Source organism: Bos javanicus, chromosome 4, assembly GCF_032452875.1.
Source record: "Bos javanicus breed banteng chromosome 4, ARS-OSU_banteng_1.0, whole genome shotgun sequence".
NCBI lineage: Eukaryota > Metazoa > Chordata > Mammalia > Artiodactyla > Bovidae > Bos > Bos javanicus.
The window spans coordinates 13,325,781-13,469,959 of record NC_083871.1 but is presented as its reverse complement, the minus strand read 5'-3'; the positions used below and the strand labels follow the sequence as shown (position 1 = coordinate 13,469,959).

Below are 144,179 nucleotides of genomic sequence, written 5' to 3'. Positions count from 1 at the left end.
AGTTAATGCTACTCAAATATATAATTTAGGTACATGTTTTTGAAAAAAATAAATGTTGTTTATTGCAGGTTCAGAAAACGCATGTGAAAGAACCTCGTTTGCATTTTTGCGACAAGAGTTGCCTGTGAGGCTGGCCAATATCCTGAAGGAAATTTATATACTCCCTGACCGACTAGTAAATACCTCTTCAGTGCAATTAGTTAAGAGCTGGTAAGTGGTGAACCATTCTGAAACAGTCTCTAGTTTTAAAACAGTTATCTGAGTATGAATTCTTACAATGTATTAAAATCTTAATTTGAAAACAGGTGGTCTGAACCTTAACTACTTAGCAAGATGTAAAGAATTTTCTGTTAATCTAGGGTAAGTTATCCTAAGGGCAGTTATGAAGCTGATAAAGTAGATATTTTCACAATATAATTTTTACCTCTAGAAGAAAATATGAAAAATAATCAACAGTTACCATATTTGTGTTTTAAATCATAAAAGAGTTTGATATTGCAAAAAGAATCCTATCCTAGAAATAGATATGGAATGACTACTATTTAGAGAGGGCCTAAAATGTCTTGCTGGCATTTGGCTATTACTATTCAGAAACTAAGTGGAGAGTCTGGCTAGAATTAAAAATTTGGGAGTATTCTGAATAAAAAAAAAGACATCAAAGATGGGGGCTTCCCTCATAGCTCAGTTGGTAAAGAATCGGCTTTACCAACTTTACCGCTTAACTTTACCGCTTTGGTAAAGAAGACCCCGGTTCAATTCCTGGGTAGGGTAGATCCACTGGAGAAGGGATAGGCTACCCACTCCAGTATTCTTGGGCTTCCCTGGTGGCTCAGCTGGTAAAGAATGTGCCTGCAATGCGGGAGACCTAGGTTCGATCCCTGGGTTGGGAAGATCCCCTGGAAAAGGGAAAGGCTACCCATTCCAGTATTCTGGCCTGGAGAATTCCATGGACTGTATAGTCCATGGGGTCGCAAAGAGTCAGATATGACTGAGCGACTTTCACTCACTCACTCACTAATCTTCATTGCTTACAAACCAACTAATGAAGCAGCCTCTGGATTCAAATCCCAGCTCTGTCTCTTCTTAGTTGTAAAAATCCTTGGTTAGTATCTCTATTATCTCTAAGCCTCAACCCCCTCCCCCCGTCTATTTTGGAGGAGAATAAAGATGATGCCTCAAAGGGATATTTGGGTGCAATTAAATGAGGTAATCCATGTAAAAAGCACCGAGAACAGTGCCTGGCCCACAGCCAGCACTCAGTTCAGTTATGATCTCTTTTTCAAAATAAACACTGAGTTAGGGAGAGTAGATAACCCAAAGCAGCAGATTTTCGGAGAACAGAGCCAGGTTATTCACCGAGGCAGATATATACCAGACCTTCGCCCTAACCCACCTTCTGCACAGCTCTCTGTTTATTGATTTAAGGAATATATGTATTATACAGTCATTAAACAGCTGCAATCTGAAACACAGACTCAATCCCTAGTATGTACTGCTGCTTTCAAGACTTCTACTCTCCTATGAATGCAGTAGGAAAAAAGCATGAAGCCTTCCTGTAAAAGTTGTTTCTAAATGATTTTGCTATAAAAATAAAGACTCCTGACAAACAAAACAGAAAACTGACTAGTGATCTGGGATAGTTAAAATTTTAAGTTATTAAGTTGAGGGTTAAATCGTTTTCTTTTTTCTAAGACATAATGTTTTCCAAATGTCTTGGAAGAAAGTTTTCATTTTAAATATACTTTCTCTCTTCAAATCTCTTGAAAGAAGCAATCTATTTTCAGCCACCTGTAACTGACTATTCCATTTTAAAACTTAAAACACACCTATTGCTTTGTAGGTATATGCAGAGCCTGATGGAGTTGGTGGAATTCCATGAGAAAAGCCCAGAGGACCAAAAGGCATTATCAGAGTAAGTGTTATGCATTAGGACAAGTGTCTAAAACTCTGATTATAAACATCATATTATTTTTTAGAACTTAAAGGATAATTTATAGTATTGTCCTGAATAGTAAATAACTACCCCCTTACAAATGACAAGTTTTGGCTTGCTGGTTTTTAAAAGTAATAGAGAACAATGGCATGGAACATGATTCTGAGAATGAAATATGTAGAGGATTTTTTGGAAAAGGAACTCTATTTTTATTATAAATTTAGTATGATGATCAGATTTATAGAAGGACTTCCTATCACATAATACTAACGCATGACAGTGTCACTGGAGGGTAAACATTTTTCTTTCAGAGTAACTGACAGTTTCTAGCTATAAGATTCTTTTCTAAATCTGACAAGAAATTTGAAGTTTCTTTCACAATGGCATTTTAGAGCCATCTCCAATCTGACTTATTTTTTTAATTATTATTTTTTAAAAGAGAAGCCTTAGTGAACAACTAGAATGAAAACACCAGTCACAGACCTGGTATTTTCACATGCAAGCTAAAAGCAAAATAAATCTATTTATGAAACTGTCTCCTCTACTGTAGTCAAAGAATCTGTAGTGAGAATTAAATAAAGCTTCATCCAAACATTTTATCATTTGATTTGTTTAGATGGGTACTTGTAAAAAGCTTTAACCTTCTTTGAAGTAATCTAAGAAATATAAATTAATGAAACTTACTTGAACCTCTATTAACCATAAATGTATTTTGGCTTAGTTTTGTAGATACTCTCATCAAAGTTCGAAATAGACACCATGATGTAATTCCTACAATGGCACAAGGAATCCTAGAATATAAAGATGCCTGTACAGTTGACCCAGTCACCAATCAAAATCTTCAGTATTTCCTGGATCGATTTTACATGAATCGTATTTCTACCCGGATGCTGATGAACCAGCACAGTAAGTTAGCTCATCACGACAGTCATGATACATATAGGGATGGGTGGAGAATGTAAGCTGTACTCTAACTAGATACTTCACTACTTGGTGGGTCACATTCTTTCTCAGTGGTAGTTCTAATCATTATTATCCTGATTTTTATAATGATGCTCTTTGTTTTTATTTTTCAACAGTCCTTATATTTGGTGACTTACAGACAGGAAACCCAAGCCTCATTGGAAGTATTGATCCAAACTGTGATGTGGCAGCAGTGGTCCAAGGTAATTTGTAGGTTTCTGCATTTCCCTTATTGAAAATGTACACTATCTGATTGATAGTAATGTACACTATCTGAAATGTACACTATCTAGTCAGTTGAGGTGACTCTCTGAATGAATTCATATTCAGAGTATTCCTTTTATGTTTTTATAAATTCTGTAATGAATTTTGAGAGTCAAGTATTTAAATATTCATTATAAAAAATCCAAACATCAGTAGCTAATGTGCCACACTCTCATATATCGTATTTGATCTTTGACCTGCACATATTCCTATAGCAATAGCTATAACGTAAACATTGTCATTTTTTCCAATAAAATATTAAAAAGGTATTTTTAATATACATAAACCTGAACTCTAATGACTATTTTAGGTAAAAGGTAGTGTATACACTGATGATCACTTGAACATTTTACTTGGCATAAATTCACTTAATCATTATGAAAAACACACTTCCATTCCAGATGCCTTTGAGTGTTCCAAGATGCTTTGTGATCAGTATTATTTAACATCTCCAGAATTAAACCTAACACAAGTGAATGGTAAGTTATAAATTCTATATATTTTAATCTGTAGAAAATTCAGTCTTCTCCCAGTATGATTTCTTCCTGTATATACAAAGCAATTTCTGTGTTCCTTTTTTCTCTTCTGAACTTGCCTAGAATTTTTACACTTTTTTTTTTTTTTTTGAAGCCAAGGCTCTCTTTATCTCAACTGGAAAGTTCCAATTGAGTATATTCAGTTGCTAAAGACAATTCATAAAGAAGAGTGGTTTGAGCAGATAATGTAGGATTTAGGGCAGCAGCTAAGTTCCAGTATCCTAGATCAAAGAAAGATTGCTAAGTTCAGAATGTGGGGACAAGGCAGGCAGAGTAGGAGGAACCACTTGGTAATGGAGATATATTCCTAAGGAGGTTACTTATCAGACCTGAAAACAAAAATACTTTAAATTGTACTATAAGAAAGAAGCCAGTCATAGAAGGACAAATACAATGTGCCTGCACTTACATAAGGTATCAAAAATCGTCAAGCTCACAGAAGTGGAGAGTTGAATGGTGGTTGCCAGAAGCTGAAGAGGGGAAATGGGGAGCTGCTATTCAGTAGGTATACAGTTTCAGTTATGCAAGATGAATAAGTTCTAGAGATCTGCTCTACAGCACCACTCTTATAGTTAACAACACTGTATTGCATAGTTAAATATTTAAGGTATATCTCATGTTAAATGTTTTTACCAAAAATTAAAAAAAAATTTTTCATGTAAGTATACACCATGGTTTTGGAAGCAGAACATACTTCAGAAGGGCTTCCCACACTGCCTGAAGTAATTACAGGATGAGTGCAATGCACTATTTTTATCTTATCCCATAGTTGCTTCTCAAAGCAAGACCATACACTTAAATTGGAATAACCTTCTCCTTGCCACTCAAAGAAAACATCTTTTTCAAGTAATCATTATACAGGAATAATATTTGTTGGTGGAGAGAATTTAAATCGAGTTGCTCAAATTAAGAGTACCCTAGCTCATGGATTTTGGAAAGGGAAATGGAACTGATGGCTAAACTAAAAGTAGGAGTGGACTGAAAAATATTTCTCAGCATTAACAGAAATGTTGCATAATACTTGCAGATAAACTGCTTGAACTGTTTGCTGAAATAAAGAGGAAATTGTGCCAGACCTTGTTTTCAAACTCTGCCAAGGCCTGAAACACTGAAGAATAATACTTTTATTTTTCTTTTCAGAGTATTATGAGGTTTTTGTTTCTGTTTTCTGTAGCCTCTTGGTGAAAGTTAAGCATAGTTAGCCTATGGGATTTTATGTTTAATTCACAAAAATCGAGAATAACCAGATGGGTTATTTTCCCATGCATTAAAAATATGAAAATTATAGCTGCTGCTGCTAGCATCAATTTTGATGTTATTGTAGACTTTTACATTTATTTTTCTTATTTCTTAAAATGCATATAATTTTAACTCTGCAAGTGTTCAATACACAAGTTTTGAAAGTAGAAATAACTAATCCATGTAATCTAATTTAGAGCATCCTCATTTTACATTTATCTGGCTTTATGTATTTGTACAGAAATGCAAACATTAAATCATAGAGCACTAAGAAGCAACTGTAATAACATTTTGAAAATAAGCCAGCTGTGTTTACTGTTTGAAAGGGAAGGTTCTAAGGTAGGATTTTAGAGGAGGATGGGGAGTATCCCAATTCTGTTCAAATCTAAAATATTAATCAAATAGATATGACAATATATTTTAATGAAATATTTGTTTCCCAATTCTAAATGAGCTTAATTTTTTTCTAGTAAAATTTCCAGGCCAACCAATTCATATTGTGTATGTTCCATCTCACCTTCACCATATGCTCTTTGAATTATTCAAGGTAAGACACTTCACAATAATTGCATTTTTAAAAAAAGTTCACTGGTTACATTTTTATTTCATTTATCATCCTCTACTGAACAGGAGCCTCACTCTCTTCTCCCAAGCATGCTTCTGTGTTCTAACAGAAAGAAGCTACAGTTAATGTTTGAAAGGGTACATGCAGTTCCTTGTAGCATCAACATGTATTTGAGAATGTACAATATGACCCACTATGTCACGCTCCCTGTTCCCATTATATTCAGGTGTCCAACAGAGCACTAGTTATTCATGCATTCATTAAGGAAGGTCATAGGGTGAATGCTTCAGTGACCGAGGCCTGTTTACCCACCCCTATGGCCGGTCCAACTCCAAATCCAGAAATTCAGGTCCAGAATTACTGGAGGTGGCAGGGCCCCCGTCTATGACTAGAATATATTCGGAGGACAGTCAGCTCTTTCAGTGATCTACTTTAATGTGAATGTACATCACCTGGGAGTTTTGCTAAAATTCAGATGCTGTGGGTCTGGGATTGGGCCTGAGATTCCGAATTTCTAATAATCTGACAGTTGATGCTGCTGGTCCACGGTCCACACTTTTCATAGCAGGACAGTACGGTGTGTGTGTGCTAAGTCACTTCAGTCCTGTCCGACTCTTTGTGATTTTATGGACTGCAGCCCACCAGGCTCCTCTGTCCATGGGATTCTCCAGGCCAGAATACTGGAGTGGGTTACCATACCCTCCTCCAAGGGATCTTCCCAATGCAAGGATCGAACCTGCGTCTCTGGCATCTCCTGCATTGTCAGGCAGGTTCTTTACCACTAGAGCCACCTGGAAGCCCAAACAGTAGGACAGTGCTTCTCAGACTTTAGTCTGCATTACAGTTACCACAGGCCTTGTTAAATATGGGTTCTTCTGCCTATCTCAGAGATTCTGATACCCTGGACCTGAGAATGTGCGTTTCTAACAAGCTCTTAGAGGATGTGGCTGTTATAGGTCTGCGATAGTCAGGTACTAAGGATCAAATCCTGTCCCAGGTTCTAAGCCCACACTAAAACTCTATCCTTACACCAAAAGATAGAAAAACACTTGAAGCTTTGTGACGGTTCCTGAGTCTCCTGGCCTGGAGAGGAGGAAGCCTTAAAAAAAAGAAATGTGAAATCTGCCTCTGATATAACTCAGAGAACCCACTATTTCCTAACTTATTCTAATACTAGTGCAATGAGGTATTGATTGTACTACAAGCATGTGATCTATTTTATTTCACTTCAGCTAATGATTAGAACTTAACATTGTTATATAGAAACCTGAAAGCAGATAACCCAACAGAAGGGTAGGAGAAAAATGGGTAAAATAAACCAAACTTTGTATGAAATTCATCTAGCTGTCTGAAAACTTATTTGGGTTTCTTTCTGTTAAAGGACAAAGACTCTTTTTTGTTGATTTGATTTACTTTTAAATTGAATGGTTCAACTCATAATAGTTATTTTGCCATCATAGGTAAAAGTTAAGATGATAATCAAATGCAAATTGAAATTTAATTTAGAATTATTTACTATCCTTTAACATAGTAACAGCATTTTCCCATCAAATTTTATAAAAGCCAATAAATTGGTTCAATGATTCACTGTTTATTTGTTATGTAATAGTCTTTGGTGCTAAGATGTAAAATGTAATGGAAAGTCAGAAAAGAAAGAGCCAGGAAATGGACTATAAAAACCAATTTCTACATTTAAATTAAGCTTACAAATAAGAATTTGACAGCTAGCAGAATTGTTTTTCCATTAGACATTACTCCCAAGAGCTATATTACATGATAAATGAATATTTTTCATTATACATCCTGCATGACACATTCATAAATGGCTATTCACAGAGCTATTTTACTCCTAACTTAAAAAAGTAAAATAAGAACTTTGAATTACCCTCTGTGCTTTCATTTTAAACATAAAAACAATTATTTATTGTCCCTCATCCTTCTGCCATTGAATACCTTGTGGTTTTGTTTTCTTTAGAATGCAATGAGGGCCACAGTTGAACACCAGCAAAACTGGCCTTCCCTGACACCAATTGAGGTGATTGTTGTCTTGGGGAAAGAAGATCTTACAATTAAGGTAACTATTCTGTTTTGTCTTTTGAGTCCTTCTTAAGAGAATTTTTAAAAAGGAGTCAATAATAATAAAGCTCTCTGCTTTGAGCTACAGATCAAAGTCATGTACACCAGGTGAAGACAAGACATTTTTGTATAGACAAATATACATTGTTTTTAGCATATAGCTCTGATGACTTGTTTGTTTAAGATTTCAGACAGAGGAGGTGGTGTTCCCCTGAGAGTCATTGACCGTCTCTTCAGTTACACGTACTCCACTGCACCAACGCCTGTGATGGATAATTCCCGGAATGCTCCGCTGGTAAGACCAACTAAATGGCTAAGTTCACCCCAGCCACCTAGTTCTAAATGTAGAGGAAGGATTACAAGGATGTATTTAGGCAAGTTAATCAGTTTAGTTAAACTGGGCATGGGGGATATGAGAAGGAATGATAAAGCCAACTAAGAAACAGTTATCCAAGGGGTTTCCGATTGGAAGCAGAAGATATGTGTCTAAGTTCTAGGACATCAGTATCAGGGAATACATTTTGTATTTCTATGATTGTGTTCACTTCTTTGTCAGTAACTGATCTTTCCCTTCCAGGCTGGTTTTGGTTACGGCTTACCAATTTCTCGTCTCTACGCCAAGTACTTTCAAGGAGATCTAAATCTCTACTCTTTGCCAGGATACGGAACTGATGCTATCATCTACTTAAAGGTAAACTTTAAATCCAATATTAAAAAAAAAATCATATTTCTGAAAAGATTGCTTCTGAGTTCTATGGTCCATGGTGAATACCCCAAACTGAGTGAGCACAAATATTGACCACAAGCCATTACATTTTATGTTTGGTATGTGTAAATATACTGGTTAATATTTAGTATGGTAATATGCCAAAAAGGAAGTGAGGCAACCCTACCTGCCTCAATGAAGCAAAATGGTTTCCCAAGAAACGCAGTAGTTTCTGAGTGAGGAAATGCTCACGTGAATTTTTCAAGGCAGCTTGACATCTGTGAGAATAGCTGTAGTTTTGTTTTACTTAGGTTTGTGGGAAATGCATATATGCTAATAATGTTTCAGCCTAGAAGACAAGATACTCAAGACCTTAAGCTGACCTTATTAGAAATTCAGGGGGAGGAAAGCTGACAGCTAAGAAGCTGTCAATGGGGTGCCTGGCACTTCCTGTTTAAACTTTAAAACTCAGTACATGTTTTTTCCATTTGTGATACAGCCTCAATTTATTTGTTAAGGTCACTGTCCTGATTCTGGTTAATCATTTGCCAACTAGTTCAAATGAAAATACATTCACAGTCATTAGCAACTAAAACATTAAGCTTCCAGGCTCCTGTTTTGCACAAGGGAAGTATTTACTACATGGTCATAGGACACCTGAAATAGTTAATGTATTCATTTCTTAAACAGTAAAAATGTCTTCAATGTATTGAGAAAGATTAATGTATTATAGATCTACAGTATCAGACTTTAATAGATCAATAGTATCAGGTTAGGACTCTCATTTTATTACATATACAGACATTTTGCCTGGAAAACCTATTTGTCTATTTTTATTCAACTCTATGAGAAGGAAATGGCAACCCACTCCAGTATTCTTGCCTGGAGAATCCCAGGGACGGAGGAGCCTGGTGGGCTGCCGTCTATGGGGTCGCACAGAGTCAGACACGACTGAAGCGACTTAGCAGCAGCAGCAGCATGACACTAGCAATATCCAGATAAGGGGCATGTGTAACTACTGAATACAAATACTGTTCCCTAATTTATTTTGTTGTTCAGTAGCTAAGTCGTGTCTGGCTCTTTGTGACCCCATGGACTGCAGCACGCCAGGCTTCCCTGTCCTTCACTTATCTCCCAGAGTTTGCTCAAACTCATATCCACTGTGTCAGTGATGCTATCTAACCATCTCATCCTCTGCCACCCTCTTCTCCTCTTGCCCTCTTAATTTATAATTGTATATATACTGTTTCAGCCCCTATAGGGTATAGATAATATTTATTTTTCAATTTTCTTTCATATAGTGCCTACCATACCATGGACTCTTGGTGTGCTTTTATTACTAAATTAATTAAAAGAGTGTATTTGAATGTTTGAATGCTTACCTCTGAGTTTCTTTTGAACAATAACTTTCGGTACAAATTACGCAACGAATAATTTCTCTGGTTTGATTTTTCCCTCTTTCAGGCTCTGTCTTCTGAGTCCATAGAAAAACTCCCAGTCTTTAACAAATCAGCCTTCAAACATTATCAGACGAGCAGCGAGGCTGGAGACTGGTGTATCCCAAGCAAGGAACCAAAGAACCTGGCGAAGGAAAAAGTGGCTGCGTGAGGAGGGACTCGCAGACACGCTAAGGGATCAAAGTGGGTCTGTGCCAGGGCTGCTTCCTGAACGTTTGCCCATGAACTCTCATTTCCTCAAAAACAAGCAACAGCAACAAAAACTCCTTGATCCGAACACTGACGTGACCGGAAGAGAGTTCCTTTCTGTGACCCAGGCGAGCACAGTGCAGGACCGCAGGACTAACGGCTGGCCAGCTCTTCATTCTTCTAACTTAGAATAATGCATGAGTTTGTATCAAATCCTGAAGAAGGAATAAGCCTGTTTACCATCAACAAAAAGGGGAATGAGGGAGAAGGGAAGATGAAGGCTAGCAGTTTCAACCGACTGATACTTTAGGCCACTGATTGATGTCATCAGATATTGGTATTTACGGCAGTACTTTCCTGCCACTCAAAGGATGAGGGCTTATTTTATACTGTATGATTAGAAATGTATGTAAACATGTATTTCATGCATTTCTAGACATGAAAAGTCAGTGACTAAAATAACATTTACTTTGAATGAGGACACATGAGCCAACACGCTTTATTCAAAGTTGCAGCCAAGGCCTGGGTCTATATAAAAACTTGGAAGAAAGCCCCTTCTGATAAATACAGTGCCTTTACTATGTTGCTTTTCCTGTTCACACCTCAGATAAGAGGTGAGCACTTCTTGCAAGGTGCATATGTCTTGGTTGAATTTAAAATGTGCACTGAATTCTGGATGTTGGCAGTTGGAGGGGGAGAAGAATTGCCAAAGTGATAGCAAAACCTCACCTTTCTTTGAAACAGAAGTAGATTGGAAAAACCAGTATTAGGGAAAGATATCAGGCATTCAGAATCTAACTCAGTAGGAAGGGCTGTTCTCCACCCTGCAGTGGTGGAAATCCAAAGGCATCTATTTTCTAGGCTTAAAGAGATATATATTTTTATATATTTAATTATGTTCTCTACACTCCACCATTAACATCTGATAAAAATTTGTAATTAACAAATGGTTCAAGAACATTGGAATTTAAATACTTCCTGGAGTATTTTTAACAAATAGCCTGCGGGTAAGAGGTTTTCACGCTGTGGATGGGTGCTCTCATTTCTAAATTGTTGTGAATGAGAGCTAATGCATGAAAGCCGTAAAGCGTACGCGTATGGCACTTTGGGGGAGTTCAGGTGGAATGTGCAGGTGGACAGAGCAGTCTAGCACATTCCTCTCAGAGACGAAACGAAGAAACACAAGGAAAGAAGGAAGGAAAGAAGAAAGATGGAAAAGGAGGATGGAGGGAAGGCGAAGGCAAGCATCTTGCTATATTCCCCATAAATTATTTCAAGAAATGACCCATATTATCATGGATAAATTATTGACGAGGATGAATTGGTGTTTTTCAAAACAGTATGGTTTCTTTCAGTGGTTTTTTCACTCTTACAAGATAATAGGCTTTACAAGATAATAGACTCTTTTGTGAAACCGGAATATTAAAAAAAAAAAAAAAACAGCTAGCATTTTCTGTTTTGTAAAATAATGAGTACCATCTATATGTTGGATTTAACATTTGTGTTTAATTTTCTCATGGCCTAGTGTTGTGGTGCTTCTGGTAGTGGCCACAGAAGGCTCAAACAATTTGCTGTGGATTTCAGATTTTATCATCAGAAGTCCTGGAGGTGACTTTCTTGATTATGGGACTCTGGCTCATGCATTTATTGACTATATACAACTATTTGCAATAGAATATTCGACGTTTCAAAAATCTAAACATTTTTGCATGTAAATATTTGTGTTTACCAAAAGAATTAAAGCAGTTGATTAATAGTTACCCAAATACTGTGAACTGTCTTTAAGACACTAGAGAAAAAGAAATGTTGGTATCTCAGTAACACCAAATGTGTAAATGGAGCTCTATAAAACAGAAATAGTCCATATTGGTATTTGTGAAATCGTGGCAGAGCTTTAGGATCCTAGTGGATGGAAACTGAATGTTCAGGCCCACTTAAATTATTAATGTATAAATTGTGTTTTTGTGTCTAGGTTATGTACAAAGAAATGTGATAATTTTTATAATAAATATTTTTTATTATAATGATAGATGTAATCTTTTAAAGTGCTTTTCTTAAATTAATGGAAAATACTAAGAAGAATTTGAGGTAAAAGTTTTCCTCACTTTACATCAAACTTCATTTATATATTGGTTTTGGAAAAACTTAAAATCTTAATTTTTAAATGAAAGATAAACACTTATAGCATTCCAGAAATTTCTGATTGTCCTTTGCTTTCTTGGTTATGCCCCAATAACACATAGAAAAATATATGTTTATCTACATGAATAAATTAAATAATCAGTTTTGTAATGCATGTATTCTCTATATTTTGGGGATAAATCTACTTTAAAGTCTCACTTAGTGACCGTACTTGCAAATACAGTAGAGTATCAAAATAATTGCCTAGATAATTTAGGTTCCCAAACAATTTATAGATTAAATATATGAACAATAATACAGTAGCAATATGACCGAAGTACTAAATTAAGTGGTGACATGTTTTATCTTTGTTAAGTTCACACTCTTTCTTTACTAATTTAATTCCATTTTATCATTTGACAACCTTCTCTGCTCACCTCCATAATGCCCTTATTGCAGAGTTTGTAACAAAAAGAAGGGAGGGAGTGAAGGAGAGAGGGAGGCAGAAGGAAGGAAAAGAATAAGGGAGGGAGGGTAAAAAGAAAAGCAATTATAATAAAATACAATTAGTGGAATGAGTTTGCCATTACCGAATACTAATATCTTGTCAGGGTAATCATCAGTTCAGTTGCTCAGTCAAGTCTGACTCTTTGCGACCCCATGGACTACAGCAAGCCATGTCCATCACTAACTCCAGGAGTTTATTCAAACTCATGTCCATTCAGTTGGTGATGCCCTCCAACCATCTTGTCCTCTGTTGTCCCCTTCTCCTCCTGTCTTCAATCTTTCCCAGCATCAGGGCCTTTTCCAATGAGTCAGTTCTTCGCATCAGGTGGCCAAAGTATTGGAGTTTCAGCTTCAGCATCAGTCCTTCCAATGAACACTCAGGACTGATCTCCTTTAGGATGGACGGGTTGGATCTCCTTGCAGTCCAAGGGACTCTCAAGAGTCTTCTCCAACACCACAGTTTAAAAGCAACAATTCTTTAGCACTCAGCTTTCTTTATAGTCCAACTCTCACATCCATACATGACCACTGGAAAAACCATAGCCTTGACTAGACAGACTTTTGTTGGCAAAGTAATGTTTCTGCTTTTTAATATGTTGTGCAGGTTGGTCATAACTATTCTTCCAAGGAGCAAACGTCTTTTAATTTCATGGCTGCAGTCACCATCTGCAGTGAGTTTGGAGCCTAAAAAAATAAAGTCTGTCACTGTTTCCACTGTTTCCCCATCTATTTGCCATGAAGTGATGGGACCGGATGTCATGATCTTCGTTTTCTGAATGTTGAGCTTTAAGCCAACTTTTTCACTCTCTTCTTTGACTTTCATCAAGAGGCTCTTTAGTTTTTCTGCACTTTCTGCCATAAGGGTGGTGTCATCTGCATATCTGAGGTTATTGGTATTTCTCCTGGCATTCTTGATTTCAGCTTGTGCTTCATCCAGCCCAGCGTTTCTCATGATGTACTCTGCATATAAGTTAAATAAGCAGGGTGACAATATACAGCCCTGATGTACTCCTTTCCCAATTTGGAACCAGTCTGTTGTTCATGTCCAGTTCTAACTGTTGCTTCCTGACCTGCATACAGATTTCTCAAGAGGCAGGTCAGGTGGTCTGGTATTCCCATCTCTTTCAGAATTTCCCACAGTTTGTTGTGATCCACACAGTCAAAGGTGTAGGTGTAGTCAATAAAGCAGAAATAGATGTTTTTCTGGAACTCTCTTGCTTTCTTGATGATCCAATGGATGTTGGCAATATGACCTCTGGTTCCTCTGCCTTTTCTAAATTTAGCTTTGAGCATCAGGAAGTTCATGGTTCACATATCGCTGAAGCCTGGCTTGGAGAATTTTGAGCATTACTTTACTAGCGTGTGAGATGAGTGCAATTGTGCGGTAGTTTGAGCATTCTTTGGCATTGCCTTTCTTTGGGATTGGAATGAAAACTGAGCTTTTCCAGTCCTGTGGCCACTGCTGAGTTTTCCAAATTTGCTGGCATATTGAGTGCAGCACTTTCAAAGCATCATCTTTTAGGATTTGAAATAGGTCAGCTGGAATTCCACCATCTCCACTAGCTTTGATGCTTCCTAAGGCCCACTTGGCTTTGCATTCCAGGATGTCTGGCTCTAGGTGAGTGATCATACCATTGTGATTATCTGGGTCATGAAGATCTTTTTTGCATAGTTCTTCTATGTATTCTTGCCAGCTCTTCTTAATATCTTCTGCTTCTGTTAGGTGCACATAATTTCTGTCCTTTATTGTGCCCATCTTTGCATGAAATGTTCCCTTGGTATCTCTAAGGATAATCATATGTGAATAAAAAAATACCATCAACCTACAGCATTAGATCCTAAAGAACCTACACCTAAGCCCTTTATCATTGACACTTCCCTTCATTTGACTACCTTCATTTCTTCTTCTATCAAGGAAGTACTGCACTGTGTTCAAAGAAAGCCTAGGAAGACATACACACATGGGATTTAGCTCCCCACCCCAGTATTCTTGGCTGGGAAATCCCATGGACAGAGGGGCCTGGTGGGCCTCAGTCCATATGGTTGCAGGGAGTCGGACATAACTGAGCAACTAACTTTTCCATTGAATTAAGCTACTTGGGAGGTAGGCTGTTACCATGCCCTGGGCTCAGAGCTCCATCTACATTTCCATAAAAACTGAAAGACTTCAAGTTCCAAAATCTCTGTTTATGCACACATACATCTTTTTGAATTTTCAAGTTCAACAAAGCGGACTGAATTTTCATTAAAACTATTTTTATAACATTTCTCCCAAATTTCAGATTTGGTTCAAAATGGTAAGAGCATTTGATCTTAACTATAATAACATGGGCAAAGAGAGATCATTGTGAGCTAATAGCTTAAGCATTGGCCTTAAAATTTATTTATTCTCCTACTACATTTTCACGTACTATATTTACATTTAGATATGTACCAATACTGCAAATGTGCATGGACTCGCCAAATCACGTTGGCCTGTCTTGATGAAAGTATTGAGGAATTTTCTTAAGTTCACAGGAGCTCCTGTAAGAGGTTCCCAAGCCCCCCACCTTGAACAGTTAGAGCAACAGGCTTCTATCTCCATTAACATTCTATCCATACATCTCTTGGGGGGATGTTTCACTTTTCACCTTATATCACAGTTACTTACGTAAAGTGAGTGAAAGTCGCTCAGTCATGTCCAACTCTTTACGACCCCATGGACTATACAGTCCATGGAACTGTCTAGGCCAGAATACTGGAATGGGCAGCCTTTCCCTTCTCCAGGGGATCTTCCCAACCCAGGGATCAAACTCAGGTCTCCCACACTGCAGGCAGATTCTTACCAGCTGAGCCACAAGGGAAGCCCAAGAATACTAGACTGGGTAGCCTATCCCTTCTCCAGAGGATCTTCCCGACTAAGGAATGGAACCGGGGTCCTCTGCACTGCAGGCAGAGACTTTACCAACTGAGCTATGATAGTTACTTAGATACTCAATAAATGTTTCCTGGATAAATACATGAAAAAACACATTAAATAACCTCTGTCTTTAGAACAGTATCCCTGCACTTAAAAGTGATTAAACTCTGTGTTAAATGTGGAGAAATAACTCCAGAAAGAATGAAGAGATGGAGCCAAGCAGAAAAACCCAGTGGTGGATGTGACTGGGGATGGAAGTCAAGTCCCATGTTGGAGGGAGCAATATTGCATAGGAACCTGGAAAGGTAGGTCCATTAATCTAGGAAAATTGGAAGTGGTCAAACAGTGTTCACAAGAGTGAACACTGACATTTTAGGAACTGGTGAACTGAAATGGACTGGAATGGGTGAATTTAACTCAGATGACCATTACAGCTACTACTGTGGGCAGGAATCCCTTAGAAGAAATGGAGTAGCCATCATGGTCAACAAAAGAATCTGAAATGCAGTACTTGGATGCAATCTCAAAAATGACAGAATGATCTCTGTTCGTTTCCAAGGCAAACCATTCAATATCACGGTAATCCAAGTCTATGCCCCGACCAGTAATGCTGAAGAAGCTGAAGTTGAAAGGTTCTAAGAAGACCTACAAGACCTTCTAGAACTAACACTCAAAAAAGATGTCCTTTCCATTATAGGGGACTCGAATGAAAAGTAGGAATTCAAGAACACCTGGAATAATAGGCAAATTTGGCCTTGGAGTACAGAATGAAGCAGGCCAAAGGCTAACAGAGTTCTGCCAAGAGAATGCACTGGTCATAGCAAACACCCTCTTCCAACAACACAAGAGAAGACTCTACACATGGACATCACCAGATGGTCAACACTGAAATCAGATTGATTATATTCTTTGCAGCCAAAGATGGAGAAGCTCTATACAGTCAGCAAAAATAAGACTGGGAGCTGACTGTGGCTCAGATCATGAACTCCTTATTGCCAAATTCAGACTTAAATTGCAGAAAGTAGGGAAAACCACTAGACCATACAGTTACGACCTAAATCAAATCCCTTATGATTATACAGTGGAAGTGAGAAATAGATTCAGGGGATTAGATCTGATAGACAGAGTGCCTGATGAACTATGGACAAATGTTTGTGACATTGTACAGAAGACGGATCAAGACCATCCCCAAGAAAAAGAAATGCAAAAAAGCAAAATGGCTGTCTGAGAAGAAAAAAGCAAAGGAGAAAAGGAAAGATATACCCATTTGAATGCAGAGTTCCAAAGAACAGCAAGGAGAAATTAAGAAAGCCTTCCTCAGTGATCAATGCAAAGAAATAGAGGAAAACAATAGAATGCCTTACGATCCAGCAATCCCACTGCTGGGCATACACACTGAGGAAGCCAGAAGGGAAAGAAACACGTGTACCCCAATGTTCATCGCAGCACTGTTTATAACAGCCAGGACATGGAAGCAACCTAGATGCCCATCAGTGGATGAATGGATAAGAAAGCTGTGGTACATATACACAATAGAGTATTACTCAGCCATTAAAAAGAATACATTTGAATCAGTTCTAATGAGATGGATGAAACTGGAACCAATTATACAGAGTGAAGTAAGCCAGAAAGAAAAACATCAATACAGTATACTAACGCATATATATGGAATTTAGAAAGATGGCAACAAAAACCCTGTGTACGAGACAGCAAAAGAGACACTGATGTATAGATCAGTCTTATGGACTCTGTGGGAGAGGTAGAGGGTGGGGAGATTTGGGAGAATGGCACTGAAACATGTATAATATCATGTATGAAATGAGTCACCAGTCCAGGTTCGATGCACTATACTGGATGCTTGGGGCTGGTGCACTGGGATGACCCAGAGGGAGAGTATGGGGAGGGAGGAGGGAGGAGGGTTCAGGATGGGGAACACAGGTATACTTGTGGCAGATTCATTTCGATATTTGGCAAAACTAATACAATATTGTAAAGTTTAAAAATAAAATAAAATTAAAAAAAAAAAAGAGAGAGAGAAAGACTAGAGATCTCTTCAAGAAAATTAGAGCTACCAAGGGAACATTCCATGCAAAGATGGGCTCAATAAAGGACAGAAATGGTATGGACCTAACAGAAGCAGAAGATATTAAGAAGAGCTGGTAAGAATACACAGAAGAACTGTATAAAAAAATCTTCATGACCCAGATAATCACGATGGTGTGATCACTCACCTAGAGCCAGACATCCTAGAATGTGAAGTCAAGTAGGCCTTAGTAAGCATCACTATGAACAAAGCTATTGGAGATGACGGAATTCCAATTGAGCCATTTCAAATCCTAAAAGATGATGCTGTGAAAGTGCTGCACTCAATATGCCAGCAAATTTGGAAAACTCAGCAGTGGCCACAGGACTGGAAAGTCAGTTTTCATTCCAATCCCAAAGAAAGGCAATGCCAAAGAATGCTCAAAGTACCACACATTTGCGCTCATCTCACACGCTAGTAAAGTAATGCTCAAAATTCTCCAAGCCAGGCTTCAGCAATATGTGAACGGTGATCTTCCAGATGTTCAACCTGGTTTTAGAAAGGCAGAAGAACCAGCGATCAAATTGCCAACATCCGCTGGAGCATTGAAAAAGCAAGAGAGTTCCAGAAAAACATCTATTTCTGCTTTATTGACTACACCTAAGTCTTTGACTGTGTGGATCACAATAAACTGTGGAAAATTCTTCAAGAGATGGGAATACCAGACCACCAGACCTGCCTCTTGAGAAATCTATATGCAGGTCAGGAAGCAACAGTTGGAACCGGACATGGAACAACAGACTGATTCCAAATAGGAAAAGGAGTATGTCAAGGCTGTATATTGTCACCCTGCTTATTTAACTTATATGAAGAGTACATCATGAGAAATGCTGGGCTGGATGAGGCACAAGATTGCCAGGAGAAATATTAGTAACCTTAGATATGCAGATGACACCACCCTTATGGCAAAAATCGAAGAACTAAAGAGCTTCTTGATGAAAGTCAAAGAGGAGTGAAAAAGTTGGCTTAAAGCTCAACATTCAGAAACCAAAGATCGTGGCATCTGGTCCCATCACTTCATGGCAAACAGATGGGGAAACAGTGGCTGACTTTATTTTGGGGAGCTCCAAAATTACTGCAGATGGTGACTGCAGCCATGAAATTAAAAAATATTCACTCTTTGGAAGAAAAGTTATGACCAACCTAGACAGCATATTAGAAAGCCAGGGACATTACTTTGCCAACAAAGGTCTGTCTAGTCAAGGCTATGGTTTTTCCAGTAGTCATGTATGGATGTGAGAGTTGGACTATAAAGAAAACTGATCGCCAAAGAATTGATGCTTTTGAGCTGTGGTGTTGGACAAGACTCTTGAGATTCCCCTGGACGGCAAGGAGATCCAACCCGTCCATCCTAAAGGAGATCAGTCCTGAGTGTTCACTGGAAGGACTGGTGTTGAAGCTGAAATGCCAATACTTTGGCCATTTAATGCGAAGAACTGACTCATTTGAAAAAACCCTGATGCTGGGAAAGATTGAAGTAAGGAGGAGAAGGGGACGACAAAGGATGAGATGGTTGGATGGCATCACCAACTCAATGGACATGATTTTGGGTAAACCCTGGGAGTTTGTGATGGACAGGGAGGCCTGGTGTGCTGTGGTCCATGGGTCACAAAGAGTTGAACATGACTGAGCGGCTGAACTGAACTGAACATCAAATTTTATAAGATTTTAAGCTTTAAGTGGTATTTAAAAGTTTTACAACACTGCAGAAATTCTGGAATATTTTTCCAAGCCAGATAAATTGCAACTGATCTTGTTTAATGTAGCTCTCCATTGGAGCCTTCTGGCCATTAAAAATTATCACATATTTCAAAGAAAGTAAATAATGGATAAATTATAACTACTAAGGAAATTTCTTGAGCAAATGGGTTGGTATTTCAGACTTTATTAGTATTCTTCCTTGTTGTTCACCTTGGATGAAAATAATATCACCATCCATATTTCATGGCCTCTTAATGGAAATAAGCAACTATCTTTTAATGAGATTTTTCAGTTCCTACTGAAGTGCAAATAAACATTAAAAGCCACTCAAAACCAACAGAAATGTCAGTAGCCTTGAAAACATGTTGAATCTATTAAATGATGTGAAAATGATGTGAGCTGTCTTAGTGATATATCCAGCAAGGAAATAATAAAGTTTATCAACAAATTATGAGACATCATTTTCATGTTTACTGCCATCGTTCAGTATAATGAGAGTAGCACAGAAGTGGTTGTCAAATAATGCAATATAGCTAGGAATTATTTATTAGCATATTATTTTCCATAAATGTAAAAGGATACTTTAATATATAAAACAAATAGCTTATTAAATGGCAAAGTCTTGAGTTTTTTTTTTTTATCAATTCCATTAAAACTATACCTTTTAATATGTGTCTAGCCCCCAAAATGTACTTTGCTATTTGGCAGAATTGCCCTTAACTCAGTCTTTTTTTTTTTTTTAATTCACTTTTAAGAATAACAAAATATGTTTGAAATTATAAATTTGTGACCTAAAAATGAATTAAAAATTTGAATACAAAAATGAAAATTTTATACCATGTTCTTAGGCAATTCTTCTTACCTATCTGAGTCCCAGTTTTCTCATCTACCTGTATGAAATAATAATGAATTCTAGTTGCTTAAGGAAGACACTTCTAATTCTAGAGTCTTGGAGTCTATTCTTGTAACAAGCAAAAACACTTTTGCTGCTTCTTTAATTGCATTTATATGAGATGATAGATGTTCAGTCAACTTATCATGGTAATTATTTCATGATGTATATAGATAAAATTATGTTGTACACCTTAAACATATATAGTACTGTATGTCTATTATATATCAATAAAACTGGAAGGGAAAGAACTCTCACAAAGTGAATGAATGAATAATAAAGTTTAAAAATACATTAATAGTGATGAACTCTATTTTTAATTTTTATCTTATATTAGAATATAATTGACTTACAACATTATGTTAGTTTTCAGTGTACAGCAAAGTGAGTCAGTTATACATATACATACAGCTATTCTTTTTCAGACTCTTTTCCATATAGGTTGTTACAGAATATTGAGCAGAATTCCCTGTGGTACACAATAGGTCCTTGTTGACTATCTATTTATAAACAGTAGTATACTGTTGCCTGGGAAATCCCATGGACTGAGGAGCATGATAGGCTACAGTCCTATCACGGGGTCGCGAACAGTCGGACAAGACTGAGCGACTTCACTTTCACTTTTCCCTTCATACATTGGAGAAGGAAATGGCAACCCACCCCAGTGTTCTTGCCTGGAGAATCCCAGGGACGGGGGAGCCTCGTGGGCTGCCGTCTATGGGGTCACACAGAGTTGGACACGACTGAAGCGACTTAGCAACAGCAGCAGCAGTATGTTTATGCTAATCCCGAACTCCTAATATCCCTATCCCTTTCCCCTTTGGTACCAATAAGTTTGTTATCTAAATCTGTTAGTCTGTTTCTGTTTTATAAATAAGTTCATTTGTATCATTTTTAAAATTCCACATATAAGTGATTTACTTCACTTAATATGATAATCTCTAGGTCCATGAGTGAATGAAGTTTTTGAATCTACATTTTCTAATAATTCTTTACTGAACAGCCTGCCTCCAATTTCTCTTCAGTTCAAAGTAGGCTTTTCATAATACTACTGTCAAGCTCAGAATCTTTTGCTACCTTCAAGTGCCTAAGAATCAGATATCTATAATTTCCTATAATCCAACCAATATAACCAATCTTACAATTTATATATTCTGTTACTGAACTGTTTAGTATATTGTCTTCTAAATATGCAACAAACATTTTCCTTTTGATCACTGTAAATGCCCTTCTTTTCTTCTCTGCCTTTTTTCTAAATGCTACTCCTTCTAGACCCAACTCGTACCCCTCTCCATGGACTGAGCATCCCAGTCCAAAGTGCCTTCTCTCCCAACTTCCTCCCCTAAGCTCTCACATGGGCAGGACCATTTCAGTATTTATGATTTAGTTCCTAAAGTTGCCTGTTAAATGTTATAGAGAGGTATAAAACCCAGAAACCCAATTAGATTGTGTTTTCCCTGCAATCCAGGACCATGTATAACACACACCTGTATAAAAACCATGATGTGAAGCCTGTCTCCTGTATTATAGACATAAAAAATATTCCTTGATTAATATATTTATGATGTGTTGGGAAGACAGAGGAAATCAATGAAACAATTCCTGATTGAGCAGATTATTCTACTGATCTAGAACCAAAGCCACCCATCTTAATATCAAGGGCCCTCAGCATTTCTTCTCAACCTGGGAATGATCCATGTTTATTTCCAGATGGATCATGGCTATAATATATACATACAAACTAACTTAAACGTTTTATTTCAGGCTTAAAACTAGGTCTGTGTCCCCAGGGAGCTTAGAGTTACAGAAACACAAACACATGGGAAAGTGAATCATGACCAAAGATTTTACTAACAGTTCAAGTCAATAAGAGAGGAGACACCATAATTCCCAACATACATAGCCAGGAATATTCATTAACATTAATTACTATAGAAATTTAAAAAAGGAAAGATGATTTCAGGCCAAAGTGACTAGGTGGAAAGAGGACACTCTTAGGGGGAACAAGTGGGAAGAAGGGGCTTCCCCGATGGCTCAGACAGTAAAGAATCTGCCTGCAATGCAGGAGACCAAGGTTCAATCCCTGGGTCAGGAAGATCCCCTAAAGGAGGAAATGGCAACCCACTGTAGTCTTCTTGCCTGGAGAATTCCATGGACAGAGAAGCCTGGCAGGCTACCGTCCACTGGGTTGCAAAGAGTCGGATATGACTAAATGACTAACACACACAGTGAGAAGACCATGAAAACAGAAAATCCAGGGAGAAGATAGGAAATGTATTGATATATTGGTGCTCAAGTGAATATAGTTTGAATGTCTAGATATTTGTACCTGGGGCATCAAAGAGCCATTTACTAGGACAGGAAAGGATCAAACCAGTTCTGTTGACTGAAATCTTAAGATCATACATTTCACTGTCAGTTTATTTACAAGATAAAAATGCAGTTATACATGGAATCTAGAAAAATGGTATTGATGAACCTATTTGCAGGGCTGGAATAGAGATGCAGACATAGAGAATGGATTTGGGGACACAGCATGGAAGGAAAGGGAGGGAGTGAGACAGGAGCACTGACATATACACACTGCCTTGTGTAAAAAAGACGGCTACAGTTAGAACTGGACACGGAATAACAGACTGGTTCCAAATAGGAAAAGGAGTATGTCAAGGCTGTATATTGTCACCCTGCTTATTTAACTTCTATGCAGAGTACATCATGAGAAAGGCTGGGCTGGAAGAAGCACAAGCTGGAATCAAGACTGCCGGGAGAAATATCAATAACCTCAGATATGCAGATGACACCACCCTTATGGCAGAAAGTGAAGAGGAACTAAAAAGCCTCTTGATGAAAGTGAAAGAGGAGAGTGAAAAAGTTGGCTTAAAGCTCAACATTCAGAAAACGAAGATCATGGTATCTGGTCCCACCACTTCAGGGGAAATAGATGGGGAAACAGTGGAAACAGTGTCAGACTTTATTTTTCCGGGCTCCAGAATCACTGCAGATGGTGACTGCAGTCATGAAATTAAAAGGCGCTTACTCCTTGGAAGGAAAGTTATGACCAACCTAGATAGCATATTCAAAAGCAGAGACATTACTTTGCCAACAAAGGTTTGTCTAGTCAAGGCTATGGGTTTTCCTGTGGTCATGTATGGATGTGAGAGTTGGACTGTGAAGAAGGCTGAGCGCCAAAGAATTGATGCTTTTGAACTGTGGTGTTGGAGAAGATTCTTGAGAGTCCCTTGTACTGCAAGAAGATCCAACCAGTCCATTCTGAAGGAGATCAGCCCTGGGATTTCTTTGGAAGGAATGATGCTAAAGCTGAAACTCCAGTACTTTGGCCACCTCATGCGAAGAGTTGACTCATTGGAAAAGACTGATGCTGGGAGGGATTGGGGGCAAGAGGAGAAGGGGCCGACAGAGGATGAGATGGCTGGATGGCATCACTGACTCGATGGATGTGAGTCTGAGTGAACTCCGGGAGTTGGCGATGGACAGGGAGGCCTGGCGTGCTGCGATTCATGGGGTCGCAAAGAGTCGGACACTACTGAGCGACTGATCTGATCTGATCTGACTGGTAATCTGCTGCACAGCACAGGGAGCTCAGCTCTGTGCTCTGTGACGACCTAGAGGGTCCAGATGGGGTGGGAGGGAGCGAGGCTCTTTTGCTCTTGCAAGGGGATGTGTGTATACTTAGAGCTGATTCAGCTATAGCTGATGTATACAATTATAGCTGTATAGTTATTGTACCGCAGAAACCAACATAACATTGTAAAGCAATTATCCCCCAATTAAAAAGACAAAAGATAACAGTAAGACGAGGTACAAGGCAGTAACCAGCATGATATTCTCAAATGAGAAATTAATTTAGTATTTGAATAGCTGAAGAGAGAACCTGTAGTATGACGACCGATGAATGAAAACAGAGGGTTCTTATCCAAGTTTGTCTTACGGGTCAGGCATGAAGGTTCTGGAGCCAAGCTGCCTACACTTCCATGCCAGCTTTGCCACTTAATAGCCACAGGAAGTTACATAACTTTTCTCTACTTTGGTTTTCTGATCTTTGATATGGGGATAATACTATAGCATCTTTCTTATAGGAATGCTGTGAAAATTAAAATTAGCTAATATATTTAAAACATTCATAACAGTTCTTGGCACATAATAAAATTTACATAGATATTAGCTATTTTATCCATAATGGTTTTCAAGTAATAGATACTGAATCCTTCTATTAAGTTCTGATACAAATGAGTTGATAAAAATAAAAATAATGTTCTTCAGATATGCGGTCATACAGTATGAGCATGCAGTATCACTGATAGTAACAAATTTGCCCCAATATACCCTATTGCCCGGTTATGACGCTGGGATTAGATTTTGGAGGTCAAAGTATGGTCTGTTGACCTGAAATTGCTGAGTGAGGCTAAAATCTGGGTTCAGGTAGAGATTAAACCCAGACCTTGACCTCTTTAGGAATGCTGCCCAACCAAAACCTGGCTGGATGGTGTTGCCATGTGCTAACTAATGAGATCCATTAACTTTTGTGGGTCCCTTTGAGAGCTCTGCACAAGACTGTCCCTCCCAGAATATGGAGAAGAGACTGGCTCACTGCACATATAAACAAGCACACAGCACTGTGCCCGAAGCACACTCTCAATAATTGTTCATCGAATGGATGAAAAGAAACTTAAACCAAAAAAATAACAATTAGGCTTCAGTTGTTCCCCAGGCAGCCTCTTTCCCCTTCTAAGTATCATATTTCATCTTGTGAAACCAGAATTCCAAATGATAACAAAAGCAAGCACAAAACACGTTTTTTAAAAAGGTTTTGAAAACAGTTCTCTGGCCTATTGGAAAGTAGAAAATATTTTCTTATATTTTTCCTGGAACGTCTGACAAAAATAGATTTTTGTAACTGAAAATATATCCTGCATTCTGTATAGAGTCAGCTATGAGTCTTATTTTTACCTGGTCCAGATAGTTACAAGCAGGATTATACTAATTTGGGAGAAATTATTTTAGGGATAAAACTTTTACCCTAGGAATAAAACTAGGGACTGAACTTGAAGAAGCAATTTCTTAACCAAAGATAATCTACTGGTTACAATATTGACTTGGTCTTTCAAACTATTATTCCCATTGGCTGAAAATATTTATTTCATGTATTAGAAGAAAAACTGGTTTCATATTCTTCTTTTTCTCTCTCTGAGTCCTTTTAAATTGAACATTGAAAAATGAAGGTGCCAGTTGCTCAGTTGTGTCTGATTCTTTGAGACCCATGGACTGTAGCCATGGGATTCTCCAGGCAAGAATCTTGGAGTGGGCTGTCATTTCCTTCTCCAGGGGATCTTCCCAACCCGGGGATCAAATCCGGGTCTCCTGCATTGAGGGCAGATTCTTTACCATCTGAGCCACCAAGGAGGCCCTGAAAAAACAATCTTTTGTATTTTGCACTCATGATATGACTGGTCAACAATATCAAGAATCCAAATTCCTTTATCATGGTGAATATTTAACTCCCCAAGAAGGTATATTTGTCTATGGTGTGTGTGTGTGTGTGTGTGTACTCAGTCATGTCCAACTCTTTGCAACCCCATGGACTGTAGCCTGCCCCACTCCTCTGTCCATGGAATTTTCCAGGCAATAATATTGGAGTGGGTTCCCATGTCCTACTTCAGTGGATCTTCCCAACATAAGGATTGAGCCTGCTTCTCTTGCATTTCCTGCATTGGCAGGCAGATTCTTTACCACTGCACCAGCTGGGAAGCTTTAAATTGAACAATAAGTAGGCAAAAAAGAAAACTCTATAGAATTGATTATGCAGCAGATATTTTTCTAAGGATTTTACATTAACCAACCCATTTTCCCTCACAACAACTCATCATTAACTCCTTTGCATAAATGCAGTCCTTTTGTCCTCACAGCATCTGTGTATTATTATCCTACTCCATTTACACATAGGAAACTGGGCCACAAAGCAGTCCAGTAAGTCGCCCCTATTGTGGGACAGAGCTGGAGTTTGATTCAAGGCACTCTACACACCTGAGCCTTCACTCTGGAGAAAACATTTCTTCTTTGAGAAAGAACAGTTTAGCATAGCTAATCTACAAGGCAGAGGGACACTGCCACTGACCTCATCACACAAAGCCTAACTGACCAGCTGTGGGCCACTGGATTTCTTCAGACAATATTATCAGAAGTTCCTACCTACTTGCAGAGACATTAGAAGCTTGAGATGTTAATCCAACTCAGACTTTCAACTGAATGAAACTTAATCATTCTTTAGACATTGAGGCAATGTCTAATTTATTCAACAAGCAATCAACAAATATTTGTTAAGCACCATATGCTGCCATGCAGGTCAGGAAGCAACAGTTAGAACTGGACATGGAACAACAGATTGGTTACAAATAGGAAAAGGAGTACATCAAGGCTGTATATGGTCACTGTGCTTCTTTAACTTATATGCAGAGTACATCATGAGAAATGCTGGGCTGGAGGAAGCATAAGCTGGAATCAAGATTGCTGGGAGAAATATAAATAACCTCAGATATGCAGATGACACCACCCTTATGGCAGAAAGTGAGGAAGAACTAAAGAGCCTCTTGATGAAAGTGAAAGAGGAGAGTGAAAAAGTTGGCTTAAAGCTCAACATTCAGAAAACAAAGATCATGGCATCTGGTCCTATCACTTCATGGGAAATAGATGGGGAAACAGTCAGTGTCAGACTTTATTTTTGGGGGCTCCAAGATCACTGCAGATGGTGATTGCAGCCATGAAATTAAAAGATGCTTAGTCCTTGGAAGGAAAGTTATGACCAACCTAGATAGCATATTCAAAAGCAGAGACATTACTTTGCAAACAAAAGTCCGTCTAGTTAAGGCTATGGTTTTTCCAGTGGTCATGTATGGATGTGAGTTGGACTGTGAAGAAAGCTGAGCACCGAAGAATTGATGCTTTTGAACTGTGGTGTTGGAGAAGACTCTTGAGAGAGTCCCTTGGGCTGCAAGGAGACCCAACTGGTCCATCCTAAAAGAAATCAGTCCTGAATATTCACTGGAAGGACTGATGCTGAAGCTGAAACTCCAATACTTTGGCCACCTGATGTGAAGAACTGACTCATTGGAAAAGCCCCTGATGCTGGGAAAGATTGAAGGCGGGAGGAGAAAGGGACAACAGAGGATGAGATGGTTGGATGGCATCACTGACTCAATGGGCATGAGTTTGAGTAAACTCCGAAAGTTGGTGATGGACAGGGAGGCCTGCCATGCTGCAGGTCCATGGGGTCATAAAGAGTCAGACACAACTGAGCGACTGAACTGAACTGAACTGAACATTCTGTCACCCACTGGGAATACTGTAATACATCACAATAATCCCTATGCTCAAGGACATTATAGTCTATTTGTGAACATAGAAATTAGGCTTGTAAATATTGATATGTTTTAATATTTTTATCATCCATATTGTCCTGAGAGTTAGATTCAAGATTTCTGGGACAGGACAAATTATTTATACATATTTATAGTAAAAACTGGGCTTCCCTAGTGGCTCAGTGGCAAAGAATCTGCCAGCCATTGCAGGCGATGCAGGCTGAAGATCCCTTGGAGATGGAAATGACAACCCACTCTGGTATTCTTGCCTGGGAAATCCCCATGGACCGAGGGGCCCGGTGGGCTACAGACCATGGGTCGCAAAGAGTCAGACACAACTTAGCAACTAAAAACACAGTAAAAACCGTATCAGCTCCCCTGGCCACAACCCTTCTCCCTTCTAAGGTGATTTTGTAAGAGCAGATGTCACCTTATACTAATTGGGATCTGTGCTATAGATGAAGAACCCAAGGAATCTTGAGAGTTTATCAAGAAGAGGAACAGCTGTCCCCCCACCCACCCCATCCTCCCTTTGTGAGACAGTGAGAAAAAATTTTTCTCCCTAATATACACAAACTCTCCTTCAGGGAAGAATAGGAAGGATCCTGGGTTCTTACCTTCAGAAGGTAAATAAATACCTCTGGGGGAGATATGACAAGTTTTGTCCCAGCAAAGCCCACTAACAATTCCTGGGAAATAAAAATAGGATCTGGATAAAAAAGTCTGACCCCCTTTTTTTTTTTTTCCCCTTTCTTTGTGCTTCATCCAGTGTCACTTACTCGTGTAGGGCTGGGTGCAGAGGTCTCAACCTGAGGCTGTACACAGCTCCGCAATTCCAGATGGCAGCAGCAGGCTGTGTGCACAGACTGTGCACTCAGCACTGCTATCTGGAGCCACAACCAACCTGCCAGAACTCCATACCTTCCCCTCTGCTGTGAACCCTATAAGGTAGCCCCACTCCTGACCTGTCCAGGAGAACATATGCTCTAGAGTGAGAGCTTGCCCCTCTCCATTCTTTGGTCAAACAACAAAGCTTTCCTTTGCTTCTGAATAGAATTCAGTCTCATTCTATTGACTCTAATGATACCAGGCAGCAGGACCCATTGTTGGGGACATTTCTCTGGAGTGGACTCAGTGTAAGCGTCTTATTCCAGAACAACTCCTGGAATGTCTCCAGATCCAGCTTTGATCAGATGCCTTTTTCAGAATCAACTTCTGTAAATATGGAGTTGAAATGTTCTAAGCGTCCAAGGCTCAATCATGTGCCTATCTATGGGGCTAGAGGAAGAGGGGTGTGGTGATAATTATTCCAATTTAAGTCATATAGAGGCTTCCCTAATGGCTCAGACAGAAAGAATTTGCCTGTAACGCAGGAGATCCAAGTTCTGTCTCTGGGTTGGGAAGATGCCCTGGAGAAGGGAATGGTTACCCACTTCAGTATTCCTACCTGGAGAATTCCATGGACAGAGGACCCTGGCAGGTTATCGTCCATGGGGTCAAAAAGAGTCAGACACAGCTGAGCAACTAACACTTTCACTTTTCAAGCCATGTAGACTGGGAAAGATAACACAAAATGGGTAGAGGTGTTTCCCCAAAGGAAAGGACGGTAGAAACAAAAGGCATACATCCACCATAGAAGGAAAGGATGAGTCAGAGCACTGGTGGCAAAACTTTCACTAGCGAGGGGGACAAACGTGTCCGCTGTTACAAGAGGGAACCATGTGAGTGATAGATAGATCATGTTTGGTTGTTAAAGTGGGCCAGGTAGCAAATATTTTAGGCCTTGTGCATTACATACGGCCTCTTTCATATATTTTTCTTGGCTTTTTAAACAAATATTTAGACATGAAAAAAATTTTCTTAACACCTTGAACGGGCTGCAGTTTTCTGATTTCCATGCAGGTAGGGAAAACATGGAGAGTTACAGTCACCTACGGTAGTGAGTTCACCCAACAGGTAAAATAAAAATAAAGAGGCAATGAAAGCTTGGAGTATTTATGAACAAATGACTGAAATCTAGTCCTCTAGATGCTGAAGTCACAAGTAACTCATTATTTATAGATAAATTCGATGAACACATATCTGTCTTAGGAGACCTTCAGAAGAAGTGATTTGGAAAAGTCCAGTTTGTATGAATGTAATGAAGTAAAGAAATGTCCAGTTAGCCAGTGTGTAGGGCTGAGTTCCAGAAGACATAACAAGAGTTTGGGAAAGAAGTGATATTGTCAAAGGAGGTGAGTTCTGTAAAGGTGAGCACACAGTGTTGCCTCAAAGGATGACAAAGAACAATACAGATTTGAAGAAGTACTATTTTAGTTTTGATTATTCCATGAGACTGAGTCTCACAGAATTCAGACTTGGAGACAGAGGAAGTAGTTACAACATTGGGGAGATCCATTCCTACTCTTCTTGATCCACAGAGATGGTGATGGCTATAGTGGCCTAGTTGCCTTGGCCTACCCAAGAGAAGAGGTATTTTGGCAGGTAAGACTCCTCACACATGGGTGCTTTGCATCAGGTCATTGCTGCAGCTCTCTATGGAGAGGTAAAAAGGGAGCTGCTGAAATTGGATATACGCTCTATCATTGTTCAGGACCATGAAAGATGCAAAGGAAGCTTGAAAATTATAGCAGCCTGTATATTCACAACAAAAATTAGAAAGCACTCTGAAGTAGCATTTAACCAAGCAGCAGACAGCATCAATCTAAATCAGAAGCAAGGATGAGAAAATGGATGTCCAAATGTAGACAATCATTATCCAAAATCATTGAATAAAGAAAATATCCTTTTTCAACAACACAAGAGACGACTTTACACGTGGACATCACCAAATGGTCAATACAGAAATCAAATTGATTACATTATTTATAGTCAAAGATGGAGAAACTGTACACAGTTCAGCAAAAACAAGACCTGGAGCTGACTGTAGCTCAGGTCATCAGCTTCTCATAGAAAAATTCAGGCTTGAACTAAAGAAAGCAGGTAAAACCACTAGGCCAGCCAGGTACAATTTAAATCAAATCCCCTATTAATATGCAGTGGAGGTAATGAATAGATTCAAGGGATTAGAACTTGTAAATAGCGTGCCTGAAGAACTACGGATGGAGGTCCATAATATTATACAGGAGACAGTGAACAAAACCATCTCAAAGAAAAAGAAAAGCAAGAAGGCAAAGTGGTTATCTGAGGAGGCCTTACAAATAGCTAAAGAAAGCAGAGAAGCAAAAAGCAAGGGAGAAAGGGAAAAGTATATCCGACTAAACGCAGATTTCCAAAGAACAGCAGAGAGATAAGGCCTTCTTCGATGAACAGAACTAAAAGAAAACAACAGAAGGGGAAGGACTAGTGATCTCTTCAGGAAAATGGGAGATATCAAGGGAACATTTTGCCCAAAGATGGGCACAATAAAGGACAGAAACTGTAGAGACCTAGTAGATGCTGAAGAGATCGAGATGGAAAGAATACACGGAAGAACTATACAAAAAATATGTTAATGAACTGGATTACTACAATGGTGTGGTCAGCCACCCAGAGCCAGACATTCTGGAGAGCACAGTCAAGTGAAGGAAGCACCGCTGTTAATAAACCTAGTGTATGCGACGGAATCCCAGTAGAACTATTCAAAACACTAAAGGATGATGCTGTCAAGGTGTTGCATTCATTATGTGAGCAAATCTGGAAGACCCAGCAGTGGCCGCAGGATTGGAAAATGTCAATCCTCATCTCAATTCCCAAGATGGGTAGTACTAAAGAATGTGTTAACCATCAGAAAATCACACACATATGCTATGCTAGTAAGGTCATGCTTAAAATCTGGCATGCTAGGCTTCAGCATTATGTGAACCAAGAATTTCCAGATGTCCAAGCTGGGTTTAGAAAAGGAATAGGAACCAGAGATCAAATTGCCAACCTTCACTGGATCACAGAGAAAGCTAGGGAATTCCAGAAAAACATCTATATCTATTTCATTCACTATGTCAAAGCCTTTGACTGTGTGGATCATAATAAATTGTGGAATGCTCTTAAAAAGAGGCAAATACCACACCATCTTACCTGTCTCTTGAGAAACCTGTATTGAGAAACCTGTCAAGAAGCAACAATTAGAACCCTGTATGGAACAACTGACTGGTTCAAGATTGAGAAAGGAGTACGACAGGGCTGTCTGCTGTCACTCTGTTTGTTTAATCCATACGCTGAGCAAATCATGAGAAATGCCATGGTTGGATGAGTTACAAGCTGGAATCAAGACAGGAAGGAGAAACATCAACAGCTTCAGATATGCAGAAGATACCATTCTAATAGCAGAAAGCAAAGAGTAACTAAAGAGCCTCTTGATGAGGGTGAAGGAGGAGAGTGAAAAAGCTGGCTTAAAACTCAAATTTTTAAAAACTAAGATCACTGTATCTGGCCCCATTACTTCATGGCAAATAGAAAGGGAAAAGGTGGAAGTAGTGACAGATTTCCTCCCCTTCGACTCTAAAATCTCTGAGGATGGTGACTGCAGCCATGAAATCAGAAGACGGTTGCTTTTTGGCAGGAAAGCTATGGCAAAGCTAGACAGAAGAGACTGAAAAGAAGACACTTTACTCTGCTGACAAAGGTCCGCAGTCAAGGCTGTGGTCTTCCCTGTGGTCACAATAGGTTGTGAGAGCTGGATCATAAAGAGGGCGGAGCACAAAGAATTGATGCCTACGAACTGTGGTGGTGGAGAAGACTCCTACACATTACTTGGACAGTAAGGAGTTCAAACCAGTCAATCTTAAGGGAAATCAATCCTGAATACTTGTCAGAAGGACTGATGCTGAAGCTGAAACTCCAGTATTCTGGTCATCTGATGCAAACAGCTGACACTGGAAAAGTCCCTGATGCTGGGTAATATTGAGGGCAGAAGGAGAAGAGGGTATCAGAGGATGAGATGGCTGCATGGCATCACAAAAGTAATGGACGTGAACTTGGGCAAACTTTGGGAGATGGTGACGGACAGGGAGGCCTGGTGTGCTGAAGTCCATGGGGTCAGAAAGAGTTGGACACAACTGGGTGACTGAACAAGAACAACAATGTAGATAAAGGTCATAAGAGGTGCTTCCTAGAAGGAAATGGAGCTTTTAAAGAAATTCAGGATCCAGCTAGGAGAAAAAGGTACAAGCAGACAGCAGAAAAGAAGAAAAGTGTTAGTAAAAGTCTGAGGACCAGAATATACATGGAGCACAGGCGGGTGTATGTGTGTGAGCATCTTGTTTATAAACCCATATGTGTTGGAGTTGACAGAGGGAGAGAAAGGCCATAAGACAAAGGTGATGAATTGTATGGTGGGGTAAAATGAAATAAAGATGGGTATACATATCAAAGATCTTGAAAAGTATAAGACATGATCTGAAAAATAGTAGGGAACCATAATCAATTTGACCAAGGAACTGAATGATCAAAGTAGCATTTTATAAAAATTAGTGCTGCCTTTGCATACAGGATAATCTGGAGAGGAGACAGGCAATTTTACAGCTCTGTAAAAGTGCCTTTGAAAGTCAAAACATTTTTAAGTCTTTGTAGAGCTAAACTGAAGAACTCCCAACAAAACATTTTCTTTCTTTCCTCTCAAAGGAATGCTGACATGGCAAGAAAAATAGTTTCACCATGTGTTTGTACTTTCTTTTATAAGGAGTATAAAAGAATTGCTATACTCTTTTAATCTGAGCAGCTCAGTCTACAGAAACTTTAACTTCTATCTAGAAATTTTACTGTGGGAAGCTTTCCTCTCAACATGCATACTAGATATTTTTTCTTGATGCCTTAATAATTCATCTCCAGTTTGGTGATTTTTATCTTAACATGGAGAAATTGATGAGGGCTCCCTGCCTACGAATTCAAATATCTAAAAGTTGAAAGCTAAAATCTTTAAGATTAGAGGAACTATGGTTATTTAGTGAAGACTAGAGAATAACTTAAAACTTTTCCCTCAGTGGACATAGTTGTATCTTATTACATAGCTTTTAATCTCTTACTAAGGATAATGCAAGAATAAACACATTTGTTTTGAAATATGGTTTCAAGGGGAGCCCAGAAAGAATTTTTTATACAGTGGAGCAGATATTAAGGAACGTGATAGACTTTCCTAGAAGAGTTTTGCTAAGGTTATGGAGGTCCACTTTGAGTTTAGGCAAGACCCAAACATGTTAAAGGCAGAGTTGGCAGAGGTCTAGGGAAATTAGGATCAAAGAAATATTAAAATAAAATACCTTTTGACTTTTACATTTAAAAGAGAAACAAATTTCAGGGAATGAATGGCAGTCTAACAAGGTGGACATTATAAAAACATGTTCTGCAGGGTTAATCCGGGTGTAATAAACCAGTTAAGGAGCATGGAACCTCAATAAAGAAAGATGCGATTATGAAATTTTGAGTATAGGATGTTTTCTTTCACTCAGATTTGTTTTCTAGCTCAGTTCCCACCCATATTAAAAATTGTATTAGAAATACATTTTTATTCCTAAATAAATTAGAAATATATTTTTAAAAGATAATTGTTTAAAAAAATACTACAAGTGCGTTGACTTTAACTTTTGTTAAGCACTGGGTTCCATGTTGCCCTGGCTGGAACTCTTCTATCAGAATGGTGAAGGTCTTCCTCCATTCTATGAGTTTCCAGGGTCAGCTATAAGAAAAGACAACAATCTGGGTGGCTTAAGCAATAAAAATTGATTGTCTCATAGATCTGAAGGCTGGAAGTTCAAAATCAAGGTGTCAGAAAAGTTGGTTCTTTCTGAGGAAGGTGAGGGTAAGTCTGTTCCATGCTAGTCTGGTCCTAGCTTCTCGTAGCCTTGGGGGTTTCTTGGCTTATAGATGCATGATCGCTGTATCTTCAGATTATCTTCCTTCTGTCTCTGTGTTCACATTTCCGCTTTGTATAAGGATACAGTCATATTGGATTAGAACCCACCCTATTTACTTTATATTAACCTGATCATCGACAAAGACCTTATTTCCAAGTAAGGGGGCATTCACAGATGCTAGGGTTTAGAACATCAACATCTGTTATGGGAGCACTATTCAATCCATGACACCCACCAGCACTGACCTCACGATTCACCTTAATGCAACTCTGGCACCAAGAGAGTGCCAGTGCTTCTGAGGTGGAGCAAATCTAAGTGTAGGACTGTAAGGTGGAACAGAAAACAGAGGAGTTGCTGGCAACAAACTCAAATTCTTTAAAGCATTAGGTGGATTAAAACCATTTGGTGTCTATCTAGGGACTATCAAAGCTTACCAGTTTGAAAAGTCTGTAGCAAATTTTACCTAAAATCTACCAGACATAAAAGACATGGAATGCTAATCTGGTACTTTTCTCAAAATGTTCCTATTTTCCTAACAGGACCTAGATGTGACTTTTTACATCCTGTATGTAAAACATGATATGAGGAAGTAGGTCTTGAGTCCCCATAACAGTTTGTCTACCTGAGAAAAGAGGGCTATTGCTTTAAAAGAAAATCTTCCTAAAGTTTTACTTTTCTCTTTCATCCCCCAAAGAGAAAGAAGATCACGATGTTCATCAAAACACGCACCTGGGAAGATACTCTAATTAAGCCTAAGCTTCAGGAAACAACGAATAACAAGGAAAACATCTCTCTGGCCAGTTTTATACAACCTCATACATTTACATAAAAAAATCTCCAGAACTTTACCAATTTTTTTTTTCTTTTCCTTGAGTTCTTTCCTTTTCTTTTGCTAGAAAAGAAAGCACTGGGAGTTGACACTCACATTGTAAATAGCAGAGCCAAAGTTTCTGTAAAGCAAGGCTGCAGTTTCTCACAGCTAAAAGGGGTAGAGGCCAACAGCAGAATCTAGCTCTTCTAATCCTGTGTGTTGCCTCCCTACATAGTGCCATAAGCCACAGAGGGAAAAACCATTTGCCCTTACAAAGTAATTCTCTGACTCTAGCGCCTGCATGAGTGCTAAGTTGCTTCTGTCGTGTACGACTCTGTGTGACCCCTTGGACTGTAGCCCACCAGGCTCCTCTGTCCATGGGATTTTCCAGGCAAGAATACTGGAGTGGGTTGCCATGCCCTCCCCCAGGGGGATCTTCCTGACTCAGGGATCTAACCCACGTCTCTATAATTATGTCTCTAGAATTGGCAGGTGGGTTCTTTACCACTAGCACCACCTGGGAAGCCCCCTAACTATAGTAAGCCCTCCTTATCTGTACCAGTTAGGAATACTTTCGATCGCAAATAACAACAGACGAGACTAACCAAATCTTAAGCAGACGGGGTTTGGAGGCAGGAGTGGGTCTTGTTTTGTTTTTCCCTTTGTTTTGTTTTTCCATAACCCACACCCTGAAATTGAGTCCAGGACATGAGTGTTGATTCAATCTTGTCAAGAGGAACTGGGCTCTTTCTACTCTTCCTCTCTACCATTCTCAGCAAGTCTTATTTTTATCACATCACGGTTTCAAAATGACATTCACAGCACTAGGCATCTTGTCTTTTAGGTTAAAAGAAGCAATTACAGGGCCCAGCAAGCTACCTTTTCACCTTTGTTCTTTTTATTAGGGAACAAAGGCTTTCCTATAAGCCTCCAACTTTTCCCTTTCTGGTCAGGTCTCAGTCACCTTAGTTATAAACAAGGATGGGAAGGAAATTCAGAATATGGTAAAGGGACACAAGACCATCAAGATTTGCTTAGATTCGGGCTAAAAATATCCTGACACTGAAACCAATCATGGTTCTATAAGCAAGAAGGAACAGAGAAAATGCCTCTGGGTCTGCCAGAACAAACGAGGGCATTTGGTAAGACTCTGGGGAGTCTTTAAATGACAATCCATCATTGGAAACTGAAAGAACAACAAAAAAATGAGAAAAACAATTAGCTACAAGAGTAAGTTAAAAAAAAAAAAAAAAAGGACTGTTTCTCACTTTAAGAAGCTCAAGAAATACCAATGAATAAAACAGAGTCCTCATGATAACAACAAAAGTTGACTAAATTAATAATCCACATACAATAGCATTGACAGGGACACAAATAAGTATTTGTTGATCCTTAATGGACAGGGAGGCCTGGCGTGCTGCAATTCATGGGGTTGCAAAGTCGGACACGACTGAGCGACTGATCTGATCTGAACTGAATAGACATTTATGGTTTCCCTGGTAGCTCAGACAGTAAAGAATCTGCCTGCAATGCAGGAGACCAGGGTTTGATCCCTGGGTCAGGAAGATCCCCTGGAGTAGGAAACGACAACCCACTCCAGTATTCTTGCCTGAAGAATCCCATGGAAAGAGGAGCCTGGCGGGCCATAGTTCATGGGGTTGTAAAGAGTCAGACACAGTTGAGCGACTTTCACTTCACTTTACTTCAATGGACATTTGCCATTTTAGACATTGGACATATTTAAATGCTGCTAAGTCACTTCAGTCGTGTCCGACTCTGTGCGACCCCATAGACGGCAGCCCACCAGGCTCCCCTGTCCCTGGGATTCTCCAGGCAAGAACACTGGAGTGGGTTGCCATTTCCTTCTCCAATGCATGAAAGTGAAAAGTGAAAGTGAAGTCGCTCAGTCATGTCCGACCCTCAGCAACCCCATGGACTGCAGCCTACCGGGCTCCTCCGTCCATGGGATTTTCCAGGCAAGAGTACTGGAGTGGGGTGCCATTGCCTTCTCCAATTTAAATGCTAAATGGAATCATTTCAACAACTGGCCTTATGAACAATTCTACAATATCAAAAATGAGACTTTGAAAACTCTAATGTGCTTACAAATCACATGGGAATATTGTTAAAACGTAGATTCTAATTCAGTAGGCCTGGAAGGGGCCAGAGACTGAATTTCTCACAATTCCCTGATGATGCTAATGGTTCTGGCCCATGGGCTATACTTTGGTAAGGATCTGGAAAACAATGCATATCTTTTACGTTATTTCAGCATGATATGAATTTTACTTTTGGTGGTGGTTGTTGTGCAGTCGCTCAATTGTGTCAGTTGAGATTTCTGCAAATAATCATTCTTGCTTTGGGTGAGAAAGTTTTTGTGAGGAAAACATTTTCTGGAATGTTGTTAAAAACAATTTTTAATACTTAGTTACATACATCACTTTTGCTTCTTGCACATTGCTTCAGTCTCAAACAAGCACTAGTCTCAAATGCTTTTTCCTCTTAACATTATTGGGAAAAAACATTTTCTTTGACCACATGGCATTCAGAATCTTAGTTCCCCAACCAGGGATTGAATTCATGCCCGCTGGCAGGCTAGAGTCCATGGGGTTGCAAAGAGTCGAACACGACTGAAGCAACTTAGCACACACACAAAGAGCTAATGCCCATGAAGAAACACAGAACCTTGAATGTGCCTAAATGAATTTGATTTCTTGGTCATGATCACACATTAAAAGAACCTTAACAAACTGTGCAACAACTTCTCCCTAATTTCATATTTTATCTGGAAGGTATGCTGAAGGTAATAGACCCAGAAGCATCAAATAATTGGCCTACATCTAAAAGGCTTTTGGCTAAAATCTTAAAGTCAGACTTATCAAAATGCTCACAAGACAAAGAGGGCATCTGAGTCCATTTCTAAGGCTTCTCTATCCTAGAAGGCTATATAGAAGAACTATACCAAAAAGATCTTCATGACCCAGATAATCATGATAGTATGATCACTTATCTAGAGCCAGACATCCTGGAATGCAAAGCCAAGTGGGTCTTAGGAAGCATCACTACTAAAAAAGCTAGTGGAGGTGATGGAATTCCAGTTGAGCTATTTCAAATCCTAAAAGATGACACTGTGAAAGTGCTACACTCAATACGCCAGCAAATTTTGGAAAACTCAGCAGTGGCCACAGGGCTGGAAAAGCTCAGTTTTCATTCCAATCCTAAAGAAAGGCAATGCCAAAGAATGCTCAAACTACCACACAATTGCACTCATTCACACGCTAGTAAAGTAATGCTCAAAATTCTCCAAGCCAGGCTTCAGCAATATGTGAACCATGAACTTCCAGATGTTCAAGCTGGGTTTAGAAAAGGCAGAGGAACCAGAGATCAAATTGCCAACATTGTTGAATCATCGAAAAAGCAAGAGACTTCCAGAAAAACATCTACTTCTATTTTATTGACTACGCCAAAGCCTTTGACTGTGTGGATAAGAACAAACTGTGGAAAATTCTGAGAGAGACGGGAATACCAGACCATCTGACCTGCCTCCTGAGAAATCTGTATGCAGGTTAAGAAGCAACAGTTAGAACTGGACATGGAACAAAAGACTGGTTCCTAATCGGAAAAGGAGTACATCAAGGCTGTATATTGCCCTCCGTCCATGGGATTTTCTAGGCAAGAATACTGGAGTGGGGTGCCATTGCCTTCTCCGTTAACAGCGGCAAGGCATATTATATTTACTTGGAGCTGGTATACTTGGTGACAGCCTTAGTGCCCTCGGACATGGTGTGCTTGGCCAGCTCCCCAGGAAGCAGCAAGCACACAGCGGTCTGGATCTCCCTGGATGTGATAGTCGAGCGCTTGTTGTAATGTGCCAGGCGCGATGCCTCGCCAGCGATGCACTCGAAAATGTCGTTGACGAAGGAGTTCATGATGCCCATGGCCTTGGACGAGATGCCAGTGTCCGGATGGACTCGCTTCAGCACCTTGTACACGTACATGGAGTAGCTTTTCTTGCGGCTGCGCTTGCGCTTCTTGCCGTCCTTCTTCTGGGCCTTGGTCACAGCTTTTTTAGAGCCCTTTTTAGGGGCAGGAGCAGACTTAGCCGGTTCAGGCATGTCTATAATGACAACACCCAAAAAATGGCAAACCACTTCAGTATTCTTGCCTTGAGAACCCATGAACAGTATGAAAAGGCAAAATGATAGAATACTGAAAGAGGAACTCCCCATGTCAGTAGGTGCCCAATATGCTCCTGGAGATCAGTGGAGAAATATATCCAGAAAGAACGAAGGGTTGGAGCCAAAGCAAAAAGAATACCCAGCTGTGGATGTAACTGGTGATAGAAGCAAGGTCCGATGCTGTAAAGAGCAATATTGCATAGGAACCTGGAACGTCAGGTCCATGAATCAAGGCAAATTGGAAGTGGTCAAACAAGAGATGGCAAGAGTGAATGTCGACATTCTAGGAATCAGCGAACTAAAAATGGACTGGAAGTGGCTCAGTCGTGTCCAACTCTTTGCAACCCCATGGACTGTAGCCTACCAGCCTACTCCATCCATTGGATTTTCCAGGCAAGAATACTGGAGTGGGTTGCCATTTCCTTCTCCAGGAGATCTTCCTGACCCAGGAATTGAACCTGGGTCTCCCGGATTGTAGGCAGACACTTTACCATCTGAGCCACCAAGGAAGCTCTCATTTTGTTTTAATAGAGCATTAAAAAGCTTATAAATTAATTAAGAGAGAAACCATCTCAGTTTGAGCATCCTGGAGAAATTTCCAAAGCTATACCACACAATCGAGCCAGCTGGAAGTCTTAGGCAGGGCCATGATAGGAAGTCTGATCCCGGCTCCTGTCTACACACTCAATTCCTGCTACAATTGCATCATAAATACTTTTATTGCCATCTCCTTCAGTTCTGAATTCAAGTGCTTCATGACTGCATCTTTTAGACACAACCTGAATCATCTCCAGAACTCTGGCTGCATCAGAATCTGAAAAGTGTTAGTTTTACCCTTCCAGCCTCTGAAGTTTAGGAAGGAAGTTGAAAAGATTACTGAATAGTTTAAATCATACTATCAATCATAATAAGCAAAACAAACTGGGCAAATCTCAAACTCAGATCAACTTATAAATTCTAGCTTCCTGAAATGTCATCCAAAGGATACCATAAATCATCCATCAGCCTGGGACCTATTCCCCTACACATGCTTATTTTTTCACCATCCATTTCCATCCCTGGACCAGACCAAACTCCTAAGTCTCCTCACATTCACAAGGCCTTGAGCATGCATGGTAAGTCGCTTTAGTCATGTCCAACTACGTGCTACACCATGGACTGTGGCCCACCAGGCTGCTCTGTCCCTGGGATTCTCCAGGTAAGAATACTGGAGTGGATTGCCATGCCCTCCTCCAGGGAATCTTCCCAACCCAGGGATCAAACCTGCGTCTCCTTAGTCTCCTGCATTACTGGTGAATTCTTTATCACTGGGCCACTGCAGAAGCCCCCCCACAAAGCATCATCTGTCCCCAACTCGAGTGCTGCTTGATCCAACTTCTGGTTGAGAGCAGGGCAAATGGCTGACTGGCTCGTGCCATTGCAAAAGTTATAAAACCTTGAAGGCTCATCATTTAACCCTAGTTATCTCAGCCTCACTGCAAATCCTTGAGAGAAAAAGCCAGACTCTGATATGACCTCCATCACTCCTATCATGGCAGAAACCACAACAGCTGTCTGGTGGGAAGACGGGAAAGTTAACACTCTGGCAAACCAGAGATGAGAAAGAGTAGGCAGAAAGGCGTCGGTAATAGACTATTCACCCTTCTCTCCTCCTTTACTGAGATGCTGTGAATTCATGATGCAGATCACTCTCTGGAGGTGTTCTGCATAACTGAGCAACCATTTGAATGTTCTATAACTAAATCTCCCTGACATTATTTTTTAATTTATTTTTAGCCTTCCTTGTTGTCTCTCTCTGCTTCTCTGGGATTGCATTCCAAAGGAAAGCGAACGCTCATAAGATTAACCTCAGACCCTTTCTCAGGAACCCAAGCTAAGATAACACTTTCGTATACACCAGTCCCTCAGTGTAGAAAGACATTTTCTTCCTGCCAACAACGTTCAACTTTTCAAAACCCGGCTCCAAATATTCCCCTTTAAGGAAACCCATATTTCACTAATCATTTTGTTACTTCTTACCCAACCTCATTTATTCTTAATTTTTTCCTAAATATTTTCTGATTATATACATTTGTGTGTTTCTTCACTTCTTTTGTGCACGTTATCACCGGCAAAGCCCACTGCTGTCCCAGGAAAAAAATAAGATGGCATCTAGGTGCTAAAATAAGGTCTAACCTTCTCTCTTGCGCTTCATCTAGTTTCACGTGCAGAGGTCTCAAACTTGGCGCTTTGGACCCAGAGATCCTGGTGAGAAGTGGCCTCGGGGACATCTCAGCACCTGCGTGGCTCAGGCACAGACCGCTGCGCAAGACACCGATAGTCAAGATGGCGGCGGCGGGCCTGCGCAGGTCTGAGCCGCACACCTGTGCCGACTGCGGGAGAACTCCGTCCCCTCCCCCGCCGGCCGGAGCCCAGTAACGCAGCCCCGCCCACTGCGGTCTGTCCAGGTGCGCGTGTGTTCTAGAGGCAAGCTGGCACCTCTCCGTTCCTTGATCAGAGTATAGCTTTCATCTGTTCCTCATACAAATTGGGTCTTGTTCTGTTGGCCCCAGTGACACAGAGCAGGACTTCTGTTGGAGACTGACTTGGGAGGATCAATAACAATATCAGGTCTGATTTTCTCCCTTCCTCAAGCTGTTAAAAGCCTAGACTGTCACTTTTTAAAAATACATTTTCTCGGCCACACTTAATACAGTGGCTTTGCCACAAACTGTGCCCAGTGTAAACGTGTTGGAGGAGAGGTGTCTGGCTACCCTCTGACCCTTCCCTGCCTGCATCAGCATTGCTTCCAGGCCCCCTTTGTCTTCCTGAGGCAGCCCCAGGCTTTCTAGGGCCAATCTACTGCCCCTCCCTCCTGGGTCTGACCCTCCAATCATAATTCTCTTCCTCCTACCTGCAGTTCTCTGTCCACTGCTCAGCTTTGAAAAACAACAGACTTGGTCTGCATCCCTCTCATTAACGACTAAAGTGAGGACACCTGGTCGTTGTTCAGTCGCCCAGTCGTGTTTGACTCTTTCACCCCGGAGGTTTGCCCAAGTTCATGTCCATTGCATTGGACTTGGAATGGACATCTTAGGTGTATTCATGTATTTAAATAGACCCTGTAAACATCTGCCTTAAATCAATGTGGACTTACTCTAAAAAGGAAATTTAGACACTTACTTTAATGAAGGAAAATTTTCTGAGCAAGATGATTTAAACTAGTGACTGTAGTGTTGAATTGCAATATTCTAGAACTCCAGTATATCATGCTTTGATACTTTGTGAAGTATCAAAGACCCAATCTGTTTGTTGGTGTGATACCATTATTTCAGTATTTTAAAAATCTGAAATCTGAATTATTTATGTCTTGAGAAGTACCTAAAGAGTTAAACCCAGCATTTACATGGAGGCTTTATGATCTTTCAAGGTATTTGGGCTTGTAAGTGAAAAAGAGTATAACTCTTAGCACAGATTTTCCCAGATCAAATTCTCTCTAGGTCTACTTCTTGAAAGAGGTATTTTTAAATTTTATTTTTAGCATTAATCTGAATATATAAAGAAGGAGAGCTTCCCTAAAAGAGAATTATAAAGAACAAAGACTTAGTCTTACCCTCTTACCTTACACTTCGAATGGGGCCAAGTTGACAGCAAAAACAATCAGTGTTCAGTGGTGGAAACTCCTTATCTGTTTGATTGATTTGTTTTGTTTGTTTGAACAAAGGCTGTTTGTTTCATAGCAGAAACTAAGAACCAGGGATCTTGCAAATCAACTGCTGGGCCTTAGAAACAAAAACTACAGCTTGCTGTTAATAAAAATATTGAAGTCTTTAATAAAAGTAAAAAGTTTTAAAAGATTAGCACACAGAAATAAGATTGTGTGTGTGTGCTAAGTCGCTTCAGTCACGTTTGACTCTTCCCTATGGATTGTAGCCTGCCAGGCTCCTCTGTCCATGGGATTCTCCAGGCAAGAATACTGGAGTGGGTTGCCATGCCCTCCTCCAGGGGATCTTCCCAACCTAGGAATCAAACCAGAATCTCTTATGTCTCCTGCAGTAGCAGGGCGGTTCTTTACCCCTACCACCACCTGGGAAGCCCAGGAAATAAGATTAGTTGTATGTAAAAGATGCTGAGAAAGAAGTTTGGATTTAGTTTATATTTATCTCTTAACTATTTATCCAGCTAGTATAAAATATGAAAAAGCTTTTCTAGTGGCTAGAAAAATTTGTCCCCAAATTTGGCTCACCATCAAAGATGATACCATTGATACACATGGTTCTTAAGATCAGACCTGCAAAAAAGTCAAATAACTCATTGTTAATTTTCAGGATTTATTTTCTTCACTTTTTATAATAGTAGTTTATTTAGTATAAGTATATTGTGTTTCTCTTGCTATTAATTCAAATTAGAATGATAATGTATGTTTAATATTTAATTTTTGGAATCTAGTTCATATTATATGTTTATACATTTTATAGGGGAAATCTACCAAATATTTAGTTTCAATGATTTTTGAAAATTTTGCTGAATTCTGAACATTGTTTTTGAATAAAGATATTAATACCAGGATATCAATACATTATGAAATAAATATGAAAATACCAGTATGTCATTCTACTCCAATAGTGTCACTATGATATTCTGCAGTTCTTCTTAATCATGGCACTTAACTACTAGCTCTAGTTGACTATACAAGTGAAAGTTTAGGATTTTTCCTGATACTCCCCTTCCCAATCCCTCTCTCTCTGAGTAACTCATTATTTCTTCTTCCCAGGGGTGTCTTCTAACCCTGCAACTGCAGAAAGGGGGAAACAGCTACTTCTTGAGCCTCAGCTGTGTTCCCAGCCCTGTGTTCCATGCTTTACATAATCATCTCACTTAATCATCATGATTCGGTGTGGTCCTTGTCGCAACCCCCATTTTATAGCTGAGGAAGTGGGTGCTAAGCAGGGTTGATGGCACATGAACTGTAACATTGCTGGAGTCTTCTGGCTCTGTGCCTAGCAAGCCCGGTGTCCTCTTCCTTCTGCTTCACCACATCAGGACTTTCGATTTCCTCATTGTGTACTAAGTCTGCAGAAATTGCTTTATTGCACCCCCGTACAAGATACTTCATTTTTAAGAACTTGAAGTATCTTTCTAATAATTAAATAGTATTTTATCTTCACCTAAGTTGGAGGTGGGAATAGATGACCTTTCAGTTCAGTTCAGTCGCTCAGTCGTGTCCGACTCTTTGTGACCCCATGAATTGGCAGCACGCCAGGCCTCCCTGTCCATCACCAAATCCCGGAGTTCACTCAAACTCACGTCCATCGAGTCGGTGATGCCATCCAGCCATCTCATCCTCTGTCGTCCCCTTCTCTTCCTGCCCCCAATCCCCCCCAGCATCAGAGTCTTTTCCAATGAGTCAGCTCTTCGCATGAGGTGGTCAAAGTATTGGAGTTTCAGCTTCAGATGACCTTTAGGATCCTCTCATTCCCTGAGAGGGTCTATGAAATATAAAGGCAAATGCCTAAAATAGCAAAAGGAATGTGGTGAAACAATCCAGAAAACATCCTGAGAAGAACTTCATGAGGAAAGCAGAAGACATCATGAACATACTATGTCTCTCTTAAAGCAAAAATACAAATTGAGCATCTTACTTGCTCTTTGATATTGAAACACATGTACATTTTCTGAGTATTTATTCTCTTTAGGTGACTAGGAGTAATGATATCTTTCATTTGTGAAGCAGTGACTGTTTGCTAAGCACTTCACATTTGTCAGCAGTTTATTGAATACTGTGAACTCAGCAGGGTTCAAACTTCATAGGGTTTTATTTTTCTTCAATCACTGCTTTAAAACATGCTCCATTGAATCCCCCCTTCCCAAGACTTTATGGCATCTCCAGCAGATGCCAATTTCCTGATCTTTTCAGCTTCTAAAAGACATACCCCAGCACTTTCCACTTCCATTTTCATCCAATTTAAATGTCCATCTCCTCTCTGGATCCAGGGACAATGCTGAGGCATGAATGTGGGCAAGGAGAGGGGGCATCTCTTCCTGATCCCCACCCCCTGTTCCTCGACCCCCCCAACCTGCCCCCCCACATCTTCTGAGTCCTTTGCTGTGTTGAAGGCTGGGAGGCAGCATTCTCAAAGGGAACAGAAACTTTCTTTTTTAATACTTACTGGGTGCCATTGTGAGTTCTGCCGTCCCTCATGGCAGCCAACCAAATGCTGCACCTCTTGAGGGACATCTGATGACTCTTAGGAAGATCCTCTGGCAGGCTCATCACTGAGAGGCCACCTCTCATGGGAAAACCAGCTCCAAGGGACCTTTTCCAATCTCCCTCAACTCCTGTCCCTATATAATCCACCCTACAGACTTTTACTGTTGGGGTCTCTTCTCCTAGTCACACTTCGGGGTGTGGTTCCATCACAGTAACTCATGCTTTCCATGGTATCCACTCCTGCCAGATAATGAAAATGTGCCCTATTCCCCTCCTGCCCATTTTCTTTACCCCGAGTTTTCCCCGTAAACCTCTTTCCCTTTGCTCAAATAGGCACAAAGTGCAGTTTAGCAAATCCATTCATTGCATAAGTAGGTATCCAACTGAAAAATGAGATTCCAGGCTCAACTTCTTGTGGGCAACCTCCTCCCCAATCTCTACAAATCACTCTTGAGGCACCCCCATTGGCTTATTTTAGAAGGACCACCCTCCAAGGGAGGAAGGAAAAGACATGGAATTCTTTCTAAAACTGAAGATTAACAATTCAATCGTTCTCTCAAGATAAATGAATTGAGAGTGATAATGAGGGCAGCAGAATTTGCATCTTAATAAATCCCAATCATCTCTTTGTCCTCTATCATCTATTTGTCCCCAAATTTGGAGCCAAGTTGCCAGTTAGAGACAATAAGTCCCTCTTAGTATCTTATCATACTTACAGAGTTATGTGTGAACTCCACACAGTTCTGAAAGATAGCTATTGTTATGCCTTAGGAGAGTGAAGCCCCAAAAATAATCAGTGTTATGTTGTAAAGGCAAGGATATTTCCATCACCTCCCACCATGCTCGGCACATGTGTGTGCGCTCAGTTGCTTTAGTGGTGTCTGACTCTTTGTGACCCTATGGACTGAAGCCCGCCAGGTTCCTCTGTCCAGCGGCTCTTCCAGGCAAGAATACTGAAGTGAGTAGCCATGCCCTCCTCCGGGGATCTTCCCCACCCAGGGACTGAACCTGCGTCTCCTGCGTCTTCTGCATTGCAGGCAGATTCTTTACTACTGAGCCACCACCGCTCGGGAAGCCCATTTGGCACATAATAGGGCTCAGTGAATACTTACTGAATAAATAATGTGAAAAGCCAAGATCACACTTAGGAAGTAGAGAAATAGCATTCAAGGTCAGTTCTTTTTGACCATCAATACCTCCCTAAATAAAGTGTCATCCTCCCACCAACCCTGATTATAACCACAACTCAGTGTCATAACAGCTCCTTCAGTCTGACTCAGATGTATCTTTCAGTGAATTACCTCATTTCTCTCCCCATATTGGAATCTAGCCCCAGGAGGGTTCCGTGCACATACATGTGAAACCAATTAGCAGGTCCTAAGCACAGAATGAACTTATCCTGCCTGGGCTTGGCTTTCTATATTTTGCAGTTGCATATGGTTGGTGAAATCACTCCATGGCAGGATCTTTAACTCTCACACAGATCATTCTCTCCTGAGCTTTTCTATTTTAAGTTGCTTAATAAGCAATGAGGGTCTGTGTGACATTTATCATCTCTTCATTACTGTAGGTTCTCAACTTTAGCGCTAGAAAGGCTGATGAGTTACTTATTAGGATCTTCAAACTCAGAAAGTATAGTATGAATGAATGAGTGCACGGATGGATGGATGGGTGGCTGGGTGGGTGCATGGATTGGGTAAATGCCAAAATTTCAGGTAGTTGACACCATGCAGTTTTATCTTGGTTAATCAGAATTCCATAGACCAAAAAGCAGTTGAATTTTTTAAACTTAGAGAACTCTGCAAGCAGATTTTAAACAAGAAGCTATATCCTATACAAATATAGGGAATATATTAAAAAACTCACTTTAAAATATTTATTTTAAAATGGACACTTCCCTCTTATAGGCACTTCAGAGAGGAAAAAAATTTTTAATATTTGACTATAGAGTTGAACCAAATGGAGACACTGAGGATTTAGGAAGACTCTGGGGAGGAGTACCTCTGAGAGAAGATAAATGTTTTTTCAACACTTTGCCTGCATTGGTTGAATTTCAAGTAACCTTTGTGTTCCTTGCCAGAACTACGGCAGAGGGCTAGTGTGGGAGCGCAGTCTGTACCTTTTATGAAATGGAAAAGACTGGTGGTTATTCTCCTCGGATGTTGCCTCTAAGGTTCACAGCCTGAGGCTAAGAGAAGCAAAACAAACGAAGAACAAGGAATATATTTGCATTTGCCTTTGAATTGCACGACTACAGTGGCCCAGAGATATGTACTAGTCTCTAGTAATTATTTAAAAACTACCCAAGGGGTTGAGAAGTGCAGGGAAACAGTCTGTAGGCTAGGTCTGGAAGGCTTGATGAGCAGGGATGGGGTGGTGGTGGCCACCCAGCACCACACAGGGTCCCCTTCTGGGGCGGGAAAGAGGCCTTGGTGTCTATTCTTGGCAATGAGCTAACTCTCTCATAAGTGTCTGGCAACCAGCCAGAAAGAACAGGGTGTTCCTGCTGAGTGTATACAGGGCTTCAAAAACATGTTTTGTGTGTGCAGCCCAGTAGGCACAGCCTGGCTTAGTCACTCCTTGTCAACTACTGCCTCTCTGGACTGTCAAGAGGAAGAGTTTGGCTCAGACCTGCTGTGCAAGTCCTGATGTTTCTGACATGCCCAAATATTCAGTGCAGAGATGAATTTTTAGGGAAACTGAATGTGCCTTGTAGCCCATGGTTCAGTAAATATTCTGTTGCCAGGAGCAAATATAGACTGACTTTCAGCTAACCTCCCATTAAGGTCACAAAGGCCTCCTTTACATATGTGCACCTGTTTTTCCAGGGTTAGAGCATCTGGCTTGGCATGGTTACTTACCCTGTGGGAGCTAAGATAAGGCCAATTAAGCTCCAGCCCTGGGCACTGCCAGCTTGACGGGACTGACTCACTCCTTGCTCCTCAGATGGCCTTTTCAGGGGAGTGAAATCTGAGCAGAAGGAGAAATGAGTCAGCCCGACTTAACAGACACTTGAGGGGGTGTTCGAGGTTTCCAGTAAAAAGAAAAGGGTGATCAGAATGGCTTTTGAGCTCCTGGGCTGTGTGGGCAGGTAACCCAGGTCCACATGCCTCAGATTCTAACAGCAAACAGCAGCCAAAATATTGTGGAATATCTTAGGGACAAACTATTGCAGATTATAAGACTTCATCATTATAGGCCTCTCCTTGTAGATAAGGCAGGTCCATAAAAAATGGGGGCCATGATAGAACTTTCTGGAATCAAACTGTTAGAATTTGTCCATCTTTGAATATATTCAGCACTTTCTCTAACCACTCCTAACACACCTTTCCTAGAATGGTCTTGCCCTGTGGTTTACTGAACACACAGGCACAGTCTTACCATACTCTCCTCTCCGGTACCCCCGCCCCCATCTCTGTCAATAACTTTCTCCTAAGTGTCATAACTCTGTTGAACTTCTCTATCCTGCCGTTTCACTAACCCCTCAAATTCACCTTGTCCAAAATTATTCTTGTCATAAGAAACAGTAGAATATTACGGTTTAGAAGCAAAACAAAACACCTGGGTATTGATATGGGACCAACCAAGCCTGAATCCTGCCTGTACCTCTTAATTAGCTATGTGATTGCATAACATCTCTGTGCTACAGTTTCATTGTCTAAAATAAATATAATAGTACTTTCATCACAGGATTGTAGGATTGTAGTGAGAATTAAATGAGTTAAATTAAATCAGTTCAGTCACTCAGTTGTGTCTGACGCTTTGTGAGCCCATGGACTGCAGCACGCCAGGTTTCTCTGTCCATCACCTCCCGGAGTTGGCACAAACTCATGTCCATTGAATCAGTGATGCCATCCAACCATCTCATCCTCTGTCATCCCCTTCTCCTCCTGCCCTCGATCTTTCCCAGCATCAGGGTCTTTTCAAATGAGTCAGTTCTTCGCATCAGGTGGCCAAAGTATTGGAGTTTCAGTTTCAGCATCAGTCCTTCCAATGAATATTCAGGACTGATTTCCTTTAAGATGGACTGGTTGGATCTCCTTGCAGTCCAAGGGACTCTCAAGAGTCTTCTCCAACACCACAGCTCAAAAGCATCAATTCTTCATTGCACAGCTTTCTTTATGGTCCAACTCTCATATCCATACACGACTATTGGAAAAACCATAGCTTTGACTAGACGGACCTTTGTTGGCAAAGTAATGGCTCTGCTTTTTAATATGCTGTCTAGATTTGTCATAGCTTTTCTTCCAAGGAGCAAGTGTCTTTTAATTTCATGACTGCAGTCACCATCTGCAGTGATTTTGGAGCCCGAAATCATTGTGTTTAAATGAGTTAAATACAAGTAAAATGATCAGCACCATTGTATTTGCAATAATAGATGTGCTATAAGTAACAGTCAAGAGAAAAATGAAGTAACACATTTAATGGTGAATCCTATATTTAAATGGTCAAGCTATTAATAACAAAAAATAAAAAAGTGAAATTACAGAACCCAGAGTTGAGGAGCGTTTTTGACAGTTAGTAACCAGGTAACCTGGGTTAAGTCACACAATATTTCTGATCTCCAATTCCTCACAAAAAATAGGGATGGTATTAGCAGCTGACAAATGTCGGCTGCTGCCTATGTGTCAGGCATTACTGAAGCACTTTAGAAGCATTATAAATAACTGGACAAAGATTTAATAATCATTTCAGAATAATCACTGATAATAGAGGATATAATATTCTTCTATTCATTCATTCAATAGTTGTGTAACTCCTACTAAATGCTACCATTTGAGACCCAAAAGGAACAAATCGCATAATATTTGAACAGGCAGTCCACGAAAGAAGATAAACAAACACCCAGTAGGCACAAGAGAAGCTGTTTAACATGATTAGCTCTCAGAGAAATGCAAATTAAAAACTACAAATACATATCCATGCACATCCATTGAAACAGCTAAAATTAAAAAGGCTGATACCACTAAATGTTGATAAGAATGTGCAGCAGCTAGAACTCTCATGTATTGCTGATGGGAGTGAAAAAATGTCCATAACTTTGAAAAACCACTTGGCACTTTCTTATGAAGTTAAACATATGCCCACAGACTGACCTTTCGATTCCACTCCTAGATATTTACACAAGGGAAATGGAAACATGTCCACAAAAAGACTTCAGCAAGAATGTTTATAGCAAGTTTGTCCATTGTGTTGGTCAAGGTTCCCCAGAGACACAGAACCACTAGGCTGTGTATATGTATTCAGAGAAAGATTTATTTGTTTGAAAGAACTGGCTTATGTGATTGTAGGAACTCTCATCTGAAGTCTTCAGGGCACCCTGGAGACCTATATAAGAGTTAATGCTTTAATTCTGAATCTGAAGGTAGTCTGGAAGCAGAAATCCTTCCCCTGAGGACCTCAGTCTTTTTCTTACAAGGTCTTTAACTGACTGTATGAGGCCCACCAATATTATGGAGGATAATCTGCCTTCATAATATGGAGTATAATGAGTATGAGTACACTCTGAGCCTGTTGATCACTTCTAAAAAAATACCTTCACAGTTGCATCCTAGATTGCTGTTTGACCAAACATCTGGGTATCATAGTCTAACCAAGTTGACACATAAAATTAACCATCATCCATTATTACCTCAGACTGGAAATAACCCAAATCTCTATCAACAGGAGAATGGATAAACATATTGTGGTGTGTGTGTGTGTGTGTTTTAAGTCGCTTCAGTCATGTCCGACTCTGTGTGACCCCATAGACTTTAGCTTGCCAGGCTCTTCTATCCATGGGATTCTCCAGGCAAGAACACTAGAGTGGGTTGCCATGCCGTGCTCCAGGGGATCTTCCTGACCCAGGGATTGAGCCCAAGTCTCTTCTGTCTCCTGCATTGGCAGGTGGGCTCTTTACCTCTAGCGCCACCTGGGAAACCCAAACATATTGTGGTATTTTCATACTGTGGAATTACTACTAAGCAAGAAAGGGGTACAAACTACCGATGTGTGGGAAAATCTGGATGAATCTCCAAAATACTCTGTTGAGAGAAAGAAGTTAGACATCAAGGAATACATACTATATGATTCTATTTCTATGAAATTCAAGAACAGGTAAATCTAATATCTGGTAATAGAAATAACATGATGTTGCCTATGGGATGTGAGGATTTATTAGAAAGAGGCAGAAAGGAAAATTCTGGGGTAATATGTGTTCTTTATCTTTATTAGAGTATTTATTACACAGCTATATATGTTTATAAAAATTCATCCAATTATATAAAGCTTGTGTATATTGATGTATGTAAATTTTACCTTAATCTTTTGAAAAACAGAAGTTCTTTCCTTTAAGAAGCTTATAGCTTAGTTGGGGAAAGAGTAGGCAGACTGATGATATGAGGCCCTTAACATCACTCATATGTATAATTAACCTAGTTAGCTTATTAAGATTTTTTAAAGAATTGGTGGGGAGTGGGCACTAGTATTTCTTAAAATGACCCCATGAGGTCTGGGACTTTGACTATTATTATTTACCTCTGAATCCCCAGCACCTGCTACAGGGACCAGCTCAACAAACACTTGAAAAAAATTCTATATTTACACACACACATACACAGAGAAAAGAAACAAAAAATGAAAACAAAAAATCTGTGCCAGTAATTATCACCTTCTTTCTATCTCTTCCAGTTTTTTATCTACATAATATATGACCGTGAGTCGGTGAGAATCTTGAAAATAGAACCCAGAGATGACAGAAGCTTAATCTTGCCTATCAACCGTGGGCGCTGGCGGTGGCCATCTACACACTGTTGAGGAGGATTCAGTGGCTGCGTCTGTGTTCAACAGGAGTGTCTCAACTGGTTAGACCTGCCTGCCGCAGATGGGAAAAGGACATGCCACCCTTCTGCTATCTCAAGAGAGCTCAAATTTAAGCACCAGATAGAGTGAAAAAGTTGGCTTAAAACTCAACATTCAGAAAACTAAGATCATGGCATCTGGTCCCATCACTTCGTGGCAAATAGATGGGGAAACAATGGAAACAGTGACAGACTTTACTTTGGGGGGGGGGGCTCCAAAATCACTGCAGATGGTGACTGCAGTCGTGAAATTAAAAGATTCTTACTCCTTGGAAGAATAGTTATGACCAACCTACACAGCATATTAAAAAGCAGGGATATTACTTTGCCAACAAAGGTCTGTCTAGTCAAGGCTGTGGTTTTTGCAGTGGTCATGTATGGATGTGAGAGTTGGACTATAAAGAAAGCTGAGAACTGAAGAATTGATGCTTTTGAACTGTGGTGTTGGAGAAGACTCTTGAGAGCCCCTTGGACTGCAAGGAGATCCAACCAGTCCATCCTAAAGGAAATCAGTCCTGAATATTCATTGGAAGGACTGATGCTGAACCTGAAACTCCAATACTTTGGCCACCTGAAGCAAAGAACTGACTCATTGGAAAAGACCCTGAGGCTGGGAAAGATTGAAGGTGGGAGGAGAAGGGGATGACAGAGGATGAGATGGTTGGATGGCGTCACCAACTCAATGGACATGAGTTTGAGTAAACTCCTGGAGCTGGTGATGGACAGGCAAGCCTGGCGCACTGCAGTCCTTGGGGTCACAAAGAGTCGGACATGACTGAGCAACTGAACTGAACTGCATATCTAAATAAGAAAGGTAAACTATACATATAGAGGCAGAACTTGTTCAATGAGTTAGTCAGCCCTGTCCCAAGGCAGAAAAAAAAAATGTAAGGACTATTGAAGACCATCTCAAATATCAACACATTGCGAGAGGACCCATAGATTTATTTAGATGTATCCTGTGTTTAGAAATGCGCAGATTTCCTCCTGTGCGCTGCAATGCATACTGATGGCATATTCTTGAATAGATGTATCCATGCATTCTACTTACCTGTTTGCTAGACCTGTGTGTGTCTAAACGTTTCTAACATGTGTGGGGCCTACAAGTCACTTTGTTGTTGTTGTTTACTTGCTAAATTGTGCCTGACTCTTTGGACCCCATGGACTGTAGCCTGCCAGGCTCCTCTACCCATGGGATTTCCCAGGCAAGAATACTGGAGTGGGTTGCCATATCCTTCTCCACGGGATCTTCCTGACCCAGGGATCGAACATGGGCATCCTGCATTGACACATGGATTCTTTACCACTAAGCCACCAGAGAGGTCCCACAAGTCATTTATAAACTTACAGAGTTCAGCTGGAAAAGACAAGCAGGATAGGATTATGATAATAATCACTTTATAAATGTTAAGTATGTGCCTGGCATTGTACTAAACATGCTCATTTCTATTTACTTTCCCATCAACTCTACAATGAGGTGATTACTGCCCCTAGTTGCAAAGAGAGAAACTGTCCCAGAGGGAGTGAGTGGCAGAGAGGAATTCTGATCCAGTGTGGCTGACTTGCTTTGTTCATCCATGTGGCCAGCTAGCTTCTAGATGATCTCGGGAAGCAACTCTTCTGCTCTTTCCAAAAGGAAATACAAGATTTCACTGAAGAGTTGTCTGATGGTGCAGCAATATGTGGGTTTCCTGGGTGGTGCAAGTGGTAAAGAACTTGCCTGCCAATGCAGGAGATGTAAGAGATGCGGGTTTGATCTCCTGCCAATGCAGGAGACATAAGAGATTGGCAGAATTTGCCTGCCAATGCAGGAGACATAAGAGGTGGGGAAGATCCCCTGCAGGAGGGCATGGCAACCCACTCCAGTATTCTTGCCTGGAGAATCCCATGGACAGACGAGTCTGGCAGGCTATGGTCCACAGGGTTGCAAAGAGTCAGACACGACTGAAGCAACTTAGCAAGCACACACACAGCAGCATGTGGGATGCTAAGAACCGAAACTGGTGACCAGGCCCCTTCTCTGGCACTGCCAAGGCAGACAGACCTGAATCATGCAGGTCTCATCTTGGAAACTTTTCTCATAACCTCTTTGGTAGTTTTTGCTTCAAGCTTGACCCTTATCTCTAACCTGTAATCTATTGCTAAGAAGAAAACAAATTCCTCCATAATTGTGGCTTTCAGACTGAGAACAAGGAATCAAAGAATTAGGGAGAAAGAAGCATAAAATGTCCCAGTTTCTGCATGACTTATGTGTCACCTTCATGCATCCCGAAGCAAAGTTGCAGGAGATACTGCTCTCATCAATGACTGACAGTCACAAGACTTCACCAGCATTGCCCCGGCATAGCCCACACTGAGATCCTGGCCAAGCAGAGGCAGCAAGGACACTAAAAAATGAGGATAAGAGACAAGAAGGGAAGGGAAAAGGAGAGAGAGAGGGCGAGAGGGAAGTAGGACAGAAAATAGAAATCAGACGAATGGAATTACTAATGACATTGTCCATTTCCATGCCACACGGAGAGAAACTCACTGTAATTTTTTTTCCTCCGGATTATGTAAAACAGGATAGAAAACTGTGGTTTTAAGATCTCTTCCTTATTCGCAGATCAAAGGGCAGAGCAGGTTTCTTTGAAACTGTAACCAGGAGATTAATGAAACTTGCTGTGGATCTTTTTGTCTTCTTTGAGCTTTCCAGTTTGGTTTTTTTTCAGAGATGCATTTTTTATTTTTATTTTAACTTTTTAAATTGAATGGCATTGAAACATGTATAATATCATATAAGAAACGAATTGCCAGTCCAGGTTCGATGCAGGATACAGGAAGCTTGGGGCTGGTGCATTGGGATGACCTAGAGGGATGGTACGGGGAGGGAGGTGGGAGGGGGGTTCAGGATTGGGAACACATGTACACCCGGGGTGGATTCATGTTGATGTATGGCAAAAACAATACAATATTGTAAAGTAATTAGCCTCTAATTAAAATAAATAAATTTTTAAAAAAATAAAACTGGAAAAAAAATTGAAGTATAGTGGATTTACAATGTTGTTAGTTTCTGGTGTACAACAAAGTGATTCCGTTTTCAGACTTCTTTTTTCTGTTACAGTTTATTACAAGATATTGAATATAGTTTCCTGTGCTATCCAGTAGGACTTTGTTGTTTCTATGTTCTGCATGTGTGTCTGCTAATTCCAAACTCCTACTTTATCCCTCCCCCTCCTTCCACTTTGGTAATGAGCTTGTTTTCTACGTCTGTAAGTCTATTTCTATTTTGTAAATGTGTTCATTTGTAACATTTTTTTAAGATTCCACATATAAGTGACATCATATAATATTTGTCTTTTTCTGTCTGACTGACTTCACTTAGTAATGGTAATTTCTAGGTCCATCCATTATTGCTGAAAATGGCCTTGTTTCCTTCTCTTCGTGGCTGAGTAATATTCCATTGTGTACGTATACCACATCTTCTTTATCCATTCATCGGTTGATGAACACATAGGCTGCTTCCACGTCCTGGCTATTGTATACAGTGCTGCTGTGAACACTGGGGTGGCACGTATCCTTTTGAAATAAAGAGTTTTCTCTGGATATATGTTCAGGAGTGGGATTGCTAGATCATATGATAACTCTATCTTTCCTTTTTTAAGGAACATCCATACTGTTCTCCATAGTGGCTGCAACAGTTTACATTCCAACCAACAGTATAGGAAGGTTCCCTTCTCTACACACCCTCTCCAGCATTTATTATCTGTAGACTTTTTGATGATGGGCATTCCGGCTGGTGTGAGGTGATACCTCATCATACTTTTTATTTGCATATAATAATTAGTGATGTTGAGCATCTTTTTATGTGCCTGATGGTCATCTGTATATCTTCCTTGGAGAAGTGTCTATTTAGGTCTTTTGCCCACTTTTTGATTAGGCTTTTTGAAAAAAAAAAAAAAAAATATATATATATAGAGAGAGAGAGACAGCTGTTTACACTATCTGTATATTTTGGAAACTAAGCCCTTGTAGGTTGCATCATTTGTAAGTATTTTCTCCCAGTTCACAGGTTGTCTTTTTATTTATGGTTTCCTTTCCTGTGCAAAAGCTAATAAGTTTGATTAGGTCCCATTTGTTTATTTTTGCTTGTATTTCTTTCGCTTTGTGAGACTGATCTAGGAAAACATTGCTACAATTTATGTCAGATAATGTTTTGCCTAATGTTCTCTTCTAGGATTTTTATAATGTCATACCTCATCTGTAAGTCTTCAAGTCATCTTGAGTTTATTTTTAGAATTGAGACCTGATGGTAGTTCCAAAGCTCGGATTCACAGTAGGGAGAACACTCTCCTACACTACCTCTTTCAGGTCAAACTGCCAAGAGCAGAGAACCATTAATGAAGTCGGATTGGAACAGTTTGCTTCAGAGACTTGGTACCACAAGAAAAAAATCATTGCAGTTAAAATGCAATAAAAAAAAAAAAAGGCCATGGTCCATGCCACGCATGTCTTAGAAGCTCTACGTGTTCTCAGGTATATTCTAGATAATGCCTCCCACTTAGTAGACTCATGCACCATCTGAACATTGATTAGGGTTCAACTGAACACCAGACACTTAAGATGCTTTACATTTAGTTCCCAAATCAGATAGTTAATCACTAGTTAATCAAATAAAGAAATTGACCCATGGGTTAAGAAACTAGCCCAAGTTCACACAGATATTAAGTAGCACAGTCAAGATTAAAACTCAACTACTGGATTCCAAAATTCAGATTTTTCCTCCCATGTCACCCTGTTTTGCTAATGCATGGGAACAAAGCTCGGCAGTTTCTTTGTATGTATCTTTATCGTAGAATCAGTCAAAGTTACTTAGAAACAAGTCAGTGCTACCTGAGCTCTCCCTGATGGATCACCTTACGAAGAGGCCTTTCGTTGTTCCTTTGACTTCAGCAGTACTGGGAGTTCTGGGGTTCCTGAAGGGCTGTAATTATGCCAGTGCTTCTGTAAACAATTTACCAGTTGAACACTGCTGTGGCAAGAATTGTAAACAGTGCTCAAACTCCCAATTTTGTGTCTGTTCCCTTTATCCTCTTTTGCACTGGAAAAAAGGTTTCCCTTTTTTAAAAACGTTTCCCAATTTAAAAAATTCTTTAGCTTTTTGATATTTAAAAAAATGCAAGGCTATCATTCCTTTCTGCTCCAGTAAAGTATTCCATTTGATTGGAGTGTCTTACATGGGAAGAAAAGAGTTTATTAATCTCATGCTTGATTTTTTTTTTTCACAGCTAAATCTTCAGAATTGTAAATTTTTTTGTCATGGAAGAAGAGTTGAAGGTAATGGTAAAGGCAGTTATATTTATTAAGCATCATGAAGATGCTCTGAAAATCATAAAATATATGTTATGTAGTTGTATCATAATTATTATTACTGTTAAAGCTATAGGGGTGGAAAAGAATAATTATGATAATAATAATATTCCATTGATTTCCCACGGTGCTTCCACATGGTTAAAGATATCTCCTGACTTGATCCCACCCACCCCTGCCAACCTCACTCTCCACTCTCTACAACAAATGTTCATCTTTTACTTGCACCAAGCTTGTCTAATTGATAGTAAATGCTCACTGCATGTTACAGTTCTACGCCTTCACCGAGGCTACTCACCTTAAGCTCCACCCCTTCCACTGCCCTGTTCTTACTCAAATTATTACCCAACCCTCCCTTTCTTCAGGTCACAGCTCAAGACCACTGGCCTGACCACTGGTCCCCAGTGACCCCTCTCTTCCCTCAACACTGACAGCAGTTCTCGGCTGGACCACCCCCTGAGACCTCACTGACTTATCACGGTCTTATGCATGGTTTATGCATTTGCCAAAATCCCAACAAGAAATGAACTGCACACTCAAGGGTGACTGAAGAGAATTTCATCAAGGAGAATAGTAGCTTAGGAGAAGGGCTCATTACAGGAAGTGTGGCCTTGAGGAAGGAACTCATCCACCATCAAGAGAAGGCCCAGGAGGGAAGGAGCCAGGACGTGTCCCCATCTCCATCTCCTCCTGCTCTTCAGCCTCCTGATGGTTTTCCCATTGAGTGAAACCACCAAGAAGACAGGGGGAAGGAGACTGGCTGATGCAGCCCATTAAAGTCATCCTGCCGGACCCTGAACAGGGGAAAGAGAGAATTTGTGTTCTGAAAGGCAGCTGAGTTTATTTGTCTTGCTTCCTAAATTAAATTGACTATAATCTCCATTAATTTCCACCTCTTCTCAATCAGAGACTTTCAGGTTCCCTGAAATCTGATATGGGGTAGTGAGTAAACATCTTCCCTTGTGACTCTGGGCAATGACTGGGCACTGGGAGCTTGAGAAGACCTCTGGTACCTACCTTCTACTTCAAAGCCACCCAAAACACCACATGAGGACAGTTCTGCTTTGTCAAATCTTCCACGCTTGATTAAGCACTAAGAGCGAATCCACTGGTGTCTTTAATTTAAGAAGTACAAGGTAGCATCATTATTTTATTTCCTTGGCTGGATTAGCATATATTTGCATAGTTGTTATACAATATCATTGAGGCATACCTCTATGTGAGAAAACCTATTACTAAATCAGATATTTCAGCACACCTAATCAACTCAGTGTCACTAAAATTAAAAAAGAAAGAAAGAAAAAGAAAAAAAAAAGAGAAAAGAATCAACTGCTTCTTGGAGGTTGTTTCTTCATATTTCACACACTGCTTCTCACTGGTGACAAGTGTAACCAAACATAAAGTCAAATCACTCAGTTGTGTCCGACTCTCTGTGACCCCATGGACTCTATATAGAGCCCACCAGGCTCCTCCGTCCATGGGATTCTCCAGGTAGGAATACTGGAGTGGGGTTGCCATGTCCTTCTCCAGGGGATCTTCCGACCCAGGAATCGAACCCGGGTTTCCCGCATTGCAGGCAGACGCTTTACCCTCTGAGCCACCAGGGAAGCCCAAATATAGGAGGAAGGCAATTTGCCACTGAAATACAGGTTTTGAAAATCATTTCTAATCAACCATTTTATGGCAGGTTGACAGAAAAACAGCTCCGTTAGATAGCATCTAACTTTAAAAAACCCACTGTATACCTTTTATTCTTACTACTCAGTAAAAACACAAACAAATAGACCAAAAAGACACACAAAACCTTGAGCTACTGAAAGTGAACCTTGCAGGAATCTGGTATTAACACTCCCTTCTTCTGTCCATATTTTGCACAGAACCATACGTGTATTAGTACTGAATAAACCCTTGAAAGTGAAAGAATAATTAAATTAAATCCTCCAACCCTTCCTGTGCATTCACTCTGATGTGCAGTAACCCTCACTGCTGGGAATCTGAATTGCCAATCTATACTCCTCCTGTTACCAAGATAACTTCCTCGTCTTCCCTCAGTGAAGATGGAAACAGCTGATTGACACTGTTTATCCACATGATAAAGTGATTCCACAGCCTTCAGGAAATGGCAAAAGGAGTCATTGCATCCTTGATAAACCCACTTTAAAAAAGGGCAAAATTTCACAAATTAATCATTTTGCCTGTTTGCTAATCCTCCACATCAGTGTCATTTCCATCTCTGACCCCCAACTCAAAAAACCCCAAGAAAGTCAGAGACCTGGTCTGTCTGCTCGTCCGTTGATTCCCAGCTGCCAGCAAAGTGCCTGGTATATAGAAGAAGCTCAACAAGCAATTCCAAAAGTGAACAGAAAGCTAGCACATGTCACCTTCAGCTGCAGCTTCACTCAATCAAAGTGTTACTCAGTGGTAGGTAGCTCTCCCTAAATGATAATGAATATGACAGTAACAAGGACAACAGTAATATTAAAGTCCTTACTGAATGCCATACCCTGCTCTGTGTTCTTTAATGGACTAAAGATTTAACCCTCTGATGCATTAGACATGCCATTCCCATATGTGGCACCTTGGCATAGTGACCGTTTTAGACTGAAGGAGTTCAAGGAAACGGCAAAAACAGGCAGATCATGCTGACCATTCCTGCCCCTTATTCCCTGAAAGAGGTCATAAAACCCTCCTTCAGGAGGTGTTCTCCCTAAATCTGGAGGAAAGGAGCACCCTTATCTTCTAAGACAAAGGGACATCAAGAAGACTCGTAACGATGCAATACTGCTCAGCCATAAAAGGGGAATGAAACTGGGTCGTTTGCAGAGACACGGATGGACCTAGAGACTGTCATACAGAGGGAAGTAAGTCAGAAAGACAAAACCAGATATCGTACATTAATGTATATAGATAAATGGAACAGATGATCTTATTTGTAAAGCAAAAAGAGAGACACAGATGTAGAGAACAAATACATGGGTACCAAGGGGGACACGACTGAGCGACTTCACTTTCACTTTTCACTTTCATGCATTGGAGAAGGAAATGGCAACCCGCTCCAGTGTTCTTGCCTGGAGAATCCCAGGGATGGCGGTGCCTGGTGGGCTGCCATCTATGGGGTCATAGAGTCGGACATGACTGAAGTGACTTAGCAGCAGCAGCAGCAGCAGCAGCAAGGGGGAAAAGCGGTGGTGGGAGAAATTGGGAGATTACAATTGACACATATATACTATCAATGCTTGTATAAAGTAGGTAACTAAGGAGAACCTGTTGTATAGCTCAGAGAGCTCTACTTAATGCACTGTAGTGACCTGAATGGGGAGCAAGTCCAAAAAGAAGGGGACACGTGTATACGTATGGCTGATTCACTTTGCTGTACAGTAGAAACTAACACAACATAATAAAGCAAAAATTAATTTAAAAAGAAGAATCCTAATGAATAGTTAGGATTCCCAGGCGTTCCCTAGTTTACCACACTGACCTCATAGTCCTTAATCTATCATATTTCTACACAACTACCCACTTACCATCAAACCTAGCATGAAAACACTCAAGGTTGTTTCTTCAGGGTCTTCATTTCCTTATAAAGGCTTCCATGTCATGTGCAACATATTAAATGTATGCTCTTTCCTCCTGTTAATCTGTCTTTGTCAATTTAATTTTCAAGACCCAGTCAGGGACCCTAAGAGGGTCAAGTAAAACGTTTTCCTTCCCTGCACTTCAAAGTGATCATATAAAAGTTTTATGAGGTAGGTGCCACTACCATCTGCATCTTTACAAATGAGGAAACTGAGGCACGGAGCAAGCATGTCATTTCCCCCAGATAGCAGGTCAAATTAGGCTGAGAGTCAGGATAAAAACTTAGGCATCAGAGCCAAAACTTCTAACACTTCACTGTAGTGCATCTGTTCACACCCCAAAGAAAATGACAATGAATTCCTTCCATCTACTAGATCTGGTGTCTGCGTTTCAAAAAAAAATAGATCATTGGATTTTTCTAAAAAGTTTTGAAAGTGTGTAGTTGAAAACAATCAATCAGCTGAGTAACAAAAATATAAGGCTCAGCTGTTTTTTTTCCAGTATTGATAAGCCACTGCAAACGGTCCGTTACTTTTTTCATCCTTAGAGTCGGCTTTGACTGCCGTGTTTTTTATTGGAGACCACTGGGTTCGGGATGGAAGGACAGTGACAGTGTAACGCTGGGTGAGTTAAAAACAGAGCCTGTGTGTCTAGCTAAGAAGGGAGAAAACAGAAAGGGTGGTCTTTCCCTCATCTCAAAGACTCTCTTTCACGTGAAAGATTCTTTTTCAATTATATCACGAGGATATCATTTCCTCTGTTGCTCCTGCTCATGGTTGCTTGAAGGATGAGAATGAAAAGAAATCAGAAACCCAAGAGGACAGAGGACTACGCTTCAGCACGATTTCTTTATTATCGTTAAAACACTTTTTTTGTTCTCAAAGCAATCACCTGTTTTTTACTTGTGTTTACCCTTTACTTTCTTTTAAAATATTATTTATTTACAGGCATATCTTCTCATTCTTTTTTCTCAATGTGGAAGAAAGCAATGAATCATGTAGAGTTCTTTAGTCTAACTGCTGAGGAGTCCGTTAGGAAAAAGTCTTATCAACAGATAACTCACAAAGATGAAAGGAAAGGGAAGAGCTTTATTTAAGTCCTCTAAATGAAGGTTCAAAGGTGAGGAGAAACAATTTTAAATCTACAAAATAAACCATCCAAAACAAGTTGTTCTGTATCATACACCAGATTAACAGACCGTCTAAGCACAGCAGGCAGCCGGAGAAACGTTATTTCCCCAGGCAAGGAACATCCTCTCTCCTTTCGTCCTCAGCCTCAGCATTACCGTTTAAGTCAGCATCACAAATATTTCTCCAGAATACTCCTGAAACTGGGTGGGGGGTGGGCAACAGCTCCACCTGGCATTCTAGAATGTGTTCTACACCACTTGCTGCATGCAAACTGTTTGTTCTTTTTAAGGATCATGTTTTATATGACTAGTTCACACATATACAGTATTCTAGTCCATAATACAGATCTCAGTTTTGTACAAAATATTCCTCCCAAAATATCTGAGTAGAACTGATACTTTAGAAAGATTATTGCATCTACATTATTTTTCCTACACAGCCCCAGGAGGATGCAAATCCCAAGATGTGAAGCCCAGTCTAGATGGCAGGCTAGTGGAATATTTGACTTCATCTCTACTCAAAACTCAAGCCTGTAAACTTCAACCAGATGGAGACACATACACATGTACATACGCCCCAGCCCTGGAAAAAAAAACTCTGCTCACAGCTGGCAAATAGGTTTATTTGTGCTTAATTACTTCTGATCTAAGCTCTAAAACGTAATGCTGAAAGTCTCTGAGCATATCTAAAAGTGACTAGCAAGAACAAATACGTGAAGTGAAAAGTAGCCTCATAAACCATGAAGTCCAAAGGCTAGCCATCTACATTTCTCTTTCTGCAAACCGTTAACAAACCTGATTAACACACTAGCATTTCCAAGTTTCTCAAACTTCTACTATTTTCAAAGTATTTCTACATGCTTTCTGCACGCAGCCATCACCAGCAAAATTCTCATCTTCTAGCTAAAATGCTCTGAAATGTCAGTCTCTTACATGAAAAGACTAAAGTAACCAGACTAAGTCCTTTCATACATTTCCTCGCACACATGTTCTAAAACTTCTTTGTCACATACACGGGAGCCATTGAGTGTGCAATATTTTCCCCAAGGAACCTGGGACAGTACAAGGCAGCAAATGATACGAAAATAGAAATATCTAGATGTGCCAGGAAACTGAGAGTGAGTCCTTTTCCATGCACACTCACAGCAGCCAGAGATCCCCTCTGCTTCACACTATCCCTTCACTCTTCATCGTCAGGCTTCAAAGAAAACCACACTTCATATCAGAAGCACGACTTACAAAGGGAGGCACTGAGAATGAACCTGCATCTGTGCTCGCCCCCGACACCTGCCACTGCAGCTCCCAGCTGAAATGTCTGGATCCTCTGCTAAATGACGACGTCCTGGAAGGCTGGAGTCCTTGCTTCGGATTCACCTTTGCATCTCTGGTCTTTGGCTCAGTGAGAGTGCGTTAACATGAATATTTTGACTTTCAAGTGGATACGTCTTTGTTTTTCACTTCTAATTTGCTTCTAAGAGCCCCTTGTTTTGACTCTGCTCACGCTTTCTTCACTGAAAGTAAGTTGAGGAGCTCAGTATGGGGAAAGGGGTTGGCAAAACTAGCAACAGTAATTTCTGCTAAGTGGGAGAGGGTGGAGGACACAAAGATTAAGAGGCCTATCACGAGCCTTGCTTGTTGGCAACTGAAGGGTGATGTAAACTTATTACTGATACGGGAGAGAAAATGAGATTGGTTGTAAGAAAACCTGGGTCCCCTCTCAAATGAGATAATACGAAAATTTTTACAACATTATAGCAGGTACCAAGTAAGTGCACTGTACACATTATTATTGTTACGTCAGTACCTTCTGAATCTGCTCTTATTTTTGAGAATAACTTCACTTTACCTCTGTTTATTTCCCCTCACCATGATACCCTAGGATTAATGACACAGTGTTTGCAAAGTGTTTTGACATCCCTGAGGTTTTATAATCAACCCAAGTACCATTTTATTTATGCAAACTGTGTCTACCCAGCGAGTCCACTTGAAGATCTAGGATTGGGAACTTCTGCCTCATAAGGCTTAATAAATGATTCCCTCCGGCTCTAAAAGCAAGTACTTTTTCAATGCCAATGGGAGGGAAAGCAAAGGAATTACTCTGTGACATCTGCTGTGTAACGTTCTTCGAATGGCGCATCTTGATAAATGCATGAGAGTCCTTGGAGAGTTACTGCACACGGTGAAGAGAGAGTGGTAAAAATCCCAGTGTCTCTGAAAAGGAAGGCAAGACATGTTAAAGTCAGAAAAGCCTCACTGTTTACATCAATAGAAATCAACAGTGATGTGTTTAGTCCCTACTTTATATCTAATGGCAGCTTTCCACAGTCTCTGACGGTGAGGCAAAATTAAACATGAATAATAAAGCTAAGACAGGTTAAGCAACTTTTCAAAGCTACAGGCAGCTAATAAGTAGCAGAATAACATTACATTTAAGCCATTGGCCTCTAAGCCCAGTGAGCTCTGCCCTCTGTGGCCAACACCTCTCCCATGCTGGGGACAGCTGTGGTGGCTAAAGCCAAGAAAAGAAGGCTAATGAAACAGCTGGTTCACAAAGGCAGCAAACTTCATGTGCGGCATGAGGACTCAGCTTTGCAAAGCTTCCTGCACGAGTCATCACAAAGTTGTTTTTTTTTTTAATCTTATGTTATACACATTTTTACCACAATTTTATCCATCTATCTATCTCTCTATATATTGATGGCTGCATTGGGTCTTCTTTGTGGCATGTGGGCTTTCTCTAGTCACAGTTCAATAGCTTTGGCTTGAGGGCTCTGGAGCTGGGGCTCAGTAGTTGCGGGGCACAGGCTTAGTGGTCCTGCAGCATGTAGGATCCCAGGGATCCATCCCAGACCAGAGATGGAACCCATATCTCTTGCATTGGTAGATGGACTTTTAACCACTGGACTACCAGGGGAGTCCCACCGTTTTTAATACTCTGTTACCTGCTTACTAAAGACTTTAGGATACTTAAAAGTGAATGAAAATAATCTATACAAAGCAATTTATTAAAGTCAGTGACATAATCTATACAAAACAGTTTAATCTTCTGGTAAAAATGCTATATGAGCAATCCCAAATGATGTTGTTGTTGTTAAATTCATCTAAATTGATGGGGAAGAAAGTAAAACTGTCAACTTTATATAATTGTTCAACTTGCCCCTTAATGGAGAAATTCCGAAGATGCTCCCAAGTGTTACATACCTATTTATTTATCTATGCTCACACCTGCATTTTAGAATCCTTTGTCTCATATTGGAGTGGCATTCTCAAATTCTTAAAGCATTCTCAAAACCCTTTTTTTTAAAAAAAAAATTAGAATTTCCTGTACTTCCATTGTGTTCTGGAAGTCCTGGGGAGTGAAAACCCAGAGGAAGTGAATGGATGCTTTACCTCCAAGTCATCATCAGGTATGGCTCTTTTCCACTTCACGTTCCACTTGATGTGTTCATAGGCGTTCACAACAACTTCAATTGCTTTGGGATATGAATGGCAGGCCTGTATCACCTACGGAGACACCATAGAGTTTTATTTGTTCAGTGCACATATATGACCCATCCATTCCACTCACAGAGACATCAAGGCTTCATGGACCTATAAGCCTCCTTTTAGCCCTGAAATGCTCTGACAAAGTCTCAAGTTTTTGAGTATTCACACACTGCCAGCTCCTGTGGTAGATGGGAGGATCAGAAACATAAGACTTATTTCCTTCATCATTTGGGACAAAGTGAAAAAGAGGTTGCTAACAAACAAGATGGAAGTCTGATGAAATGCATGTCCTGCCTGTAACTGAAGCAATTTTGAGAGAGGCTGATCTCAAAATATACTTCCAGAGGTCTGGGAAACTCTTCTAGTTCTATAGAAAGTTTTATCAGCAAAAAGCTGAATATTCATAAACCAAGAACTTAAGCCTACTGGTGACTATGAGGTAACGCAAACTATAGAGCAGCGTGAATGTTGATCAAAGGCATCTTCCCAGCACAATGCCTAAAGAGGACCTGTGTCATATTCCAGACTACACTCACTGCTATTTTCACCTTCATTAGCAATAAACGAAAGACTGAATGAAGATTAGCTCTTTCATTACCATGCTCTGTTCAACAGTTCATTGGGCAACCACCACCACCAACAAAAACAGAAAGCTGAGTCAAGGAGCCAGCATTTCCACCAGGAGACACGAAGATTGAGCTTTAGGTTTTAGCTGTGAAAAGAAGAGAAGAGAAAAGCAAAGGAGAAAAGGAAAGATATAAACATCTGAATGCAGAGTTCCAAAGAATAGCATGAAGAGATAAGAAAGCCTTCTTCAGCGATCAATGCAAAGAAATAGAGGAAAACAACAGAATGGGAAAGACTAGGGATCTCTTCAAGAAAATCAGAGATACCAAAGGAACATTTCATGCAAAGGTGAGCTCGATAAAGGACAGAAATGGTATGGACCTAACAGAAGCAGAAGATATTAAGGAGAGGTGGCAAGAATACACAGAAGAACTGTACAAAAAAGATCTTCACGACCCAGATAATCACGATGGTGTGATCACTGACCTAGATCCAGACATCCTGGAATGTGAAGTCAAGTGGGCCTTAGAAAGCATCACTACAAACAAAGCTAGTGGAGGTGATGGAATTCCAGTTGAGCTATTCCAAATCCTGAAAGATGATGCTGTGAAAGTGCTGCACTCAATATGCCAGCAAATTTGGAAAACTCAGCAGTGGCCACAGGACTGGAAAAAGTCAGTTTTCATTCCAATCCCAAAGAAAGGCAATGCCAAAGAATGCTCAAACTACCGCACAATTGCACTCATCTCACACGCTAGTAAAGTAATGCTCAAAATTCTCCAAGCCAGGCTTCAGCAATATGTGAACTGTGAACTTCCTGATGTTCAAGCTGGTTTTAGAAAAGGCAGAGGAACCAGAGATCAAATTGCCAACATCTGCTGGATCATAGAAAAAGCAAGAGAGTTCCAGAAAAACATCTATTTCTGCTTTATTGACTATGCCAAAGCCTTTGACTGTGTGGATCACAATAAACTGTGGAAAATTCTTCAAGAGATGGGAATAACAGACCGCCTGATCTGCCTCTTGAGAAATTTGTACGCAGGTCAGGAAGCAACAGTTAGAACTGGACATGGAACAACAGACTGGTTCCAAATAGGAAAAGGAGTTCGTCAAGGCTGTATATTGTCACCCTGTTTATTTAACTTATATGCAGAGTACATCATGAGAAACGCTGGACTGGAAGAAACACAAGCTGGAATCAAGATTGCCGGGAGAAATATCAATAACCTCAGATATGCAGATTACACCACTCTTATGGCAGAAAGTGAAGAGGAACTCAAAAGCCTCTTGATGAAAGTGAAAGTGGAGAGTGAAAAAGTTGGCTTAAAGCTCAACATTCAGAAAACGAAGATCATGGCATCCGGTCCCACCACTTCATGGGAAATAGATGGGGAAACAGTGGAAACAATGTCAGACTTTATTTTTTAGGGCTCCAAAATCACTACAGATGGTGACTGCAGCCATGAAATTAAAAGACGCTTACTCCTTGGAAGGAAAGTTATGACCAACCTAGATAGTATATTCAAAAGCAGAGACATTACTTTGCCAACAAAGGTCCGTCTAGTCAAGGCTATGGTTTTTCCTGTGGTCATGTATGGATGTGAGAGTTGGACTGTGAAGAAGGCTGAGTACCCAAGATTTGATGCTTTTGAACTGTGGTGTTGGAGAAGACTCTTGAGAGTCCCTTGGACTGCAAGGAGATCCAACCAGTCCATTCTGAAGGAGAGCAGTCCTGGGTGTTGTTTGGAAGGAATGATGCTAAAGCTGAAACTCCAGTACTTTGGCCACCTCATGCGAAGAGTTGACTCATTGGAAAAGACTCTGATGCTGGGAGGGATTGGGGGCAGGAGGAGAAGGGGATGACAGAGGATGAGATGGCTGGATGGCATCACCGACTCGATGGACGTGAGTCTGAGTGAACTCCGGGAGTTGGTGATGGACAGGGAGGCCTGGCGTGCTGCGATTCATGGAGTCACAAAGAGTCGGACATGACTGAGCGACTGAACTGATCTGATCTGATCTTAGACTAAACTGAATATTTAACCAACCTCTGATGTCACCATGAAGTCTGGACACATCTGACGAATCAATCATGCAGCCTTTATTAAGTGACAACGGAGGGATATAGGAGACATATCCCAGGAGTAAAATATACTGGTTTCTGGTGAGAGGCTTACTATAAGAATGAGAAGCAAAACACATAAATGAAACAAGGAAAGATCAGTGAAGATGTATGGTTGATTCATATATGTAAGTGTTAGGTTTGAAAAACAGGAATTATAGGAATTCCAAGAAGGAGAGATGTGTGATTTGGGCTAACCAGAAAAGACTTCTTGGAGGAAATGAGTGCAACTGTAGAAGCTAAATGGTAGAAAGGGGTGTGTATGTGTGTGTGTGCAGTCATGGCTGCCTGCATGCCCTTAGAGACCTGTCTACAGGAGCAAACATGACAGTTGTTTTGAAAGGGTATAAAAAAACATGACTTTATTATTTCCCCTTGTCCTGCTCACACTAACTCACTGCCTAGAACCCTTCTCCATTTCTGACATGACATCCTGGGCAGGACTCACACCTGTCTCTACTTAACTTTTTCTAGACAGGAGAAAAATGTCATTTCAGTAATAAAAATGTTGACTTTACTTTAATAACTGAAACTCTAAATTTTATTCAGAAGTTTCTCCTCTTCCATAGTCTAGGCGTATTTCAAGCTGCAGTTGGAAAGGAGGTACCTGTGGATGTGGGAAAACAGGAAATACATACTTGATCTTTGCTCTGGTTCCTAACACACAGAGCTCCTTAATGGAGCTCCTTTACATCATTCAGTTATGCTAATGAAGTAACTCTTAATGGGGCTCCTAGAGAGAATTTAAGAATTCTTAAATTTTTAAAGAGATGGGAATACCAGAATACCTGACCTGCCTCTTGAGAAATCTGTATGCAGATTAGGAAGCAACAGTTAGAACTGGACATGGAACAGTAGACTGGATCCAAATCGGGAAAGGAGTACATCAAGGCTCTATATTGTCACCCTGCTTATTTAACTTATATGCAGAGTACATCATAAGAAAGGCTGGGCTGGAAGAAGCACAAGCTGGAATCAAGATTGCTGGGAGAAATATCAATAACCTCAGATATGCAGATGACACCACCCTTATGACAGCAAGTGAAGAGGAACTAAAAAGCCTCTTGATGAAAGTGAAAGAGGAGAGTGAAAAAGCTGGCTTAAAGCTCAACATTTAGACAACTAAGATCATGGCAGCTGGTCCCATCACTTCATGGTAATGGGGAAACAATGGAAATGACAATAGGCTTTATTTTTCCGGGCTCCAAAATTACTGCAGATGGTGACTGCAGCCATGAAATTAAAAGATGCTTACCCCATGGAAGGAAAGTTATGACCAATCTGGACAGCATATTCAAAAGCAGAGACATTACTTTACCAACAAAGGCCCGTCTAGTCAAACCTTGATTTTTCCAGTAGTCATGTATGGATGTGAGAGTTGGACTATAAAGAAAGCTGAGCACTGAAGAATTGATGCTTTTGAACTGTGGTGTTGGAGAAGACTCTTGAGAGTCCCTTGGACTGCAAGAAGATCCAACCAGTCCATCCTAAAGGAGATCAGTCCTGAGTGTTCATTGGAAGGACTGATGCTGAAGCTGAAACTCCAATACTTTGGCCACCTCATGCAAAGAACTGACTCATTTGAAAAGGCCCTGATGCTGGTAAAGATTGAAGGCAGGAGGAGAAGGGGACAATAGGATGAGATGGTTGGATGGCATCACCGACTCAATGGACATGAGTTTGGGTAAACTCCAGGAGTTGGTGATGGACAGGGAGGCCTGGCGTGCTGCAGTTCATGGGGTCGCAAAGAGTAGGACATGACTGAGCTACTGAACTGAACTGAACTGAACTGAGAGAGCTTTGAGATGCAGACTGGTTACTGGAAAGACCAATCCTTGATTAGAGGCTTGAAACTTTTACACACCTTGCTTTCTACCACCAGGGAAAGACAGAGGGGCTGGAGATTGAGTTCAACCACCAGTGGCCAATGATTTCATCAGTCACACCTAATGAAACTCCCTAAAAGATGGTGTTTCAGGCAGCTTCTAGGTGGGTGAGCACATCAAAGTGCTTGGAGGGTGACGTGCTCCAAAAGGGCATGAAAGCTCTGTGCACCCTCCCCATGCCTTGCCCGATGTATCACCTCTAATTGTCTATTCCCGAGTTTTACCCTTTATGATAAACCAGTATGCCTACCATTAGAAAGTGGGCATGGCTCTGCACTTTTAACTTTTTGAAGGAAATTTTCTTCCTAATTTCCTGGTCCTTCTGAACCTCCAGCTATTGTTATTGGGCAAAAGTCACAAAACTGGTTTTCCCCACCTCCTTTACAAGTCCTTCTTAGGTGGTGTAGCATTGCATTTTTCAGTGTGAGGTGGTAAGTACCCAATGTCTTGGGACTTCAAACAAAACTACAGTGGAAGGATGATCATTTTAATACCCAGTTGTGTGTGTGTGTGCCAAGGTCACCTGACTGAAGGGCCCATTTCAGGAAGATAAAGTTAAGAGCAGGTAAGATGGGGCCAGCTGACAGTATAACTAGAAGGTCGGCTTGAAGAGCTTGGGACCGACCTAACAGGCATTAGGAAGCTACGTATTTACATCTAGCTATGTCATCTAGAAAACTACATATTCCTAGAAAAGGAAATGGCAACCCCCTCCAGTATTCTTGCCTGGAGAAGCCAATGGACAAAGGAGCCAGGCAGGCTACAGTCCTTGGGGTTGCAAAAGGGTCACACGTGACTTAGTGGCTAAAACAAGCAACAACAAAAAACATACTCTTAATAAGAAAGGGTTATATTCAATCAATTCATCCCATGGGGAAGCCTTTATTGAGCACTGGGTAAAGCACTGTGACAGTAATTCTGAGTTCATATCCTGCTTTTGTCCTCAAGGAGCTTGCAGCCTAGTTGAAGAGAAAAAGACATAGATATTTCAAAGAGTTCAAAAGCAATGCATGCCAGTAAATAATAAAAGACTAACTTATTAGTTAAAAGATCATCAGTGTCTCTTGAGCACCATGACCACAAAGGGAAAAATGAGGCTATCAAGGCATGGGAGTGCACCAGATGGCTCGTCAGCCAGCTTCCCTGTTAGTCATGAGCAGGAAGGGTAACTGAGGCTGCGAGAAAGAACAAGTAGGGTTTAATGACTCATCAGATACAGAGAGTATAGAATGCAGCTTTGAAACCCGAGATCAAGCACAAATAGGGTACCACCCATGGAAATGAGGAAACGGGAAGGGTGTTCTAATCTGAGGATGGTCAGACAATGAACAGAAGGTATGTCCTGTGTTATGTCCTAGGTTGGTTTAAAATGTGCATGAATAGATACCTTAATGAGAAGGTCAAGATGGAGGAGGAGATTTGTGAATCACCACAGAATGTGCTGGTCAGGCTCAGTTACACTGAGCCTGTTGCTGCTGCTGCTCCTAAGTCGCTTCAGTCATGTCTGACTCTGTGCGACCCCATAGATGGCAGCCCACCAGGCTCCCCCATCCCTGGGATTCTCCAGGCAAGAACACTGGAGTGGGTTGCCATTTCCTTCTCCAATGCAGGAAAGTGAACAGTGAGAGTGAAGTCGCTCAGTCATGTCTGACTCTTACTGACCCCATGGACTACAGCCTACCAGGCTCCTCCATCCATGGGATTTTCCAGGCAAGAGTACTGGAGTGGGGTACCATTGCCTTCTCCCAGTTACACTCTAAATGAATATAAACAGAAAAGGTAGAGGACTGTGGTCTGAAGCTTGATGAATCCTATTAGGCAGGAGAGAGGACATAGGAAAAAAAATTACAGCTACCATTTTTGAGAACTTAAATGTGCCATGGCCTGTGTTAAATATATGCTGAATTTTCTGACAACCCTATGAGGTTCAGTTCAGTTCAGTTATTCAGTCATGTCCGACTCCTTGAGACCCCATGATTTGCAGCACACCAGGCCTCCCTGTCCATCACCAACTCCTGGAGTTCACTCAGACTCACGTCCATTGAGTCAGTGATGCCATCCAGCCATCTCATCCTCTGTCGTCCCCTTCTCCTCCTGCCCCCAATCCCTCCCAGCATCAGAGTCTTTTCCAATGAGTCAACTCTTCGTATGAGGTGGTCAAAGTACTGGAGTTTCAGCTTTAGCATCATTCCTTCCAAACAACACCCAGGACTGATCTCCTTTAGAATGGACTGGTTGGATCTCCTTGCAGTCCAAGGGACTCTCAACCTAGACAGCGTATTCAAAAGCAGAGCCATTACTTTGCCAACAAAGGTCCATTTAGTCAAGGCTGTGGTTTTTCCAGTGGTCATGTATGGATGTGAGAGTTGGACTGTGAAGAAAGCTGAGCACCGAAGAATTGATGCTTTTGAACTGTGGTGTTGGAGAAGACTCTTGAGAGTCCCTTGGACTGCAAGGAGATCCAACCAGTTCATCCTAAAGGAGATCAGTCCTGGGTGTTCTTTGGAAGGAATGATGCTAAAGCTGAAACTCCAGTACTTAGTCTTATAATTATCTCTGCATGACAGACTTAAAATCAAAGGCAGAAAGAATACAAACTCAAGTGTATTTAGCTAGTAAATGACAGAGACAGGATTCAAACTCAGGTCTGTGTGACTCCAGAAGTCAAAACTAAGTTGAATGAAAGTGGTGAGAGTGGCCATCCATGTCTTGTTGCTAATCTTAGAGGAAATGCTTTCAGCGTGTCACCATTGAATATGATGTTAGCTGTGGGTCTGTCATATGTGGCCTTTATTATATTGTGGCATATTCCCTCCATGCCTTCTTTCTGGAGCAATTTTCTCATAAATTAATATTGAAATTTTTTCAAAAGCTTTTTCTGCTTCACATGGTATGGTCTTAGGAAGCATGGCCTCACCTGAGGACTGTGTCAGTCCCCACAAATAGGCTAACCAGAAGGGGCTCTACCAAGTAGAGGTTTAAGTCAACTGTGTGCTAGAAAATGTTCAACAGGCATTTTGTAAAAAAAAAAAAAAAATTGTACACATATCTATATGTATATTAGTTTATATTTTGCTAATATAAAGAATGTAAAGCCTACAATTTACAAATAATAAAATATCCAATATGATTTATTTTCTATTCCATAAGGCCAACTGGTGCTCTCAAAATGCTTTAACTTTTTTTATATCAATTTTGTATAGACATAAGTTGTGTTCAGAGCTAGTCTGTGTCTGCAACTGGAGAGTGCCTGTTTGCTTCACAAATGGGAAACAATGAAGACATATTGGAAAGTCACTCATTCATCAATGACATAAGGACTTTTATATGGAAGCATTTAAGGGTTTTTTGAATACTGGAAGCAGATTTTCTCAATTTTTTGTGCTATTCACAATGTAAGAGCTACAGACACCACACACTGCAAAGTTTTAATCTGCATTAGTAACATTCTCTCCATTAATTTTGGGAATTTAGACATCAACAAAGAAATAAGTCAAGGTCTGAATGGTAACATTTGCTGGTTTCTGTGATGTAAACACTTCATCATGGCCTATGTAAAGTGACCAACATGAGGTCTCTGAATATATGGTAGGGAAGAGGTGTACAGTTGCATCATCATATGTTTTCATCAAACAGCTCCCATATATGCAAATAATATCAAGAGCATAGACACGCAGAGTAAAATAATCAGGAGGTGTTAGTAATACATTTTGAGTTTTTGTTTTTAATATGCTTTATTTGTTGTAGGTTGGTATGACTTGATTTTTAATAATGGTTGCATTTAACAATCAACTCACAAAACTCATGGTAATTTAATAATCAATTTTCGCAAGCTACAGCAAGCCAATTCGAGCACACAATTGCTTTCAACTGTCCCTGTATTTAAGAACTGCAGTGCAGACTAAATGTGCATACTGAAACTCCAAACCAGCTAAGGCATCAGAATCATCCTGCCCAGTGGTGAGCTCCAAATGTGCACAACATAAATACTAGTTTTATGAGAAGATCCATTCACATACATATTCTGGGTACAGTGCACAAAGTTGAGCTGCTGACAATATTTCAGCTAGGTCTACGTAAATAAAGAATAATCCTATTTCATCAACCCCTAAGGGCTGGAGTCAGACATCCATTGCTATGGGACCTCTGAAGAGTCAGCATTTCTGAGTCTATGGAAAATGTAACCAGAAGGATTTCTCTATGGGTACATGGCTGTCAAGGTGGGGAGGTAATTCTTCCAGGACCTTGGGCTTGGGGAATTGAGGCAGACGTGGCGACTCTTTTCTGTAGCTGGGATGAGAATGGCAGATATGCAGCTCTATGTAAAAGAGACAGACAAAACCTGAGGCTGACTGACTGCTCTGAACACTAGTTTATAAGCTACCATAACAGCATCAGAGACTGTGAGGGTTGCAAAGGACCCTAGGGATTATCTAATACCTTTAACTTGAAGATAAGGAAATTGAAACCCCGAGAGGCACACAAAGAGAAAGCATGGTTTTAGGCCTTCATCTGAGTTTAGTGCCCTTTCAAATGTAGTGTGATAACCTTATTTTAATCCTTAAGTAATGACCAGTGAAATGAATGGTTTAAAGGTACAAATCCTATTGCACAGATATTTGGAACAAGAAACATTCTGTATTATAATCATTACAGTAATTATAGGCTGGATTTTGTTGAAATTTCAAAATAACTCCCTTTTTAATGCAAAGATGTTAATAATAATAATGAAAATAGCACCCTTCAAGACCTCTATATACATCCTTCTCTAAAGACTCCCAGATACTTCCTTTCTGGAAGAATATACCATGGTGAAAAGTACGCAGGTCATCAGATGAGTAATCCATAATGAAGATTTAAATTTAAGAGTTACCAGGATGTAGACGCCAGCTGAAATCAACCCAAGGCCCAAGTCAAAAATATACTTGTACAGGAATGCCAAAAACAAAGCGCATGGGGAAGTCAGGCAGCTTGTAGTTCAGGTGCCCATTCATAACACTGACTTCTGCGCTGCATGAATTCCCAGGCTACACTCACTCTTCATGGAAACCACACTGGTCATGCTTAAAGACACAGTGCTCACACGCCCAGTACAGGTAATCCAGCTTTAGGAATTCCTTACCTCCCACTGCCTGCCAACACGTTGAACACAAAGGAGATGTGGCCAAAAGTTAACTCTCCTCTTGTAACACACACTTTATCACCTAGGGTTTCCTGATTTAGCAAATAATAATAATAATGTAGGGTGTTTTTAGGATAAATATGGCCTCGGTAGTGCATGGGACATATTCATACTAAAAGTTACTTTTTACTGATGAATTTCAAATTTAATTGAGCATCCTATATTTTGTCTGGCAACCCTATTCCCAGCCTCTATTCAGAAACAGTTCAAACAAAGTTAGGTATGCTGTGCTAATTCACTTCAGTCATGTCCGACTCTTCGTGATCCTGTAGACTGTACCCTGCCAGGCTCCTCTGTCTATCGGACTCTCCAAGCAAGAGTACTGGAGGGATTGCTGTGCCCGCCTCCAGGGGATCTTCCCGACCCAGGGATTCCAGGCCTTTGGTGTCTCCTGCACTGGTTCTTTACCACTAGCGCCACCTGTATACAGGAATACAATTCATTCATAGTTCAGGAGCCTAACTTCATACATTTGGTGCTTCAGTTTGCACCTGGCATACTCCCATATATCACACGGAGATAACTAACCTTTCATTAGGATAAAAAATTTCAAGTAGTCCTTAAACACCCATCTTGAGACACACAACGTCTGAAGCTCCCACTGCCTGCCGTGTTGGGTTTTGCTTACATTGACTAGTAAGTTTTCTGCTGACAGAAGATGGTTCTCACAGTAGGAAAGGCTCCTTTTAGCCTGACAGCTTCCCAACTCTGTGAGCTGACATGTCTAGCTTCTTCCAGAACTAAGACAGCTGGACATGCCTTCTTTAAGCCTCAGTAATCATTTCACCAGGCAACAATAAAAAAGAGATGCTTGAGAAAGCCAACTCTAAATCATCACTCTACGGTGACTCCCAGGAACCTTGATCACCAAATGAGGAGGGGCTGGTGTGGACCCAGAAGGTAGAAGCTTCCGCTTTCTCTTTGCAAACCCGGGAGACTTCACCTTTTGCACATCTCTGGGGTCTCTATTCTCCCTTCTTAGAAGAAGAGTTGGACAAAAGGTGTCAACTGGAGAGACCTTAAGGCCCTTCCCTTCATCATCTGACCCCTAAAAGCGTAAATCAGAAAACAGATTCAAGGTAAACCCCCTGCCACCCTTCCAACACAAGTACCACCTGTAAGCCACTTCAGCAGAGAAATTCTAAAGCTACGTCTGCCCTTTTATACTGATATCTTTGTGTGCAGAAAGGTACCTGATGATCAAAGAGACTGCTTATACCCTGGGCTTCATATGCAGAATGGTTCAATGGCAGAAATCTTCTTTACCTTCCCCAAACTTTGACACACCTTTTCCTTCCCCAGAAAATGTCTTTCTTGCCCAAAAAGAAAACCCAGTCTTGGCTCCCTGGGGTATCACTTCCTTCTGAATTATGCTGAAGGGAAAAAAAAAAAAAAATCAAATGTCCTTCTGTACCCTGGAAAGCAATTACAGGCCCTATAATTCTTTCCCCCCCACTTATGTAATTTATACATAAATTACATACGGGTGGCTTTCAGTGAAATACATCCTCTACAAATTTGTTTTGTATTTGGAAGACAGCATCTTCAGCTCTGACCTTGTTCCTTGTAAATAAGGAAACCGAATTCCCCATCCACAAGAGAACAAATCACTTTATCTTCTGGATAAATGAGTCAGTCATACTTGTTGTAAAGATGACTTTCTCTTTGGAAAGTCAGGCTGTGGAGTAGTTGCTCTAAATCACTTTGAAGCATCTGCATAGTAAATTGAATAGTTTTTCTTTAGTTTTCCTTTGGAAAGGGCCCAGTTCTCTTATTCAGTCTATTGGGTAGAAACAAAAATGTTTAAAATACCAACCATCTACCAGTAGCCAACTGAATCCTTAAATCTCTTTAGCATATGGCCAAATTAGAGGAACTCAGAGGAGCAAAACAGAACTGAATAAGATGGCAACCACAGGCAGTGTTCCCTGGAACATGTAATTGTATTTTAGTCTACAGGTGAGTGAAGCTGCTAAAGTAAGGCTGCCAGGGAAGCCTCCTACAATGGACCAAGAGTACATTTTGGGAGGCAAAGGAAAGGAAGAAATTTTGTTGTGCATCTACTAGCCTCAACGATTTACATGCCTTACTCACTGTTCAGACATTCCTGGAAAGCTGATATTTTTAATCTTTGTTTTCTCTTGGTTCTGAAAGATCAAGGGAAAATCACACGGCCACAATGAGAACTTATACCCACAGTTACTAAGCCCCTCTTCCTACTTCCCTTGCTGTTATCTCTCAGAAAACTGCCTTTGTGAACAGGACTTAAGATCTTCTTCACATTTGGAAGATTTCTTGTGGGAGAACAGAAACTCCATTTAAAGACCTGTCCCCTCTAGTCTGGCACTTTTTAAAAAAGCATTAACTTCAGTTTCAATACAGTTTGTCATCATAATTGTCTTACCAGCCTCAAGAAGTTACATGTCAAGGAGAGGGATGTTCTACTGTCCAGAGCCATAGGCAGATCCGGATAGCTACCAATCCTTTCTGCACCACAAGCCGAGGGGGGAATTCCAGAGGGCAACATCTCAATTTCAGGGCTTGTAGTATAGTCACATTCCCTTCCTCCACGGGTAACATTCTGATAGGATTTCTTTCTAAAATTGAAATGCTCGTGATCTCCAATCCCAGAAGGAAGTGTTTTCATTCTCTTTCACCAGAAGTCTAGCCAAGAAAGTCTGGCAGTAACTGAAAGAAATCTTTAGGAATCAGGCAGAATGCCTTTTTTTTGAAGCAGCAATTGTTTGACGTTGGAAATTTTAAAGACCTTTCCTAATTGGTGAAGACCACTTTGACTCTAAAATTGAAGAGGAAGTTTGAAAGGGGAGGCGGGTGTGTTTCTAGCTTGACCACTGCCGCTCTCCAGACCAGCAGCCCCACAGGAAACCTTTCAGAAGCCACTTCCCTCCATTTTGAGCCAGGAGGAAGCAATTCTATGGGACCAGGTTCTCCCTCCACCATCTGGAGTCACCTGTGGCTCCGCCCCACCAGCACCACGCTCCTGGGGGGATGGGAAGCAACTCAATCCCTAATGAGATTCTTACCAGGAAATGAGACAAGGATCTTTTACTTACTTTTGATGCTTTCGAACTTTGGTGCTGGAGAAGACTCTTGAGAGTCCCTTGGACAGTTAGGAGATCAAACTCGTCAGTCCTAAAGGAAATCAACCCTGAATATTCATTGGAAGGACTGATGTTGAAGCTGAACCTTCAGTACTTTGGCCACCTGATGCGAAGAGCCGACTCATTGGAAAAGACTCTGATGCTGGGTAAGATTGAAGGCAAGAAGAGAAGGCGGGACAGAGGATGAGATGGTTGGATGGCATCACCAACTCAGTGGACATGAATTTGAGCAAACTCGGGGAGATGGTGAAGGTCAGGGAAGCATGGCATGCTGCAGTCCATGGGGTCACAGCGAGTCAGACATTACTTAGCAACCGAACAACTTAATTTTGCAGAGACCTGTTTTCAGTTCAGTTCAGTTCAGTCACTCAGTCATGTCTGACTGACTCTTTGTGACCCCATGAATTGCAGCACACCAGGCCTCCCTGTCCATCACCAACTCCCGGAGTTCATGCAAACTCAAGTCCATCGAGTCGGTGATGCCATCCAGCCGTGTCACCCTCTGTCGTCCCCTTCTCCTCCTGCCCCCAATCCCTCCCAGCATCAGAGTCTTTTCCAATGAAGTCAACCAGCACGGGGGTTCAGAATAAAACTCAACATTTAGTCTCTAGGTATTCTGATACATTGTCTCTCCTGGGAAACCCCTGTGGGCAAACCAGGCATAGGGAAACTGATTCTACTGCTCAACAGATAAGTAATGGTAACAGCAGTTACAGTTACTATTTATTTAATGGTTGCCTGGCAACCCACTCCAGTATTCTTAACTGGAGAATCCTATGGACAGAAGAGCCTGACGGGCTACAGTCCATGGGGTTGCAAGAGTTGGACATGACTGAAGCAACTTAGCACACACATATGACCAGAAATGATAAACACTTTTTAAATATTAGCATGTTTCATTCTTAAAGCAACCTTAGGAGAAGGCTATAATTATTCACGGATAAAGTGGCAAGGTATGTCTCCCTGGCACCTCCATGTCCTCGGTCTCTCTCCATCCTCTTCTCTGGAAGGAAGATGGCCTTAGAACATAAATATACACAAAATTATGCTTTATGAAATGAGTCATATTAGAAAGACACTGATTTTTGTGTGTGTGTCTTCTAGAAGTCCCACTATGAAGAGAGAGATGTGGGTGGAGATAAAAAAATGGAGGTAGTCCAAGGGGAAGATATTTATAGATGCAGGATGAAGGTTGGGTGAGGAATTGGGGGAGGGACCTCGCAAGAACTGAAATTGACTCCAGAAAAAAATACAAATATGTTTGGCACCATCTTCTGGGCTCTGAGCATATTTGTGATGTCCTGTAAGGTTCATTACTTTCTAGTGAAGGAATCAGTCTGCGTATTATTGCCAAGGCATAGAGCATATCCATTTCACAGGGGAGGAAATTGAGGCTCAAGAATTAAGATATTCATTCAAAATCACACTCACGTGAGTGGCAGTCACAAATTTATCTGACATCCCTCCCCCCCAAATTCTATGCTTTCCTGATATGCATAGCATGGCAAAGTCTAGAATGAATTTCACTAGTTATGAGTGACAAAGCAGAGGTAAAAATTTTAAATAGGAACCTTTCATATGTGGAGAAGGAAATGGCACCCCACTCCAGTACTCTTGCCTGGAAAATCCCATGGATGGAGGAGCCTGGTGGGCTGCAGTCCATGGGGTCGCTAAGTTGGACATGACTGAGTGACTTCACTTTCACTTTTCACTTTCATGCACTGGAGAAGGAAATGGCAACCCATTCCAGTGTTCTTGCCTGGAGAATCCCAGGGAGGGAGAAGCCTGGCGGGCTGCTGTCTATGGGGTCGCAGAGAGTTGGACACGACTGAAGCGACTTAGCAGCAGCAGCAGATACCAGTGTGTATGATCCAGAAAAGGGGTGCAAACTAAGAAGTAGATATTCATAGCTAAAAATTATGGATCACTGTACTTTGAATAAAAGTTGTTCAATTTATCATAGAATATGACCAATTGACTTTATTTCTAAGGTGCTTGCATCAAAACTTATCATAAAAAAGTATTTTTTCATTCCAAAGCCCATTGGTCAATGAGGAAATTGCAAGGAAGGTAAGAATTAACAACTGAGGCCAACCAGGTGCTTTCAACATTAGATTTTATGAGTATTTTTCCAGGCAGCAGTCTTTCTTCAAATTTTATAAAGAAAATATAAGGGTTAAGCATTGTTCTAATTCTTGTATTTTCAGACATACCTTGACCAAGATCCCCAGGCAAAAATACGTAATAGCTAAAAACTTGCGAGAAATACAAACTTTGATGTGGGAAAAGGGAAGCCTTAGGTACAAACTGATTGTTCAGCCGCTAAGTCATGTCTGACTCTTTGCAACCCCATGGACTGTAGAGCACCAGGCTTCCCTGTCCTTCACTATCTCTCAGAGTGTGCCCAAGTTCATGTCCATTGAGTCGGTGATGCCATCCAACCATCTCATCCTCTGTTGCCCCCTTCTCCTCCTGCCCTCAATTTTTCCCAGCATCGGGGCTTTTCCAATGAGTCAGCTCTTGCATCAAGTGGCCAAAGTATTGGAGCTTCAGCTTCAGCATCAGTCCTTCCAGTGAATATTCAGGGTTGATTTCACAAAGATGTAAAAATTTACTAGGATGCATATGAATTATTCCAGGTAAGAAATAAGAAGTAGAGAATTAGTTTAGATGATTTACCAAAAAAAAAAAAAAATAGAAGGGATGCTGGAGTAGGGGCAGGAGTCCAAAATCCACGAGATACCCAAGGAAGGGAAGGCTGTAGAATCTGCCTTCATGGAGATTTGCAAACACAATAAGAACACTAGTTCTCCTTAAGGTCTTGAGAATTAAATATAATGACCTCTTTAGGTCTCTTCTTGTGTTGTGATCCTTCAGGTTTAATTACACTTCGTGGGTAATATTAGAAAACACAGTGGAAACTGCTAAATCTAAGGGCTTAGGCTCAGGAGTCAGACAGACCTCAGTCTGAATCAAACACATGACTATTAACCTTTAATAGGCTTGAGCCAACCAGCAACCTTCCTATATTTCCCAAGTCCATTTGCTCCCCATGATAAACATCTCACACCTTCACCTTTGCCTTAAGCCTTCAAACCTCGTCTCCATCCACTTCTCATTTTTCATTGAGAAAACAGAAGCAATTTTAATACAAACTCTTATTAACATATCTACCAACATCTGCACATCTGGGTACACAGGCACTGCTTTTCCTTCTACTATCATGGGAAATAGATGGGGAAACAGTGGAAACAGCGACAGACTTTATTTTTCTGGGCTCCAAAATCACTGCAGATGGTGATTGCAGCCATGAAATTAAAAGACGCTTACTCCTTGGAAGGAAAGTTATGACCAACCTAGATAGCAAATTCAAAAGCAGAGACATTACTTTGCCAACAAAGGTCCATCTAGTCAAGGCTATGGTTTTTCCTGTGGTCATGTATGGATGTGAGAGTTGGACTGTGAAGAAAGCTGAGCACCGAAGAAATGATGCTTTTGAACTGTGGTGTTGGAGAAGACTCTTGAGAATCCCTTGGACTGCAAGGAGATCCAACCAGTCCATTCTGAAGGAGATCAGCCCTGGGTGTTCACTGGAAGGAATGATGCTAAAGCTTAAACTCCAATACTTTGGCCACCTCATGCAAAGAGTTGACTCATTGGAAAAGACTCTGATGCTGGGAGGGATTGGGGGCAGGAGGAGAAGGGGACAACGGAGGATGAGATGGCTGGATGGCATCACCAACTCGATGGACGTGAATTTGGGTGAGCTCTGGGAGTTGGTGAAGGACTGGGAGGCCTGGAGTGCTGCAATTCATAGGGTTGCAAAGAGTCAGACACGACTGAGCAACTGAACTGAACTGAAGTGATGATGGATGAACTGTCTGCGCTACGAACAACACCTCCATTTGGGCCCTAGACCCCATCTTCTGTCTCCAAATCAAGGTGGTGCTCAAGTAATCGCCTGCAAAAAGTTTTTCTCCCTTTCCTAGAGCACTCCCATCAGTCAACAAACATATCAGCCATCATTCCCTTGTAGCTACGCTTCCATTTTAAGAAAATGCCTCCAATTCTTCACTGGTTTCACTTCCGTTTATCCCTTTTTCCTTTGAATCCACTTTGATTAACCTTTTCTCACCAGTGTGCCACCAAAATAACTCTTGTGGAGGTCCCCAGTAAAACTAGACTAGTTGTCTAGTTGTCTAGTTGTCTAGTCCAGGGGCAACTTAGCCCTCATCTTATTGGAAATGCCAGCTATATTCAACCAGTACATGCATGCTAAGTCGTTTCAGTCATGTCCAACTCTTTACAACCCCATGGACTGTAGCCCGCCAGAATCCTCTGTCCATTGGATTCTTCAGGCAAGAATACTGGAGTGGGTTCCCACTCCCTCTTCCAGGGCATCTTCCTGACCCAGCGACGGAGCCCAGGCCTCTGACGTCTCATGCATCGGCAGGCGGGTTCTTTAGCACTAGCACCATCTGGGAAGCCCATCGGCACAGCCTACAGGCCACATAAGTGGTCTGCAAACCACCTTCTCATGTGCCCCTCCGGCTTCGCTTCCTCTTTCTCACCCCACTTCAGGCACTCTGGCTTCCTCAAACATGTTTAGTCCTCTTACCTCAGAATCTTTGCACCTGCTTTTTTATGCCTAGAATGCTCCCCTCCCACCTCTGCCCACCCCTAGGTATCCACATGACTTGCTTCCTCACATTCTCGTTTTCTCTAATCAGCCTTTGTAAAACAGCACGTACATAAACCAAAGAAACCCCACAGTCTCTTACTTTATTTACCTTGCTTTACTTACCTCCATAGCACCTAACATATCAGAGTGTATTTATTTCATTTGTTGTTTTGTTTTTCCCTACCTCCCACTAGAAAGTAACTTCCATGAACGCCCTTGTTTGATTCATGGCTCTGTCTCCATCTCCTAGAACAGTTCCTGGCACATAATAGGTACTCAGTGAATCTTGTTAAATAAATGAATGTATCTGATTCACTCTGCTATACAGCAGAAACTAACACACTATAAACCAACTGCTACCTGCTGCTAAGCCGCTTCAGTCGTGTCCGACTCTGTGCGACCCCATAGACGGCAGCCCACCAGGCTCCCCTGTCCCTGGGATTCTCCAGGCAAGAACACTGGAGTGGGTTGCCATTTCCTTCTCCAATGCATGAAAGTGAAAAGTGAAAGGGAAGTCGCTCAGTCATGTCTGACCCTCAGCGACCCCATGGACTGCAGCCTACCAGGCTCCTCCATCCATGGGATTTTCCAGGCACGAGTACTGGAGTGGGGTGCCATTGTCTCCTCCGATAAACCAACTATACTCCAATAAAAAATAATTATTTAAAAGGAAATACACAGTTCAGTAAAAAATTAATGAGCTTGACCACTTACTCTGTGTGACTTTAGAAAAGTATCTGAATTACATCACCTTTTAAATGAGGATAATATCAACGCCTACCTCAGAGGTTATTATAATAATAAAACTGAATAATCTGTATAAAGCCTATCTAGAACTCAACAAAAGATATTATTGTAACATTATTTATTATCTTATTTCTAATCACTATAATCTTCTGGAAGGTGAAAGTCAAAGTCACTCAGTCGTGTTCAACTCTTTATGACCCCCATGGGCTGTACAGTCTATGGGATTCTCCAGGCCAGAATATGGGAGTGGGTAGCTTTTCCCTTCTCCAGGGGATCTTCCCAACCCAGGGATTGAACCCAGGTCTCCCGCATTGCAGGCAGATTGTTTTACCAGCTGAGCCACAACCTCTTGGAATTCTCTATAAAAGTTTGATAGAGTTCCAGGACATTATGAGAATTACATACAATTTTAAAGAAAAAAAAAAAGTCCTCCATTGAAACACCGACAACCAAAAGAAAATTCCTTCCTGAGAGCTCAGGAATCATCAAACTCATCACATCTGCGCTGGGATGTCTGTGGGTTGTCTGCATGGAATGTGCTGAGTGCACCTCCCCTAAATTCCTTAGGGGAACTTTTCTTCCAACTAACCTTCACACTGCAGGACTTCAGACATTTTACCGAGGTAGGAGGTAGAAGCCGGCTGTGAATTTGGTAAAACTTCTGTCTGCTAGCTTTCTGCGACCCTGCATTCGTGAGCACACAAAACTCCTCTGCTGCCTGTTAATTATTTTAGATGAGTGGGGTCCTAGGTACATTATCATTCGATTTATTTTAGGTGAAAGGCATTTTGGTTTCCAGATTAATTACCATCATCAACTTAATGCTAAACTCTCCCATGCGCTATAGAACCCTTCACTCCTCTACTTCGTCATTTACCATGAAATATTAAAGTTACCTCTTTACGTGTTTGTCTCTCCAGCTAGATCCTAAGCTAACTGAGAGTAGTGACCATGTATTAATCTTGCCAATATTGTTAATATTTGGTCCCTACTAGCCCATGAGACGGAGAAGGCAATGGTACCCCACTCCAGCACTCTTGCCTGGAAAATCCCATGGACAGAGGAGCCTGTGGGCTGCCGTCTGTGGGGTCACACAGAGTCTGACACGACTGAAGTGACTTAGCAGCAGCAGCAGCCCATTAGAAATTATCAATAAATACTATTTAAAATAAAGGTTGTGTAGTATATTATAAAATTAAAGACTAGCACCAAGTGAACTAAGGTTGAATACCTACAGTGCCACTGTGTGAGATCAAATTGCTTAACTACTCTGTGCCTGAGTTTCCTCCTTTATAGAACAATAATATAATCTACCTTATCAGATTATTACAGAATTAAATGGATTAAATTAAGAAATGTAAGATGACTTACAAGTGTGCTTAATATAATTTATTATCTATAATAAATATTAACTATTAGTTCTTAATAAATGTTAGTTTTCATTAAAGTAGAAAACTGAGCCGCCCTTTCCTGTATTCAAACCGGTTCCAAAGCAGGCTCTGTCATCTATAGGCAGACATTCTGTGGAAGAGCCGCGTGTGCAGTGTGGCGCCATTCACCGCTTCTGCAGAGGCACAGTATCCTTCTGATCTTGCCCATTCAGTCCCCCAGGAAGCCACTACCAGTTCACTGGTGTTCACACAGGCCATGGACAATTACCTGCTATTCTTGCTCTTTCTCTGCTCTCAGCCCAGATTTCAAACAAACGTGGACTAGGCTGAGATAGCTAGGGGTAGATACACAAATGGAAGGTCAGATTGAAGGTCAGAGGCAGTTAGCCAGGCCTCCAACAGGCTTGAGTGACTTGGAGATTTCAGACTGAGCCACCCTCTGAGTCCCCATTACCCTGCTGCCCATCCGCCCAGTTCTGCACGTGGCAGCCTCACCTTATGGAACTGTGGCGGGTATATCCGAGCAGCCCCATGGTTCAGCAGCAGCTGGTAGCAGATCTCAGGCCGGGCGGCGGGTCGCACGGAGGTGACCTTCAGCACATACTGGATGGCAGCGCAGCCGTTGATGTCCATGAGATTGGCTTCCGCGCCGGCCTCCAGCATCATGTCCATGAGCACGTGGTCGCAGTTCCAGGCTGCCTTGTGGAGCGGAGATTTAAAATCGTCATCCCGGGCGTTGACCTCCGCCTTGTAGTCCAGCAGCATGCGGCAGATGAGGTGATGATCCCGGCTGTACTCCTGCTCTTTGAAGCGGAGGGCCCAGTAGGTTGCGATGGCCAGAGGGGTCTCCATGTGGGCGTTCACACTGTCCACGATGGCCCCGTGCTCCACGTAGAAGGCCACCAGCTCGGGGAGGCCAAAGTGGGCAGCCGTGTGCAAGGGCGTCTCCTCATCCTGGTTGTTGGTCTTCATGTTCACATTCGCCCCTAGAAAGCGAGGTTGAAGCAGACAATTATTTAAACATATTTTACCGTTACTCACAAGGCTCATTAAACAGGCCTTTTCTCGCTACTTCCGACTACCCATTTTTCCAATTTCCATTTCTGGACCCCATGGGAGCCACTGCTTTGAAAGGACAGTGCCACCTTCTGGGCAAGCAGTAAATATATGGGGTGATGGGAGAGTGGGCCTGAGAAGGAAGATTGGGACTGTGCAACGCAGCATTGTTAGTTCAGTTCTAGTTCCTACTCCTAGGTGGATTGGGAAATACAAAGTGATTCTGATAACCAAATAGCTTTTATCAATAAAATAGCAAGTATTAAAAAAATAAATAAAGGTTATATCACTATCTTTGAGGCTTATATGTTATATGTGTGGCTTCAAAAGTCATCAATTTCTTGATGAGATTTCTTAAATATCATGTCATTTTTTTTTCTTCCCAAGCAGCTAAACCTAAAAACTTGGTACAAGGGAACTTTAGTGGTATAGAAATTCAGTCTTCTGACTGGACACTGACAGTATCAAGCCGCTGAATTCTATGAGGCTCCTTTGGAACACACCTGGAGCAAAAATAAATACTCTGATGACCAAACTAGAGTAAAGGTCACATTTTGAAAGGAAAATAATAGAAGCTGGGAAAATAAAACACTCATCAAAAAAAAACGCAAACAATTAAAGATTGTATGTAATATGTGCAATTTATTGTCGACAATGGCTATTTAGAAATGCAAATTATGAGTGCTTGGAAATCTCCTTAGAAATTACTTAATCCAACCACTTATTTAACAGACAAAGAAAATGAGTAAATTTTATTTTTTCTGATAGGAAAGTTAAGTACTAGAATGATCAATCTGAGAAACTGAAATTTTCCTCTCATCCTAGTTTAATTGGGGAAGCTAAATGACCCCAGAGGGTCTACTCTATAATCAGTTTTACTGGAAATGTTTATAGTTACTTCAAGGATAAATCTGGGAAGACTTTTATCATTATTATTATTAAGGTAGCAACTTATATTTATTAAGCACTTGCCATGTACAAAATTCTGAGCTAAATGCTTTTCATATTCCTCATGGAATCTTCCTAGAAACTCTTTGCAGGAGGTGCATTTTTATCCCAATTTTACAGATGAAGAAATTTGTACTTAGGCTAATAACTATACCAGGCTAAGAAGCACTAGAACAGAAGTTTGACAGCAGACAGCCTAGCTTCATAATCTCTCACCACTGTGCCATTCTACCTCATTATTTTTCTTTAAATTTTTTTTTGTTTGCTTTGCTGTCTTTGGATATTTGAAAATTTGAAAGTAATGGAGAAATCATGTTGCATTTTGTTAATTTTAAAAATCTGTTCTCCATGTGTTGCTCCTTTATGCCATTTTTCACGGCATCCTCTGATCATATGGAACACATTTAAGAAAGGGGATACTCCTACCAGCTTGCTGGCTGTCTAATACAAAATCCACCCCCTAGTGAGGTTTCTGAGAGCACATTGTTCTGTAAACTCTGAGACTGTCTCTGCTCCTAACTTCAGACAGCAGAATTATAAGCAAAGATAGTCCCTCATGAAGATCTGTCATTCGTGTTCATCAGGATTCCACCCTGGAGCAGCTCTGGGTCAGATCTCCCTTCAGGTTAGCCCTTCTGTGCTCTGGAGTGAAATGAAATGAATGTCTTCCCAGAAGCCAGTGCGGGGTCACTTCAGACACAGGAGAATTTCCAGTAAGAAAGGGATCAGAGGGTCAGGGTGAAATTTACAGGCCAACTTGGAACAAACCACATCCTTTATTTTTTTTAATGTATTTGGACATTTACAATGGATCCTTGACCTCTTGCTACAACTAGATATGCTGAATGGTTTGTTTTCCTGAATAGGAGAGCCTTATTTTATATTTGAATTGTGTCTTTGAGTGAACTTTTCCACGAGCTACATAGAAAGTAGAATGATTTGACTACTTCTACTTTAAATTTTGTGATTTATTCAAGAAATTAGAGACCATAAACATAAATTCTTGGGAATGTTAAAAAAAATACACATCTTTAATGTGAAAATGTGTATTGGCTTCCTAGAGCTGCCACATCAAATGCCACAAATTGGGTGGCTACAAACAACAGAAATTTGTTCATGAGTCTAGAGATCAGAAGTGAAATTGAAGTGTTGATAAAGGTGGCTATTTCTGAGAGAGTTTAAAGGGGGACTCTCTCTCGTGCCCCACTCTGAGCTTCTGGTGATGGCAGCAATCCTTGGTGTGCCTTGGCTTGTGGATGTATCCTCCCGGGGCCACCGCCATGTTCACGTGGTCCTGTCTGTGTCTTCACAAGGCTGCCTTCTTACAGAGACACCAGCCTTCTTACAGACACACCAGCCTTCTTACAGACACACCAGTCTTCTTACCGAGACACCAGTCTTCTTACAGAGACATCAGACGTACTGCAACAAGGGCCCATGCTGCTCCACTCGTCTTAATGAATTACATCTGCAACGACCCCGTATCCAAACAAGGTCACATGCTGACCTGCCAGACATTAGGACTTCAGCATATCTTCTTTTTAGGGGGCAAACAGGGGATACAAGTCCACCCATAATATATAATATTACGTATTATACACACAAACACTGTGTGTGTGTTTGTGTGTACGCCCAGTCGCTCAGTCAGTCCTGTCTGCCTCTTTGTGACTCTTCGTGGCTCATGGACTGTAGCCCACCAGGCTCCTCCGTCCATGGGACTTTCCAGGCAAGAATACTGGAATGGGTTGCCATTCCCTTCTCCAGGGGATCTTCCTGACCCAGGGATCAAACCCATGTCCTTGCGTCTCCAGCACTGGCAGGCAGACTCTTTACCGCGGCCCCACCTGGGAAGCCCACGACATAACATAATATGTAACGTGTATTGTGTCTGTGTGTGCGCAGTTGCTCAGTCCTGTCTGATCTGTAACCCGCTAGGCTTCTCTGTCCATGGATTCTCCAGGCAAGAATGTTAGAGTGGGTTGCCATGCCCTCCTCCGGGGCATCCCCTCCGATGTCATTAGATGTTTTTAAATAGGTATTGACTCGATGGACGTGAGTCTGGGTGAACTCCGGGAGTTGGTGATGGACAAGGAGGCCTGGCGTGCTGCGATTCATGGGGTCGCAAAGAGTCGGACACGACTGAGCGACTGAACTGAACTGAACTGTACCAGTCTGCACTCCCATAAGCCATGTGTGAGGGTTCTCATCAACATTTGGGGTTTTCAATCTATTTAATTTTAGCCAGTATGGGAGTGCATAGTGATACCTCATTGTGTTTGAATGTTATGTTTCCCTAATTAACAATTAGTTTAGATATATTTCAATATTTTTAAACAAACATTGCTTTTTATTTACTATTATAAAGCATTTCCGTATTATGTTATCATATAAAATATCATTTTAAAATAATGACATAATATTCCACAGAGTCAGTTTACCCTACTGTTAGATGTAAAGGCTTTTTCCAAAGTTTTGATCTTATGACTAATGCTACAATTGATAAATTTATGTGTAAATTTTAAGATTATTTCCTTAGCATAAACTCCCCCAAAATGGAATCATTAAGCTGAAACATCTGAGCTATTTAAAGGGAGACTTGATCGACATGAACTTGAGTAAGCTCCGGGAATTGGTGATAGACAGGGAAGCCTGGCGTGCTGCAGCCCATGGGGTCACCTGACTGAGTGACTGATCTGAACTGAACGATCTCTCATTGATGCATGAATGCTGTTTTACTCATCTAGTATGTAGTTACGTAATTAAAATTCTTTTGCAATTTTGGAAGTAAAAAATGGTATCAAAAAATCCCGTTGTATTTTTTTTGTGCGTTTGTTTTTGGTTTTGGTATTAGAATGCCCTACTCCTCTCAGAGGTTTCAACATTAGCCAGATTAATTGCAATTTAATTTGTATATATTTTAAAACATTTAACATTTAATTCACATGGAAATTATTGTGGTGTGCCTACCAACTTAGGAAGAATTGACATTCTTACAATATAGAGTCTTTTCATGTGGGAACACAGTCTGTTTCTTGAAAAGTTTTCTTTATATTTCTGTAAACTATAGCCCCACAAAATTTGTAGCAATTTTCATTTTAGGGAAGAACAGTAAGTTATTTCTGGGGTAAAGTAACTTCTAATGAAAGAAAGACCTTCATGAACTTTCTAATTTATGCAAGATAGACTCCAGAACTAGTCTGAAATGGTAGCAAATGAGACAGAGACAATTTTTAATTTGCATTGCTTTATAAAGAACCAGGACTTTTTAGATTTCATCGGTAGGCAAAGAACAGATTTGTGTGCACTGAGAATAAGATGCAGAGTGGACATAGGGTAAGAGTGCCACAGAGAGGACACTGGCCACCGGAATGGCACTCTGATACCCCTGAAGCCAGGACAGCAGGGACACAGTCCCACAGGAGGAACACAGTGTCGGTCAAAATTAAATGTTTTCTGTTCTCCCATACTGTATGATAGTCTCCTTTCCTGACCCTTCAACAGACAGAATCAATTACATGAATCCTAGTTATGAGACCTCACATTTCCTTTTTTCCAAGTAAAATTAAACTACCTCCAAGCACCCACTTGTTGCTGGGCTGATCACCTGTGATCCATCATCGTATGGCTCCCTCTGCTGGGCTCTGCTACTTCCTACAGGCCATGAGTTGGCCCTCAGAAGCGCGCTTTCCAAAGAACCCACCTTCCCCGCCAAGTTCTACCACCTCCGAAACCACGTGGGAGTCGGGGCAGGCCTGGTTACTGCAGAAACTGTCACTGCTTGATCTTCCCAGACTCAACGAAGCCACATCTTGACTCCATCCCTAAGCTGGCGCCTGCCTCCCTCCTTGTCCTGATGGACTTGATTTCTTGCCGATTTTTTTTTTTACAAACTTTTGTGTGTAAGTGGGGAGATGGAATTTGAGGCCAGACCAGTGCTTCACAACCCTCTGAGACATGCCTTTTCTATTCCACAATGAAATTCATAAATAATATACATTATCCACTTTCATATGTAATCTTTTAAAAATAAATCTAGTACCTAGCTAACAGGTAAAGGCAAAATAAAAGTAGTTTCTGATAATCATAACTATATAGTTATGATTGTTAAAAATAATATAAATTACAATGATGTAGTATACATTTTAATAAGTTATTGACTATCCTAGATGAACTCATGAAATGGTTATTTGTTTGAATCCATATGTAGACTCCCAGCAACTATATCGTTGAATTGACACAGGGGTTTGTACCATAACTCAAATACCACACATGTCATTGCCATAATGAATGGTGTTTCAAATGAGAAAAGAAATCTTGGTTTAGTTTTGCCTTGATTAGCTGCATAGCTCTATTCCTGGAAATTTCCATGTTTATTTACAATTCAAAAGTATTTTATGTTTATATATGTAAAATGGAGTTAGGTTAGAAATCTACTGTGTTACTACATCTAAATATCTATTTTTACATCAGTGCTAAATCTAAGCTTTTTAAAAAAAAATTATGAAAGAACTTAAAAATACAATCTCAGAAAATATAATCAGATCAGATCAGATCAGTTGCTCAGTCATGTCCGACTCTTTGCGACCCCATGAATCGCAGCACACCAGGCCTCCCTGTCCATCACCAACTCCCGGAGTTCACTCAGACTCACGTCCATCGAGTCAGTGATGCCATCCAGCCATCTCATCCTCTGTCGTCCCTTCTCCTCCTACCCCCAATCCCTCCCAGCATCAGAGTCTTTTCCAATGAGTCAACTCTTTGCATGAGGTGGCCAAAGTACTGGAGTTTCAGCTTTAGCATCATTCCTTCCAAAGAAATCCCAGGGCTGATCTCCTTCAGAATGGACTGGTTGGATCTCCTTGCAGTCCAAGGGACTCTCAAGAGTCTTCTCCAACACCACAGTTCAAAAGCATCAATTCTTCGGCACTCAGCCTTCTTCACAGTCCAACTCTCACATCCATACATGACCACAGGAAAAACCATAGCCTTGACTAGACGGACCTTTGTTGGCAAAGTAATGTCTCTGCTTTTGAGTATGCTATCTAGGTTGGTCATAACTTTCCTTCCAAGGAGTAAGTGTCTTTTAATTTCATGGCTGCAGTCACCACCTGCAGTGATTCTATATACCTCTATCCATATTTGACAGATACTAATCTTTGCTATATTTGCTTTGATTTTCTTTTTTCTAAGAAAAAATTTTACAGAAAAAAAGCCAGCCCTTTTCTCCTTTCTTCCCTCCTTTTCTTTCACCTCAGAAGTAACTATTCTAAAGTTGACTTTTGTCATTCCTTTGTAAATTTTTGTTCTTTTATTATTCGCGCGTGTGTGTGTGCGAGCACGTGCTCAGTCATGTCTGACTCTTTGCAACCCCATGGACTGCAACCCACCAGGCTCCTCTATCCATGGGATTTCCCAGGCAAGAATACTGGAGTGGGTTGCCATTTCCTTTTCTAGGGGATCTTCCTGGATCAGCGATCGAGCCCTTGTCTCCTGCATTGGCAGGTGAATTCTTTACCACTGAGCTGCCTGGAAAGCCCATTACTCACATACGTATCCATAAACAACATAAACACTTTTATTTTGTTTTCCTAAAAACCATATAAGCGGTACTCACTTTTGCAACCTCCTTTGTCAGCCATTTTCTGTTTCTGAGCAGAGAGCTGATTTTTTTTTTTTTCCATTTCAACAGCTGAACAGATTTATATTGTGTAATTAAACAGTTTAATTACAGTTTAGCCATCTCTCTGCTAAAGACACTAAAGTTGTTTTAGCATTTTATAATAACACATATCTTTTAAATCATGCAGGAGTTTCTTTATAGAGAGAAACTGAATTAGTAGTAATAGCATATGAACATTTTCAACCATATTATACTCATCAGTGTTATATCAATTTATATGTCCATCAGTAGAGTTTAAAAGTTCAACATCATTTCCAACACTTGATACCATTGCACTGTTTAATGGTTGCCAATTAGTATGAAATGGTATTCTGATTTAATTTGCATTGCCCTTGTTAGCAGTAGTGTTTTCTCATATGTCTACAGGCAACAAGATTTTAGCTTATATGAATTGCCTATTCATAGTCTCTGCCATTTTTCACTGAGTTGCTTATGTTTTTCTTGTTTACTTTTTAGGATATAGACAAAATCACTGTGGAGAATATGATAAAAACTTTACTGAAGGCAAAAGACTTACATGTAAAGTACTGCTATGTTCATTAATAGAAAGATTCAATAGGGTAAAAGATGGCAATTCTCCCTGAATTAACCTATAATTGCAATGTAATTCAAACATTTTTTACATAATTTTTCAAAAAGTAATGAACAAATCAATTTTGTAAAAAAAAAAAAAAAAAAGAAGAAGAAGAAGGAAGAAGAGATGATGAAAGGGGTGTACTTATCCTACCAGGTATTCAAGCAAACTGTAATCAACACCATGTCAGTTCAGTTCAGTTCAGTGACTCAGTCGTGTCCGACTCTTTGCGACCCCATGAACCGCAGCACACCAGGCCTCCCTGTCCATCACCATCTGCCGAGGTCCGCCCAAACCCATGTCCATCGAGTCGGTGATGCCATCCAGCCATCTCATCCTCTGTCGTCCCCTTCTCCTCCTGCCCTCAATCTTTCCCAACATCAGGGTCTTTTCAAATGAGTCAGCTCTTCGCATCAGGTGGCCAAAGTATTGGAATTTCAGCTTCAACATCAGTCCTTCCAATGAACACCCAGGACTGATCTCCTTTAGGATAGACTGGTTGGATCTCCTTGCAGCCCAAGGAACTCTCAAGAGTCTTCTCCAACTCCACAGTTCAAAAGCATCAATTCTTAGGCACTCAGCTTTCTTTACAGCCCAACTCTCACATCCATACATGACTATTGGAAAAACCTTAGCCTTGACTAGATGGACATTTGTTGGCAAAGTAATGTCTCTGCTTTTTAATATGCTGTCTAGGTTGGTCATAACTTTCCTTCCAAGGAGTAAGCGTCTTTTAATTTCATGGCTGCAGTCACCATCTACAGTGATTTTGGAGCCCCTAAAAATAAAGTCAGCCACTTTTTCCACTGTTACCCCATCTATTTGCCATGAATTGATGGGACCAGATGCCATGATCTTAGCTTTCTGAATGTTCAGCTTTAAGCCAACTTTTTCACTCTCCTTTTTCATTTCATCAAGAGGCTCTTTAGTTCTTCTTTACTTTCTGCCATAAGGGTGGTGTCATCTGCATATCTGAGGATACTGATATTTCTCCCATCAGTCTTGATTCCAGCTTGTGCTTCCTCCAGTCCAGCATTTCTCGTGATGTACTCTGCATATAAGTTACAGGGTGACAATATACAGCCTTGAAGTACTCCTTTTCCTATTTGGAATCAGTCTGTTGTTCCATGTCCAGTTCTAACTGTTGCTTCCTGATCTGCATATAGGTTTCTCAAGAGGCAGGTCAGGTGGTCTGGTATTCCCATCTCTTTCAGAATTTTCCACAGTTTATTGTGATCCACACAGTCAAAGGATTTGGCATAGACAATAAAGCAGAAATAGATGTTTTTCTGAAATTCTCTTGCTTTTTCAATGATCCAGTGGATGTTGGCAATTTGATCTCTGGTTCCTCTGCCTTTTCGAAAACCAGCTTGAACATCTGGAAGTTCACGGTTCACGTATTGCTGAAGCCTGGCTTGGAGAATTTTGAGCATTACTTTGCTAGTGTGTGAGATGAGTGCAATTGTGTGGTAGTTTGAGCATTCTTTGGCATTGCCTTTCTTTGGGATTGGAATGAAAACTGACTTTTTCCAGTCCTGTGGCCACTGCTGAGTTTTCCAAATTTGCTGGCATATTGAGTACAGCACTTTCACAGCATCATCTTTCAGGATTTGGAATAGCTCAACTGGAATTCCATCACCTCCACTAGCTTTGTTCATAGTGATGCTTCCTAAGGCCCACTTGACTTCACATTCCAGGATGTCTGGCTCTAGGTGAGTGATCACACCATCGTGGTTATCTGGGTCGTGAAGATCTTTTTGTACAGTTCTTCTGCGTCTTCTTGCCACCTCTTCTTAATATCTTCTACTTCTCTTAGGTCCCTACCATTTGTGGGAATGTAAATTGGTGCAGACACTATGGAAAACAGTATGGAGGTTCCTCACAAAAGCAAAAATAGAACTACCCTATGATCCAGTAATTCCACCCCTGAGTATATAGCCAAAGAAAATGAAAACACCAATTTGAAAAAATACAGGCATTCCAATGTTCATAGCAGCACGGTTTACAATAGCCAATTTATGGACGCAACCTACGTGTCCAACAACAAAAGAATGAATAAACAACGTGTAGTGACTGTGTATGTATGTGTGTATATATATATATATGTTATCACTTATGTGTGGAATCTAATAAACAAATCAATAAATAAAATAAAACAGAAACAAGACTCACAGATACAGAGAACAAACTAGTGGTTACCAGTGGGAAGAGAGAAGAGGGCAGAGGCAAGGGAGTAGAGGGTAGGAAATTAAGAGGTACAAACTACGATGTGATGTATAAAATAAATAAGCTACGAAGATATATTGTACAGCACAGGGATTATGGACAATATTTTTAACAACTATAGAGTGTAACCTTTAAAAATTGTAAATCACACTGTTGTACACCTGAAATTTATACAAATTTATACTGAAATTTATACAAATTTATACTGAAAATCAACTAAACTTCAATTTTTAAAATAGAGTATGAGAAAGAACATACAGCCTAGAAACAAACCTACTTATAGAAAGCATCTGGAATGACAGAAGGGGCAGTGCAGTCAGTGGAGAAATAATGGAATATCTAATAAAATATTGGGACCAAAGACTAACAATGCTGTGGAAGCACAAACTGGATCTTGTGTCTGAGTGTGTGTATGTTTGTGTATGTGCGTGTTAAATTTCAGGTAAATAAAACTCAAGCAAAAAGTGAAATAATAAACTTATAAAACAAAAGCGCAGGAGTTGGTATCGGAGGGGAATGGACAGTCATCCACATCCAGTCATTGTATCTACAGAATACTCTCTTAGCTTATTAACTCTTGATGGAGACAGTTTTATCCAAGCCTTCTATTAAATGCAAACCTTTTATTACAGTTGAAACAATAGAGTGCAATCTCCTTGAGTCTTACTCTTCTCTGACTTTCCCTCCACCAGTTTATTTTGTTTTCTCTCCTACTGCTGCTAAGTCACTTCAGTCGTGTCTGACTCTGTGCAACCCCATAGACGGCAGCTCACCAGGCTCCCCCGTCTCTGGGATTCTCCAGGCAAGAACACTGGAGTGGGTTGCCATTTCCTTCTCCAATGCATGAAAGTGAAAAGTGAAAATGAAGTCGCTCAGTCGTGTCCGACCCTCAGTGACCCCATGGACTGCAGCCCACCAGGCTCCTCTGTCCATGGGATTTTCCAGGCAAGAGTACTGGAGTGGGGTGCCATTGCCTTCTCTCCTAGAAACCTGAATTTGTACAGTGTTGACTGTCTTCACTTTGTTCAGACCTTCAGCCGGCTGCAAGAGGTAGAGACAAGCTGAACACTGCTAGTTCTATGCTTTGTTTCTGCTCTCTCTGTGCATAACTTCCTTAAGCACCCTACATTGGAGAGCCAACCACCCTCTGTCAAGGGAACACTCTCGAATTCTGAATTATCTCTCGACTTAGGGCTGCACCTTATTATTTGATAAAATACTGTGGCATAAATGTCACTGGGAAGTGGTTTGTCTCGTTTCTACATTAAAATGTTCTCTTTTCCTTATCTTCAGTCCAGCCTCTTTCATTTTCCTTTAGGTCAGAGGAGCAAAAATGAGAAATCCTACCATGCTTTCAGAATTCTCTGGGGTTCTGACTTCCCCTTAAGCTACTACACCTTTGGTCCCAACAGTGAACATTTCATCCATATTCTTTGAGATGCTTTCTTTGCTAACGAGGATCAAGTGTTCATCTCAAGATTCATCTATTCATTCACGCAGCCTGTTCTGTGTCAGGAACAGAGACAGACTAGTGTGAAAAAGGATCAAGACCCCTACCACCAGGGAATTTCCATACTAGTTGAGAAAGAAAAAAGAAGCACAGGAGTAAGTGCATGACAAGACCATTTCAGACAGTGACAAACACAATATAGAAAATAAAACAGGTTGTGATGATACAGGTTACATGTAATATAACCACGAGGCCTGGCTGCTGGCTTCCTTCCTTCTTTCCTACCTTTATTTATTGGCTTACAGTATTATCTAGTTTCAGGTGTGTAACACACTGACTCAGTAGTTCCATAGATTATACACCATGCAAAGTTACTATAAAATATTGACTATACGCCTTGTGCTATACATTACATCTCCGTGACATTTAGTTTGTAACTGCTGGCTTGTATTAATACCTCTCAATCCCTTTCACTTACTTTTTCTCTTCTCCTCTCCTCTCCCTTTTTAACCACTAGCTTATTCTCTGTATCCCTGAGTGTATTTCTGCTTTGTTATATTTGTTTTTTAGATTCCACGTGTAAGTGAAAAGTGCAGTATTTGTCTTTTTCTGCCTGACTTATTTCACTAAGCATCGCTCTCATACACACACACACAACAATACTACTCTGCCATAAAAAAGAATGAAATTTCCATTTGTGACAACATGGAGGGTATTATGCTCAATGAAACAAGCAATTTACTTTTTATTTATTCACTGTTTGTGTACTTGTACTATTTTCATTGTTGAAAGCTGATGTTTTATTGAAGATATATCTAGGCTCAGGTTTTATTTTTCATTTATTTTTACTAGGAACCAAATTCACCTATTTCATCTTCACATAAATAACTGGCTTTTATACAAGAAATTTTTTTCTGCTACCTGTTTTAAAGTTTTGGTCATACTCAAAAAGGAAACATTTTTATATGTATTGAAAGCTATAAATTTTTTTTTGCTCAAAATGTTCATCACCCTCTAACAAGTTATGGTCAATGATTTAAAAAAAAAAATCCCTTCATGGTTTTTTAAATTCCTATCCTAAATGCAGGAGTGAAAAAGTGGTAAGTTACTCATGGCATTCTTCTTAATATCACCTTTAAATATTACACTTTTCTTAGACAAACTGTGGTAAAACAAAGTGAACAGTCATTAGTCTCATTGGTTAGAGAGGCCTGCAGTATATTTAAGAACAGATGGAAATGTAGAGAAAACATTCTTATGGGTTATAGTAGTAAGGATTTGAGAAGGAATTTTCTTCAGTTTATTAACTGCAGGTAGAAATTTAGAATCCTAAGTAGCTAATAGTTTTATCTGAGACACTTTCTTCCTCATTAGCTTGAAATTCACCAGCTTCAGTTTAAAACCATGCTAGGGTTTTGCATAGGCTTTTATGCAGAATAAGACAGCATATTTGTTCAGTGTTTTTTTATGAAAATATTAATAATGTCTGCTATTTTTCAAGCACTCACTAGGATTTTTACATATATTGTCTTGCTTACGATTAATAGTTATCATTTTTTAGCAACACCTATTATTCAAAGATGAGATTTGTTCATATTCAGGGCTTTTCACTTTCTGCAGGTTCTGCAATTGTTTCTCAAGTCTGCTTCTTTGTCAAGGATGCAATTTTGTGCGGTGTCGAGTTTGTTATTAACTGTCACCAAAGCACATTTTCAGCAGCCTGCTTTGTTCTAGTTTCAATTTTGCCCTTTCAATCTACAGTCTATGGCAAATTCATTTTCCTGTATCTTTCCTAGTCTTATCTTAAATGAAATCTTAAATGAAACGGCATTTCCCCTAAAGCCCCATTTCTATATACTTACATTCTCCAAGGTCTGGAGTTGAGACCTGCCTTCTTCTAGATCAACAGTGGTGCTTCTGAACCATCACTCTCTCAGCCTTGTGTGCAACCCCTCATCGATCAAGGCTTATGTCACCCAGTGAGGTTACTCTTTATACTCTCACCTACCATTTCACAAGCTCCCAGTCACTCTCCCATTTTCATCAGATACAGGTACCAGGCTCAGTCTTTATTTTATCTGTCCTGACATCACTCTGCAATATCTTTGCAGATGACTGATCCAACATGACGGCACTCACAATTCCTATATCTTCTGGAGCAAATTATGTTAATATCACCATTACCAAATATCTTATTGGTCCTGCCTGCTGTGGCTTCCCTGTTGAAGGTTCATATACCTCCACCCTGTTGAACTCAGTTTGAAATACTGGTTCTTGTTGCCCAGTCACATTTCTATCCTTCCCTTAGTGAAGCTACTCAACTCTTTTTTGATTGCCAATGTATTCTTAATTTTCCTTAGGCTAGGATTTAATCAGGATAGACTAAATTATAGTGTTATAAGAACACTCCTGGTAGCTAGAGAGCTTCCCTGGAAGCTCAGCTGGTAAAGAACCCAGGTCTTCCTCCTGCAATGCGGAAGACCTGGGAAGATCCCCCTGGAGAAGGGAATGACTACCTACTCCAGTATTCTGGCTTGGAGAATCCCAGGGACAGAGGAGCCTGGCTGGCTACAGTTCATGGGATCGAAAAGAGTCGGACACGGCTGAGAGACTTTCACTTTCTTTCACTTTCACATTCTTAATAATGCTCAAATTTCAGTGGCTGAGTATGATAAAAGTTTGTTTATCACTCTCACATTGTCCACTGTAGTTACAGAATACCAGAAATCCAAGCTACCTTGGTTTTCTGGCTTCCCCATCGCTATCTGAGGTTTCCTCCAATACCACAACAACATGGAGAGAAAGGGACTTTAAAAACCCTATGTGGGCTTTACATTGCCCACACCTGGAAGTGACTCATTTCTTCTATTCACATGACACTAGTCAAAAGGCTCATCTGATCTTGCTGAACTGTAAGAGGACTAGACGAGAAAGTGTGGTCTTCCATGAGCCTGGAGGGAAAGAGATATAGATGAGCAGTAGTTACTTTTCGGAGAAGGCAATGGCACCCCACTCCAGTACTCTTACCTGGAAAATCCCATGGACGGAGGAGCCTGGTAGGCTGCAGTCCATGGGGTCGCTAAGAGTCAGACATGACTGAGCGACTTCCTTTTCACTTTTCACTTTCATGCATTGGAGAAGGAAATGGCAACCCACTCCAGTGTTCTTGCCTGGAGAATCCCAGAGACGGGGAAGCCTGGTGGGCTGCTGTCTATGGGGTCACACAGAGTCGGACACAACTGAAGCAACTTAGCAGCAGCAGCAACTGTACATTTCAGTGGCACTACGTACTCTCACATTATTCTGCAGCTGTCACCATCATCAGCCTCCTGAATTTTTCACCTTCCTAAACTAAAACTCTGTCCACATTAAACACTAAGTCCCCATTCTTCCTCCCCATCCCACCACCCCCTCCCGACCCCGGGCATCTACCAATGTAGCTTCTGACTCTATGAATTTGAGTGTATCATGTGAGTGGAATCAAACAGCATTTGTCTGCACCAACTGTATATTGGAATGAATTTTTAAGATTAACTTATGTCCTACAAAGATTGTCCCTTCCTTTTTTTCTCCTGTGCTATATAGTAGGTTCTCATTAGTTATCTATTTTATACACAGCAGTGGGAGATACAATTCCTAGGTATGTTGATAAGCAGTCTGGGGTCCCCAAGAAGGAGAGAGCAGTCTGGGGCTCTTGAGAAGGAGATAGGGGTCTGGAGTTCTCAAGGAAGAGAAAAGGACAAACATTTCCTTTTTTTTAAGCCTAGAGCTGAAACAAAACACTCAATTTAAACTCTACTAAGGATTATATAACAACAATGTATCACAACAAAACAATTTATCTTAAACTCTGTACTAAGGATTATATAACAACAATGTATCCTACTTGAGGACATGTTTCTCCTTCTTGAGAACCTTCTGCCTAATCCTGTGTCATCTTAAAATGTATATTATAGGAGTGGGTCTGGTAAGATCTTTCTGTTAGTTCTAATCCCCTTATTTTAAGACTTGTGGGAGTGGGTCTGGTGAGACCTTTCTATTGTTAGTTCTAATCTTGTTAATTTAAGATGTATGTTAAGGGAATGGGCCTGGTAAAAGTATATAAGGCCTTGATAAGACCAGAGAGAGAGGCACTCTCCGTTTCCCTTCTGATGTCTATGTCAGGAGCTTTCCCTGTCCCCTTTTATACTTCAGTAAAACTTGGCTACACAAACGCTCTTGGTGATCAAGCCTGGTCCCTGGTCCCGAAGCCAAATCTTCTTCTTTGGAGATCATGCGTCTGACGTGGTTCACCAGAAGCTATCAGTAGTGTCTCTATGTCAATCCCAGTCTCCCGGTTTATCCCTGCCTCTCCCCTCTTTGGTGTCCACATGTTTATTCCCTATGTCTGTGTCTCTATTTCAGCTCTGCAAATAGGTTCATCGGTGCCATTTGTTCTAGATTCCACATATATGCATCAATGTACGGTATTTGTCTTTCTCTTTCTGACTTACTTCACTCTGTATGGACACTCTCTAGGTCCATCCACATGGGTGGACCATCCATTTGCCTTTCTGCAAATGGCACAATTTTGTTCCTTTTTTGGCTGAGTAATATTCCATTATATGTACGCACCACACCTTTTTTATCAATTCATCTGTTGATGGACCTTTAGGTTGCCTCTATATACTGCCTATTGTAAATAGTGCTGAAATGAACAATGGAGCACATGTATCTTTTCAAGTTATGGTATTCTTCAGGCATGTGCTGAAGAGGGGGGTTGCTGGGTCATATCGTAGTTCTATCTTCAGCTGTTTAAGGAAACTTCATACTATTATCCATCGTGGGTATATCAGTTTTCATTCCCACCAGCAGTGTAGGAGGGTGCCCTTTTCTCCACACCTTCTCCAGTATTTACTGTTCATAGATCTTTTTGACGATGGCCATTCTGACTGGTGTAAGGTAGTAACTCATTGTAGTTTTGATTTACATTTCTTTAATAATTAGTGATGCTAGGCATCTTTTCATGTGCCTCTTGGCCACCTGTATGTCTTCTTTGGAGAAATATCTATTTAGCTCTTCTGCTCATTTCAGATTGTGGCTTTTTTTTTTTTTTTTTTGGTATTGAACTTCATGAACTGTTTGGATATTTTGGAGGTTAATCCCTTGTCAGTTGCTTCATTTGCAAATATTTTCTCCCATTCTGAGGGTGGTCTTTTGTTTATGGTTTCCTCTGTTGTACAAAAGCTTTTAAGTTTAATTAGATCCCATTTGTTTATTTTTTTTAATTTTCATTATTCTGGGAAGTGAGCCAAAAAAGACCTTGCTGTGATTTATGTTAAAGAGTGTTCTGCCTATGTTTTCCTTGAAGAGCTTTGTAGCGTCTGGCCTTACACTGAGATCTTTAAGCCATTTAAAATTTATTTTTGTGTATGGTGTTAAGGGAGTGTTCTAATTTCATTCTTTCACAGTTAGCTGTCCAATTTTCTCAGCACCACTTCTTGATGATTTTATAATATTTTATAACAATAAATGGAGTATAACCTTTATAAACTGTGAATCACTATATTGTACACCTGTAACATATAATATTGTATATCAATTATACTTCAATGAAACAAGCAAAAAGACAGTACCAATTGTTGTCAGAAACTAGAAAAATGAGAATTCTCATACATTGACGGTAAGAAATGTAAAACGGTACAGCCACTTTGGAACACAGTATGGCAATTCCTCAAAAAGTTAAAACACAGAGTTACCTTATAACCCTGCAATTCCATTCCTGGGCATTTACTCAATAGAAATGAAAATATATGTCTACACAAACATTTACATGGAACTATTCATAGCAGCATTCTTCATAACAGCCAAAACATAAAACAATCCACACACGCAGCAACTGGTAAGCATATGAACAAAATGTGGCCTATCGATACAATGGAACATCATTCAGCAATAAAGAGGAACAAAGCAGTAACACAATGTTTCATTTCATTGTTTCAAAACTGAAAACACTAGGCTAAGTGAAAGAAACCAGATACAGAAGACCACACGTTGTATGACTCCACGCATATGAAAAGTCCAGAACAGGCGAGTTCATAGAAATGGAAAGTAAATTAGTGCTTGCCTAGGGTTGAGGTGGTGGGGAGTGGCGGTTGAAGGAAACGGGGGGATAACTGCTAAGGATACAGTTCTCTTGTTGGGTGATTAAAACGTTCAAAAATTGATTGTGGTGGTGGTTGCACAATTTTGTGAAAATACTAAAAGTCACTGAATTACACACTTTAAAATGGATGAATTGTATATAAGCAAATTATATCACAATAAAGCTGCTAAAAAATAAATGACCAGTCTTAGGACTTCCCTGGTTGTCCAGCAGCTAAGACTCTGGGCTCCCAATGCAGGTGGCCTGGGTTTGATTCCTGGTCAAGAAACTGGATCCCACAGGCCATGACTACGAGTTTGCATGGCTAAACTAAGACCTGGTACAGCCAAATAAATAAATAAATATTACATATATATATATATATATATATAGCCAGTCTTGAGCTAACCCCTGAGTGTCAGATACAACTGCATTCTGAACAAAAACAGTTGGAGGTTCATTGAGCACTAAAACTTAACATGTCCCAAACTCGTTTCCTTCTTACCCTGTTATTCATATAAGCTATATTTCAATAAACAGCAATGCTTTGGCCCCAGTGAATCAAAGTGAAAGTCAGAAATTCACACTCCATTCCCCGTCCCTTCTCATCCCCCTGACTATTCGTTCCAACCCTGTGCCCACTGCCTGGCTTGTATATCTGCATTTGCCCTCTTGCCTGCCATGTGCTCAGACCCACCCTCCATAATCCCGAGAGTAAGGTATTCAAGGTACATATCTGACTGTATTGCTCTGTCTCATAAAAGCCTGTGATGGCTTTCCATTTTCTGTACGATACAGTCTAAGCTTGTCATCATACGAGATAAAGCCGTCCACAGTCCAGCTTCTTCCTCTCCAGGCTTCTTTCCTGCTGTCTTCTGCCTCACGCTTTGCCTTAATTACTGAGCATCCCGCAGTTCTGTGCAAATACCTACGTGCCTTTGCTTATGTTGTTTCCTTGACCTGAAATGACTGAATTTCTTCTTTGACTGATTAACTTTACTCCTCCTTAAAGGCTTAGCACTATGTCTTCTAAAAAAACCTTCCCTTACTCCTGACTGTGCTGGTTGTCCCTCCGCTATAAAAAATGTATCTAGAGTGCTAAGGAACAACAAGTTTGGGTTCCTCACTTTAAGATCCGGGAGAGCAGATGCTCTTTTTATTTGCCTTTGTGTTCCTACTGCTTGATACATTCATTAATGCAACAAATATTCATTGAGACTCTACTATGTACCAGCTTCTGTTCGAGGCTCTGGGACATAAGACAGGTAATGTCCCTAACTTCATGGACTTCACATGCAAGTGAAGCAGACAGACAAAAAGTAACATATATATATGATAAAATTATAGGTAATGATATATTATGAAGAAAAATAAAGCTGGGTAAAGTGATGGAGAATGATGAGGGAAGAAAATGAAAATTTTCACTTAATGCCTCTGGTAGTACCTGACTTTTGTGTAGCAAGAAAGTATACCATATGAAGATCGTGAAGAAAAGCTTTCCTGGCAAAGGGAAGGCAACAAGGGAAAAGGCTCTGGCGTAGGTAAGAACAGCCATGACGTGTTCAGAAAACGCAAGGACAAGCATCAGAAGAGGCGTATTGGGATCCATATACACACACCACTATGTGCTTCCCAGGGGGCACAAGTGGTAAAGAACCTGCTGCCAGTGCAGGAGACGTAAGAGATGTGGGTTCAGTCCCTCAGTTAGGAAGATCCCCTGAAGGAGGTATGGCAACCCACTCCAGTATTCTTGCCTGGAGAATCCCATGGACAGAGGAGCCTGGCGGGCTACAGTCTATAGGGTCACAGAGTCAGACACGACTGAAGTGACTTAGCACGCACACATGGACAAAATAGATAACTGATGCGAACCTACTGTATAGCACAGGGAGCTTTACACAATGCTCAGTGGTGACCTAAAGGGGAAGGAAATCCAAAAAAGAAGAGAGATATGTCAATGTATAGTTGATTCACTTTGCCAGACAGCAGAAACTAGAACAACATTGAAAAGCAACTATACTCCAATAAAAATTAATTAAAGAAATAAAATAGTGGATGAATCAGAGATTTTAAAAAAGAGGTGAGTAACAGAGGGAACAGTAGGAACTAGCATTGGTGAGGCAAGCAGGGATCAGATGAGGTCAGGCACAGAAGGCCGAAGGGAAGACTTGATATTCTAAATATGGGAGGAAGCACTGGAGAGTGAAACGATCTGATTCATCTTTTGTAAAGATTACTCAGACTGCCTGTGTGGAGGGGAGGCTGTAAAAAAGGAAAGTGTAAAGGCAAGGAAACTATTTGAAGTCTGCTATTGTAGCCAGCAAGAATGGCAGGGCTTTGGTTAAGGTGGTCCCAGTGTGGGTGGTTTGAAGTGGTCAGACCAGAGCTACAGCAACAGGTCTTGTAGGGTATGAGGTGTGATGGAAAGTCAGGAAACACAGATCTCTTCTAACGCTTTTGGCTTGAGCAACTTGCAGACTACAACTGCCATTTATAAAAATGGCGCGTGTTAAGATGGGCTAAGACCCAGGTGCAGTATGGACATGGTCAGCTTGAGGCGCTTATCCAACACCCAGTGGAGGCGGGTCAAACATGTAGGATAGGCGAGCTGATTTTCAGAGGAGAGAGTCAGGCTGGGAGATACGAACCTGGGAGGGAGCACCACCAGATGATATTCGAAGTCATGACACTAGATAAGATCACCAGGGTGAGTTTAGATGAGAAAAGTTTGACTGAACCCTGGCCCACCCCCCCGCCACCACAAACTTTTAAACATGAAAAAGAGAAACAAATCCAGGAAAACAGGACTGAAGAAAGGCCAGTGAGGGAGTAGAAAAACAGCCTGGCTTTATAAACAGCCAATAAACCAAGTCATTTAAGACACAATCTGTTCTCATAAGAAGTTGCTTCTTTTTTAACAGCTACCTGTTGTTTTTTTTTAAAAAAAACAAACTGAAAACAGGAAGCAAATATCATGAACTATTTCCTTCTATCTCCTGAAGCAAATCTTTTTCATATCAAAGCTTATCTGCTGATGCATCCGATTATTGCTTCTCATCCCTTGGGATGTAGACTTCTCATAGAGCCTATGTTTATTTATTCTTCAGTTTATTTTTAATTTACTCAGCCTTAAGGAAAAGATATCTTTCTAGATGTGAGCAATCCACATGCAGGTACTGAGCTCAGTTACCTTAAACATGTTTTAATTTTTTATCCTTTTTATTCCCCCCCAAAAAGAAAATATTGATTAAAATTTAGTAAAGTAGCCATAGATAAGATTGAATAACTCTGACTTTGGAAAACGTACTATTATCATACTACTTTGCTCTAATCTTGTGCTCATGATATCAGACCATATCTTATGACTGGATGGTGTTTTCACTTAAAAAAAAAAAAAAACTGCATGCTGCTACTGTCATTCAACTGTTCAGTTCAGTTCAATTCAGTCGCTCAGTCGTGTCTGACTCTTTGCAACCGCATGGACTGCAGCATGACAGGCCTCCCTTTCTATCACCAACTCCTGGAGTTTACCCAAACTCATGTCCGTTGAGTAGGTGATACCATCCAACGATCTCATCCTCTGTTGTCTCCTTCTCCTCCTGCCTTCAATCTTCCCAGCATGAGGGTCTTTTCAAATGAGTCAGCTCTTCACATCAGGTGGCCAAAATATTGGCGTTTCAGCTTCAAAATGAATCCTTCCAATGAATACTCAGGACTGATCTCCTTTAGGATGGACCGGTTGGATCTCCTTGCAGTCCAAGGGACTCTCAAGAGTCTTCTGAAACACCACAGTTCAAAAGCATCAGTTCTTCAGCACTCAGCTTTCTTTATGGTCCAACTCTCACATCCATACATGACTACTGGAAAAACCATAGCCTTGACTAGACGGACCTCTGTTGGCAAAGTAATATCTCTGCTTCTGAATATGCTATCTAGGTTGGTCATAACTTTCCTTCCAAGGAGTAAGCATCTTTTAATTTCATGGCTGCACTCACCATCTGCAGTGATTTTGGAGCCCCCCAAAATAAATCCAGCCACTGTTTCCAATGTTTCTCCGTCTATTTACCATGAAGTGATGGGACCAGATGCCATGATCTTTGTTTTCTGAATGTTGAGCTTTAAGCCAACTTTTTCACTCTCCTCTTTCACTTTCATCAAGAGGCTTTTTAGTTCTTCTTTACTTTCTGCCATAAGGGTGGTGTCATCTGCATATCTGAGGTTATTGATATTTCTCCTGGTAATCTTGATTCTAGCTTGTGCTTCCTCCAGCCCAGCATTTCTCATGATGTACTCTGCATAAAAGTTAAATAAGCGGGGTGACAATATACAGCCTTGATATACTCCTTTTCCTATTTGGAACCAGTCTGTTGTTCCATGTCCAGTTCTAAGTGTTGCTTCCTGACTTGCATACAGATTTCTCAAGAGAAAGGTCAGATGGTCTGGTATTCCCATCTATTTCAGCATTTTCCACAGTTTATTGTGATCTACACAGTCAAAGGCTTTGGCATAGTCAATAAAGCAGAAATAGATGTCTTTCTAACACTCTCTTGCTTTTTCAATGATCCAGTGGATGTCGGCAATTTGATCTCTGGTTTCTTTGCCTTTTCTAAAACCAGCTTGAACATGTGAAAGTTCACAGATCACGTATTGCTAAAGCCTGGCTTAGAGAATTTTGTGCATTACTTTCATAGCATGTATTTCATGCAAAGATGGGAACAATAAGTGACAAAAATGGTATGGACCTACAGAAGCAGAAGATATTAAGAAGAGGTGGAAAAAAAAAAAAAAGAAAAGGTGGCAAGAATACACAGAACTATACAAAAAAGATCTTCATGACCCAGATAATCATGATGGTATGATCATTCACCTAGAGCCAGACATCCTGGAATGCAAAGTCAAGTGGGGCTTAGGAAGCATCACTACAAACAAAGCTAATGGAGGTGATGGAATTCCAGTTGAGCTATTTCAAATCCTAAAAGATGATGCTGTGAAAGTGCTGCACTCAATATGTCAGAAAATTTGGAAAACTCAGCAATGGTCACAGGACTGGAAAAGGTCAGTTTTTATTCCAATCCCAAGAAAGGCAATGCCAAAGAATGTTCAAACTACCGCACAATTGCACTTATCTCACACACTAGCAAAGTAATGATCAAAATTCTCCAAGCCAGGCTTCAACAGTACGTAAACCGTGAATGTCTGTATGTTCAAGGTGGTTTTAGAAAAGTCAGAGGAATCAGAGATCAAATTGCCAACATCCTCTGGATGATTGAAAAAACAAGAGAGTTCCAAAACCACACCTATTTCTGCTTTATTGACTATGCCAAAGCCTTTGATTGTGTGGATCACAACAAACTGTGGAAAATTCTGAAACAGATGGGAATACCAGACCACCTGACCTGCCTCCTGAGAAATCTGTATGCAGGTAAGGAAACAACAATTAGAACTGGACATGGAACAACAGACTGGTTCCAAATAGGAAAAGGAGTACGTTCAGACTGTATATTGTCACCCTAGTTATTTACCTTATATGCAGAGTACATCATGAGAAATGCTGGGCTGGATGAAGCACAAGCTGGAATCAAGACTGATGGGAGAAATATCAATATCCTCAGATATGTAGATGACACCACCCTTATGGCAGAAAGTGAAGAAGAACTAAAGAGACTCTTGATGAAAGTGAAAGAGGAGACTGAAAAAGTTCCCTTAAAACTCAGAATTCATAAAACTAAGATTACAGCATCTGGTCCTATTGCTTCATGGGAATTAGATAGGGAAACAGTGGAAACAGTGACAGACTTTATTTTGGGGGGCTCCAAAATCACTGCAGATGGTGAGTGCAGCCATGAAATTAAAAGATGCTTACTCCTTGGAAGAAAAGTTATGACCAACCTAGACAGCATATTAAAAAGCAGAGACATTACTTTACCAACTAAAGTCTGTCTAGTCAAAACTATGGTTTTTCCATTAGACATGTAAAGAAAGCTGAGAGCCGAAGAATTGATGCCTTTGAACTGTGGTGTTGGAGAAGACTCTTGAGTCCCTTGGACAGCAAGGAGATCCAACCAGTCCATCCTAAAGGAAATTAGCCCTGAATATTCCTTGGAAGGACTGATGCTGGAGCTGAAACTCCAAAACTTTAGCCACCTGATGCAAAGAACTGACTCATTTGAAAAGACCCTGATGCTGGGAAAGACTGAAGGCAGGAGAAGGGGACGACAGGATGAGATGGTTGGATGGCATCACCTACTCAATGGAGATGAGTTTGAATAAACTCTGGGAGTTGGTGATGGACAGGGAGGCCTGGCATGCTGCAGTCCATGGGGTCGCAAAATGTCAGACATGACTGAGTGACTGAACTGAACTGAACTGGGGATGATGGGTGAGGGAATTATTACCCCCAGTTCCCTTTGTATTTATCCCTTTTTCACTGCTTAGGCTTCTTAGAGGCCACTTCCCCTTCAAACTTTAAATGGAGCTAAAGCAGAAGGCTTCAATCTTTCTATTTCTTGTGGGGAAGCAGTTGCAGAATTATCTTTTCCTGAGTTGTCAGGGTAACGTTCCTTCCCCGTGGGCCAGTGTATTTTTCATAGCCTCCCAGTTGGACTTCTTGTTACTGTCTTCACACTTGAGAGCTCTGTAAGACAGGTAGTGACTAATCAACTGAGAATACAAGATATTCTCTAATTCCTGACATGTGGCATGCTGTGAGTTTGTATTCTCAGTGGATATAGACTGATGAAGAAATTAAGGGGGGAAGGAATCCATGAAGCCAAATAGTGAACATTAGAGTCAACTTCTCTCCCTAACCTTAAAGGGGGGTGGTACCTGTCCTATTCTGTTTAAGAGATAGTATGTGACAGCTTATCAAAAATGTATATCCCAATCCATTTCCTCTGATGATGTAATTAGTAGAAATTTCATTCAGTTTTTCATTTACAGTTTGCTGATATATTTAGTTTATATAGCTGTGGCTAAAAGTTTTCTTTTTTTTTTTTTTTTTTTAGCTTTAAACATATTGTTGTAGATAGTTAACATAAGCAGAGATTAGGTATATTTGCTCAAAAGAGCCCTGCTCAAAAGAGCCCTGCTGTGTCAAAGAAGGCATAATGTTGGTGAGACAGTAGTTCCAGTCATCAATCAGGACACACAGGGTAAGGAAAAAGAAACAAAGGTAGGAGGGTTGGCAGGCCTGGATTAAAGCGAGGTGCAAGGAACTGGAGTGACTACATCACTGAAGAACTGGGAAGGTGTAACTGAGGGAGTGACGGTTGAAAAGACAGGGAGTGAAAATAACGGAGCAATGTAAAGAGCCAGGATGCCACAGTAGGAATGGGTGGTTGAACTGGAGTGAGATGAAGGTCTTTATCATTGAGGAGGTCCAGGAGCCGAGGCTGAATTTGGATTGGCAATCTATGTCAGAACTGAAATCCATCCCTGTTGAAGGAACTTGGAAAATGGACAAAAACGGAGACAAATGATCAGGTCCTCCATAGGAAATGACTAGCATTACAGTTGATGGCAATGCTTAATGGGTAGTAGGTGAGTGTATCAGTTCCTTATTGCTGCAGTAACAAATTACCACACATTTAGTAGCCCAGAACAACACAAATGTATTTTCTCATGGCTTCGTAGGTCAGAAGTCTAACACAGGTCTTAGTAGGTACAACAGTTAATTTTATGTGACAGCTTAATTGGGCCACAGCACTCAGACATTTAATGCTCAAAGACTATTCCGGACATTTCTGTGAAGGTGTTTTTTTCAGGTGAGATTAACATTTAAGTAAGTAGACACAGGAGATGTGGATTTGATCCCTGGATGGGGAAGATCCCCTGGAGGAAGAAATGGCAACCCACTCCAGTATTCTTACCTAGAAACTTCCATGGACAGAGGAGCCTGGAGGGCTACAGTCCATGGGGTCACAAAGAGTTGGACATGATTGGGTGGTTAAGCACACAGGAGACTCAGAGGAGACTCTGAGTAAAGCAGGTTACTCTCCACAATGTGGGTGGGCCTCGTCCAGTTAGTTGAAGGTTTACAAGAAAGGACTATGGGCCCTTGAAGAAGGAGGAATTCTGCTCCAGACTGCCTTGATCTCAAACTTCAATTTTCCTTGTACTTCTGCAATCTCATCAGTCAATTCCTTAAAACAAATCTCTCCTAACCCCTCCCACCCAACACTGGTTCAGTTTCTTTGGAAAACTCTAATATAAGTCTGCCAAGATTAGGAGTCAGTGTGATAGTCTTTAGGAAAATCTGTCGTCTTGAATTTTCCAACTTTTAGAGAACATCCACATTCCTTGAGTCATAACTTCTCCCTCCATCTTCAAATCTAGCAATGATGTATGTAATCTTTTTCACATAAAATCTTTCTAAACTTCCTACCACAGTTAGGTTTCCTCTGACCACAGCCAGAAGAGAAATTCCACTTCTAAGGAGATGAGCCAACTCAGACAATCCAATATCATCTCCCCATTGCAAGGTTTTTAGTTCAGTCACATCTACAAAATCCCTCTTGCCGTGTAAGTTTACATATTCATATATTCCAGGGATTAGCCTGTGGACAACTGTGGAGGGTCATTATCTGCCTACTATAGTGAATAGGATTTGCCCTCGGAAGGGAAGCTGGAGGGGAGATTGATGTACACAGGGCTAAGTCAGTGCCTTATGTACCAAATATGAGTTCCCCTTCTAGCTATAAACCCCAATCTCACTCTTCTAAGCAAGTATTTCCCAAAACTTGTTCTGGGGCATTTTTACTAAAAATGAAAGCTCTTAGTTCAATAAATTAGTAATTTTGTGCCCCTTGGTATAGTCACAATTTATATAAGCACATGAAGGATTCTGAAAAGTCCTATGGTAAGGAAAACTGTCTAATTTAACATATATCTTCCCAAACTTTTGGACCCAGAATCATCTTGGATTATTATCAATCTCCCCATTTAGTAAATGAGGGCTGAGATTCGAAGAGGTTAAATCTGGCCCTCTCTCAGGCAGGAAGTGAACAGGAAGGAGGTCAGAATTTGAATGCAGGCAATCTTACTCTGGGAGACGATGAAGAATAGGGAAGCCTGGTGGGTTGCAGTCTGCTGCTGCTGCTGCTAAGTCACTTCCGTCGTGTCCGACTCTATGCGACCCCATAGATGGCAGCCCACCAGGCTTCCCCGCCCCTGGGATTCTCCAGGCAAGAACACTGGAGTGGGTTGCCATTTCCTTCTCCAATGCATGAAAGTGAAAAGTGAAAAGGAAGTCGCTCAGTCGTGTCCGACTCTTAGCGACCTCATGGACTACAGCCTACCAGGCTCCTCCATCCATGGGATTTTCCAGGCAAGAGTACTGGAGTGGGGTGCCATTGCCTTCTCCGGGGCTGCAGTCTAGGGGGTTGCAAAGAGTCAGACACAACTTAGCGATTGAACAACAACAAATCTTACTCCAGAACTACATTCTTATGCACTATATTTGAGTTCATCTTTATATATCAAGTTGTATTTGAATTCCCTGGCTTGCATACCACCCTTGGTCTAATGGGCTGTGGCGGGGAAGGATCCAGTGTTACTGAACTTAACAACTTAAGCCCTCCCTTCACCAGGGGCTGTGAACAAGGCAGTTCCGGGAGGAGCTGAGGAAGCAGCTGGTTTACTGACTGACACGTCCAGCCCACAGTGGAGACAGATTCACACCTGGGCAGCAGGGCTGTCCCCAGACTAGGTTCTGTTCTTGGCAAGATTCTGAGTAGCAAAGGAGAGGCAGCCCCACCTGGTGGAAAAAGCAGGTGCTCTGCATTGAGGTCATCCTGCATTCAAAACCCGGTCTTAGCATTAAGCAACTCGTCTAAAGCACAGTGTTGTTTAATTTGTAAATGAAAAGAATAGTATTACTCTCATAAGACAGTTGTGAGGGTTAATTGAGAATATGGATAAAATGCCAGGCATGCAAGAGAAACACCATATCCAGTTATTATTAAGTCCATGCCGATCTTTCCCTAGGGCTCTTATTCAGTCTGTTCCTCCTGCCCCAACCCAGGTTAATTCAACTCTGTTTGCAAGAAGTGTATTTACTTTCTGCCTTTCCCACTTGGTTCTTTGCTCGGCATGGCCCTCTTAATTGAAGAGAGTTGCAGAGGGCTGCTGGTACTTCTAAGGCACAGGGAAACAGAGGAGAAGGGTGCTCCAGGGGCCTCGCCACAAGTATTCAGCCATCGGTGGCTCTCAGTGGGGGTCGGCAATACCTTTTGTGATTGCCAGGAGATGTTTTATCTCAGAAAAGAGGGGGTCCACTCTTGATCCCTTCCCATTAGCTTTCTAATTAGTAGGAATGTCTTCAGGAAGCTAGCTTATGCTTGATTCTTAGCCTCCAATTCTGCTGCTTTTGCTATTTTCTCTGTTTGGAGGTTTTCTTGGTTAGCTTTAATGGAAAATTGAGATGGAAGCACCAGGGTCTTGTTTGATTTAACCGTTTCACCTCCGGATCTGGCGCCAGGAGTCTCCTATTAAAACTGTTTAGGTTACCCTCCATAAATTATTACTTAAGGAGATTACAAAGAAAATACTTACATTCTTGTTTATAAAGCTGATATCTTTTGCTAAATGGTGTTTAAACTGTTCAGAAGATAATAAGATCCAGCCTCCTCTAAGTAAGAAATAAATTAGACAAGTGCTGATAGGAAAAAAACAAAAATAAAGCAGGGGAGGCCCAAGGAAATGTCATTCTTCAATTTCTGGGTTCTGATGCTTCTAGTTACAAAGCAAAGATAAAATAACCAGACTGAAAAATTACAAGTCAGGTCACATATGGCCTCCCCCGCCCCGCCTACATACGGCCTTTGATAGGAGAATTTAAAGTAGAGAGAGCCAGTTGAAGAAGGAAAACTCTAACACTAATGGGAGAGAGGGCCAAAATTAACACTTTCCCTCTGAAGAAACATTTGGGAATAGTCTGGGGCAATTACCCAAATTTAAGACAATAGACACAGGATAGTCATATAGTTGAGACCAAAACAATTAGTATTTGAATTAAAAGGAAGTGCTAACAGCTAAGTTCAGCGTCAGGGATATCAAACTTGGGCCCAGCTGTTTCCGTTTATTTTAAACCTTGCTGTATTAGAAGCAGAAATTAGAAACTGATCAAAGTGTTGTTTTAAATAAAGACTTTAATTTTAAGGAAAATGAATTAAGGATTTTTAATATATCTTTGTCCATCACTTTATCTGTACCTTTGCTGGAGCCAAGCCGGAAAACCCACATGAAGGCATGACACTGAAGAACAAAATCAGCGTCTGTGTTGAGGATCTTGCAATTCCAAACCTTCTTTTTTTAATTTCCTGTTTAGCATATATATAAACATATGTATGTACATGTACCTTCCATGGACTTGCAAATAGCAAAGTGGGATGACTGATTACTTTGAGGAGGCAAGGGGGCGTTTTGGAAGAAATGTTCTTCACCACTTTTAATTAAATATGTTTAATATACCCAACTACCTTCTAATTTTTTTTTCCAACAAGAGCCTTTAAAATCATCTTATGATAGTGAAGGGTTTTTTTAGCTAATGGAATTCTAATACAGCATTTAAAGTTCTCTTTTATATAGGCCGTGTCACCTTAGCACAAACTTTCCTCCTGACTTTTTAAATAGCCCAAAGTCCCAGAAGAATCAGCAGTACACAATTTTTAGCAAGGCACCGCAGGACCACTATGGAGCCAAATCAGATAGAGTTAGGTCTGGTCATATTCTACCGATTGTGTTAACTGGGGCCTTATTTAACTGCTCTGAGTTTCCAGTTCCTCATCTATAAACTGAAGAAAATAATATGAATAATAAGAACAATCTCACATGGTGGTTGAGAGGATTAAATGAGACATTTTATTTTAAAGTACCTGACATTCCACATCACAGACACTTAATATATGTTTTTTTCTTTCCATTTTCCCCTTCATATGCCTATATACCAGCAACATCAATTTCCTTTTTATGTAAAGCTGATGCTGTTAACTTTATTAGGCTAGATTTTCCATTAAGCATTTATCCTTATTCATTAGCTAGGAGGACTGACGCACGAAGATATTAAATTATTTACTCCAGTTTAATGAATGAAATTGAAAACCTTTTTCCCCTGCTTAACATGAATGTGCCCTTTTCAGTATGCAGAGCTTTGTTGCATTTATTCAGAACCTATCGCTAAGTGCTTAGTTTGGAACACAGGATTAATGAGCCCAGAGACAGGGTGTTGGTCACCATGGCAACCAAAGGAGCTTTGCCTGGTTCCAAGCTGAAAGAAGGCATGCGGGATGCTTAACTCTGGCCTTCAGTATATAGCTGGGTGTTTTTTCATATATCTGACTCCCCATTGCTGCTTCCAATTATTCTCTAATACTTTTGAAAAAACAAAAACCAAGAAAAGGAACACCACTGCTTCTCTGGGGCTCTGCTTTTTTCATCGATACCACCTACCTTCCTTTCTGAATACATTTATCTCCCCATCAACCTCTGAAGATTTCAGCACCTAACTCACATGACCCCTCCACACAAATTCTGGGTTGCCTTAACAATCACTCAGATGACCATTTAATGCCCTGTCTCTCAGTTTCTGGATCTCATTCTCTCCTATGACTTTCTCCTCCTTTCTGATGTGGTGACTCCTACCTATAGTCGTACCTGGATTGAGTCATTACCTGAAATTTTTCAGTCTCCCCGGATTCCCAGTTGGCTCAGTGGTATAGAATCTGCCTTCCAATGCAGGAGATGCAGGAGATTCAGAAGACATGTGTTTGATCCCTGGGTTGGGAAGATCCCATGGCAACCCACTACATGGGAAATGGCAACCCACTACATGGGAAATGGCAACCCACTATGGTGTTCTTGTCTGAAAAATTCCATGGACAGAGGAACCTGGTGGGTTAGTCCACGGGGTTGTAAAGAGTCAAACACAACTGAGCATGCCCACAAAAAAAATCACAAATTCCCCAACCCAATTCTCTGATCATAACTGCCTATCTTTGCATCTTAGTTTCACTGGAACCCCTCTCCATGGTCTCTTTGTCCATTAGACATTCCTTACACGCCTCCCCCCACCACTTCCTATCCAGCTGAGTTCCATTCCCCATCATTTTAATCACTCTTTTGCCAAAACCTTAAACTACCCCCTACTCTTCATAGCTCTGCCTGGTGTTATGAATGAACTTAATCCTGAGTGAACCCAGTTATCTACACTCTCAGCACCTGCACCCAAGCAGCTGAGAGTATGTGGCAAAAATCACACCATACAGATGCAGTGCCACCTGTACAAGACTGGTATCACCTTAAGGTCAAACATAAAAACTCAGCTGGGTCCTTGAGACTGCCCAGCAAGTCAGTATTTCTCTACTCAGTTTATTCCCCCACTCTTTATAATAATTACTTTAAACCTTTTTAAGTTGCTCAACCTTTCAACCCTTTGCCCTCTCTCTTCACTCTTACATTTCCTCACCTCTTTTTTACATAAAGATACCTTTCAGAGAAAACTTCCAAGAAGCCTGACTACCCCATGTCAACTTTCATTCTCTCTCTTTTCTTGCCTCCAACTACAAGGCAAGAAGAGGTGTTCTTCCCTTTAGAGTCATATGCCTCTGCCTGGTTCTCAACATCATTCCCCCTACCTATTGGATTCTCACACCATGAAATATCCCTCCTCTCTCCTTTGTCCTCAGTGTCTGATTCACCAGTGAATTCTATCATCAGTTTTTAAAATTTTCCGTTTTCTATCATCTAGAAGAAAAAATTTCTCAGCACCATCTTCTTCTTTATCTGATGTCTTGCCTCCTCCTCACAAACTCTCTTTAAAAGTTTGTTCACACTCAGACTCCTTTTTACTATCAATCCCCTCCATCCTAACTTCTGCATCCATATGTCACTCAACTGCTTGCTACAATCTCCAAATCCTCACAGGTCACTGAATCCAAAGGAACTTTTAAACTCTCAACTTACTAGATTTCTCAGTGGTACTTGACAATTCTGACTTTTCCCTTCATCCCAACTTGCTCTCTTCATTTGGGAAAACAAGCAGTGAGTGCAACAGACCATAAACTCAGAGTCATTTTGACAGTAATGGTCATGGAATTTGCATGGTTCAATCACACTGTCCTCCCTTTCTAGTTCTAGTATTTGTTCTTTATTGATCATTCAATGGAAGGACTGATGTTCATTGGAAGGACTGATGTTGAAGCTGAAACTCCAATACTTTGGCCACCTGATGTGAAGATTTGAAAAGACCCTGATGCTGGGAAAGATTGAGGGCAGGAGGAGAAGGGGGCGACAGAGGATGAGATGGTTGGATGGCATCACCGACTCAATGGACATGGGTTTGGGTGGACTCCGGGAGTTGGTGATGGACAGGAAGGCCTGGCGTGCTGTGGTTCATGGGGTCACAAAGAGTTGGACATGACTGAGCGACTGAACTGAACTGATCATTCAATAAACATTCAACAATCAATATGTATTATGCATAGGCTGTGCTGAACAAAACTCTGTTCATATGAAGGTCACTTTTCATTCCAATCCCAAGAAAGGCAATGCCAAAGAATGCTCAAACTACCACACAATTGCACTCATCTCACATGCTAGTAAAGTAATGGTCAAAATTCTCCAAGCCAGGCTTCAGCAATATATGAACTGTGAACTTCCAGATGTTCAAGCTGGTTTTAGAAAAGGCAGAGGAACCAAATATCAAATTGCCAACATCCGCTGGATCATTGAAAAAGCAAGATAGTTCCAGAAAAACATCTATTTCTGCTTTATTGACTATGAAGCCTTTGTGTGGATCACAATAAACTGAGAAAAATTCTGAGGAGATGGGAATACCAGACCACGTGACCTTCCTCTTGAGAAATCTGTATGCAGGTCAGAAAGCAACACTTGGAACTGGACATGGAACAACAGACTGGTTCCAAATAGGAAAAGGTGTACGTCAAGGCTGTATGTTGCCACCCTGCTTATTTAACTTCTATGCAGAGTACATCATGAGAAACGCTGGGCTGGAAGAAGCACAAGCTGGAATCAAGATTGCTGGGAGAAATATCAATAACCTCAGATATGCAGATGACACCACCCTTATGGCAGAAAGTAAAGAAGAACTAAAGAGACTCTTGATGAAACTGAAAGAGGAGAGTGAAAAAGTTGGCTTAAAGCTCAACATGCAGAAAACTAAGATCATGGCTTCCGGTCCCATCACTTCCTGGGAAATAGATGGGGAAACAGTGGAAACAGTGGCTGACTTTATTTTTTGCAGCTCCAAAATCACTGCAGATGGTGACTGCTGCCATGAAATTAAAAGATGCTTTCTCCTTGGAAGAAAAATTATGACCAACCTAGATAGCATATTAAAAAGCAGAGACATTACTTTGCCAACAAAGGTCCATCTAGTCAAAGCTATGGTTTTTCCAGTGGTCATGTGTGGATGTGAGAGTTGGACTATCAAGAAATCTGAGTTCTGAAGAATTGATGCTTTTAAACTGTGGTGTTGGAGAAGACTCTTGAGAGTCCCTTGGACTGCAAGGAGATCCAACCAGTCCATCCTAAAAGAAATCAGTCCTGAGTGTTCCTTGGAAGGATTGATGTTGAAGGTGAAACTCCAATACTTTGGCCACCTGATGCGAAGAGCTGACTCTTTTGAAAAGACCCTGATGCTGGGAAAGATTGAGGGCAGGAGGAGAAGGGGGCGACAGAGGATGAGATGGTTGGATGGCATCACCTACTCAATGGGCATGAGTTTGGGTAAACTCCAGGAGTTGGTGATGGACAGGGAGGCCTGGCATGTTGCGGTCCATGGGGTCGCAAAGAGTCAGACACGACTGAGCGACTGAACTGAACTGAACCACAGTGAAGGCCCACTTGACTTTGCACTTTAGGATGTCTGGCTCTAGTCCAGTGATCACACCATGATGGCTATCTGGGTCATGAAGATCTTTTGTGTATATGTGTATTCTTGCCACCTCTTTTTAATATCTTCTGCTTCTGTTAAGTCCATACTGTTTCTGCCCTTTATTGTGCCCATCTTTGCATGAAATGTTCTCTTGGTATATCTAATTTTCTTGAAGAGATCTCTAGTCTTTCCTATTCTATTGTTTTCCTCTATTTCTTTGCATTGATCACTGAGGAAGGCTTTCTTATCTCTCCTTGCTATTTTTTGGAACTCTGCATTCAGAAGCTTATATCTTTCCTTTTCTCCTTTGCCTTTAGATTCTCTTCTTTTCTCAGCTATTTATTTGTAAGGCCTCCTCAGACAACCATTTTGCCTTTTTGCATTTATTTTTCTTGGGGATGTTCTCCTGTACAATGCCATGAATCTCTGTCCATAGTTCTTCAGCCAATCTGTCTATTAGATCTAATCCCTTGAGTCTATTTGTCACTTCCACTGTATAATCATAAGGGCTTTGATTTAGCTCATACCTGAATGGTACGGTGGTTTTCCCTACTTCCTTCAATTTTAAGTCTCAATTTTGCAAAGAAACTATGAGGAAATAAAATGGCAATGCAGAAATGCCTTCATCATTCTAAAGGAAAATGATTATCAATGTATAATTCTGTGCCAAGTCCGGGTGGAATAAATGTATGAGCAGTTTCTTGCACCTTTTTTCAGAAACCTACTAACAGAGGTACTCAACCCAAACAGGCAACAAACCATGACCTAGAAAGACCCAAAATCCAGGAAACAGGAAATCCAGCACAGCAAGAGGCAAAGGGACTCTCCAGGACATTGAAGAATGGAGATCCAGGATGGCAGTCTTTGGAGCAGATCTGTTGTCTCCAGAAGGAACTTTTTCACAAAAAAATAAAACTGATGAAATACCCATTGAATTGAAATATTTTCAGAAAAAATTAAAGCTATTGGCAAAAGGTTTGGGGGTTAAAATAGTGATGATTGGTAGGAAAAAAAAAAAAAGGAGCAAATGCAGAAAATAATACACAAATCCAGGGCAAAATGCTGTAAAAAGAAGAAATGGCTATCCTAGTTTACTACAAGCCTCACAGTTATAATGCAATTATATTATGAGAATGGAGACTAAGAAATGTACGTGTACGGGAGGGCAGTGAGAAAAAGGAGCCAGATCCTCAACTCCCATCATGATAAATCAGTAGACTATCAGAAAACTGCTTACGTTGCTATTTACTCTTTTCAATTTTATGCATAAATAAATCGTATTTACTTAGCAATATGGAGATAAATATCAGACTAATCAGCTAAAAGAAGTGAAAGTGGTTGCCTCTGAGGAGGGAGTAATCAAGAAATATATTTTTCATAATAAATGTAGTATCCTCTTAATGTCTTTTAATCAATTGTTATGTTTGTTCCACCTTTTGTTGAATATATTTCCTAGGCCCCTTACATTTCTTGTGATTTTATAAATCACATCTTTTCTTATAATTTCTCACTGCTTGATTCTGGTGTACAGAAATGTGACTGATTTTTGTAAATTGATCTCAAAGGCAGTACCCTTTCTGAACTCAATTATGAATTCTAACCATTTGATCTTATATTTTCTTTTTTTTTTAATCTAGACAAACATATTGTATGAAATAATGGCTGTTTTACTTCCTTGCTTTCCAATCATCTTACATCTTATTTTCTTTTCTTTTTGTGTCAGCTAGGACCTCCAGGACAGGGGTGTGAGATGTGAGAGCAGCAAATTTATTTCACTCCTGATTCTAAAGAGGAGGCTTCTAAAATTTGCTTCTAAATAGACCACAAACTTTACAAAGCCCTGTGTAAGTCAATGTATTCCCAAGTGTGCCATGATTTCACATGGGACATTCTTTACTGGGCTGGAAAGGCTGCTGCTTGACTGGGTGTGAGAGACAGTCTGCAAACAAATTTCAAGTTCACTCATTCAGAGCAGAAGGACTGAAGACAATGCTTCCAGAAAGACAGCACCCAGAAGATGTGGCTTTTTAAAGCCATTCTCTGTTAGCTGAGGAAGAAAGTCTCTGGGTAGACAGAGGTCAAGAATTTGATCGCCCACTATTTACTGTTACTATTGAAAGTGAAAGGGAAAAGTGTTAGTCACTCAGTCATGTCCAACTCTTTGACACCCCATGGACTGTAGCCCGGCAGGCTCCTCTGTCCGTGTGATTCTCTCGGCAAGAATACTGGAGTGGGTTGCCATGCCTTTCTACAGGAAATCTTTTAGACTCAGGGTTTGAACCCAGGACTCCTACATTGCAGGCAGATTCTTTACCATCTAAGCTACCAGGGAAGCCCTGTTCCTACCACCTTCTATATTTGGCAAGGGGTTTTGGCATATTTTTTACAATGACGAATCAATTTTTATAGTGATATAAAGGTTCCTTTAAAATTAAACTTAATAATAATGTCAATTTAAAGAAAATATTAAATTCATGTTGTGCAGGTGGTACTAACCATGCAGCAGATGGGACAAAGATCCCCAAGGTTGTTTGCAAGTGACTAGGAGGGTCAGGTTTCTGCTACTACAATGTGTAACCCGAGAGATGGAAAGACAGAGGTGACGGACGAGTGAGCGCGGTGTGTGTCAAGCAGGCATGTCTATTTCTTGACTTAAGTGAGGTCCAATGACACCTTGTCGTCCTGTGTTCACATCGCTGAACAGGGAGTTTCCTAATGTGCGGGCAACTGTGTCACCGTCACAACAAGTAGCCGGGGACAGTCTTTTAAAAGGCATGGTCTCCTTTACATTGCCCTCATGCTACATTCTGCTAGGAAACATTTGAATTTTTATGGCTTTCCTGCAGTAACAAATTTTCCTGCAACTGTCAGGATTTGCTTCATGCAGAGAAAAGCAAGCAGCTTTCATTTTCCTCTACGAAAGGGAATAGGTAGAAATAATATGCTTCTTTTCAGCCAGCTAAACCTGACCTGACTCTCTTTATTCGTAGGGGAAGGCAGGATTCACAGAAAGGACATTTTCACTGAGGTAAATAAGCCCTCTCAACTGATGAACACTATTATACTAATACCAAAGGAAACAAAGGCCAGAAGATGGGGGGGCATTAAGTAGGAAGGCAAACAGAAAAATAGCAGACAAAACCCAGCTTGAGAACAAAGCCAGCTCTGCAACATTGAAAAAATCGGGGAAAATCCTTTAAGAGAAAATTGCATGCAATTTTTTGGCCTCAATTAGCCTTTTCCACAAAGAGCACTTCTCCACAAAGAGCCCATTAAATAGCAAATGAAATTACATGGGTTTTCAGTTGCCATGGCATTGGTTTTCCTCTAATGGACTTCTCTGGTCCCAAGTTTAATGTTAGCCTGACTTATTTTCCTGCCTGTGTGCTGTCTCAATTCCCTCTGTCCAGCTACAAAGTGATGTATGTGACTTTTCAAAGTGCCTACACCACATAGTCTGGGAGAGAGAAAATTCTATGTCGATGTCTCTAGAGACCGAAAGGCTAAAACTGACCAATAGCAGCACTTCAGTAGCCGGGAACATAGCAGTCTCTGTTTACCAGATGGGCGTGGTTTCCCTCCGTGCACTCAGGGCTCCTGGAGTCCTTCCCAGATGAGTCAGAGACCATTTACTCAGTGCTTCCCATGTGCCAAGCACTGCCCAAGAGACTGAAGACATTCAAATGCAGAAGAAAGGCTGCAAGATGCTGAAGGTTTTCTAGAATTTCCAGATTAGAAGATCTACCTCCAAGCACTTTTCCTTCTCCTTTTCTCTGCCATTCATAAAATGGGTGAAATGTTTCTCAGTTACCTGACTTACAGTTTTAGTTTGTTCTGATATATTTTCCAGGTACCAACTTTAAAACATATTTATCATGGGAATTTGAATCTGACAAACAAAACAATTTTTTTGATGTTGCTTAGCTACAGCTAAACATTAGTCACGCTACCAAATTTGACTCATAATTTGGATATTATTTTCTGATATGCATAATCATATCTAATTTTTAGAAACATAAGTTTATGGAGTTCATACTGTCTTATGAACTTATTTTTAAAAATCTTTCTATGTTAATAAACATTCTTTTACAACATCATTTTAAAATGTCTTTATGATATGGAAGTAACACAGCTTATCAAGGAGATCAAACCAGTCAATCCTGAATGAAATCAGTCCTGAATATTCATTGGAAGGACTGATGCTGAAGCTGAAACTCCAATACTTTGGCCACCTGCTGCAAAGAACCGACTCATTGAAATAGAACCTGATGCTGGGAAAGATTGAGGCAGGAGGAGAAGGGGACGACAGAGGATGAAATGATTGGATGGCATCACTGACTCCATGAACATGAGTTTGAGCAAGCTCCAGGAGTTGGTGATGGAGAGGGAAACCTGGCATGCTATAGTCCATGAGGTCATAAAGAGTCAAACATGACTGAGCGACTCACTGAACTGAATTTTTTCTATTACATATGCAAGTATTTTTAAGTTTTTCAGTAATATAAATGACTACCTGAGGGCAAAAAAAACAATTAGGCAAATTTTTTGAGACATTAAGTATCTTAAAAAAAATGCCAACATATGTCTTTTAAAATTGTGGCATATTTTAAATGTATTCCTTAACCAATCATGGCTTTCATTGAAAAAATATACAATAATATACACTGTAACCACACTATTTTGAAGACTCATAGAATTAGGAGAAGGGCTGAATTTCTAGTGTACTACAGATCATGTGACCGAGCACAACAATTCTGTTACATGGTAAGTGTCTTTTTTTCTCATCAGTTATCTCTTGGACTCTGTATAATTTTGTTTGGAGATATACCCAGAGTCTGAATCTGAGGCCCTACATCAATGAAAACAATGAGTCAAAAGGTGCTGAACTAGTCCCTAATCCTAGAGGCAGAATTTCTCAGTTAGAAAAAGCTGTGAGTTTTTGATATTCCCCTCAATCATACATGTTTTCACTCCACTTAGCCTGTGTAAGCGGAGAAGGCAATGGCAACCTACTCCAGTACTCTTGCCTGGAAAACTTCATGGACAGAGGAGCTTGGTAGGCTGCGGTCTATGGGGTTGCTGAGGGTCGGACACGACTGAGCGACTTCACTTTCACTTTTCACTTTCATGCATTGGAGAGGGAAATGGCCACCCACTCCAGTGTTCTTGCCTGGAGAATCCCAGGGACGGGGAGCCTGGTGGGCTGCCGTCTATGGGGTCGCACAGAGTCAGACACGACTGACTTAGCAGCAGCAGCAGCAGCAGCCTGTGTAAGAGCACTGCCCCATGTGCTTGTCAGCACATGTATTAACATCTTTGGTATCTTTGTTAACACAATAAATTTTAAAAAAGCATCCAATTCTTATTTTAATTGACATTTTACTGATCACCAATACAGAGGATTATTGTCTCAGCTTTATTTATTGTTCATATGCCTGTCTTTTTCTGAAATGCCTACTCCTGTTCTTGATCCCTTCGGTTTTCTTTTTTCTCTTAGTTGCTCTCCTCCTAATTTTAATTTTTAAAGTTTCTTTATATATTAAGGGTATGAGTCCTTTGTCACATTGTCCCAAATGTTTTCCTCAGTTGTAGGACTGCCTTTTAACTTTATAATCTAGTTGCCACACGGATGTTGAACATTTTGTTTTTCCTAATGTATCTTTCTTGTTGTGGCTCAGCCTTTGATGCAGTGGTGGTAAAGAGTGAGCTATCTTTGATGGACTTCCTTCTGCTCTTTCTCCAAAATTGTTATCAATCTAATTCTTTGCTTCAGCCTACAGGAAACCAGGCTCAGTCTCCTTCTACCTCTCTAGATGGGTCTTCTTCTGTCCACAAGGATGAAGGACATGTGGGATAACTGTGTCAGTAACTCAGAGGAGAGAAAGTGTTGACAGCTTGCTATTAGTCTGTAGTTGATGAAAACACAGCAATATAAAAGGTCAATAATTAAACAAATATATTTATATATATATATATATCAGATCAGATCAGATCAGTCGCTCAGTCATGTCCGACTCTTTGTGACCCCATGAATTGCAGCATGCCAGGCCTCCCTGTCCATCACCAACTCCCGGAATTCACTCAGACTCACGTCCATCGAGTCAGTGATGCCATCCAGCCATCTCAATCTCCGTCGTCCCCTTCTCCTCCTGCCCCCAATCCCCCCCAGCATCAGAGTCTTTTCCAATGAGTCAACTCTTCGCATGAGGTGGCCAAAGTACTGGAGTTTCAGCTTTAGTATCATTCCTTCCAAAGAAATCATATATAAATATATTTCTTAACTTTTTTTCCAAAATTTGTGAAAGCAGCTTAAAAGTTTAAATTAATTAAAATATAGATAAAAATAAAAACTAAAAATAAATGTACAAGTAACTATGAAAACTGGTGATAGCCCCATGCTCCAACAGATGCCTGTCCTTCTCTGAGCATCTCTGCACTAGGCCCTTCCTCCCAGGGCAGGCAAGAAGAATATGCCAGGCTGATTTTTTTTCCTTTTAATCCTCACAGGTTGAGAAGATCATAACATCTTCAAGCATATTCTCCCATTCTTTCCCCTTGATCTTTCCATATCTTCCCCCTCTCAGTACATTTCCAGTCTTTCTACTCTCACTTTGGCTGATGACTTTGCATCAGAAAGGGACCCCCTCATCTTACAACAACCAAATATGCGAGTGCCCTGGCATTAAAGCCATATTTTACTTTGGCTTGCCCACTGAAAATGAGGATGTGTCCTATGGTCTCTGGATTCCACACCATCTCAATTTCTCTAACGTTTAGACCCTTCAGTTATCCCGTCTCATGCATCTTCAACTGTTGCTTTCTATAAATCATTTCCAGCATATACACATTTCCTTTTATCTTCAGCTGCAGATAACAGTCTAGTATGATACATCCTAATCCCTGTCAGCAATCATGCTACTTCTATGCTCACATTTGCAGCCATAATTAAGAATTGCCAGCATATGCCATCTCTACCTTCTAACCTCCCATTCATACCTTCTTCTGATCTGGCTTCTGCACCTACCATTTCACCAAAACTATTTTTTTCAGTAATAACTCTCTTAATCCAATGAATACCTAATTAAACCTCCGAGTAGCTATCAGTACAGCAGACTATTCTTCCATTCCCGAATCTGCCTGTTTCTTAGTTTCTTTGATGCCAAAAATGCTTTTGAGTTTTCTCCAATTTCATTTGCGAATCCCTTTTCCTCTTTATTTTCCAGTGTGGAATATGTTTTAATATACTCTTAGAAATAAAAAATAGAGAGAGAGGAAAGTGGTTATCACAAGGAAAAGAAATCAAAGGTAGAATCATTCCACTCTCTTTTATTGCCTCCTCTTCATCCTGCTAACATCTAAACATAAGAATTTGTCAGAGCTTGGTCCTAAGTTCTTTCATCTTTCTACCCTATTTTCCCAGGTGAGTTCATTGATTTTCTTGGTTTCAAATACAATCTATAGGCTAATGGTTCCTAAACCTAATGCTTTAGTCCAGAGTTCTTTTTTGAAATCTATACTTTTATATCAAGTACATCCTTGACTTATTTGCTTTGTTGTCTCAAAGAGGTCTGAAACCTTTCATGTTTAAAACTAACCTAGAAGGACTCAGTCTATGTGCTTTTTAGATTAGATATAAAGCAACCAAGTCAGAGGAGGATTAGCAAAAAAATAGATATATAGATCAGTGGACCATACATATTTGGCCAATTGACTTCTGAGAAAAATATCAAAACAATTCAATGGTGAAAGAATAGTCTTTTCCACAGATGATGTTGAAACAACTGGCCATCCATACACACACATACACACACACACAATGAGCTTTACCCTATACTAAAATTAATCAAAGACATAAAAGCAAAACCTAAAATTATAAAACTTCTAGAAGAAAACACAGCAGAACATCTGTTACTTGGGTTAATCAAACATTTCTTAGCTAGAACACAGAAAGCACAAACCATAAGATGTAAACACTGAATTTATCAAAATTTTAAAAGTTCTGCTCTTTTAAAAACACCATTAGAAAATGAAAAGCCAAAGAGTGAATTAAAATATTTGCAAAACACATATTTATAAAGGGCTAGTATCCAAAATATATAAAGAATTCCAACACATTATGGAAGACAGTATAGAGATTCCTTAAAAAAAAACTAGGAATAAAACCACCATATGACCCAACCATCCCACTCCTGGGCATATACCCTGAAGAACCAAAATTGAAAAAGACATATGTATCCCATTGTTCATTGCAGCACTATTTACAATAGCTATAACATGGAAGCAACCTAGATGTCCATCGACAGATGAATGGATAAGGAAGTTGTGGTATATATACACAATGAAATATTACTCAGCCATAAAAAGGAATGCATTTAAGTCAGTTCTAATGAGGTGGATGAACCCAGAGCCTATTATACAGAGTGAAGTAAGTCAGAAAGAGAAAGAATAATGTTGTGTTCTAACACATATATACAGAATCTAGAAAAATGGTACTGAAGAATGTATTTACAGGGCAGCAGTGGAGAAACAGACATAGAGAATAGACTTATGGACATGGGGAGAGGGGAGGAGAGGGTGAGATGTATGCAGAGAGTAACATGGAAACTTACATTACCACATGTAAAATAGATAGCCAACAGGAATTTGCTGTATGGCTCAGGAAACTCAAACAGGGTCTCAGTATCAACCTAGAGGGGTGGGATGGGGACGGAGATGGGAGGGAAGTTAAAAAGGGAGGAGATATATGTATACCCATGGCTGATTCATGTTGAGGTTTGACAGAAAACAACAAAATTCTGTAAAGAAATTATCCTTCAATTAAAAAAAATTAATTAAAAAAACAAACTAACAACAACAAAAAGAACTTCCACAGATCAATAACAAGAAAACAGCCCATTAAAAAAAAAAAAAAGAACTGAGCAGATTGTTCACCAAAGTGAATACTTAGCTAGCAGATAAATATACAAAAACATATGCAATGTGTTTGGTCAGTGTGTGTGTGTGTGTGTGTGTGTGTGTGTGTGTGTGTGTGTGTTGTGTCTGAGTTTTTGTAACCCCATGGACTGTAGCCTGCCAGGCTCCTCTGTCCATGGGATTTCCCAAGCAAGAATACTAGAGTGGATTGCCATTTCCTCCTCCAGGGGATCTTCCTGACCCCAGGATCAAACACACGTCTCTTGTGTCTCCTGCATTGGCAGGAGGATTCTTTACTACTGAGCCACCTGGGAAGCCCCTTTGGTCATTAAGGGAATTCAAATTAAAATCATGAGATGCTATTATATACTTATTAGAATGGCTAAAACAGTTTTAAGAAATCTGACATGATGAAGTTCTGCCAAGGATGGAGAGTAACAGGAACTCTTATACCCTGCTGGTAGGAATGTAAAATGGTACAAGTGCCTTGGAAACCAGTTTAGTAGTTTCTTATAAACTTCCCATAACAACCCATCACCCCGCCCCTAGGTGTTTGCCCAAGTGAAATGAAACATGTCCACACAAGAATGTGGATGCAAATGTTTATAGCGGTTTTGTTTTCTAAATTACCAAAAACTAGAAGCAATCCAAATGCCCCTCTTCTGAGGAGTGAATAAACTGTGTTACATGTATACACGGAATACTATTCAGCAATAAAAAGGTCTGATTTGCTGGTGAGTGCAATCACGTTGATGAATCTCAAATGCATATGCTAAACTGGAAAAATCAGACTCAAAAGATTACATTTTGTATTAATTAATTAATATGATATTCTGAAAGGATGAAGTTAAAAGGACAGAAAACAGATCAATAGTTGCCAGAAGTGGGGGTAGAGTGAGGCAATGAACTACCAAGGGCATCAGGGGATTTTCTGAGATAACTGTGGTGAATGGCTTCAAGACTCTCTATTTCTCAAAAACAGTGAATTTACAGCTTATAAATTATTACCTCTGTAAATTTGACTTTAAAAAAATGATATAATGAGACTTCCCTGGTGGTTTAGTGGTTAAGAATTTGCCTGCCAATGCAGGGGACATGGGTTCAATCACTGGTCTAAGAAGATGCCACATGGTTCTGGGCAACTAAGCGACAAATCACAACTTCTGAGCCGAGGGCTACAGCTAGTGAAGCCTATGGCCTGAGAGTCCATGTTCCACATGGAGAGAGGCTAATGCGAGCCGAGGGCTGCAGCTAGGGAAGCCTGTGGCCTGAGAGCCCACGCTCCACACGGAGAGAGGCTAATGCGAGCCGAGGGCTGCAGCTAGGGAAGCCTGTGGCCTGAGAGCCCACGCTCCACACCGAGATACGCTAATGCGAGGCTCAGGCACCACAACCGGAGAGGAGCCTGCATGCAGCAATGGAGACCCAGAGCTGCCAAACGTGAATAAATAAAGAAATCCCATAAAATCTGTTTTTTTTAAAGATATAACAATCTTCCCATATGATACATTTCTTCTTCAAGTTTCTCCATCTTAAAAATGGCATCACTATCTACCCATTTTCTAAAGCCAGAAACCTGGCAATGATTCTTGAAATTTCTTTTTCTGTCACCACCCCCTGACCAGCAACCTAAATCTAGTCCATGTCCAAATCCCACCAATTCTGCTTCTAAAACATATTGCAGATCCATTTCCTGATCCTTCTATGTCCCTCAGTGCAAATCATCATCCCCTCTCACCCACAGTATTGCAAGAGCTCCCTTGCTAGTCTTCTTGCTTCCACTGTTGGCCTTCTTCAACCCAACTTCGGAATAAGTCCAGATGACTTTAAATGTCAGTTAATCTATGTCATTGCCTTGCTTTAAACTTTTCAGTGGCTCCATTTCTGAACCCCATACACGGCCCCCAGCAGGCCATATATAATCTCATATATCCCATGTCATGCTGTAGCACTTCCTCTACCTTCATGCCTCTCCCGCCCCACCACACACACTCATGATGCTCTGGCCATACTGGCCTTCTTCCATTTCTGGAATATTCCAAGGTTTTTGCTCCCTTAACACTCTGCACTTGCTATTTCCTATACCTAGACTTTTCTTCTTTGTTCTTGTTTTTAAAGGTCAATTCCTTCTCATTATAAAGTTTCAGCTTACATATTGTATCTTTAGAGAAACCTTTATGCATTTTATACTAGCTTATTCCTGACATTCTCTCTCATACCACCTTGTTTTACCCTTTCCCAATTTATAATTATGCACTTATGAATTTATTTCTCAATATTCACTTCCCATACTAGAACATAAGCTCCAAGAGAGCAGAAACTGTTTTCTCTTTTTACTTACTTATTAGCACATTACCTGACATCACAGGAGCTAATAAATATTTGTTAAATAAGTGTGTAGATTAACAAGACTCCTACAGTTAAAACAGTAGTAAGATTTCAATGCAATCATCACTGAAGGACCTGGGCAAACACAACCATCCATCTCTCTATGTATTTTTAGGGCCCCCATATTAGGCTTTATGCATAGAGATATGTACTATTAATTACATTGCCTGATGTAAGTAAGGATCACCAATTTCCAAAATCATAACCACGCAAGTAGATGACAAGGTCAGCCACCCAGATAGGCTTACCTCTCCAAACCAGCTGCTTGGCACAGAGGATGGAGTTTGGAGTTGTACAGAAGTGTAAAGCTGTGTGTCCACTTAAGGAGTAGCAGTTGAGCTTTGCTCCACGATCACAGAGGATCTTAACACAGTCCAAGTTGGCCATTTCACAAGCCACGTGAAGAGGGGTTTTCCCATTGGGTCTACAGTTGATCGTGGCATTGTGGTCCAGGAGCACCAGAAGACATTCCACATGACCAAACAAGACAGAGAGGTGCAGGCCCGTGGCCCAGGAAGACTTTAATTTGTAACTAGGCAACCAATAACCTGAAAAAGAAAGGGAAAGAAAGCTTAGCCTCGGATTAGCCTAGGATATCTCCCTGCTTAGTGGGGACTTCTACACATTTATAAAACTGGGGGAACGATTTGGAACTTGTAACTAGCACCTGTTGGATCTGCTAATGTTTAGCTTAGTAGCCTCTTTGGGTTATTTAAACAGGACTGGGGCTCTCGAGTTCTCACTGTCTTTACTATTCCCTATTATCTTGTTCCTTTGTTTACTTTACCTTCCTGCCTGTCCAAAGTATTTCTGTTTGAGACTGCATTTATGTGATTGCATTTTATCTTACATGAGATGCTTATTAAAGAATTTTTTTTTAACTCCCAATCATTATCTTGAGCGATTTCAAAGCTGTTACAAGCTTGTAATTTTCATTCCACCACAGTGCTTTTCCCCTCTAGTCGTTGCTGCTGTCAAGCTAAGGTGTGAATGTATTTGATGTCTTTAGAATATTTGTCACACCAAGATTTTATTTGCCTATCAGTTTATACAACACCTCTTTCCAAAGAAGAATTAAAGAATTTACAGCAGCTTACAAATTTTACACAAAAGATTTTTAAAAAGTGATCTACAAAATAAGAGCAACAGGAAAAATAAGGTAGGAAAGTAAAAAGAGATCCTGGGTCAGATAGGTGCCCAAAATAAATATAAACTGTATTAACTGTGTTCCATATGCTAGAACCACACTGTAAATTTTCCTCTGAACTTCCCCGCAGCCAAAATAAACAGGAAAACATGATGTGTTACATAATTAACTATGCCTGCAAGCACAAGCATATACACAAATTAATTGGTCAGGAGAACCACAGTTGTTTCTAGAACTGAGATCTTAAGTTTTTCCCATTAGTTATTGGAAATCTCCCACCCCACCCCACCCCAACTCCTCTCTCTCACCTCTTCTTTCTCTTTCTCTTTCCTTTTTCCCTCTTACCTCCAACTTCTAAACACTGAGCTAGTCCTTTATTCCAAGTGTCCAAAAATTGCCATCTTGACAAGCTGTAACACAAATAACTTTGTGTGTCTATGTTTTTTGAATTTATTTATTTAAATTGGAGGATAATACTTTACAATATTGTGATGGTTTTGGCCATAGATCAACATGCACTGGCCATAGGCATACCGAGTATTCTCTCCCTTCTAAACAGCCCCCTACCTCTCTCCCCACCCCATCCCCCCAGAGTATCACAGAGCCCTGGCTTCCCACATCACACTCCCTCTGGCCATCTATTTCACACGTGGTAATGTGCTATTCTCTTAAATCATCCCACCCTCTCCTTCCCCCACTGAGTCCAAAAATCTGTTCTTTATGTCTGTGTCTCCTTGGCTGCCCTGTACACAGGATCATTGGTACCAGCTTTCTAGATTTCATATATGTGAGTTGCTGCTGCTGCTGCTGCTAAGTCACTTCAGTCGTGTCCGACTCTGTGGGACCCCATAGACGGCAACCCACCAGGCTTCCCTGTCTCTGGGATTCTCCTGGGATTCTCCAGAGTGGGTTGCCATTTCCTTCTCCAATGCATGAAAGTGAAAAGTGAAAGTGAAGTCACTCAGTCATGTCCGACTCCTAGGGACCCCATGGACTGCAGCCTACCAGGCTCCTCTGTCCATGGGATTTTCCAGGCAAGAGTACTGGAGTGGGGTGCCCTTGCCTTCTCTGATATGTGAGTTAATGTACAATATTTGTCTTTCTCCTTCTGACTTACTTCTTTCTGTGTAATAGGCTCTAGGCTCATCAGAGATAACTTTATAAACATTTTTTTTCAAAGTCAATACCCAGAGCCGTGGCATCATGCTCACTGTGAGTGGGGAATGAAAAACAGGTACAGAAAGATGAAACATTTCATGGCAATTTGAAGATGTAGACATAACCTGACAGCTCAGAAGAAACTTAGGGCTGAAACAACAAAATACATTTTAACTTCAGTAAATCAGAAGTTTGCTTTTAGGTTGTAAAAATATTCCACTATACAAGTACAAGATAGGAAGATTATGATTTAATGGTAATTTATTTGAGGAAAAACCTAGGGGTTTGAGTTGACAATAATCTCAAAATGAGCCAACACTGAGATAAAGCTGCCCAAAAGCAGGTACAATTTTTAACTACATTAATAAAACTGTAGCACCCAGAACAAAAGAAGTAAAAGTTGTACTCGTCACTGATAGATGAAGTCAGAATAAATCTAAAATATTGTGAGTACTTCTGGGCAACAAAAATGAGCATTTGCAAGGCACTCAGAAGATGATGACCACATTAAAGGTGAGCCTGGTGATCAGGTATTAAAATCCTCTCATATCAGTGGAAAGTGCTACCTGTGTGCCACTCCTGGGTATTTATCCTGCAAGTACATTCATTCACGTGTGAAATGCCATATAAGGGCCACTGTATTACACAACTCCCAGCACCACGACTTGCACTGAACTCTTTACGAAGAGTATGAAGTTCCTGGGAGTTATGAATCTTGGCAGCCTGACCCAGGACAACATGCAGTGCACTACAGCATTGTTCTTAATGGTTAGCAATAGGAAACTGCCTCAATCTTCATCAATAGGAGACTATTTAAGTAAAGCATGTACATCCACACAATGGAACCCTATACAGCTATCATAAAGGGGGCAGTCCTATGTATACTGATATGGAAAAATCTCAAGATACGTTATCAAGTGAGATAAGCAGAGAGCTGAAGAGTGTGCATAAATGCTAATATGTAAGAAAATATTTATAAACACCCAACACAAGGAACTGGTCACACTGGTGGCCTCCAAGAACTGGGCTGGGGACAATAACATAGATTTACTTGTCCTTGAATGCTCCCTTTGAGCTTTTCTATTTAGTCCCTTGTGTGTGTACTACTATTTATAAAAATAAAATTAAAACAAACTAGGTGCCCCTGTCCGGGGGGGGAAGTAATTTAAAGAGGTCATGTACAATGCTGATTAATCCTGAGGGAATGAATACTCTCAGCTCATTTTGTTTTTCTACAGCCTTCCCTCCAACCTAGACAGACACATACACACACACACACATACACACACTCACACACACTCCCTCTCACACACATTTTAATCTCTTCATCTCATTCGAAATTCTAGGATCATTTCACTTTCTCTTTCTCCATCTCTTCCCTTATCCAAAGATGTTCTTTAAAAAGAAATCCAAAGTTAATTTACACGAAGGTCTAATAGACTGAGGATTGTTTAAAGTATGACCTTCTTAGGATTATCTGAACTTATGTAGGAATCTGTATTCATACAAAAGAATTAAGTTCTAAGACACTAATTCCAGATTTCAGACACTGAAAAGGGAAGGTGTTTGGTGATATGGAATTTCCCTGGCAGAGGCAAATAGTGTCACAGACAGTCTGGGCTGGGAAGGATCAACCCTGTGCCTATGTTTGTGTGTGTGTGGAAACAGACATGCACATACAGATATGCAGATAAGTATATACAATACATTTGCATGTATCCATATATACATTTCCATTTAATTATGTATGCCAAATCCATGCTCCAAGCATAGTTATTAAGCTATAATGGTATGCAACCTGCTTTTGATAAGGAATGAATCACATAACACCAATATCTAGTCATCTTTTTTTGTGATTTTTTTTGCCGATGACATGATTTAACTTTCCCCATTTTTAAAAAGTTATTTATTTTTAATTGGAGGATAATTGCTTTACAATATTGTGTTGGTTTCTGTCATACATCAACATGAATCAGCCATAGGTATACATATGTCCCCTCCCTCGTGAACATCCCTCCCACCTCCCACCTCCCATCCCCATCCTACCCCTCTGGGTTGTCCTAGAGCACTGGCTTTGGGTTCCCTGTGTCATACAGCAAATTCCCTTTAGAGATGGTGAAGGACAGGGAAGCCTGGCGTGCTGCATGCAGTCCATAGGGTCGCAAAGGGTCAGACACAACTGAGTGACCTAACAACAAGTCTATTTTACATATGGTAATGTATATGTTTCAGTGTTACTCTCTCAATTCACCTAGTCATCTTAATACTCAAATTTCCTCTACAAGCAATTTGCGAAGGACAGCCTCTTCTAACTCTCTTGCAAAGAAGCTGGTTCTGGATCTGAAAACCAGAGTGTGTTTTGCCTGCCGATTAGCAGCAAAGATTAGGCAGCTCTACGCAGCAACTGATTGGAAACTCATGTCTGCTTCTCCAATGGGAAGAAAAATGATCTCAGAAAGGAAGCAGCAGAGAGCTGATTAAGAAAACACCATTTTGATGTAAAATCAAAGAAACACAGAATGTTAGCGCTGGAGGGAGGGTTATCCAGTCCAAGCCTTTCATTTTCCAGATGAGAAAACTGCCACTTTTTCAGCCTCCTAGAGCCATAAGACATCTGCTTCAGTCCAAGCTAACGGACTCAGGGTATCTGTGATGCAGGTATTCCATCTGTCTTTGTCCTTGTGGAATCAGACTAGGTGTAGTGCCAACCCAGCTTCACAAATCATGAGGAAAGAAAGAAGATTCTGAATTCATCTGTAGTATGTCACACTTTGATATGGAAATACATTTGCTTGTTGATTTTTTTTCTTCCCCCTAAATTCCCAATAGCACCTAGAGAATCTATCCTGCCTGTTTACTACATGAATCTGCCATCCTTGGCCTCTCAGTCAGTTACATCTGTGTCTCCCATAATCATACCCATTAACCAGTAAATTGGGCTCAGAGAGGGCCAGGTCTTACAATTCAGCTGACTCTTTGAATCGAACTGCACCTACAACTCACCTCTCTTAGAAAGGAACATGGGCGTTAAGAATGTTCCTGTAGGTGGGTGACAGCAAGATGCCTGAGCTGGTACCCCAGGGGAGCTTAGTGGAGAGATTGGGAAGAAGACAGATTGTCAGATACAGACCAGGGTCCCTCGCAGTGTATCTTGAAGCTGCACTGCAGAACTTTGGTGGGGGAGGGCGTAGTGGGGCAGAATTTCTGGATAATTCAAGCCCTTGCAAAGCAGGAAAGCCCACTTCAGAGAAAGCAGCAGCCCACAGCAAAGAGGCCACCCACATACAATCACCACTTTCAATGAGGCTGCGGCCACGGGTCACTGTAGCAACAAACAGGAGTATGCTTTCCCCCATACCCACCCTCACAAACATGAGGCGATGCCATCATCGAAAACCACAGTGATGCAGCACTTATTAACACCCTTGTGTCAATGCTGATATGTCAAGAGATCAAAATCTCTCCTCCAAAATGTAACCCCCAATAGTCACAGCATGACGGAAATACAGTTAACTAACTGGGCAGAGTCTCTTTCACACTCTCTCTTCTTTCCACAGCATAATTGTCCTAGGGCTTCAGAACTCAGAATGTGATTCACTCTCAGCACTTGTCTTTCAAAAGGCCCCCTCTGCTCACCTCTGCAGAGGCCAGGCTGCCCTCTGACTGTATGCTCAGACTGCACACAGGATGAGGTGTTGGGGGGGCGGGGAGGAAAACCCAGGAACAAAGCCCTTGATAGGGCCAGAGGTAAGGAAGGTACTGTCTCCCCTTAACATAAGCCACTTGGTTCTCACCCCAGGTCTGCAGTCTATGTGCAGTGATGCCCTCTGCTTTGCTCTGCCTGAGCAAGGAGCTTAACTGAGAAGGAAAGAGATGAAAATGCAGATTCTTTCTCCAAGGCAAAAATCCCAGAAAGAACTCTCAAATACAGTCCATGCCCACTTGGATTTACAGCATCTATGGTTACTTTTTTACCTTTCCCAGACCACGACACATAATCTACTTATATAATTTCCCCTTCATAACATTGTAGATAATCAGCATGCAGATTAAGAGGGCGTCTTGACAAAGCTTCCCCTTTACAGATGAGGATAAATATCTTGCAGAAATTAAGTAGCAGGAGGTGCCCATGTTTGTATAATTAATCTCCCCAAATCTCAAACCAATCAATCCTAAAAGAAATCAACCCTGAATATTCATTGGAAGGACTGATGCTGAAGCTCCAATACTTGGGCCACCTGATGCGAAGAGCTGACTCACTAGAAAAGACCCTGGTGCTGGGAAAGATTGAGGGCAGGAGAAGGGGACGAGAGAGGATGAGATGGTTGGATGGTATCACTGACTCCATGGACATGAGTTTGAACAAACTCCAGGGGATGGTGAAGGACAGGGAAGCCTGGTGTGCTACAGTCCATGGGGTTGCAACGAGTTGGACATGACTTAGCAACTGAACAGCAACAACAAATCTCTAAGTTGCCATCAATGATCTGAAAGCTACATGCAGTCCACCTCCAAACCGATACACTTTTAGGCAAAAATTGTAAAGGAATGGAGTTATGCTGCTACAAAAATATGCAGACCAATTCTCACGTGTGTGTTTGTATGTGTGTTTAATTTAAATCAGAAACCAGAGTCATTCAGTAGACAACCTGCTGGCTCAGGAAAGAGGGTAAGGAGCGAAATATTTGGGCCATCTTTTGAAAGAGGGGGTTGGTTCTGCTCCAGTGTTTGGGAGGATGTACACACTTGTGGTAAACCTTCAGCTAAGCCCTAGATCTGCCACAGTTTTCAGCTATAATGTTATCTGAGTCCAAAGAACCCCACACATGAGAAGCCTCTGTTATTACAGCCAAAGGTTACACACGCTGCTTATGGCTGGATTAGCAGACATTTGCTCTGCTCTGTCCACGTATTTACACAGTCCTGATGGATTATAGACGGGAGCACAATTCTTGGCTATTTTTTAATAGCTAATATTTTCAGGATAAATCTCAGAGTTCCCCCCAGAGAAGAAAAAAAAAAAAAGTAAGCTTGCAATGTAAAATTTAAAAGAAAAATGTTTGAACATCTAAGAAAGGAAAAGAACCCTAGGATGACAATAAGAAAGCAGGAGAGTGAATTTCTAGCAGACAGGAAAATGAGGTGATAAGAAGATTACTCATTAACAGAGTGAAAATAAGAGCTTTCAAGATATTTGGAAGGCTCTTGCTACTTAGTAGATAGATTACCTGCCAGAAAGTTTTTCGGTGAAATCAGTCATTGGCTATTTTAATTAAAAATATGACTATCAACCAAAGAACCTGTGGCTGTGGGCCATAAATGAAGTACTTAAAGTGCATTATACTGATTAATAAAAGGATTCTGATTAACCTTGCTGACTAGGGAATTTCATACCAAAGAGATAAGTTTGATACTCCTCTTGTAACATTAATGAGCCAAGGCTCATACACCTGAAGGAGAATCAAAACATGCAGTGAGAAAAATCTCTGGAAACAGCTTTATGGATATTCATGTTTCCAGTATGGAGATCACCAACTAAGAATAACTCTGAGTTTTCTTAGAGGCCTGTTTTCACTATGAATGTTGTGTGCTTCGCTCATAATAAAGTATATCATTGACATCTCCTAACTATTCAACTGTTTATTGTATTTGGGAGTTAAGAGTTGTTCGTTATTTAACTTTACTTCACATCATTCCCATTTTAAAGTGGTCAGCTGGTAGATGTCATTTCGCTTACTTGTTTTCATTTTAAGACCCATATATCTATCATTCTCCAGGAGATAATGCAAATGCCAACCAGAATGTTTGCTCTACAAAGTGTTAGACACATATTTTTAATTGATAAAACATAATTTTATCTGAAGACTTGATTATGAAGTTTAAAATACTTGAAAAAATAGAATGAGATGTCTCCAAGAATCATTATTGGGCTTCCCTGGTGGCTCAGTGCTAAAGAAATTGCTTGCTAATGCAAGAGACATAGGTTCCACCCCTGGTCTGGGAAGATCCCACATGCTGCAGAACAACGAAGCCCATGCACCACAGTTACTGAGTCTGTGCTCTAGAGCCCCCGAGCCACAACTACAGAGCCCCCTGTGCCACAAGTACTGAGGCCCACAAGCCCTGGAGCCCATGCTCCACAAGAGAAGCCACTGCAACGAGAAGCCCGCACACTGCACCTAGAGAGGAGCCCCTGCCTGCTGCAACTAGAGAAAAGCCTGTACAGCAATGAACACTTAGCACAGCCATAAATAAATAAATACAATCTTTCTTAAAAGAATCATTATTAGGGGCTGGGGCTAGGTGGGATCCACCATCTGGAGCTAGAAGCTAGCTTCTAAATCTGTTCTCAGTCTCACAGGTGAGAGAAGCTGCTCAACGAGACAGGGCAGCAGAAGTGAATTTCCAGACACTTTATTCTACTTTCCTCACCAGGTCCATATTTTACACTTGCTTAGTAGGTCAATTTTTGATTACTGGTATACCATTTAGATTGTGGATCTGGAGTTGCAATGTTAAGATTCCAAGTTGATTTCTTCACCAACAGATTTCTGAGTTGCCTTTACAAAAAATGTAAATTGACTTTCATACTGGCTTAAACATACCATAATTTAGGTGAAAATGTGGTCACTTTAAAAAATCTTATGTAAAGTGCTACAATATATCCTAAAAGAAACAAAAATTATTTGGGATTAATTGTACCACTGTTGATCTTCCCCAGGACAATCAAATCTTGAGTATAGATTCCATTACTAGTTACACAAACCAAATTTAAAGGAAGCATATTATGTTCTAGATTTTATACACTGTCATGCCAATTAAGCCAAAGATAACTAAAAGCTGTGGAGAAGGAAATGGTAATCCACTCTAGTACTCTTGCCTGGAGAATCCCAAGGACAGGGGAGCTTGGCAGGCTACAGTCCATGGGGTCACAAAGAATCGGACATGACTGAGTGACTGAGCAGCTAAAACCTGAAGACTGCCACACTTTAAGAGTAAGCTGGTAACATTCTATTTCTTCATCTGGATGCTGGCTGCAGACCTTTGTTCTTTTTGTGAAAATTAATCAAGTGCACAGTTAAAATTTGCACACTTTTCTGTTGTAGAACTTTTCAAAAGTGCTTTAAAAAATAAAAAACTGATGCATTAAAAATTCAACAGCATTCAACATCTAAGAAGTCTGCTGTGGTTTAATAAAGTCTCACAAAGTTTAATCCAGTCACATACCACTCAAGGCCACACAGAAAAGGGTCTCATTCATCAGAATTATTCAGAAAGGAACTAATTCTAACTAAATAACAAACGACCAGTGTAGCCTGCTCAGCACTACACTAGTCCTTGGAATTCCTCTGTGACTTAGAAATTGATATAGCCACTTAGGTCTACTTTGCTTGGCTAGCAACTAGGATTCTATGCTTCACTTCCATTCGTGACTAAAAGCAAAGGTTTCATAATTAGGCTGGAAGCCAAGTGAAAATATCTGAAGAAACTTTGAAGAAAATGGGATTAAGATTGAAGAGACAGAGTCTTATACCCATATTCATATTAAACAGAGAGTAAGTGGATTTCTTTCTATAGGTACACGTGGACATGCGCACATGTGCACAAACACTCATGATTTTCTGCATAAACTCTGAGGATATGACCACAAATTCTATCATTTCTTGCATTCACCTGGCATGCATAGGAATGGAACGGCTCTGTTTTTTTCCCCAAAACCAGAGAGTATAATTTGCTTTCTGTCTAATTGAAAGCCCCATCCCCACAGTCCTATGAAAACACCCATTAGATCGAATGAAAATTTAGCTCTACGAAAACCATAGAGAGTCGGCTCATATTGACAGAAAGATTTTAAAGTGCATTTTTTTTCTCATTCAAGGATGATGACACCATTGGAAGCAAGAGAAACAGCATCCTTCTCTGTAAACTGCCTCTAAAACTCCCTTCCTTACCACCTCAGAACCTTTGCATGATCTACGCAATTTGGCATGCTCGGGAGATAAGGAAAGGCAGTCTTCACAACTTAGGGTCACACAAATTACCTGCTGACTTGGATGTAAGTTATTTTACTCTAGGCTTAAATATAAGTTTTTAAAAATACCTAAAACGTATTTGGTATTCAGAAAGTCTTTCACTAAACAAATACATAAGATGAAAGTAATCTAAACATATAGCATACACTTTTTCTTCTCGACAGAGCGTCTATCAACCACTTTTGAAAACACAGACCCCTTCCTTATTTTCCAGTCAAAATAGCAATGCCAATTTATAATAAAATCCTCAAGTAAAAATTATAAACACTAACTTGCCTCAGCTATTCCATGCTTCCTTCAGAACTGACAGTGTTTTAATATAGAAATATATACCATTAGTATTCATTTCTGAAAATTGATCATGCTGATGATTTATATATAAACAGAAAGTATTTTAAACATAAAAAACCAATTGCTATCTCTCTCTCAATGTTGCACACAAGACCTTATCCTCTATTTTGTTTAAACAGAAGTGATGTTGAACATGGTGTTTATTTGCAGTCTGCTCACCAGATGGCCTCGCTACTCAAATTCCCCCCATTAACTAGCTGATTTGGGAAATCAGAGTCTGCTCACTTCTAATTTATTTCTGAGTTATTAAGCATGGGTTACAGAAAATCCCTTGATAAAAGAAATTTGGTTCTAATTTTTCTTATCCCTAGTTCTTCATAAGGTAGGTACTCTGTAATAAGTAAATCTACAATTTTAAGCTATCACTATAGTCACGGAAAAAAAGTTAACTTTTTGGCTTTTCTGGTTTTACCTTTTCTAGTTGAACTGAAAACTCATTAAAATGACAAGGATCATAAAGGTGCATCAAGGTATAGCCTTACCCATTTAGTAACCCTCCAAATGGGGCAAAAATCCTTTTTCCTTCAAGTGCACATAGAGATGATTTATCTTTAAGGGCCCTGTTAACACAAAGTTAGTAGCCTGTTCCCAAGCCAGTCACAGTGACTGAATTAGATTTCAGCAATCTATTTAGCCATAATCTAGAGAAGCTTTATGCACTTATAGGAAGAAGAAAAGCTAGAAATAGAATAAAACTGCATTACTAAATATTTTTATCCAAGATTTCAAATTCTAGGCACAGGGATATAGAAAGAAAAGAGAAGGAAAGTAAAGAAAACAAAATATTCATATACACATATATCCGCTCATGATTTGGTCTAGTTTAAAGAGAAAGAAATTATTACATGAGAAATATTTTTTAACATATATTTAAAGAAACAATAAGAGCTACCAGTTTACCTTGGGTGACTAATGGTGCACATTAAAACAAAAAATCCATTTTCTATCGATTCTACAATTACACCTATAATTTTTTACCTTGTTTATAAGATGCCAAAACCATATTCTCATCTTCAACTTCAAAAACTGTGTCCACATCTATCTGTCTTTGGATTAAAATGGCCTTCAATTTTCCGAAGTCATTTGACTTTAGAGCCTCAAGGAAATTTCTCTTAACTAACTTGGCAGCTGCAGATTTCGTGATAGGGGCAGCCGTGCCGTCCATCCTTCCTGTCTCTCTGGAAGCTTTGTTGTGCTTTATCAGGCAAGCAGCACCAACCAAACAGGCACATGCTACAGAGCCCACAAACTCTCAGCTAATTTTATCCCAAAGTTATGCTGATCCGTTCTATTTATATAGGGATCATTTCAAACTTCAAAATATCCTTCTTGGCTGTCACTGCACTCACAGGTCTTTTAAACTGGTTCTTTACTAATTCATTGAATAACATGTCGTGTCAATACGAAGGAAAATCCTGGCAATGTATTTCAGAGACTGAAATGTCATCATTATTTCTTATACAATCAGAGTAATAGTGTAAGATTTAAAGGCTCTTAATGCTTTTTTCCCCCTTTGTAAAAACATCTGGTGCCCAACTGGAGATTCAGTGATTAACCAATAGCCACAAATGAAAATTTATTACAGTTGCTGATACATGTGCTTCTGAAAACCTATAATAATTTTGCAATATGAGCCTGCAAAATCAAGCACAGTCATACACATTTGAAAGCAAACAGAAGGTTATCAAGTGCCGTAGACTTTAAAAATTCCAACATCATGCAAGAAAGCTGGGAAGGGTAATGGTTGTAGGGGACTATTTTAGGTAAAAAGAGACTAAAGAGACAAAGCCGCTAAATGCAATGAGTGAGTAAACTTTATTTAATCTTGTATTTTTAAAAAATCAGTTAGAAAAAGTATCTTGGTATGGTTGTGGGACTATATGGACTAAATGTTACTTGACAATAGAGTTATTGCTAATTTTTTAAGGGGTGGTAGAAGTATTGTGGTTATGTAGAAGAATATTCTAATTCTTAAGGGGTAAACTGTCATGGTGTCTAAAGGTTCTTATCAAATAATTCAGAAGTATAAAATTAAATGCATATATATGTATATATACACACATACATACATGCATAGATACATGAGTGAGCAAGTGAAATGAGTGTGTAAATAGAGACAGAAAAAGCAAAAGTGGCAAAAAATTAAGAGTTGGCAAACCTAATGAGGGACTTAAGATGACCATGATTTTTTTTTTACTATTATATAATAAAATTATATATTTCAGATACTGTTATATTATTTCAACTTTTCTATGAGTTTGAAAATTTTCCAAACATAAAGTAAGAGAGAAAAACACTCAATTTTTAAATGTATGCATCACTACAAATTAGAAAAATTATGATAGTGTTAATCTGAACACAAAGAAATCACATTTTATATATTGTCTGTGAGAGTCAGAACTAGTGTAAACTTTCTGTAGTATAATTAGTAACATAAATTTTAAAAAATTTAAAAAGGTAATAGTATTCACTTCTTAGAATTTATGTATAAGTATATAAATATGGATGCAAATCATAACATAATACTTTTACTTATTTCATTGATGTACAACATAAATGTAAGAAAGTAGAAAGTGACAAGTCATAAGTGTGTTGAATTTTTCAAAGTGAACACACCCCTGTAACCAACCTTTAGGTTCAACCAAAAAATAG

The 144,179-nt window shown here is 40.4% G+C and overlaps 2 protein-coding genes and 1 long non-coding RNA gene across 3 annotated transcripts in view; 2 read left to right on the top strand and 1 right to left on the bottom strand.

Annotated features, from left to right (window-relative positions):
• The window catches only part of PDK4 (pyruvate dehydrogenase kinase 4), a 13,347-nt gene extending 1,390 nt beyond the window's left edge, over positions 1-11,957 (top strand). Inside the window, exons 2-11 of the mRNA XM_061413495.1 lie at positions 69-210; positions 1,841-1,912; positions 2,655-2,839; positions 3,013-3,099; positions 3,562-3,639; positions 5,406-5,482; positions 7,476-7,574; positions 7,761-7,871; positions 8,154-8,267; positions 9,747-11,957. Of these exons, the coding sequence (XP_061269479.1) occupies positions 69-210; positions 1,841-1,912; positions 2,655-2,839; positions 3,013-3,099; positions 3,562-3,639; positions 5,406-5,482; positions 7,476-7,574; positions 7,761-7,871; positions 8,154-8,267; positions 9,747-9,890 (1,109 nt within the window). The 3' untranslated portion in view covers positions 9,891-11,957. The remainder of the gene's footprint in view (positions 1-68; positions 211-1,840; positions 1,913-2,654; positions 2,840-3,012; positions 3,100-3,561; positions 3,640-5,405; positions 5,483-7,475; positions 7,575-7,760; positions 7,872-8,153; positions 8,268-9,746) is intronic.
• A 22,193-nt stretch (positions 11,958-34,150) lies between these two features.
• Positions 34,151-35,177, top strand: LOC133246775 (uncharacterized). Its single transcript, XR_009736172.1, has 2 exons — positions 34,151-34,276; positions 35,026-35,177. It is a non-coding gene; the product is annotated as an uncharacterized LOC133246775 (long non-coding RNA).
• Positions 35,178-62,103: 26,926 nt separating this feature from the next.
• On the bottom strand, positions 62,104-142,795 carry ASB4 (ankyrin repeat and SOCS box containing 4). The gene is made up of 5 exons (XM_061413491.1): positions 142,506-142,795; positions 131,087-131,386; positions 86,083-86,573; positions 65,794-65,907; positions 62,104-64,614 (listed from the first exon to the last, which is right to left on the bottom strand). Exons 1-5 carry the CDS (start codon positions 142,690-142,692, stop codon positions 64,426-64,428), a joined length of 1,281 nt encoding a protein of 426 aa, XP_061269475.1. The 5' UTR covers positions 142,693-142,795; the 3' UTR covers positions 62,104-64,425.
• Positions 142,796-144,179: the final 1,384 nt, after the last annotated feature.

Excerpts from the sequence above, each read along its gene's own strand:
- ASB4 (XM_061413491.1), bottom strand. The coding sequence starts at position 142,692 with ATGGACGGCACGGCTGCCCCTATCACGAAATCTGCAGCTGCCAAGTTA. Across the intron at positions 131,387-142,505 it reads TTTGGCATCTTATAAACAAG|GTTATTGGTTGCCTAGTTAC; the intron begins GTAAAAAATTAT and ends TTTCTTTTTCAG. Across the intron at positions 65,908-86,082 it reads ACCCGCCACAGTTCCATAAG|GTGATACAGGCCTGCCATTC; the intron begins GTGAGGCTGCCA and ends GTGTCTCCGTAG.